The sequence below is a fragment of the Caenorhabditis remanei genome, chromosome IV, assembly GCF_010183535.1.
Source record: "Caenorhabditis remanei strain PX506 chromosome IV, whole genome shotgun sequence".
Lineage (NCBI taxonomy): Eukaryota > Metazoa > Nematoda > Chromadorea > Rhabditida > Rhabditidae > Caenorhabditis > Caenorhabditis remanei.
This window is the reverse complement of record NC_071331.1, coordinates 23,385,819-23,529,997: the sequence shown is the minus strand read 5'-3', so window position 1 is coordinate 23,529,997 and position 144,179 is coordinate 23,385,819. Positions and strand designations below refer to the sequence as shown.

Genomic DNA, 144,179 nt, shown 5'->3' with positions numbered 1-144,179 from the left:
TTTAAATTTTGAACTCATTTTCAAACTTTTTTGTTGAAAATCCTTTTTTGATAGTTATTTTTCAAAATTATTTACTGTTTCAAAATATCTTCTATTCATTTCTTAAGAAAAAACATACAGTAGACTATCTGTCATCAATTTGGCCTAAACTTTTATTTCTGTTTCAAATTTTCGAAAAACAAATTTAATTTTTCCTTTTATATGTTTTCATCTTTATTCTTAATTTTCAATGTTTTTCCTGCTGCATTTTTCGAAAATCCTTAACTTAACTTAACTTCTCAATTCCCATTTTACAAATACTGTTTCAGATATCACGAATATTTTTCTATAGTTTTGACAATGTTAATATTACTATGGCACCTTCTTTCGAAAAAAAAAATCTGATACCGTTTTAAATCATACCAGTACAGCTATCCCTTTCACGGATGTTTTCCACACCTGTAAACAATATTTAGCCTATTTTTTTCCAGTTTCAACGGTTCCCAATTTCAGAAATTACAGTATTCAGTTCTTAGCCTGTTCTTTCAAAACATTGTTAAGAAAAAAAATTTAACTGTTTCAAGTTTTCAGAAATTTTCAGCTTAAATTCACTTTGATCAATCAGACCCATATTTCCACCTAATTTCTCAGTTCTATCAGTTTTTCACATTAGACTAATTAGCATCTTTAATTGATTTCTTCTAATTGATTTTTTTGCTGTTTCAAAGTAAAACGGTAAAATTTTGAAATTTCAGTAAACCTGATAAAAAACAGCCCCCGCTTGCCTTGCTGATACCAAAAGCAACTAATTTCCTAATTTCTGAAAACGATTTACCGCCTACATCTACCCAGTTTTTTACTGTTTCAAAATATTGGGGTAAGGTTTTGGAAACATTTAAAAATTAGTTTCATGGAATTATATCCCTTCTTCTACAGTAACCCGATTCCACTGTACCCCAGTTGAATTTTTTATTCAGTTTTCAAGAAAAAACATACAGTACACTATCTGTCACCATTTTGGCCTGAACTTTTATTTCTGTTTCAAATTTTCGTAAAACAAATTTTCACTGTTTCAAGTTTTCAGAAATTTTCAGCTTAAATCAATTTTGATCAATCAGACCATCATATTTCCACCTAATTTCTCAGTTTCATCAGTTTTTTACATTAGACTAATTAACATCTTTAATTGATTTCTTCTAATTTTTCTAATTGATTTTTTTGCTGTTTCAAAGTAAAACAGTAAAATTTTAAAATTTCCGTAAACCTAATAAAAAGCAGCTCCCGCCGCTTGCCTTGCTGATACCAAAAACAACTAATTTCCTAATTTTTTATAACGATTTTCCGTCTACATCTACCCAGTTTTTTACTGTTTCAAAATATTTTGATAAAAATTAGTGGGAGGATTCTTATCTCATATTTTTTAATTGTTGGTTACCTACAGTACCTCCAAGCTACAGTAACCCGATTGCTACAGTGTCCTCAGTAACCGACATTAGTTTCATCTGCTAATTTCTGTTTCACGATTGCTACAGTAATCCATATCTTCATCTATTCTACAGTATTCCCTACCAGAACTATTCCATAAATAACTTTTTTCTCGGTTTTCTTGTATTTCTCTCAGCATTCTCTCGTTTTTTAATAACTTTTTTTTTCAGAAAACGGGTTCTCCAAATGGCTCTACTACTTTGTGGCACCAACAAACCTACCACATCAAATCAAGGAAGCAATAATTATATGTATGTTACCAGAGATACTGTAGTCATGAAGGGGTACTGTAGCCATAGAAAAACTGTATCCCTGGAAGGCACAGGGATACTGTAGGTAGGAAGGATACTGTAGATTTGGAGCGCAAGGCCCTGATATGTTGATATACGCTGTAGGTTAGAGGCTAATGGGTTACTGTAGGCTAGTGGGATACTGTAGGCTAGTGGGATACTGTAGGCTAGTGGGTTACAGTAGTCCTAACCAACCCACGTTGTTTGCAGAAACAACAACAGCCCAGCTCCACGCGGACGGATGTCTAAAAATAACTCCGGCTATCTGTCAGATAGACGGCTTAGCATTGATTCCAACAACTCATGCGCATCTGGAAGTACTATGTGTGCTGATGAGTAAGTTTCAGAATAAAATTTAATTTTAAAAATAGTTTTTTTTTTTTCAGAATTCATTCAAAAGATGCTGTCATTTTAAGTCCGGACGACAACAATAAAGAAAATACGGAGTAATTTTTTTTGTTTTTTGATGCAAAATTCAAAAAAACAGTGTAACTTTTCCAGCACTACACACTACTCTAATCCATCCCATATCGAGACATCTTCTGAAAAATCGAAAAATTCTACTGAAATTCAAGTCGCTGAAGGAAACGAGGTGGAAATTGAGGAGTTGGATGAGGAGGTAAGCTAATGAGATACTGTAAGATACTGGGGTTACTGTAGGTTGCTAGATACTGTAGGTTGGAGTAAAGTGTACTGTAGCCCAGGTGCATACTCAATTGTTTAATACTACTTTAGTATAAACCTCATATGTTCTATAGTTTTCCGTTGAAACAGTAAATTTAAAAAGCCAAAAAAGACCTTTCTTCTATTTCAAAATTTCTAAGACGAGTCCTTGTGTTTACTGAGAAATGACTAACGGAGAAATTCTGTGTCTTGTTTCTGTGTCTCGTACCGAAAAAAAAAAGGTTTTTTGCCTTTTTTGTCATACCTACCTCTCTGACGTCCAATTGGATACGGCGTCTGAAAATTTTATCTACTTGTATTTCTGATTTTCATTGAACTCTAATTTATCTTTTTTGGAGATTTTCCTGAACAGGAACTCGGTTAGTTTCTTTTTTTTTTGATTTTCTGGTGTGTATACTGTAAGAAAAAAATAAAAGTTGTAACACGGTATTACCAATTTTTGTTAATACCTATTTTTCCCTGTTTTGCAAAAATAAAATGTTTTTCTTCTTCTGGACCATTCAGGATTCATGTTGTTACCGTAGTCGTTTTGTAAGCTTTCTCTGAGACAGTAATATTTTTTTGAAAGCATGGTATTAGTATTACTTTGGTGCCTCACTTTTATAGTTTTTTGCGGAAACAATGGGATATTTTTTTACAGTACCTCTTAAAGGTGGACTGAAGTCTTTTTTTTTAATTTTAGATTCTGATTCTTCAGAATCTTGAGCACATGCTAAAAATCGCTCTAAACGCACTAAATTCACGTTTTCCCGGCTCGAAAGGAAAGAAAAATATGACTTCAGTTCTCGTATATATAAACGCTCTAGATATTTTTCATATTCAGTTTTTTTTCTGAAACAATATCATTTTTAAAATTTTGTGGTTGAAAAGACTACAGTACATTTATACAACCCATCACACTCTAATAACTACAGTATTCCTGTAGCCTACAGTACCTTTGTAGCCTACTGTATCTCATAAGTTCATTGTTGTCGACAGTACCCTGGTCCCCTACAGTAACCTTGTCAAACTTCAGAATCTGTTTAAGACTTGCCTAACCAACCGCATTTCTTTAAACTACAGTGTTAAAAATTTACTGTAACCATCCTTAGAGAAAACTACAAAAAATTAAAATGTGAACACGATACAAATCATAATCAATGAAATCGTTGTGAATGATCATTTTTAAAGTCTGAAACAGTAAAAATATATCATACTTGGCACCGCCCATTTTGTGCGCTTATAAGATTCTCTAAAGACCCTTAAGACTAGAATAACCTTGTCTAGCACATGAAACCATATCTACAGTACTCCTTAAGACTACAGTATGCCTTCAATGCTGTCCATTTTTCCAGCAACAACATCTCTACTTCTCCACCCTCAAATCCCTTCATCTTCACCACGACTTCACCAACGCTCCAGAAAATCCAGATGAAGCAAGAGAGCTATACTTCAGGATTGGCAGTGCCGCCTTGCAAATGCTGAAATTCGGAAAGGAGCTCGATAGAAATTGTGTTATTGTAAAGAGTGGGAAAGTCAACAAGGATTATAAAGCAATTTTGGAGCTCACTATACTCCACACGACTGGAAAACCAGAGATCCCAGAAAACTGGAAATCTGGTACGAAAATCGTGATATGCGGGAAGACAACTGGCTGTGCAAGGATTGAGTGTATAAAGGAAGAGCAATTTGAAATTCAAATCACCGCCAGACTTTCCCCAGATTCTCGCCAATTCAAATTCGCAAATGACCAAGACCACATGATATTCGAAGCGGAAAAATCCATCCCCCTACATCTCCACCCCGGTTTCTTCACCTCCATGCAGGAAGACTGCAACGCCAAGAAAGTCATCCGCGCCTTCTTCAACGGCCCCAAAATCCAACCGGAGTTCACTTTGAACATTCGGGGACTCCCAAACATGTCGAGAAAGAGACCACTGTACCTAAACGCCGAACAACTCCACTACGTCGACCAGATTCTCAAGTGGCATCCGATAATCATCGGAAGTGGACCGTTTGGGAGTGGGAAGTCTATGACAATGGCGATGGCTGCAGTGTTAGCGGCGAAGAAGGTTCCTTCGAGATGTCATTTGCTCGTCACTCAGACTGAAATTACTGCAGCGAACTTGGTGAGATATCTAGAGGAATTCGATTTCCAGAAGGACATCCCAATGGTCAGATATATCTCTGCATCTGATTCCAAACGACCGGAGCTTCCAGAGACAGATCTAGACCTGCCAAAGTTTCTTGCTACACACCTTGAATCACTGCTTCGCCCTGGAAAATTAAAGAAGATTTATGGTAATGAACTTTACCTCCAAGCTCAGTATTACACTAGGAAAACCTATCCTGCCGGATTCATAAAGCCCTGGTCTTTCGAAAAATGGACATCTTTCTACTTCCGCCACTTCAAGCCGCGAATCGTCGTGACCACTGCTGACTCCTTATGGGACATCATACCACTATTGGGTATCGTGCAATCTATACAATTCGATGACGCTTCCCAGATTCCTGAAGCCACAATTATCTCCATCATCTCGAAATTCCAGCATACAACATTTGGAATGATGGGGGATGTCAACCAGCTGGCAGCCTATCGGGACCCTAAGCTCAATGAGTGTTTGGCGAGTCATGCAGTTGGAAACTTGATGGAGAGAGCCGTAGAAAATAATTTGGTACCAGTTGTCCACATGAAAAAGGTATACCGATGCCACCCAGGGATCACCCGGATTCTTGGAGATGTCTTCTATGGAGGAGGCTTGGTGCCATCGGTGACAGCAACAGAGCGCAGTTTTCTTACTGTAGACCGCACGGACATCTGGAGCTGCACGGACATCCCCATCACTCTGGTCAACAACCCAGATAATCAGAATGAGGTTACTGTAGTCCAACGACTCCTTGAGCGGCTGACAAGAACAATTCCCGAGAAGGATATCGGGGTGATCACCTCCTTCTCCACGACGCTCCTCCAAAACTCCCTGAAAAATGTGAAAGTTGGCACCGTGGATTCCTTTCAAGCAGCCGAGAAGGAAAGTATAATGCTTTGCGTGACCACACCACACGTCACGGACTTGGACGACCGGAAAATCAACGTGGCGCTGTCGAGAGCGAGACAGGGCGTCGTGATAATTGGGAATCAGGAGGCGCTGAAGAATTCTGGCTGTTGGATAAAGATTCTGAAGGAGGTTGAGGAGAGAGGGTGTGTTATGGATGCGGAGAGGATTTGAGGTGAGGGGAATTTTATTAAATTCAACTTTCTTATCAGAGCAGAGTAGTATGGTGATTAAATTTTAAAAGTTTGAAACAGTAATAACTTGAAATTTGAATCAAAGAATGTATTACTATACCTATATTCAATTTTCAGCTAACCCCGCCCCCAATCTACAGTACCATCTCATATATGCTCCGGTTAGTTTAGTTACTTATAGTTAGTTTTTTTAAAAGTAAATTTTGATTTTTGATTATCATAGAATATAAGGAAAAGTAATTTTAAAATGTTGAAGTACTAAGTTTCAAATAATTTTGAAACACTGAAATTACAGTTATCATTGTCTGTCTACAACACTCAACAACTACAGTACCCAGAGGATCCCACACTCTCATATGTTCAGGTTAGCTCAATTTCGTGTTCGCAGAGTAATACGAAATCCCAATAAAATTTTTTTGAAAGAACTTTGAAACAGTAACTTTTTACATAATTCAATAATATCCAAAAATATAATTCTTAAGTTTTGAAGCAGTAATTAATCGACTAGATGACTAATATTCAAAATTTGAAGTTCAAAGTTTCAAAAAATTATGAAACAGTGAAAATAAAATTCGAATACATTTTTTCTAATCATTGCAAATTTAAAACATTAAAACAGTAAATTATATTTTTTTCCGTTCTACAGTACTCCACATCGTTCCTCTTCACTCAGCTACAGTATTTCTCCGCTACAGTATCCCGTCCGCATTGCTCGGGTTAGTTGTATTGTGAAAATCGACAAATTCAGTATAAAAAACTTTGAAAATTGAAAGATCTTCAAAATTTCAAATTTCTCCATACCTACAGTAACCCCTTCTCTAGAGCTGCACCTACAGTACCCCAAACCTCATTTCATTTTTTCAAACATTGTTTCTCTTTCACCTGAATTCACCTCAGTTTTAATTTTTGTAAATTTTTTATTAATCCTATTAATTTTTTATTTAATCATTTTAATTGTATTTTACTAATTATATCATGTCTTGTTTTTCTCTTCTATCGTAAAATACAGTAGCGAGCATAAGTGAGCACCCCTTCATACTTTTATGTGTAACTCTGCTCAATCGTGTCCGTTTTGCAAAAACTTTTTTTTGAAAGGTAGCCAAAGTATTCATCAATAGGAATATAGGTTTTTGAAAAATTTCCATCACTGATTTTTTCGATAATCGATTTTTCCTGATCTTGATTTGAAAATCCGAAAAAAAACTTTTTATTTTTCCCTTGGAGTTATTGAGTTTTTTGTTTTAAAATGTTGGAAATAGTCAAAATAAACAAAAAATTATGTAAAATCGGTTTCTTAAACTCTAACCATCGTGCCAGAGCTCCAGAAGTCAAAAGTAGTGGTCACGGGAAAATCTTCATAACTCATCAAAAAATGCTCCAAATGTGTCGAAACATGTATCAAAAGACGTGTCTTGAGTTTTTCTACAAACCATCATCAAAAAGTTTTAATTTTGGAAAAAATGATTTTTCTTATTTTTTTCACTCAAAAATGATTTTATTCTTGTTTTCTCTCCATTTCCCGATATTTTCTGGCTGTAAAACGAGCACACTTTTCAAAAACTGGATACAAAGTGCTTTATCACACATAATAAAACACATATCGGTATTATTTGATCGTTTTACAGCCAGAAAATATCGGGAAATGGAGAGAAAATAAGAATAAAATCATTTTTGAGTGAAAAAAATTAGAAAAATTATTATTTCCAAAATTCAAACTTTTTAATGATGGTTTGTAGAAAAACTTAAAACACGTTTTTTGATACATGTTTCGACACATTTGGAGCATTTTTGGATAAGTTATGAACATTTTCCCGTGACCACTACTTTTGACTTCTGGAGCTCTGGCACGATGGTCAGAGTTTAAGAAACCGATTTTACATAATTTTTTGTTTATTTTGACTATTTCCAACATTTTAAAACAAAAAACTCAATAACTCCAAGAGAAAAATAAAAAGTTTTTTTTCGGATTTTCAAATCAAGATCAGGAAAAATCGATTATCGAAAAAATCAGTAATGGAAATTTTTCAAAAAACATATATTCATATTGATGAATACTTTGGCTACCTTTAAAAAAAAAGTTTTTGCAAAACGGACACGATTGAGCAGAGTTACACATAAAAGTATGAAGGGGTGCTCACTTATGCTCGCTACTGTACCTGTGTTTCACCATGTCCCTCCACACTGAATCTCTTTTTTCTTTTCCAATCTCTTAATTGTTAATAATTCATTTTTGTGATCTCAATTTTGTTGATATGGTTGATTGTAGATATAATTTTTTCTAAAAAACAATAAAATTATGCACTGCTTCTAATTGTTACTTTCTAGTGGATTTTCAGATTATAATTACCGTTCCAGAGGACAAATTTCTCTTTGGTTATCAATTCCAATTTCAACAAATTATCACTGTTTCAACTACATTTAAGTAGAACCGCAAAACATATTAGTTGTTGGGTTCGCATGTATGAAAACGAGGAAAGGTCAGCTAGGTACTGTAGCCAAATCAGTCATAGAAATACTAGAAAAATTCTGTTTAAAGATTTTAAATAGTTCAAGTTTAGTTTAAAAATTGGTGAATTGAAAACCACCTAATTCACTGATTCAAAATAAATTAATCAAGAATTTAAAAAAAAAGTTTTATTCAATTTGTCCGGACTATCCTAGGTAAGCCGTAAGCAATTGTTCAAAAATTTCATTGTTTCAAAGTATTGTTAAATAAAATAATAATGTTGAACCCATCCTCGTACACATTAAGTTTTTATTAAAAAGTGTCCTGTTCCAAACAAAAAATTGTTAGTTTTTATTTCTAAAAGAGTAATTTCATAAATTCTGCCATCATAGAGAAGTATTAATCGTATTTCCTATTTTCCTCCGGTTGAAGAACTATTTATTTTCTTTCTTAATAACTTTTTGCTAACTATTTCTTTCGGTTTCTCATTGATATGTTCAGTCAGGAAATGGCGCATTTATTTTACTGTTTCACGAAATTCAGATATAGAATGGAACGTTAAAGGGGGATGGAACTATTTCAAAAATGTTTGATTTTTTATATGGTTCGACGCAGCATGGATGGGCCAATCGAAAATCCTCTTGGAGGTAGGTCCGAAAATCGGTCTAAAATCTTGCTACCTTGAGAATATGTCCATAATATTCATTGAATAAAAACTGTAAATAGTTGCAGTAACCTGTAAGCCCCTGAAAACCAAAAATTGTAACAGATTAGATAGATTAGCAATGTGTATCTCTATTATTATATTTGAGGAAATTTTGAAACATTAAGTCATTGTAAGAATTATTTTTGTTTGAAATTCCACACAAAAAGTCCTGTTTCAGAATGACGTGTTGAATAGGAGAAATCGCAGATGTAATGACTTACTGTACGGGGATAATTTTGATTTTTATGTTCTTATATTTTTCTATGTTTCAAGATTTATTAGAATTTTTCAAGTTTTCCAAATCAACATTATTCCCGCCTGAGGAATCTTTGTTATTCCATTAAAAATTACCTACTTAAAAATTGTGACTAACTTCAAAAAATTTTCTGTTTCAAATCTGTTCCAAATTATTGTTTCGATTGGCTTAAATTGATCCATCGCATGGTCTTTCTGAGTGAAAAAAACCAATGTTGTTTCATTTTCACAAACATTGAAACCGAAAATTTCGGTTATTTGCTGATGTAGAACCATGGAGTTGTCTCGAATCTTTTGGAACAGTACTTTTTTGCATCTGAACAATTTTATAAATATTTTCTGTTTCAAAACTTTCAAAAAATATTATCTCACCAAAACTATGGCTGATCTGGTATACGAAAACCGTTCCTGAAATTCAATCAACAATCATCCTCAACATTTTTACACATTTTAAAATTCCCTTTTCACAATGTATTTGACCTCAGATTTCTGACTTTCTCACAATTCAAGAGCAAGTTTACCAGAAACTCAAATTATTAGTGATTTCGATAAAACAGTGTAATATTTGAAAACGTTAAAAAATGTTCCTGTTTCACAAATTTCAGATTAGAAATTATCAGAATTTTTGGTCAATATGCTCTCAATGTTGTTTCATTTTCACAAACCGAAAATTTCGGTTATTTGCTGATGTAGAACCATGGAGTTGTCTCACATTGATATATTAAATGTGTACTACTGTTTCAGTCAGAAGCTGAGATTAAAAATTGTAAGACGACAAGATTGCATTCATTCCACTTTTTTCTCTTCAAAACTTCACGAAAAACAAATTGAGCAAATGTTCAAGTTGTTGGCCGAGCTGGTCAACTTTTTCCAATTTGTGATAAACCCACGTTTTCAAATTAGCAAAATTTGTTTCAAAAAGGGACCAGCCCTGTTAACACAACTGGGTTACTTCTGTGTGAGATTCAATCTGTTATCATTTTACTCGAAAACCGGTTTAAACTTTATGAAATTTTGAAACAGGTATTGTTTCTCAATATTTTAAAATTTGTTCTCAGGAAATTACATGTCATTTTCCTGTAGCTTATTTGAGTGAGTTTTAGATTAAAAATTGCTCGAAAAAACAATATTTCTGTCCAGATGACGGTCGCGAGGTGCTCTTCAATTTGGACGGTATGCGACGGGAGGAAATCGAACAGACACTGACAAAAACATTGAGAAAGACCGAGTTGGTGACGATAAGGTGATTGAAGAAAGAATTGCGATGGAACTCTTTTTGTTTATCAGCGTGTTTCAATACATTTTTTTGAAACAGCAAAAAAATTTTTGTAGTTTTAAGTGGTACAGTAAGACTACTGTAGTTCATTTGGATTGAAGCACAAAGACGAATCCACCCCTCCATGTTTAGTCTTTGAAAACTTTTCGAATCAGCGATTTTAATTACTGTTAGGTTGATAAATTACTGTAGGTTCACTGTTGCGTGTACATTTTTCATCCGAAATCCAAAAATTAAGTGAAAATCCTTATTTTAATTTCATGTAAAGAAGTTTTATCATTTTTTTCTATTATTGGAAATTCTTTAGATTTTTGAACATCTTAAAACATACCATCTTCTTTATTTCTCAATATTTTTGATTTTTTCTTTCGATTTCTGATAGAAAATTTAAAAATAGGTTCACTGTTGTGTGTATATTTTTCATCCGAAATCCAAAAATTGAAAATTTTCAATAACTTCAAAAGGCAGAGAACAATCTTATCAATACATATTTTTTCTAAAAATTTTTGATTGTTTCTTTCGATTTCTGATAGAAAATTTAATAATAAGTATTTTCAGATAGAATATATCAGAAAAATCCCTCTAAAACCAGTGTAAAAAGCTGAAAAACTTAAAATCCCAATTCAAACCCCTGCCATTTTATTTTTGGCGGCCGTGGCCTCCTGGCCTAGAAAACTCTTGGCGTGTACTTCTCTCGGACAACAGGGAATTATTTATATTTTCGGTTTTTTTTCTAAAAAAGACCGTTTTAGATGGAAATTTGTGATTTTTCAAGTAAAAATATTGTGAAAAAACTGTAAAAATGAAAGGAGCGTTGAAAAATAATTTGATTGGTTTTCAGCGGAATTTTGATGATTTTTCAGGTCAAAAGTTGTCGAAAAAGTGAATTTATAGCTCAAAAATTCAGATTTTTGTTTGAAAAAATTGAAAAAATGACTGGAAAAGAAGGTTATTTCACATATAAAATCTGGAAAATAGGCGAAAAAACAAATTTTCAGCAAAAAAATTGGAAAAATGCGATTTTAGTCATTTTTCAGCGGCTCCGATTTTCGGACATTAATTTTTGTCCGAAAAATTGGAATTTTTCAAACGAAAAGTCTTGAAAAATTTTTCAGAGTTTCAGTGACTATTTTTTGGAATTTTTTCGATTTTTTGCGAATTTCCGTCTGAAATTTTCGTTTCATGCTCACATCTAGCGAAAAACACCGAAAAATGGTTTATTTTCAGAGGAAATATTGAAAAATCAGCTAAAAATAGTTAAACATTCTACAAAATTCTATAAAACTCTTCATAAAATTCTGACTTTACATTAATTTCTAACGATTTTAGGTCAATTTCCCCGCGCTTTTTGTTAAAAACGGTCTAAAACCAATGAAATTTTTTCGAAATTGGAGAAAAATCGAATGGAAATGTGCAAAGAAAACCGAAAAAGGTGGTATCTTTAGAGAAATATTGAGAAATTCGCTGAAATTTTTTGCAAATTTTTCGGCTCGTGGGAGAAATGATTGATTTTATCAATTTTTCATCCAAAAATTCTAGTTTTTCAATTGAAATCCGATCGAAATCATCCAGAATTGACAAAAAGTACTTTAAAATCGCATTTACACAAAAAAAAACCAATTTTACTGCAAAAACCTACGTTTTCAATTATGTTTTAATATTTTCAGCCAGAAATCGGTATTTTTGAGCTATAAATCCACTTCTTCGACTGAAAAATATTTAAAAATCCGCTGAAACTTATTCAAATTCTCTCCAGCTTCCAAATCTTTAATTTTTAGCGCAGAAACTCACTTTTATTCATTTTTTTAATCGTTTTCACATTATAAACAGCTTTTTTCATCATATTTTCACCTAAAAACTTAAAAATTCCCCCAAAAATAAATCCTGAAAAATATTATCGGAATAAAAAAGTTCCGACATTTTTTACCGACGCGCAAGAGTCGCGGTACTGGTAGATCAGAAACGCCCACTCATCATAAACATTTATTCTGCAAAATCAGGGCACGGTTTCATTGAATTCGCGGGTGAAGTTTTGTTTAAAAATACCACTTTTTTTTTTAAAATTTGACCTATTTCCCTTAAAATTTCATTTCCACCATGAAGTTTGAGGAAAAAAGATCAAATTTTAAAGGAAATAGGTCAAATTTTATTTAAAAAGTGGTATTTTTAAACAAAACTTCACCCGCGAAATCAATGAAACCGTGCCCTGATTTTGCAGAATAAATGTTTATGATGAGTGGGCGTTTCTGATCTACCAGTACCGCGACTCTTGCGCGTCGGTAAAAAATGTCGGAACTTTTTTATTCCGATAATAATAAATCCCACTCGTCCGAGAGGACTACACGGTCAGAGTTTTCTCGGCCATGAGGCCACGGCCGCGAGAAAAAGTGCGGCAGTTTGAAATTAAGATTTCATGTTTAGAAAAAACAGATTTTTGGAGATTTTTGGGTGATTTTTTCAACTAAAAACTGTTTTTCCATAAAAATTAAATATTTCTTCAGGTGGCAACAATCCCACGAGCCGAAAAAATCATCCACTTTTTAACCTTCTTTTCCAGTCATTTTTTCAATATTTTCAAACAAAATGTGTATTTTTGAGCTATAAATTCACTTTTTCGACAACTTTTCACCTGAAAAATCATCAAATTTCCATCTAAAACGGTCTTTCTTAGCAAAAAAACCGAAAATATAAATAATTCCTTGTTGTCCGAGAGAAGTACACGCCAAGAGTTTTCTAGGCCAGGAGGCCACGGCCGCCAAAAATAAAATGGCGGGGGTTTGAATTGGGATTTAAAGTTTTTCAGCTTTTTACACTGATTTTAGAGGGATTTTTCTGATATATTCTATCAGAATATAAAAAAAAAAAAAAATGTAAATAAGGATTTTTCACTCAATTTTTGGATTTCGGATGAAAAATATACACGCAACAGTGATCCTACAGTAATTTATCGACCTAACAATAATTAAAATCGCTGATTCGAAAAGTATTCAAAGCCTAAACGTGGAGGGGTGGATTCGTCTTTGTGCGTCAATCCAAGTGAACTACAGTAGTCTTACTGTACCACTTAAAACTACAAAAAATTTTTTGCAGTTTCAAAAAAATATATTGAAACACGCTGATAAACAAAAAGAGTTCCATCGCAATTCTTTCTTCAATCACCTTATCGCCACCAACTCGGTCTTTCTCAATGTTTTTGTCAGTGTCTGTTCGATTTCCTCCCGTCGCATACCGTCCAAATTGAAGAGCACCTCGCGACCGTCATCTGGACAGAAATATTGTTTTTTCGAGCAATTTTTAATCTAAAACTCACTCAAATAAGCTACAGGAAAATGACATGTAATTTCCTGAGAACAAATTTTAAAATATTGAGAAACAATACCTGTTTCAAAATTTCATAAAGTTTAAACCGGTTTTCGAGTAAAATGATAACAGATTGAATCTCACACAGAAGTAACCCAGTTGTGTTAACAGGGCTGGTCCCTTTTTGAAACAAATTTTGCTAATTTGAAAACGTGGGTTTATCACAAATTGGAAAAATGTTGACCAGCTCGGCCAACAACTTGAACATTTGCTCCATGGTTCTACATCAGCAAATAACCGAAATTTTCGGTTTCAATGTTTGTAAAAATGAAACAACATTGAGAGCATATTGACCAAAAATTCTGATAATTTCTAATCTGAAATTTGTGAAACAGGAACATTTTTTAACGTTTTCAAATATTATACTGTTTCATCGAAAATTAATAATTTGAGTTTCTGGTGAAGTTGCTCTTGAATTGTGAGAAAGTCAGAAATCTGAGGTCAAAGACAGGATGAAAAGGGAATTTTAAAATGTGTAAAAATGTTGAGGATGATTGTTGATTGAATTTCAGGAACGGTTTTCGTATACCAGATCAGCCATAGTTTTGGTGAGATAATATTTTTGTAAGTTCTGTTCCAAACGAATCAGAAATTGGAAAGTCGATTCATATTTGTTAAAATTTTGAAACAGTAAGTTATTGCAAGAATTATCTTTTTTGAAATCCCACACAAAAAGTCCTGCTTCAGAAAGATATGTTGAATAGGAGAAATCGCAGATGTATTGATAAGATTGTTCTCTGCGTTTTGAACAGAAATTATTGAAACACCAGTATATTTTTTGGTATGTTTTAAGATGTTCAAAAGTTGCATCTGAACAATTTTACAAACATTTTCTCTTTCAAAATTTTCAAAAAATATTATCTCACCAAAACTATGACTGATCTGTAATTCGAATACACATGTACAGAATTTCAAGAGTTTGTTCAGTCAGACCTCATTGGAATTACCTCAAAAATGACCAATTTCTTCTATTTTCACAGATGAAATAAACTTGATGTTTTTCAAAAACTTCAAAATAGATAAAATAATTACTTTTGTTGGTAGTCACTGACAATCACATATACTGACCAGACTAGATTGAGAGCATAAACAAAAAGATCAGATTAACGTGCATCGAAACTCAATACTACTTCGTTTCCTTTCATTTCCTGTCCATAATCGATGATTATCTCAATCGGAAATGTGAGTGTTACAGTTTCAACTGACAAACTCTTTCGGGACTATCCTTCTATAGCATACTAACACATTGTCTCCCGAACACTGATAACAATCAAAATGACTGCAATGATCACTTCTTTATTTCTTTATTACTGAAAAAGTATAGTGGTGTGTCAATTCGACCGACCATCCTTTTGATAAAGAGCAATGTAAGATCGTTACAGAAAATATGTTTAGTTTCGTAATATAAAAAAAACGATATAAGCGGTAAAACATAGAAAAAGGAGAGTTGGAGGGAATGGGAATTATTAATGATATTAATGAGGATGATGAGTGAGTTCACAAAATTCCAGAACATGAAAAATGTCAGAAAAATCCATGAAGAAAGATCCTGACGGCGAGACATTGTAGCTTAAAAGATTCGGAAAAAGCTAATCAAGATGAGTAGTAAAAAAACGACCTGAATATACAAATTAATAGAGTTCAACTTTCAAAACTTACCGAAAAAACTTGAAACTGTAAAAAAATATTTTGGAGGTAGAGTTGTCCAGCTGATCTAACGGCTAACCCTCGATGTATTGCTGAAAAAAAAAATCACTGTCTGGGTCTCTTCATTTTCAGTGCTATTTCTATGATGTCATCCTTGGGGCGCACTTGACGTATAAATCTGCCAGTAATTACTAACTACAGTAACCTAAGTGCTTCAGCATTTAGAAACCAGACCTTGAAACCTACAGTATCTCAACCTAACCAAGCTTTCCTCAGCACTAGCCTTATCAATGTACATAGTGTATAGTAAGCCCGGACTCCACGGAAATCTATTCTACAGTACCGTACTGTAATCAGGACTACGGTAGCCTTATCAATGTATCACGGTAACATCAAGTTTAACAATTTTCCTAACGGATATGTAGTTTCAATAGTCATTGAAACAGTAATTACTAAATTACTCAGTGACATAGCCTACAGTAAGCCCGGAATCCACCGTAATACAGTACCCCAACCTCTGGTCGTACAACGGTGTTTGCATACTGTAATGTAAACTACGGTAACCTTAACATCAATACTAACAATTTTTCAAACGGATTTGCAGTTTTGATAGTCACTGAAACAGTAATTACTAACTTAGCCTACAGTAACCAACTCACCTCCGCATCCACCACTCCTCGATTCGCTTTTACCACTTTCACCAGAGCATCCCATTTGACACCATTCCTATCCGACTTCATGTTTTTCATCTCTTGAGTGCTTCCCAAAATATAGACCACCTGTTTACCACGAGTCAGCATGAACGTGGAAACGTTCATGGTCAATCCGGTCTCCTTGACACTATGAAATCCACCCCAGATGATCACAATTTCTTTTTGGATCCCTTGGAATGCTTCATAGTGTCCATAATGGACTCCGGAGTTCCTGAATGCCTGATGGAGCATTGGAAGTTGTTTGTGGGTGAAGCAGAGGACTCCGATCTCCGATGGGGGACGGTCGCCTGTGAGTTTCTTGACCAACTTGACCAGTTGCTCGAGTTCTCTGGCGTACTTCGCTTGGGTATCCCCCGGCATGTGGTGATTTAAAATTTTTACAGCAGGTGTCACTGAGCTGTGACTTCGCCCAGCGAGTTGTCTATCCTTATAATAAACCTTTCCAATGACATCAACAATTTTCTTATTGACACCCCCATAGACATTATTCGACGTCACTATCGGGAACAACTTCCAGTTCACCGATATCTCCACTAGCCAACCGATCGCTGCACTCGCTTGGAAGCCACTCATGGAAAGATGCCATGGACGGTCTTTCACTGGATCTCCCATCAAGCCATACGTCGCGTGAGGGTACTGTATGCAGGCCTGCACAATATCGTGTTGTGGGATTCGGTCGGCGTCGTCGAGTTGGATGGTTGTGACCTTATCGAGGAGCTTCAGGAGGTTGGAGTTGAGAAAAATGGAATCAAATTTCCCAATGATAATTTGAGGGGAGACCAAGGAGAAGTAGAGATTGAGCCAGAAGGTATCCTCATCGGTCTCTTTTCCATAATAAAGTTTCGCGCTCTCTCTGGTTTCCTCATCTAGGTCATACTTCCCATTAATGATATCCTGGAGGAATTTTCTCAACAACACCGGGTAATCCAAACAGGTACGTTCCATCGGGGTCAAATTCTTCCAGTCCTTAAAACCAATCATCCTGAGTGCTCTGACTTTTGACCCGCCTCCTGCTAGAACGGATTGCAACCGGTCAACCAAAATCTGTGCTCCTTGGTCATCTGGCACATAAACTAGGTGCTGAGTGCCTGGGTGAGCCTTGGCGGATTCCAACGCAGCGATGGCTACTGTAGTGGTTTTCCCGGAGAGGATAGGAAAGTTACCTACAGTAATCGGCAAAGCTCCAGTGACAATTTGTTGGATGTAGGTGGATTGGGAGGTGTCTAGGGTTATTGGGTAGGCCCCCTGACCTGAGGGGACAGGTTGACATTCTGGAAGTGGCACATCTTTCATTTCTTCTCGACAAATGAATCCAGATCTCTCTTGATCCTTCCCATCCACTCCGATAGCCAACCCGCCAAATAACGCCTGAATAATTCTTTTCCCATTCGTCCCATCCTCCATTGTCTCAAAGAATCCTTGTTGAATCGGTGTAGTTGTCTCCATAGCAACTTGATAGACCAATCTATAACCGGTCAAGTTTGCATAATTGAATATTCCAATCGGTCTTGCGAAAATCACAGTGAACTTGTTATTCTCCGGGCAGAACGTGATCACAGCTTGACCGACACCTTCGATGGCGATCCGGGTACCTGGGACCCATGTTCTCGACGTGGCAGGAGCGGGGATATGAAGTTTTAGAATTCCATTGTCCGATGTGATTCTGCTGGAGTCGATCGAGTAGCGAGTCGAGTCGAACGCCCCAATACGCGTGGCTGTGATTGCAGAACTTCCCATGACGACTACGTAATCCAAATTTTGAGGAGAGTACTTGTGATTCCGGGTTTGCAAGTAAAACTGCTCAACATTATTCAAGTTTTTCTCTTTTTCAGATTTCAAGACCACAGGCTGGGCGATTGGCAGGTACAGATTGCGGTTTCGGTTCATCCAGTTCACCGGGAAGAAGATTTCTACAATGTGAGTGGTTCCAGAGGTATATGGAGGGTTCTTCGCCACTCCAACCTCTCCACTTCCCAAAATCACTGGGCGTAGATTCCTTCCAATATTGAAAATTTGATTTTCAAGGATTTTGCGCTTGAAAAGCAAGAATTTTTTGACAACTTTCTTGCCGAACTGAAACCCCAGCTCCTTGACAGCAATGGTGTCGCCGAGCAGCAGGTCTGTCATGGCAATTCGATAGCAGGAACCGTTATCCGACAGAATTATTGAGTCACTGTCAATTTGAGCCTTCCCGATATTCTTCAGACTTTCATGAACAGGTGTGGCAGTCAGATAGCTGGTGCCAAGACGGGTGATCTGGTAGATAGCGTAATGTCCAGCTATAGTATCCACCAGTGGCGACTCCATGGGGTATTTCTCAGCATCCGGTTTCTCAGCGTCTGGTTTTTCAGCGTCCTCCTTTTCTTCTAGATCCTTGCTCTGTCTCCAGACTTCGGTCATGGCAAGAAATCGGGAGGATTGCTCCTTGGTGTATGATGATATGTGCTCTAGGGCTCCAGTGAGTTGGATCGTGGGGTCGGTGGAGGAGGACAGGTCGATATTGTGGAGCGCGATAAGCTGGACCAGCTTTTCTTGGTAGATTCGGGCATTCTGAAAATAGAGGGATTATTGTATTTTTGATTACTGTAATCAAGATTATGGTACTGATATGGTACGCGTCAACGATACGCCAGCCATCTAATCTCGGAAAATAGCAACCGGAAACGCGACAGAGGAGAACCAGATTTTCAGGTTTTGCGATTTTCGGTTGGAAACGCGTCCGAGGCACGCCAGTAAATATAAATTTTGGAAAAATCTATGAGAAATGCGTCCGAGGCACACCAGATAGGTGATAACTGGGAATTTTTTGACGAAAATGGGATATAAACGCGTCCGAGGCACGCCAGACATAATTTTTTGCACTTTTATATAATTTTTTCCAGGTTTTTGACTCATTTTTGATGGACGTCACGGTTACTGTACCTACAGTTTTGAGTACAGTAGCCCAAGGATTGAAAAATCATAAAATTTCGTGATCAGAATAATTTTTTATTTGAAAATCCTTAATTTCAGTCTATTTTTGATGTTTTTCGGCCGAAAATCGTCGAATTTCAGCTTTTTCTGGCTCAAAAATGCTCAAAAAATTGGTTACCGGACCTAAAAAACTTGAAAATCTGTGAAAAATCTCTACTTTTACCTTCAAAAACCAAAAAAATCGGCTTCCAGACCTAAAAATCTTGAAAATTTTTCAAAAATCGCAATTTTGGTTACTGTAGTGATAACTTTAGGTACGGTAGCCCTTACCTCTTCACTCAATCTTTCAATTTCCTCTATCATTGTCAATTGTCGTTTAGGGATCTCAATGGCTCCAAGAGCAGACGCCAGAATGGTGACGTCATCCGATAATAATTCTGGAGTCTCTCTGAAATGTTTAGTTGATTTTTCACAGGGTAGGAGTGATTAGAACTTATTTCCGCTGGCTAAACTATCAAATTTTTCTGAAACAGTTAAAAAAAAAATACTCTTCTTTTTCTTCATTGGCATCGCATAAGGCTGGTGGTTCAGGGGAGTCTGGTGGCAGTCTGAAACATTATATATATTATTTTCAATCTGTTTGTCCGGATGTCCACTTACAGATTTTTATTATCAAACTCGTTATCACAACTGTCCATTTTCAGGTTAGCGGGGGGAGGAATTTAGAAGGTTCTTTTTTTTGTTTTACTTCTGAAGATGAAAATAAATAAATTTCATTAATTATTCAGAAAAAGTTTAAAAAAATACTAGATAGCGATGAAACAGTAATGTAGAACAGGAAGAAATGTATTGAACGGATTATTGATTGGATGTGGGAAAACTGAATAAAAATGGAGCTGAAACAGTAAAAATTTGTTGAAAACTAAGAATAAAAGATCGTTGACAAGAAAGATTATGAAAGGCTGGCGTGTCGTTGGCGCGCGTCTTGAGGGAAGAAAAATATATAAATCGTGACCAATTTTACAAGAATCTGGAGAAAACTGAAAATTTTGAAACAGTATAAAAATTTAAGTCTAAAAAATAGAGGTTTTAGGCATAAATATCAAATCGTGAGACACCCAGATAACGCTAGATTCGAAAAACAATGCAATCGTGCTCTAGTGTACAAGAAGAAGAGAAGAGAAGGCTGGCGTGTCGCTAGGCGCGTTTCGAAGAGAAGAAAGAAGTGGAAAAAGATTCTAAATATGGTACATCGACCGGGATTCGATTTTACAAGAATATGGGAAAAAGTGAAATTTTTGAAACAGTAATTTAAAAAAGTTTTTTTTGAAAAAATTGAGTTTTTTTCCATTTGTAACATAAACCTTCTTTTTTCGTTGAATAATTTAAAAATCAAAGCCTAATTACGTTTATTAAAAACTTTAAAAGCGCACGGGGGAAGAACTTGGCCTAGAAACAGAAAAAGTTTGAAAAAAAAAATTTCAATCAGGACTGAAAATTCGTTTTTTTTAACCGATAAAACCCTTAAATGCCCTTAAAAGAGAGGGCTTTTGAGTATTATCATAGGAATATCCATATTATTCTACACATTTCGAAAACATATTCTCAAATTTCCCTAAAAGTAGAACCGCTGGATAACCGAAGCGAGAGAGAGATAGAGAGTATAGGAGAAACGGGAGACGCAGAAAACTTTGGAGCGAACAAGACAGAGAGAGAGAGAAAGAGTACAACCCCAGAGCAACCCAAATCTAACAAAATGTGGGAGAAGGGGAGAATATTAATTATGGGAAGAACAGATGGCAACGGTGGTCAGAGAGCAAAAGACCAAAGGGGGTAGGAGATAATGAAAAAGGTAAATGGGGATCCAGGAGTAAAAATATGAATAATAGGTACTTTTGAACATAGGTAGAGCAAGACATCATGAAGAACAAAATTGTTAGATGACAAACTTTTATTATGGTACTAGGGAAGAAAAGAGTACTTTATAAAATTTTGGGTTTTTCGATCATCTTTGCTTATCGTACTGTCTATCCGTGTGTCTATTTGTCGATAATACGTTTTTTGAAACTGTAAAAAGATGGAATCAGAATCACATGTGAGCTGGGCTTGCTTCCACTCTGAACGCCTCTACTTCTTGGAAAGTTGTCCGAAATTCCAGTGCAAACCGGGACTCTCTTCAAACTGAGTTTTATGAGCTGAAAAATATACCAAAATGTAGATCTCGACGAGTTCTATCTCCGTGACCCAGTACGGGCCGGATAGCTATTTTCTATTGTGCCGCAGGCCGGGAAAAAGTGCCAAAAAAAAACCATTCTAGCCCGACGCGCGGCACATTAACGAATAGCCATCCGGCCAGTAGTGGGTCACGGAGATAGAACTCGACAAGATCTACATTTTGGTATATTTTTCATCTCACAAAACTCAGTTTGAAGCGAGTTACGCGCCTGCCCGGTTTGCAAGTATGGATTATTGAACTATCTGACATAAGTTATTCTTAAATTTTACTGTTCCAAAATGTGTAGTTTACTGTTTTAATATCCTCAATATTCTTATTAGACCCTCGATAAGCAGTTCAATTTCTCAATTAATTCGTTTATATATACTTATCAAATCAAACAATTTAAAAGCTTTTTTACAAGCCTTGTTTTTAGAAAAATTCGAAACTCTGTCTCAAATGCGCTTCCAAATTGTAGAAATAGAATGCCTGTTTCAAAATCTCTAACTTTAGACAACATTCTTAATTTTTGTTTACCGTCACTGTTCTATTGAAACGGAAACATAAAAAATCACTGTTTCAACATTTTTCGTAATTATGAATACGCTATGCATTTTGATTGTTCCAACATTTATAAAAGGTAGAACAAATATAGTGAAATATGGTAATACTGTAAAAGAATAACCTGAAATAGTGAAAAAATATTTAAAATAGATGGAATTTATGCTATATTTTTGATTTTACAGAGTTTTCATAGCAGGTACCAAATTTAGTTGTGCTCATTTTTAACTGTTTCAAAATTTTTCTATATTGATATTATTCCCGAACTTTCTCAGTGTACATATTGAATATGTTTATTCACTATTTCAATCATCGCGTTTCAACATTTTTTAAATAAAAACAACAAAAAAATCGATCTGTCATGTACCATTTTAACAAGAATAGTATCATCCTTAAAATTATTTGGGTTTTCTGAAACAGTATATTTTTTAATGTTGCTTTGATAATAATAAGCTGTAAATTTAACGCTCAACTGAGAAACGAACTCTGAAACAGTGATTTTTAGTTTTCTGTTTCAAAATTTTATGAACTTTCGAATTTATACGTTTACTTGCTTCGTTCATTCAAATCAAATAAAAATTCGGATACCAATTTTTACTGTTTCAAAATAATTTCAGTAGAAAGATTGAAGTGGGGCTAGTAATAAATTCTTAATGGGGTAATTAATGTTTTCTTAAATTATCACTGTTTCAGAATGTATATTTTCAGATTGTGATAAACTTTTATTTTTGATAAACGAGGTTTTAAAAATAATAACTGGAAATAAAGCAAATCATCAGTACAAAATCTTTTTTTTTTTCGAAAATGTTATTGTTTCTAATATTCTATTTAATTATCTTCAAAATTCAACGTGTTTATAGTCAAACCAATACAGTGAAATGTGGTGATAATTATAAAGAATTATCTGAAACAGTACAACATTTTTTGAATAATTCCACTGTTTCAAGTTTACGGTATATCAATAGGTCGAAATAGTTTATTAATATTGCGCAGTTTCAAATTATTGCAGTTTAGAATAATGTTTTAATCAAAAAAATAATATAATTAAAAAATACTGTTTCAAGTGTGTTATGTTAATTAGCTTGAAACTTTCAACTTAATTCGATCAACAGATTCCAAACTTATTTAAATATTTTAGTATTTAAAAACTAATGTTTCACAAAAAAAAACACCCGTTAAGTGTCTTCTTCTCTTCATCACCCCTCCCCGTCACACATTCTCTTCCCCTCTTCCCTCTTCCCCCTTCCTCTTCTATACACCCCGCCGACCACTCTTCTCCCATGACTGCTTGGCGCAATGGTAGCGCGTTCGACTCCAGATCGAAAGGTTGGGCGTTCGATCCGCTCAGTGGTCAAAGTTTTTTTTTTAAATTCTCGAGTATTCGACAAGAAAACGGATTATTAACTCCTTTTCAATAGAAGCACTAAAAAATAAATAAGTGAAACAGACATTTTTTTAACAAATATTCTTACTGTTTCAAAACGCACTTTTACTTATTTTTAAATCGGTGTTTGTCATTATTAGTTTTGAAAAATAGAATGCTCTACTTTTGGAATTGCTCCCAAATATTTCAATAAACTGTCTGACAGTGGTAACTTATAATTCAAAATGTTGAAATAGCAATTTTCAGTTCAAATGGATAGCTTTTTCACATTGTTGTAAAAGATGAATATCTACAGTAATTTTTCGAAAATGGTTAATGTGGGGGAGAAGGGGAAAAAGGACGCATTGGAGGATTTATTGTTTCAGTTTGAATTAAACATTTAATGAAAAAGTTGAAAGAGGTGGTTATGGCACGATTAATTTCAACTATAGAATTGAACAAGTCAGAAATTATAAAAGTTAATATAAAAACGTTGTAACAGTGAAATTCAAATTTGTTTGTTGTGAAAATTAGGGAAATGTCTATTTCTAAAATATCAATGATTAAAAACTGCCGAAAAGTTTTTACAAAATTTTGAAACAGTGAAAATATAATCTCACCTTGCGATTTGCATACATATACTGTCTTTAAAAAGTATATCCTTCATTTGGCTCAAAAAATAAATTTATGACTGGAAGTATGATTCCTGAGATTATGGCATTATGTGTGATTGATGTAAATGATGAAACTCAAATCTTGAAACAGTAATCTAAGAATTCAATTCTACTTGTTTTCAAAAATATTGGTTATGTGTACTTTTCTAAAATTTTCATGATAGTTTTGAAACAGTAATAATTTTTCCCATGTGCTATTACATCAAACCACAAAATTCAAACATCGACAACATCGTGAATCTATAGAAATCAAAATCTCAACAAAGATCATACAAAATGTATGATAAAGAATAGATTTTTGCATAACAATAGAGATCAAAGAGCCATTTTTCTTTTCTCTGTGAAGTTAAAAGCACCATTCTTGTATCAAAACGAGAAGAAATGCAATGAATCTTCCCGCGATTCTCTTCCTATCAGTTCTATCCGTCTCATGTTGGGCCGCATTACCGGTAACTCTAAAATTTGGCTGAAATTTTCGCTGAAAATCAAAATCCATTTTTCAGACCTGTCCTACCTCTGGCTGTCCACCGGGAGGGATTTGGAGTGAGTGGACGACCACAGATAATTGTCCGACTAGTTGTGGAGCCTGCTCGAAAGCGTTTTATACAAGAAGATGTTTGACTGAAGAAGCAGGTTGTCCATGCACGTGAGTTATGACGGGGAGTACTGTACTAAGGTAATTGTACTAAGATTGACTGTGAGCTAAGGTTACTGAAGGCTAGGTTACTGTACATTATGCAATCGTAACCAAAGCTAATAAAGGGTAGGTTTGGTAAGGCTAGATTACTGTAGGTTAGGTAAGACTAGAGTACTGTAGGTTAGGTAATTGTATGGCACTGTAGGTTAGGTAGTACATGCTCCTGTAGTCTTGACCCTAGTAGTACATTACTAAGGTTACTGTAGCCTTCACAGTTTTTTGGGTGTCATACCTCATCTTTTCCAGTTAGGAACCCTTTTCCAATATTTCGCTCACGGAGACTACTGTAATAATCCTACAGTAATTTGGCACAAGGCTTCCAAAATTCAAGAGAGATATAGACCGAGATTTATATCAATGGAAAGCTGGGAAAACGCTGATTTCAAATATATGTATATTCAGTTTTTGCACACAAGAAAACAATCCCAACTTTGACCTTGTTTTTCTTGAATACCAGGCATCGAGGGCAAAAACTGAAAATATATTTAGAATGAGCGTTTTCTCAGCTTTCCAGTGATATTGGTCACGATCAACATCTCCAAACTGACTCCATAACCTTTCCTAGTTAGAATAACGAGCGTCAAAATTCCCCCTCCCCTATTTTGAACTCTCTATTCCTAAAATTTTCCAGCGGCAACACGACTCGCTACTACCCGTGCAACACCTTGACATGTCTCTACCCCGCTCAACGAACGTGCTGCATCCCATACGTACCCATGACAATCAACGGATCCATGCAATGCGGACCACTTCCCAAAGAGCCTGCCGTGACGTCTTGCTGCCCACAGGGAGGCTTATGGAGCGAATGGGGAATATTTGTGAGGAATGCAGAAGACACTGCGTTCGAAAAAAATCGACGGTGTTTGACTGAAGCGGCTGGGTGTTCATGTGTCGGGGAGTCCGTCAATACTTCAGCGACAAATACATGCCCATGTCAAAGTTTTGTGGGAACTTACAACAAGAACTTCTCAGAGAAGGCTGTACTTATTGAACCATTAGGACAAACTTTGGATTCCAAGACGTGCATTTATCAAGCTCCATTGAATAAAGGCCAAGAAAATTGTTCTCAATGGGGTTAGTTTTTTTGTTTGTGTTTCACATCATGACAATATACATATTTCCAGGAAATTACGGATCTACCAATGTCATTCGCTACTGGAAAAAAGATGCAACAATTAATTTTACTGAATATCGGATGGCTGACTGTACATCATCTGCCGTTGCGTACTTTAGAGCTTACTGCGATTTCACGACCGGATACTATCGCTTCTATAACACTGACCATGAGATCCTGGCCTGGAGGCAGGTTAGAAAACTATGAATCTGAATTTCTTTTTTTTTGGAATAAAGGGTTATTAATGCATCATTTTCCATGTTAATATTTTTAATGCAATTCCTACAAAAAAAACTGATTTAAAAATCTTTACTGTCACAGATTTGAGAAAAACCTTGAAATTCATATTTTTGACAGATATGTATTAGCTCGGCACAGTCGTTACAACTGCGCTCCACCGAAATTCTCTTGTCTCTTTTTCACCGAGTCTCTCAATTTCACACACTATTTTCTCAGGCCTCAGTAGAGCGTGGTTGTAAGAAGCAGGACTGTTTTTTTTTCACTGTTTCAAAATGTTTCGCATATTTGTTCCTTCCTACGACTCGTTGACTGTTTTCCAGGTTGACTGTTTCAAATTGTAATCTTCTTTTTATTAAGGTATCTAACAGTTTGCAGACTATTTATTAGCGTTGTCATTACATCAAGAATCCAAATTACAAATCTGAAACAGAGAATTTTCTTTACTGTTTCAAAATTTATTGCCTCAGTTTGTTTTTTTTTCTGTTTTGTTTTTTGTTTTTTGTCAATATTTTTTCACAGTTTCAAAATTCAAATTTTAGAATTACATAGATTTATGCTTCATTGTTCTGTTTGACACTTTCATACATTTCAGAAAAATCTGAAACAGTAAAAAATGTTTTTACTGTTTCAAAATTTATTTCTTGTTTTTTGGACATTTTTAAAATTGGAATTTTACTGGTTTTGTATTAAATTTACCTATGAGAAGCTTATTGAAATTATAATTTTTCACCAAAAAAAACTCCGAAACAATAATTTTTTCACTGTTTCAAAATTCTAGCTTCAGATTATAGAGATTTAAGAATCTTTACTATCATAGATTTCAGAAAAACCTGAACATTTTTACAGTTTCAAAATTGCTTGTTTGAACAACTCAATTCGTGATATTTGGATAGCAATTGTAGTCAAATTGTTGATAAAAGTAAAAAATTTCAAAAAAAAAATTTTGAAACAGTAATTTTTTACTGTTTCAGAATTTGAGTTCCGCCTTATTAAAGATTCTTTATTCTGACTGTCATATAGTTGTTCCCTCCAAATTATCCAATTCCGTTTCACCTCCTCCTCCTCCACATAATCATCATCCATCTCCAAACAAAACTTCATTTCCATTTTCCCTGTTCTTCGTTCTCCCAATTCATTTCTTCATTTTCCCTCTGCCAAAATACAATCAACATCCTTCTCCAAATGTCACCTTGACAAAAAGCGAAAAAAAATGCCATCCAATTCATCTACTTTGCATAAAACCCATCAGAAGACGACGTCCCCCCGCTGCGGCGACTCGCAACGGTCCATTTGACGCCCGGGAATCTGTGAGCGAGAGATAATGGGAAGGGGAGAGACGCAGACATGGGAGAATTGTTTAGGAATTGTATTGATGTTGGCAATCGGCCAAAACCAATATGGGAATGAAAATGGAGAAAAAAAAGTTTGGAAAAATGAAAAAATAATCTTTGAAGATAGATTTCTAGTCGGATTATATATGATGAGGAAGTGAAAAGTGATTTATTGAAATTTGAAGAAAAATTGAAGTGACACGACTTGAAAAATGGGCAAAAATTTTTCGAAAGAGTAAGATTTTTGATTGAAAAATTATTTTTTGTATTTAGCATGTTCCGTAGGCCCAGTAATTGAAACAAGTTAAAAAATGATTGAAAAAATTTTGAAACAGTAAATTTTAAGGTTTCTATAATTCCATTAGTGAAGGTCATAAAAATTAATGAACTTATAAGATTTTTTGAAACAGTAACATATTTTGCTGACCAATTCTGCGTGGGAAGTGAGTCTTTGAAATTTTGAAAACTTTTGAAAAATTCATGAAACAGAAATTTTACAGAAATTTTTGTTTGTGGTTTTTATGATTATCGTTTTGTATAACCTGAATTTAGTGCAATACACTCCAAAACTGCCTAGTCAAAAAAAAATTTATGCGAAACAGTAATTTTTCAGAAATACTGTTTCATGGTAAAAATAAATATTCACGGCTCAGGAAATGTTTCGATTTGACCATAGTGGTTTTTTCAATTACAAATAAGGAAACAGTAACAGTTCTCGGGACAAAAATTAATATATGCTCATAAAAATAAAATTAAAAGAAAATTCACTGAAACAGCAATTTTCAAGACAAAATTTCAAAAAAAAAACGTTTTTTTTTTCAAAACTTCAAAATTTACTGTTTCAAAAAAGTTAATTGTGTTGGTCTTCTATTATTAGCGCATTTTAAGAACCAACCTATTTGATTTTTTTCATGAAACAGTAATTTCAAAATTGCACAGGTCGTACCAAAGTTCTTGCAGTGTTGTCCATTGAAACATTAGCTAATAGAATATTTTTTGAAACAGTAAAAAAAAACTTTGAAAACAAAAAATTCTGTCGATTCATTCACCAAGCGGATAGTTCCTAGTATACATTTGTTTATTTTGCGTTTTTTTTTTGAAACAGTAACTTTTTTCTTCGTAAAATTCAATTTCGTTATTCTTCTCCTACTACTGCAAAACTAATACAAACTTGTTGCCATCCGTTTTTTTTGTTACTGTTTCACCGTCTAAGGACAATACCTCATCTCCGAAATTCGTCACCATAACTCGTTTTGGCCTCTTGTTCCCACTTTTTTCGAAAGGTGATACGGTAGATGAACAGACTCCGCCCCCTTCTCGGGTATAAAAGAAAATTTTTGGAATGGGTCGTAGCATAGCTTCTGTACGAAATGATGAAGCTGGTGGTGTCGGGATTCGCCGCCTTGTCCGGTTTCGCTATTTTGGCGCTGACGATTTTCGTCCCGAAGATTTACTGGGAGATGAATGAGCTGCAAGTGGAGGTTGTTGGCGTCGTGGAGAGTTTTAAGGTAGGTTTGAGAGACGCAGAGACGCAGAGAAGCTAGAGTGTCTAGCTTCTCTGCGTCTCTCACAAAAAAAGAGTTCGAACTATGCTAAAAACAGTTAAAAGTTCTCAATTTTTTTTGAGACAGTAAAAAATTGTTTCACTATTTGACATTTTGAATATTGGAAATTGGTTATTTGCGTTATTACTGTAGCCAAAATTTTTTTGTAATTTGAAAATTTTGAAACAGTAAAAAAATTTTCGTGAATTCAACTACTGTAAGAGAGTCATAGAATTTAAAACAATTTCATATGTTTACAATGTGAAACAGTACTGTAATCAGACAAAAATCGAGTTTTGAAAATTTTGAAACAGTAAAAAACAATTTTTTCAAAACCCTATTTTTATCAATGTTGTTTTTTTCGCGGTTTGAAAATAAGGACATTTTTTGAAACGGTAAATTTTTCCACTGTTTCAAATTGTGAACAGCTGAAAATTCTTGTAAATTCAATCAAGTCTCACTAGAATTACCGTAATCGATTATAATAATCGATAAATTAAAGAAAATCGAGTTCTGAAAATTTTGAAACAGTAAAAAATGAAAATTTTTCGGAACGCTTTTTCAAATTGCAAACATCTGAAAATATTCGTAAATTTGATGACCTAGCAGTTGTATTACTTTAATCGAAAAAAAAATATACTGGAATTGAATTCACATCCTCATTGCTGCAATTAAAGAAACATTTTGAAACAGTAAATTTTTTTTTGAAACATTAAATTTTTTAAAAAATTTTTCAGGTTAAAAATTTTAGAGAAGAGTTGCGATAAGAGGTTCACTACCGAATGGAAAATTGGAAATATTTTGAAACAATTTTGAAACAGTAAAATTTTCAGGTGGAAACCGATTCCCTCTGGATCGACCTAATGGATGTCCAAATCAAGCACTCCGCCCCATCCCGTCCCATGGAGAATCCACTTCTCAGAAGGGATAAGCGATTCGCCAAGCTGCCGGATTGGTGTCAGTGTGATTCCGCTCCACAGTGCCCACCAGGACCGCCAGGTCCACAAGGAGCACCAGGTGCCCCCGGAAGTGAGTTACTGTTTCACAAAAAATTTACTGTTTCAAAAACAATTCAACTTTTTTTTTCAGCTCCCGGAGACAACGGACCTCGCGGAATGGACAACCCCCATTCTCTTGGTAGCACCGCGTGCGATTCTCAAATCTCTGGCTGCGTACAATGCCCTCGTGGACCCCCTGGACCTGCTGGCGCAGTGGGAGACATTGGTCCACGTGGCCCAGACGGAGCTCCAGGAGCACCAGGCATCCCATCTTCAACTCATGGCAAGCCAGGACCACCAGGACCTCCTGGAGACGCCGGGGCTCCTGGAGCACCCGGGCAAGATGGAGCACCAGGGCATCCTGGAGCGGATGGACAGAGGCAACGTGGGCAACCAGGACCACCGGGTGCACCGGGTGCTATCGGGAAGGCGGGGCCAAATGGGGTGGCTGGAGAGAAGGGAAGAGATGGAGAGGCTGGAAGTGAGGGAATTCCAGGAGTACCCGGGCCGAGAGGGGCGCCAGGACAGCCAGGAAGTGTTGGGGCATTGGGAGGACCAGGAATTCCAGGTAAGCACTTTTAACACTTTTGTATTAGCAGGGCAAGCTCTTACAACCGCGCTCTACCGAAATTTCTATTGGTTTCGGTAGAGCGCGCTTGTAAGAAGTTTTTTTTCGTGCTGATAATTGATTTAATTGATTTCAAAAAATTATTATTACTGTTTCAGGACGCGACGGACAGTACTGCCCGTGCCCACCACGCTCCTTCATATTGGCTGCCAACTCACGTCGTCATCGTTCTCATGTCTGATCAATGGTGTCCAGTGGAGCGCAATTTCGCCTTGCTCAATTTTGTTACTTTCAATAAAAAATTACTGTTTCAAAATTTTATCTTATAGTAAACATTTTTTTTATAGTAAACATTTTGGAATTTTGAAATTAATTTGTATCCTGTTTCAAGGTAGACGCAGAAAGAACAGAAGATCTGCAACCTCAATGTTGTTATCGCCACATCAAGATTGGAAAATTAATTACTGTTTCGAAAAATTCACAAAATTTTATTATCTGTTACTTGAGCTTTGATTCTAGATACATGCTCGTTTCTAATTTTTTCTACATTTATGATTTAAGCGAAATGAGAAAACAAAATGACAAGGTTACTGTTTCAAAAGTTTCCCAAATATTTAGAATAAAAAATTAATCGATTCCTTTTTGATTATTTTAATAGAAAATTCTTAAATTTGATAGTTATTAAACATTTCTGAAGTTTTTCTTCTGTTTCTTCTACTTTTTCAGTTATAAGTTCATGGTTAAGAAGTATTATCCATTCGGTATTACTATTATCAAATAAAAATTTGTTATTTGAAAATTTTGAAACAGAATAAAAAACTTTTTGAGAACAGTTTTTTTTAACTGTAAATCCATTTGTAAACATCTGTAAATATTTGTGAATCAGATTTACGTACATGTAGTATTACTTTAATCAAAAATTTCAGCTAAGAACAACTTGCAAAATTTTATTGGAATTTTATTTTCTCTCAACCCCTTAAATGAGTTTTTGAAACATTAAAATTTCTGGTGGAAACCGACTTTTTCTGGATCGACCTATTTGGATGTCCAAATCAAGTGAGAATCTCATGGAGAATCCACTTTTCAGAAGGGGCTAGCGATTCGCCGGGAAAAAATACTCGAGTTCACGTGAAAACTTTTTTTATGATAATTTGAATTTTGGAAATGAAAATAAAATGTCGAGACTGTGACAGAGATTCGGACAAACCCCACATGCGTTTTATATATAAAAATGCTAATAAAAGTGTTTTTTGAAATGTAAACAGACACACAGAGACAAATATTTTTCCTTTCATGTTTCTTTGTTCAATGTTTCCGTTTTAGAGACAAGATGGCTAAAGTTTCTACACTAAACCAATGAAAGAATGACACAGCACAATTATAAGGGCCAGTCCCTTTGAGAAGACCGACCGTCTATCAACTCTCATCAGTTTCTATCAGCCACGGAGCATCATCGTACCATTTTTTTTACTGAAAAGAGTTCGATTATGATTTTTAAAATGAATTGTTTCACTTTTAAAACTTACTTTACGCGGACCAGCTGGGACGGGAAAGGCCATCCTTCTCCATTATCTGAGGGATGTCGTTGTCCGGCACTTTGATACGAACGCAGCCTGTCGCCTGGCTGCTTCAACAGGATCCGCAGCTTGGAACATCCGCGGAGACACACTGCACTCGATAGTCTGGTAAGAAAGCATATCAGAAATTCGTTTGAGATTTTTCAGACTCTTGATTTTCTGAAAAAATATGTATAATACTTGGCCGGAATTAAGTTTTTGTTTATAGATAATATAGGTATACTGGTACTTTGTTGCAAAAAGCCTTCTCCATCGTTTTTATACAAAACTATATTTTTTAGAATGTTTCTAATTATATAAACTTTTCAAAATTTTTTTCAACTTTTTGAACCTTTCCGAAGAACGTCAAAACATGATTTGAATAATTGAAAACATACCTTTATAACAATGCGAGAATTCGATGAAAATCAAAAAACAATTAGTGTTTTAGACGCCGCAACCAGTTGGATCCCTTGGAGGATTGTTTTGAAACAGTGAAAAACTGTTTTTAAAAGTTAACGTTAACAATATTTAAATCAATGGTGGCAAATTAAAAAATATTTGAAACAGCAAAAAACATTTCTTGTCTTTTAAGTAAAATCTGATTTATTTTTTGTCCAGGTTCACAATTTCTGAGTTTATTAAAAAAAACGTTCTTCCAGATCTGAAATTCTAAAAGTGAAGGTAATACTTATTTTGACCGTCTTGATGAGCTGTGACAACTGAAAATTTGATTTAGAACGATCCATAGGCAAAAATAGCTGAAAAATCTTAGTTGGAATGGTTTTTCATGAAATTTCAGAGTTGTAAGCCAATTTTCAGCCAATTTTAAACTTTTTGAATTATCATTTATCGAATCAACAATCTCTTCGACATTGAAAATATTTTCTGATCAAAGAGAAAAATTAATTTCTGAAACAGCATACTCAGCAAAAAATGCATGATTTGAAGTTAATTTTTATTCTGTTTCAAGGTAAAAGCAATAACAACCCAAGATCTGCGACCTCAATATTCTTCTCACCACATCAATATTAGAAAATTGATTAATGTTTCAAAAATTCACAAAAATTCTGTTGTTTAGGTTTAAATCGCAACTTTTTCAAAATTGTTTCTATTTTTTTCTAAATTGATGATTGAGAAACGTTTAAATGTTATAACGAATGCACGACAGTCTTGAAAAAATAATTATTTTTGAGAATAAAAATTATTTAAACAAAAAAAGGTTACTGTTTCAAATTTTTCTTTTATTTAAAAAAATTTTAAAAAATTAAAAAATTAATGATTTTTTCTGTTGATATTATAAACATAGTTTTAGTTTTCTAATTTGATAAAATCTAAATACTGAAAAATTCTCAACACGACAATAATTCGTTAAAACAATACGATTGCCTTATACTTCTAGAAAACTATTTCTGCAAAATCTTGTAGATTGTGATACAAGTTTTTAGCTGAAAAAATTTCAGTTTTTGATATATGTAACTGTTTCAACAGCTATTAGTATTTTTGATAAAAAAATTGCTGTTTCAAAATTTTATTTTTAGTTATTTTAATTTAATTTAAAATTATTAGACGTTTAAATATTACATCAGTCACCAATGGAAAGACACTTGCTGCAAACATTGCCATAGTAACCGACGAAATGTTCAATCAATTTTTTAAAACTTTTCTGATGGAAAACAATTAGATAATCATGATTCATAAAACAAGGTTTTTTAATGATGTAATGCTATTGAAAAAGAAAAATTAAAAGTTTTTTCTTCTGTTTCTTTTAGTTTTCAAATATAAGTTCAATTACATGCACGCAGTTTTACTGTAATCAAGTTTTGAACATTTTGAATCAGCTGTTTATATTTTTGACAAAAATTAATGTTTCAAAATTTTGTTTTTAATTTTTTCCTTTCCTGATTAAATATTAATTAGGTCGCAAAACAAATTCATTGAATCTTTTTTTCCAATTTTTCCTATTATATATGTTCTATTATTAGCCTATGGTCCCACTTTTAGTGTGTGGTTCGTAATTCCAATCACTTTTCTGAAGACGTCGTTGGTCACTGATGGCAAGAGTGTTCCTCTGACTCGTTTCAACAACGTGTTTCCTTTTTTCTTTTTATTTCAAATAGTGTCCTATTTTTCTTCCACTTACATAATAATTTAAGCGTGCTGCATCAAAGTTGTAGGTTTTGATACAAGTTTTTAGCTGAAAAAGTTTCAGTTTTTGATATATGTAACTGTTTCAACAGCTATTAATATTTTTGAGAGAAAATTACTGTTTCAAAATTTTATCTTTAGTTATTTTCTTTTGATTTACAATTATTCCACGTTTAAATATTACCGGATAGAAATTATTTAAATATTTATAAAACTCTTGTTTGGGTTCGCCGTCTTCAATGCAGCCAGCTCGTTGAAAATCTCCTTAAGTTGACGGAACATTGCTTTGCTTGTGTCCCCTCTTTTAATTTTCATCGACAGTTCCACATCTTCTTCTTTTTCAGCCCACATACACTTGGTAAGATACACTTTGAAGAGCTGGAAAAGATTTTCGTGAAGTGGGCTGATGTTTGGGTTCGTGGAGCGAGCATTTCTCATTGGAAGATAGCACATTGAAAGATCTGGAAGTAAGTTTTTTTAAATTTAAACTAATAAAAATTCTGAAACTTCATACCTTCCAACTCAGCATGCTCACTTCGTCGATGAACAAGAAGTTTATTCCGGCCAATTCCTTTCTCAGAGCATTAAGAGTAGGCCCATCTAGTGCTCGAAAAGCATCCTCGTTTTCGATCTGAAATCATTTTTAAAAAATTGAAGAACTCGACTGTGATATTTTATCATTTACTACAATTTACACTTTTAGAGATTGATTTAAATAAAAACTTAAAACTTACAGATAATTGGATCAGCGAGTTCAGTGTGTCTCCTCGGATGTTCCATGCCTCGGATCCTGTTGAAGCAGCCAGGCGACAGGCTGCGTTCGTATCGAAGTGCCGGACAACGACATCCCTTAGATAATGGAGAAGGATGGTTTTCCCCGTCCCAACGGGTCCACTGACGAAGCGGAGAAGTTGTTCATCCTAGAAAAATGTCATCCTTGGAGAATTTTTTTTCGTTTTCAAAACAAAATTTGAATTGCAATGATTTAACTTATTGAGAACTTCAAAAAATCAAAAAAGTGAAAAACTTACCCTTTTGAAAACAAAAATAAAAAAGTCATATATTCCAAAAAGTAGTCAAATAATTAGAATTTAATAAAAATCAGAAATATTTACACAATATTTTAGACACCGCAACCAGTTGGACGTCAAAGAGGTAGGTATGACGAAAAAGCCCCCAAAAAAACCTTCAAATTACGAGACAAAGAATTTCTCTGTTAGTCATTTCTCAGTAAACACAAGGACGTCTTGGAAATATGAAAAATAAGAAAGAATTTGTGAAAAAAGAACAGAATTTTGAATTTGAAAAAATAAGAAAGAATTTGGTAAGAAATTCAGAAGTTTGGGTTTCGACACTATTTGTTAAAAAGTTTTACTTTAGCTTTGAGTGCTAGTGTTCTCGCCTCAATAACAATTTTACTGCCTTGAAATTATAACAAAATTTTTGAAACAGTAAAAAAATCGTCTATGGACAATAAAGCCGGTAAAACTGAATTTCAGAAAAGCTATTGTTTCAACATATTCATAGATTTAGCCTATTGTTTTTATAAAAATTCATATAATGATGAGTGGCTTTTGAAACAGTAAAATCAAACTAAAAACGGAAAAAAAGTACTGTTTTACAAGTTAATCATATTATCAGACATCGGGGTTTAAACTTTACTAATTCAATATTTCGACATTTATTGTTTCAAAACCAGCTGTAAGGAAATTACAAAGTATTTAGATAATGATCAGTTGCTCAGTTTTTTATTTATTGAATTTGGGGTTTTTAACGATATAAAAACATTTATTGGGTATTTTTACTGATTCAACGAAATTGAATTTTTTCATTGGTGATTTTGGATTTGCTTCTGATATGGAATGTGCTGCTGAAACACTATTTTTTGTTTGAAGTTTTTTTTTCAATGTCTAAAGACCACGCGTTTAACAAGTGTAATTGGAATACCAGCCGAAACACTCAAATATAAAAAAAATAACTTTTGACACTTCAAATGTTTTTAAATCACAGTTTCAAAATGTTTCGAATACACGTTTGTACAATTTTCTATAATAGTAGCCTGAAATTGTGACTTTCATTAAAAATATTCCAGAAATTGAATTAACTGGTACAAAAATAAAAGTTATTTTCCAGTCAATTGTTATTTCAATAAATAATTATACTGTTTCACAATGTTTTGAAGCGATTTTTAATTTTTTAGTAGGATATTGCATTTTGAAGATTGAACATACAAAAAAACCAATAAACACGGTTTCAATTAGCAGCTTAATTATTTTGGTGCAGTTTTGATTCAATCGTTGTTTTCTAGGACTTTCAAAAAAAAACAGAAAAAAAACATTTTAAAGTTCTGGTTATAACATACTGTGTCAATATTTCCCGCATATTCTATTTTCATGAATCGGTCTCTGCAATATACTCACTTTTTGTGCTTCTTACTGAATCTAATAAAACTTATTTTTTGGTTACGGTTTCAGAACTTTTTTGTTTGCATTAGTTTTTTATTTGATGTGTTTATGACTCCATCTTGATTATTAGCAGCCGTATACTTCAATATTAATCTCGTGAGTATGCCTACAGACTAAAATGTTACTGTTTCATGTATATATGAAACAGTGTTACTCTTTAATTAATTCAGTAACAGCAGAACAGAAACCTTCTAAAGTGTATGTTACACCTCTGAAGAACTTTTCTGGTAAACGATCGAAGAGGTTTTTCAAGTTTATGAGAAAGGATGCTATAGGGCGAAGGAGAGTAAACAGAAGAGCAATATTCAAGAACTGGGAGTACGTAGGTGTTGAATAAGTGCTTGTAGAGAAAAAGGGATCGAAATCGGAATGACTTGAGTAGTTGGCTGCAGCGTAAGATAGCTAACGAAGAAGTTTTAGCAATATGGCTATCAAATTTCAAGTGTGAGTCTGTTAACAATCCTAAATCCCGTACTACTGAAGCTTCGGTGATGGGGATAGAGTCTATGTTATAAAGATGAACCGGGTTTTTGGAACCGAGCCGTCGAAGAGTAGTTTTCGTATGAGCAAGAGGGAGAGAGTTTGCAGAGGCCCATTTGGATACAATATCGATACCTTTTTGCAGAAGAAGAGGGTCATGAGAATAAAGCTTGATATCATCCGCAAAAGCGGCAAAGTGTATGCTGGAAGGAAGAGAAAACAGGAGATCGTTTATAAAGACAAGAAAGAGGAGAGGGCCGGCTACTGTACCTTGTGGAACTCCAGAGGGTATGGGGAACCTTTACTATTCAGAGAACCATTGACCATGACGGAGAAAATACGATCCATCAGGAAGGATTTGAACCAGGAAACGTATTGGGTAGATATACCAAAACTGTAAAGTTTCTTGAGCAAGAGAGAGTGGTTTACCTTGTCAAATGCCTTTCGAAAATCGTATATTCAGAAAAGTGACAAAATTTGGAATACAAAAAACAAACAAACTGTTTGAAACAGTAAGTAAACTTATAACCTTTAAAAATCTTACAGTAAGTTTTCAATAATTTAATTTTAAATTTCTATAATTCTGTGCCCCCAAATAAAATAGATTTAACTTCAATAAACTATTTCAAAGTGCTGTTTCACGGGTTTTGAAGAGTCATTTCAGCTTTTTTAAGTTAGTAATATCCTGAATACATTCAATACTGTTTCCATAAAACATTAATGTTGTTTGGTGCTATTTTGATGCAGTATGATTATTACCAAAAAAATACATTAAAAAGTTGGTAGTTCACTTAATCTAGGCAAAGTTTAAAAATTATAAAACTATTTTTCGGAACAGAACAAAGTATTTTATGAATTACTGTTTCAGAACTTTTTTCTTGCATTTGTTTTTCATTTAGTATTATTTGGGTGTCGATTTTACCTGAAATCAGGATAATTTTTAGATTAATCTAAAGTACTAATCACATTTTTAAGAATCACTATTTTGATGTTTCAGAGAATCCAACTTGGGTTTTGGAAAACTGATTTAAAAATTTTGAAGCTGAAAAAACATTCTGTACACATTTTGATATTTGCCTTCAAAATTACTGTTATTAAAATTATGATTTCACTAACTACTATTTTTGAAACAGCAAAAAAGGTTTTCTTGTTTTTAGCCGCAGTTGCAGTTTCATGCACCACTATTCTACACTTAGAGATTTTTTCTAATTCAACGTTAATAAAATTTAAATCAATGGTGGCAAATTGAAAAATATTGGAAACAGCAAAAAACATTTCTTGTTTTTTAAAAAGTAAAATCTGTTTTAGCTTTTGTCCAGGTTCACAATTTCTGAATTTATTTTTAAAAAAACGTACCGTCTGATCTGGAACTCTAAAAGCGATGGTAATACTCATTTTGACCGTTTTGATGAGCTGTGATAGCTAAAAATTCAATTTAGAACGATCCATAGGCAAAAATCGCTGAAAACTCATTTGGAATGGTTTTTCATCAAAGTTCAGTGTTGTAAGCCAATTTTCAGCCAATGTTCCATGTTTTAAATTTTCATTTATCGAATCAACAATCTCTTCGACATTGAAAATATTTTCTGATCAAATACAGCAGTTAATTTCTGAAACAGTATACTATTTTTAGTTTTGTGTAATTATTACTACTGCAATGTACGTACTAACAGGGGAAATATTTTTTTTAAATTTAAGATATTTCAGAAAAAGTAATTTTTTTTCAACATTTATTATTATCAAAATTCAACTTTTGACAGCGAAATAAAAGCGATACCAAGTAAAGTGACACCAATACCAATATACAATTGTATAATATCCTTCTTTCCCTGGATTTCCTTAAACAAAAAGATTGCCCACAAGCTAACAATAATTCCTGGTGCTTTTGACAGGATTGGGTAGGCGATGACCTGAAAACAGAATAATTAATTAGATAATTAACTCCAAATTACCTGATCCAAATGCTGATTTGCCATGAAAAACGTGGTGACAGCAATACCATACAGTATCCCTGAGACAATGGAAGGCATCGAGAGCTCCGCGTTGACCAGTGGGGTGTTCTTTTTGAAAATTGCGTAGAAAAAGAAGATTACGGTAGAGGTGACAAAGGAACCAAGACAATAAGATAGGATATACGCGCGGACGTCTTGGTGGGATCCCGGTTCGTTGGCAATGATGTAGTTGATTGGGGTGAGGAAGTTACCGTAGAGGAATCCGACGAAGATGGTGAGGAATAGGCAGCTGGAATTTTTTTTTTGAATTGTTGACGTGGTAGATCAAAGCATACTCTTCATTTTTGTAGTTGACATCTTTTTGATAGCACTTCACCATAAGGAGTTATAATCATTAGAAGCTGGGAGAGACGCAGAGAAGGTAGACACTCTCGTTTCTCTGCGGCTCTCCTAGCTTGGAGCCTTCATAACTCAGAAATGGGCGGAGCTAGCAAAAAGTTGTTAACTGCAAAAATAATCTACGTAAAATTTGGCACATTTTTGTTGTTGGCAACTTTTCGATAGCTCCGACCATTTCTGAGATAAGTGCGTTAAAAGTTTGGAGAGACGCAGAGAAGCTAGAGTATCTGACTGTCTGCGCTCACTCCCTTCCTCACGCGGTTAAACTTTCAAAAGACGTAACTTAGTTGGATTTTAGTATTTTCTGCTCATTTTTATATCAAATTGTAGCAAATTTTAAGGGCTTCAAATTGGTATATAATACTATGCAATTTTTTTTTTGATAAAAATTAAAAACTTGAGTTTTCCAAAAAAAGTTTTGGAAAAAAATTTTTGAGTCATATTTCGAAGCTTTGTAAGTTTGACGGAAAGTAATTGAATTTTTATGTAAATTGAAGACAATTTTGAAGGGATACATGAATATATACAGTATTTCACTGAAAAAATCTGAAAATTCCAACAAAAACGATTTTTTAATGCCCAAAAATTGTTTTCCAATGAAGTTGCTAAACTTTAACTTTTTATATCTTTAAAATGAAAACAGCTCGCAAAAAGTGGTTCACTACAAAAATGATCTACGTAAAATTTAACACATTTTTCCACTTGAAAACATTTTTCTAACTCCGCCCATTTCTGAGAAAAATGCGTTCAAAGTTTGGAGAGACGCAGAGAAGCTGGAGAGTCTAACTGTCTGCGTCTCCACGCAAAGCAGTTCAACCGCTTATATCTCAAAAATGAGTGGCGCTATCAAAAAGTTGTCAACTACAAAAATGATCAGCATAACATTTGGCAAATCTTTGCAATTGAAAAAATTTTGTTAGCTCCGCCCATTTTTTAGTTTCGGGCACTTTAAGCCTGAGAGACCAATTAGAGACACAGAGAAGCTAGAGTGTCTGCCTGTCTGTGTCTCTTCATATATACATAACTCACATGATTCTCCTGGTACACGAAACCTCTTGCACCACCAACGGATCCGTCTTATAATCCTCCTCAACACTCCATGGCGCTGGTCGAACTCTCGACGGGATATGTTTAATTGGTGCATAGATAGCTCCGCCCACACATACAGTAACCACTCCTAGAATGTTCAACCAATCGCTTCTCGGGTGTTGTTGAGGGTTAGCGAATAGACCGAACCGGGTGACCGCCCAGCCGACGACGCCTGGAATGTGGGTGGACATCTGGACAAACAGATGGACTTACAGGTGACAGTATTCCAGAGAAGATATCCAATTGCTAGACCAATACCGTCCATGATGAAGACGGTTAGGGAGTTTCCTGGAATATTGGATAGAAAATATTAAAAATTAATGGAATTGGTAAAATCAACTGTGTTTAAATTTATAACCCCTAAAAACTAACACTTTTTTTTGAAAAAAAAATAAATTTTTTGAGATGATTATAAAAAAACGAAAACAATGTTCTTAAAAACCGTTAATCAAGTTTTGGAAAATTTGAAACAGTAAAATTTTTATCATAATTCTGTTTAACGTAACTTGTTTAGTGTTTTTTTTTTCAAATTTCCAGCACATTTTTTAATATTTTCACTAGTTTTTACATTATCTAGAGAACGTATTCACCAAAAGTTCTGAAAATTTGCAGATATACTAAACAAGACATTGTGAACAAGAATAACACACGAATAACTAACAATTATTCAATTTCCGTGAAAAATTTTGCGTCAAAATGTCTGAAAATTGCTCAAACAGACACAAGATAAAAATATGAATTTCAAAGTTTCAATGCTGATAACCTTTATTACTGATGGAAATTTTGTGACAGGGACAAATTAATAACATTTAATTCCGTCACAATTAATTGAAAAAGATTTGAAACAGTAAAAAATTGTGTTTTCTCAAGATTTTTCTGTGATAGTTTTCAAAATAATCAAACATTTCAGCAGAAAAAATGTATTTATTTTTTGAAACGGTACTTTTTATTGTTATTTGTTGATCCGACCGACCAATTTTTTGATTTATCAACCAGAATTTCAATTTCAAAAAATTATTGAAACAGTAGAAAATGTTTTTGACACTTATACATTTTATTACTGTTTCACAAATTTTTCAAAACCCTGAATATATTTTTTAAGCAATGTTCCCATTTATATTGGACTTACTAACGTTCCTAATTAGTGTAATTAATTGGCATAGTGATTCGGCACTCTAGATTTTATTAGCTCGGCACAGTTATCACAACTGCGGACCACCGAAATCCCTTCTCTTTTTCTCTGAGTCTCACAATTTCGGACACTATTTTCTTCGGTTTCGATAGAGCGCGGTTGTAAGAAGCAAGACTCACCAATCGAATAAAACATGCCACTCAACATCGCAATGGGATGAATCGGTGCCGGCGTAGTGGTCAGTGCTACAGTAACCCCGACAAGGAGTTGTCCCAGAGATTGAACCCATTGAAAATACAGACCATCACCTTTATGGAACCACTTTAAAGGGACATACGTCGAGCCGAACGTGATAGCAGACACCACTGCGCACACGATACCCAAAGTTGTGTCCTTTTCCATTTTAAATCGAAACTTTTTGTTTAAAAAAAATAGTTTGAAACGGAAAAAAGTGGTTGGTGTGATACTTGATGACAGTGGGAATAGAAATTTATACTGAATTCGAATTCGAAAATTTGAATAAGTTGGGAATGATGATATTTCGGTGAACAGATAGAGGTGGAAGGGATTATACTTGAAGTTCAAACAATTTATTGGGAAAATGATCAAAAAAATCTGAAAATGAGTCAAAAATAGATAAGCTAGTCATTTTATGGCTTGTTTTGTTGTTTTCGAGCGATAAAATTTGGACAAACAATAGAAAAATGTGTAAAACTTAAATAAAAAAGACAAAATAGCTTGCAAATTGACTTTGACTGTTTTTATTGAATTTTTGACCAATTTTCAAACAGTTAATTGCTAAAAATTAGAAAAAGTACTGTGATTATTTAGTAAAAACCAATAAAATTAGTAAAAATAGACCGATTTTTAAATTTTTAACGCTTCTGACAGTTTACGCCTTCCTTCCTAAAAATGTGCAAAATCAAAATTTTTTTATATTTCTCACATTTTGCATCCTATAACCTAGCCTACCTATAGAAAATTGAAGTGGGTGACTAAAAATGAGTCAAAAATAGATAAGCTAGTCATTTTATGACTTGTTTTGTTGTTTTTGAACGATAAAATAAGGAAAAATGATAAAAAACTGTGTAAAACCTGTTTAAAAAGCAAAATTGGTCAGTTTACTGCTGAAAAGTAGAAGAAGTACTGTAACTATCGAAAAAATCAATTAATGTAGTAATAGAAAAATTTCATATTAAAAAAATCTTTGAAAAAGAAATTGTCTGCTAAACGACGTTCTCCAACTATATAATCGCTGAAACAGTAATTAATTTCGAATCTCATATGTCCCCGGTTTTTATAGAAATAGCAATTTAAAAAATGCGTTGTTAATTACACTAATGAACAGAAAAATTATGCGATTTGGATAAAATTTTTTTTTTAATTCGTCAAAACAGAAGTCTACCAGTAAAAGCAACAATACTAATATAGAAAACCATTATATTTTGAAACAGAAAAAAAAATGATTAGGCTGGAAGTTGTTCAATTCAAAAATATCAGTTTCTAATTCATTTTAGTATTTTAAAAAGAGCACTGACAAAATCCCTACTAAGTTTATTGTAATGATCAGTGTTCTCATATTTCAACGAACTGAACATTTGTTGTTCCCGAAAATCTTTATCTTCACTTCACTCTGAAACAGTAAATGAAAATATCTTGATTTTTTGAACTCTATCACTCAAAAAAACAGAAAAAGCACAGAAAAAAGTTTTTGCAACCCTGGCAATCTTCTGGAGCGGGACATACATTAAAGGAGCAGCCTCTAGTCGAAACGGCCTAGATCATAAACATCTGGATTAGAACTAGCACTAATTAGAACCCAAATGCCTAGATCAGACTTGCAAGTAACTCGCGTCAAAATCAATATGATGAGCTCAAAAATATATCAAAATATAGATCACAGCGAGTTCTATGTCCGTTTCCCAAAACAAGCCGGATGGCTATTCGTTAATGTACCGCGGGCCGGGCTAGAAAGGCTTTTTTGGCCGTTATCGCGTTTTTGACACTTTTTCCCGGCCCGCGCGCCCATTAACAAAAAGCCATCCGGCCCGTAGTAGATCATGGACATAGAACTCGCTGTGATCTACATTTTGATACATTTTTCAGCACATAAAGTTGAGTTTTAAGCAAGTTACTGTTTCGGCCCGGCTTGCAAGCATGGCCTAGAATTTAAAGCAACATTTTTGAAACAGAATGAGAAGTCAGTGAAACTGAATTACTACTGTTTCAAGATCGTACTGTAATGTAAATTCATAGAATTTTTTCTATTGTGTTGTGCACTCATACAACCACAGTCTGAAATAGTTACATGTTATTCGCATGACAATGAACTTTTGCTAATTGAAACAGCTTCGATCGGAAACTGGTACTAATTAGAACCAACTAGAAGATTGTTCAACGAGATTTGACGGTTCTTATTTGCTCTAAGTTTCTGTCAAAGATTCACGATTTAAAGAGTTAATTTAGTTATGAAAAATTTGAAACAGTGAAAAATATGTATATAAAATTTATCAAGAAACGCGCGAAATAGATTTTCTCTCTGTTTCAAAAATTATTGAAACCGAGAAAAATTTTAGTTTTGGGATTGTGTATCCGCCAAAACATAAAATTCTCAGCTACAATTACAAAACTAGAAAAATCGAGAATTTCAGATTTTTGTAGACACGATATACGACTATTAATTAATCTCAACACCAAAAAGTATTTGGACACATCACGTATTAAGCAGAACGCGCGCATTTTTGCTAACAAATTATTTTTGAAACAGAAAAAAAAGTTACAAAGATTATGAGTGAAACACTGGTTATATAACTACTTTTAATTTCACTAATAATTGAGAACTAATAATTTTGAAACTGTAAAATAATTCTTATTTTTAATTAATATCATCATTCTTGAAAACAGAAAAATTACTGTAGAATCTTATTTTTGAATTTATGCTAGCCTTCAGATAAATAACACGGACCATTTAGTATTAATTCATATTTTTTAAACAAAGCTAGATTTTTTTTTGTTTTATGAAACAAGGACATACAGAATCGAGAAAATTGTCTTTAAATTGTCTGAAAGTCACATTTTCCAATTTTTTGTCGTTTTTTTTCCAAGATCCTACTAGCGCACAAATCAGCTTTACATACTTTCAAAATTGGTTGAAACAGTAAAAAATGTGAGCCAGTACTATATTTCACACTCTGTTAATTATTGTCAAGTAACAACCATTACAACTGGAAATTTTAATTTAAACATGCACACATTTGAAAACAATAAATACAATTATGATTGTATAATGGTCGTAACATATTTGAAAACTGTCAGAAGTGCTCCATTTTTTGGAAACAGTGACTTTTTCTCGGATTTTCGAACTTCGATTCCCATAATTTTTGCTACAAACGATTATTAGTAATAAACTGTAAAAAAACTGAAAACTCCATAATCGATGCTTCTTGAAACAGTTTTTTTTTAAAATTTCTACATCAGAATTCACGTTTAAAATGAAAAATTATTTGTTTTCTCGATTTTCTGTAAAAATGAAATAACTAAAGCTATTCTTTCACGAATCTAAACATTTTATATCTGTAATATTTTAGTTTTACAAAAAGTTTAAAACAGTAAATCAGTTGAATCTCGCAATAAGTTTGGAGAACTGAATACTGTTTCAAAAAACTCTTGAAACAGACTTCTCAATTTTGAAGGATTTAGTACATTTTCGGTAAGAAAACCAAAAGATTTGCAGTCACAATTACAATTTATACTGGAGTACCTTCATTCAGCTACAGTAATAATTTCTGACAAAATTGAAACAGTAATAACAAAATTCGAATATCTGGTACTCAATGATAGCAGAGATTATATTGGCTTTCGATATTAAGAAAATCAAGGTAACTTGCTAAAACAGAATTTTCAATCTGTCTGTGTGTCTGTTTCTCCACAAATCGCCAGTACTGCTATAAAATTTGGACGAATAAATGGTAGGCGAATAGATTTTTGAAAATTTTTGAGAATTAGGAACATTTCCTGAAACAATAATTTTTACAGCTAAAAATAACCATGTCTTTTCAAAATTGAGGCTACCAGAATAGTTATCTGAAAAATAAAAGGCTAGATGAAAATAATAATTGATATTTAGCTGAAATTCTTCTTTTGAAACTTTTAATCTAATAATACTAACAATATCACTAAAAACGTCTCAATTGGTTTAAAAATTTTCTGAAACAGTGATTTTTTCTAATCCACAGAATCCTACTAATAAATATCATTAACCAGAAACTTATCCATGAATAATAATTTGATGATGCAACGACATTATTTAAAATTGAGACCATTTTTGATTGTGGATATGACACAGTAAACTTAACAAGAATTAAGAAAATAATCTATAGATTAAGGTTTTTAGAAACAGGATACAAATGCATTCATTTATCAGTGACTCCTGTATCTCACCCAAATCAAGTTTTACCTGAAACAGTAAATCAGATTTTCATATGTATGTTAAACATTTGTAGTTTTATTACTTTTCCCCGCACCTCTCTAACAAAAAATAAAAACTATTTTTAATAGAGCACGTTTCCCCTGACCCCTTGACCTTGCTCTACTCTCAATTCACTATCTGACGTTTTCTCATTTCTCTCGCCCGATAACCAATTATTGATCGATTTTCCAAAAAACAATAAGCGAGATAATGTGTAAGTTGTTCACCGAGATTAAATAATCAGGTTTGTCTTTCAGTCTGGCTATTCATATTAGCATTCGCATCGATTCAAGCTCAACATGTCAGAAGTAACCAGAAGAAATTTCGAATTTGGAAAATGGCTGTTATTCTTTCAGATTTACCAATGAGAGGGAACTTCAATTCATCTAATAGTCATTACTATCCACCAGTAACAGATGGTGAGTTTCATATCAAGGAAGTTTCATATTGTGTTATTTATTTTATGAGTTTCATATTGTGTTATTTATTGATTTTCAGAATTTATACCATACTTCTCTAATGCTAACGCGTTTGCTAACGCGTCTACTACCCGTCTCCGTATCCGTCGTAATAGTAATAGTAAGTACTAAACCTTGACTATCTATTCTATTGATTTTTTTACCAGATGACTTCTCCGTTACGGTAGATCAGATTCTAAAAATCTCTCGAGTTATCAATGGAATAGCTCTTCAACAAGGTCTCACTAAGAAATCCATTCAATCGGAAACCCTGATCACCGAACTTTTGAATCTGGGATCCGTCATCCCCGCACTAATCCACGATCTCAAACCAAATGAAATCGCGGCTCTGATTGAGGAAATCCAGAGTTTTCCGGATAATCTCAGTCAATCCCTGGAAATAGATAGAATTGAGCAACGATTCCTTTTGTATAGTTCAATGATCAACAAAATTAAGGGAGTCGAGAAGAACTTTGGAATACCGGACAGCAATCAATACCTGACAGATGTTAAGAAATTGGCGAGAACAACAGAGAACTTGGGAAAAATTGATGATGGCGTCACATGTATGAAGTACATATTGGATAGACTGGTAGATCTAGAAACAACTACGGACATTGCAGCTGAACTTTTTCTAAAACTTGTTGAGATCCCAGTGATGACAAACAGAGTGGAGAGCTTGGACAAATTTAAGGCATTCTTTGATAGCAAGGTGATTGGTGGCTCGATTTTCGAAACGTTGACTAGAGTTCAGTCCGCGGTGCAGGAGTTCAGATATGCCAAGCCAGCTGTTAATCTATATGATACAAAAGACGATGCAATTGCTGGAAAAGTGGGTGAAAACATTAAAAAATTGAACGACTTGGCTGGAAAGGCAAAGTCTGCATTATCCACTTTCCACATTCTTAACCAACTCTTCATCCATCGGCTCCATCGTTCTGGTAATCGAGAGTTGACTTTATCGGCTGGTTTTTCCAATGGGTTTAGTAATTTGCAATTGATTTCTGATGATTTGAGGGATCAATGGGTCCAATCAGTGGTTGATGGACAAGCGGAGTCATTGGCAAAAGCTATGCAACAGTTTAAATCATTCGGTGAGGCGATTAAATCGATGGATAATTCTTTTGCATTACCACCTGGAGAAGACCAAGTTCTGAGACGTGTGTACGATAGAACTGCTCAACTTGCTGAGATATCTGAAAAATTTCGTGGATTGGATGAAAATACGAAGCAATTCAAGATAAATGTACTCAAGAGTGAAATGAGACCTACCAATCAGGACAATTTCAGTAATTTAATGGAGAAAATTTGGGCATTGAGAGATCAATACAGTGCAACTCTACAAGTGATCGACTTGGCTTCAAAGTTAACTGGAGATCACAAAGAAGATCTGTCAAATATGGTAAAAATCATTGCCAATTGTGAGCCTGAAACTGCTGTAGTTCAATTGAAAACTCTTCGGGAGAGTTTAGAATTTAAAAAGATTCTGAGTCTTTTCCGAAATGCTGAAAAGGAATTAAATACTCTGGAGAATGTTCAGCAAGAGGTTCATAAGACACAGAATCAAAATTCGACGGTAATCGGTCTTGCGAAGTCAATCGGAGAAGAATATGGAGAGGTGAAGACGTATATGGATGGTTTGGGTGGATTCTTTGATGGCGTAGATCAGATTCGAAATCTCAAGGGAATCGACTTGTTGGGAGAAGCCGTTGAAGCCGTAAAAATGTTCCGTGCGTCTAATGAAAGTGCGCTGAGTTTCTTGAAAATCAAGGAAGCCATTCCGAGTGTCCAACAGAAGATGATGGATGTCCAGGCTACTATGGATACATTTAAAGATGGTTTGGAAGTGAAGGTGTTGGCTGGACTTCGGGATGTACTACAGGATTCTCAGACAATTGGATCGGCGTCACGGGTCTATTGGAGTATGGAGAAGGTCAATAAGATTGTGGTGTTGGACGAAAAAGCAGTGAAGGTTATTCAGGAAAAGATGAAAGGTGTGGATCCGGAAGATCAGGAAAATCTTGATCAGTTACTCCTGATTGATAACCAGTTGACTACTGTTTATGCACAAATCGATGGAGTCAAGAAATCTGTCATACCAACACTGACATCTGACCTATCCTCACTTTATCAGGTCTTCAAATTGGCTACAACTGCTCCAGGAACCCCCATGGATTTTTTGAAGATTGGAAGATCGGTTGAGAAACTTACCAAGGATCTGACATTGACACCTGCACAGCTCAAGTCACTTTTGGAAGTCAAGAAGAATCTGGAGACACTTGACACTTTTGGATTGGACTTTGCTAAACACCACAAGGATATCGATGGATCGACGAGGGCTCTGAATCAGATGGATCTATTTTTTGCCGACTTCAAGATAAACGTGACACCAGTTACAACTACTCCAATGACTCCGCCACGAACATCTTCGACTCCGCCACCTGGACAGTTACAATCAAATGCATCTACTGGATCTCTTGGAGAAAATGGAGAGACAAAAGTGGAGGGAGGAAATTGGTTTGAGAAGTGAGTAGCTGGTTGAATTATTTGAGGTGCTAAAATGAATATTTTCAGACACCCTTGCTGGATTGCGTTCATCGCATTCATTACTCTCGAATTTTGTGTTGGTACGTTTGTTGCAATATGTGTGTGGAAAAGAAAAAAGAGTGTGAAGAATTCGAATGATGTTGAAAAAAGAATAAACACAAAACCACACAAAGAGAACGCCAAGAACGAGCAAGCTATTCAGATGAGAAGCCGGTGAAGGAAGTAAAAAAAGAGTTGTACACGGACAATTCCTAATTGAAATGTTTTTTCTTTGTCGATTTCCTTGTTCACCGCGTACTCAAAATTACCTCGTTCCAGCAATAAACCGTGAATTTGTTTTTCTTAAAGCATATAAACTTTTTCGAAGCTTTTCAATTTCCGTTAGTCAGATACCTGGCGCACCTTTGACATTTATATATTTAAATTTGTGTTAGTTTACAATAAAAGGTATCTAATCATATGAATTTAGTGAAGAGCTGATTGTAGAAATTCAAAATTCCGGACGATTCTCGTGATACTCAATGATATCCGCGTAGATTCCCTTGACTTTCGCAATAAATGATCCAAGGAATGCCAATTTGATAGGACTGTCAGGCATCGACACCACTTTCTGAAAATTGGTTTTTCTGTCTGTGTGTCCGTCTGTCCTCCTCACATACCTCCAAAACCGCCGTCAATGCGGGAAGAAGATACGCAGAAACACGTGGATACGCTAGTTGGTAGGTGGTGGTGAGCTGCTCCAAATCGAATGGAACTTCCTTCCCAGCCTCTTTGCAACGGGTCTCCAAGAACTTGTAGTACTTCTCCAGGTACCTATCAGTGTTGGCGTGACGCGCTTCTGGAGTCAGACACGTGTTGAACACTCTGGCCAAGTCAGTGGCAGCTAGACCGAAATGGATCATCTGGAAGCGTCAATTTCATATTTTTAGCATAATATTCATAGAAAAATCCTAAAAAGCGATTTCCAGGTGGAATACTCATTTTTTGAATATTTAGAAAGAAAATCGCATTTTTCTGCACGTCAAAACTCTTTTTCTTGGTTTTCCTTTCAAAAAATCTTATTTTCTGACGATTTTTCATCAGAAAACAGTTTAAGACGCATTCTCCGAGTCGATCGAGCATCGATCAACTGACCATAGGCACACGAAAAAAGTTGATCATCTCCGATTTGCCTATAATTTTGATCAAAGATAGTATCAAGTGTCTTCAGCAAATTGAGGTACTTTTTGGCCGGGTCCGTCATCTAGGTACCTAGGAAAATCAAAAAATCGATATTTTTCGAAAATTTTTCCTGAAGTAGTTAGGTATGAAATCTCAACGGGAAAGTATTGTAGACACTATTTTAAGCATTTTTTGTGTTCAGAAGAAAATTCCAGCTCAACACCTTCATTGTGAAAATTTTCAAAATGTGTGGAATTTTAGGGTTTTTTTCATGAAATCGTTTTTATCTCGGCAGTGACCCGAGAAGACAAGGGTTTTTATTTAAAATTCGGAATCTACATAAAATTTGGTATTGGAAACATGCTGTCCCTACTCGTATCCCAAGGACCGAAGTACGGTTTTTGGGGGAAGAATGAGAAAAACTGGGATTTTAATTTTCGAGGTCCTCCGGTAAATCATTTTTGATGTTCCAAAATTACGGTTTTTTAAGTTTTTTTATTCAATCATGTCATTTTTCTTCTGTCCCGACACAATTTTTGATTATACCACGAAAAAATATTCGAAAAAATTGAATTTTTTGAAATTTTGAAATTTTTTTTTGAAATGAATTATTTGAACTGAAATATGAAGGATACCATTATAAAAGTAGGAGGATATAATTGAAACATAATTTAGGTTTATGAAACAACTGATTTCCATCATCGGGTCATCTGCAATTTACGTTTTCAAGATGAAATTCGGCGAAATGCTCAACTTGGGAAGTTGATGCAAAGGAACTTCATACCTGCAACGTTATTCGACTGAATACTGTGTTGAATCTGACAGGAAAAGTGAGAAAACGATAAAAATTTACTGGTATAGCAAGATTTTCAAAAAAAAAGGACTAAAAAGAACTTTTCTGACTTCCAAAAAAGGTCAAACCATTGAACATGTAAGAGTCTAATTTTGTCCTTTTTTTTTGAAAATCTTGCTATACCAGTAAATTTTTATCGTTTTCTCACTTTTCCTGTCAGATTCAACACAGTATTCAGTCGAATAACGTTGCAAGTATGAAGTTCCTTTGCATCAACTTCCCAAGTTGATCATTTCGCCGAATTTCATCTTGAAAACGTAAATTGCAGATGACCCGATGATGGAAATCAGTTGTTTCATAAACCTAAATTATGTTTCAATCATATCCTCTTACTTTTATAATGGTATCCTTCATATTTCAGTTCAAATAATTCATTTCAAAAAAAAATTTCAAAATTTCAAAAAATTCAATTTTTTCGAATATTTTTTCGTGGTATAATCAAAAATTGTGTCGGGACAGAAGAAAAATGACATGATTGAATAAAAAAACTTAAAAAACCGTAATTTTGGAACATCAAAAATGATTTACCGGAGGACCTCGAAAATTAAAATCCCAGTTTTTCTCATTCTTCCCCCAAAAACCGTACTTCGGTCCTTGGGATACGAGTAGGGACAGCATGTTTCCAATACCAAATTTTATGTAGATTCCGAATTTTAAATAAAAACCCTTGTCTTCTCGGGTCACTGCCGAGATAAAAACGATTTCATGAAAAAAACCCTAAAATTCCACACATTTTGAAAATTTTCACAATGAAGGTGTTGAGCTGGAATTTTCTTCTGAACACAAAAAATGCTTAAAATAGTGTCTACAATACTTTCCCGTTGAGATTTCATACCTAACTACTTCAGGAAAAATTTTCGAAAAATATCGATTTTTTGATTTTCCTAGGTACCTAGGTGACGAACCCGGCCAAAAAGTACCCCAATTCACTGAGAACACTTTATACTATCATTGATCAAAATTATAGGCAAATCGGAGATGGTCAACTTTTTTCGTGTGCCTACGGGTGATCGAACGAGTCAGAGAGTGCGTCTTAAAATTGATTTTTTGACCGGATTATTGAGATTGGGAGCCTGAAACAGTAGAAATTTTTCTTCATAAGCTATTTTCTGCACGAAAATGAAGAAATTTTGTTTTGGTAGGTATCAGTAACGAGTTATGCAGTTTCTGATAAAAATTCACAAAAATATGATTTAAAAGTTAAAAAACCAAAAAAAACCGTTGGAAAAATGCGATTTTCATGCTAAAAACTTGGGAAAATCATTATTTTCGCAATTTTTCGACTTTTTTTAAATGTGTTCTATAAAAGTTATGCCTATCATGCAATTAGCTAGTGTTTTCCTGTAATAAATTTTTTGAAACTGTAAAAAAAAAATTTTGCCAACAAAAGTTTGTAAAATTAATGAAAAATTGTTGTTTCAAAACAATTTGTTACAGTAATTTAATTTTTTTCTCAAAATTGAATTAAACATTAATTTTTCAATAATTAGTAATTACTGTCTTAAAATTGTTCTAGGAAAGCAAAAACAACAAATTTTTTCGATTTCGGTAGAGCGCGGTTGCAAGAGGCGTGCCTTGCTGATAAAATTTTCCACAAATGTAGAATTACGGGAATAAGGGTAGATTTACGAGGGCTACTGTACCCACCTGAAAATCAATCAACTTCTTCAGATTGTCCTGCGCATCCCACATGATATTAGCCGACCACAAGTCGCCATGAACAAAAACTCGCTGCATTTCAAGCTGCGCCGGTAACAAATCCAAATCATCCGCTGTCATAATCTCCGGGAGCTTTGTTGCAAAAGTCTTCGTGAGCTTCTGCATTTCCGGATCCGGGAACTGCGCCATCAGACCATTGTTGAGTTGAAGGAACCAGTCCTTGAACGTGGAGTACAACCCAGCAAGGCCTCTATGCGGCGCCTTCCGTCTCTCTTCCTCATTCATATCCAAAAATTGAGTTTGCAGTTTTGCCAAGCTATCCAACACCTGGAGCATCTGAGAATCCGTGAAATTTTCCAGTGGTGACAGGGTTTTCACATTCTCCACAAGCTCTATAGCGATACAACCTTTCGTGTAGTTCCCATCGGATTCCAGCTCGATTTCCTTTCCGAAATAGTAGTCGGGAAGGATGGAAATTGAGGTTGGAAGAGTGCGGATGTAGTTGTAGAAGTAGATTTCCGAGTTGTGGCATGGCGGCAAGAATTTGATGAACTCATCGGAAATATCGGCGGCGACTTTTGGCGGGAGCTTAGCCGCTTGAGCTTCGAGGGCTTCTGAAAGGTTAAAATGTGAGATAAGCACGGCACGCTTCTTACAACCGCGTTCCACCAAAATGCTTTTGAAAAATGTATTTTTTCTCTAAGTCTCTTAATTTCGCACATTATTTTCTTGGGTTTCGGTAGAGCGCAGTTGTAAGAAGTGTGGCGTGCTAATAAAACTAAAACTCACGGAGCAAAGCCACTGGCGACCCAATTTTCAGCGCGAACTTATTGGGATAGGGGGATTTTTCATTTTCAGTAGACCATTCGACGTCAGCAATTCCAAGCAGGGATTGGAGACCCTGAAAAATACATTGAAAGCATCGTTTCAACACGGACCAGTAACATAGCGTCCAAATCTAGAATATTATAAAAAATTTTGAAACAGTGAAAAAAAAACGATTTTAACTTTATAAAAGTTTTAAATTGGTTACCCCAGTAACTTAGCGTTTAAATTTTGAATGTTAGAGAATTTTTTGAAACAGTGAAAAAATATTTTGATTTCTTTATATGTTAACTCAAAACTGGTTATCTTTTTAAACTATATACATCAACTTTATAAAAATATCAAAACTGTAGAAAAAATTGTGAAACAGTAAAACTTTGAAATTTACTGTTTCAAAATGTTTCAAAATTATAATAGAGAAGTTGTTTATTAATTTAACTAGGTTTAATGTTACTAAATCAATAAATAATGGAAATTACGTTTTGGCACAACTTAGTAGATTAACGCTCAATTTTTGAATGTTAGAATATTTTTTGAAACAGTGAAATTTTTTAAAATTCTTTATATGTTAACTTAAAACTAATTTTTTCTATTTTAAACTACATCCAGCAACTTTATAAAAATTGAGAAACTTTAGAAAAAATTGAGAAACAGTAAAACTTTGAAATTTACTGTTTCAAAATGTTTAAAAGTTTTTATAGAGAAGTTATTTATTAATTTCACTAGGTTTAATGTTACTAAATCAATAAATTATGGAAAATTACGTTTTGGCACGACTTAGTAGCTTAACGCTCAATTTTTGAATGTTAAATTTTTTTTGAAACAGTAAAAAAGTTTATATTTAATTTGGTAGTGTACAAATACCGAAGAAAATTTTGAAGTAGTTAAATATTATTGTAAACGAAATTTAGCAACTTCATAAAATTTTAAAATTATAGACATAATTGTGAAACAGTGAAACTTATACAATTACTGTTTCAACATGTGTCAAAATTTTTATGGAAAAGTTTTTCTCAGTTTGGTTTTTTCTGTATCATCTAATAATGATGTCAAATCGTACTAATACTTACAACTCCCTCGGCCAACGGCTTGATGGATTTCTTGTCTCCAAACTTTAGTTCAACTCCCTTTGCACACTCATTCGCAATCTCCTCCACGTCATCCCATTGGAGAGTTGTTCCAAGTAGACCATCCGCAAGTTCAGCGGTCTTCAGCATTGTCGAAATGGCGGTTCTTCTAAAAAATCGAATTTTTATTCCATAGAATCGAAATAGTAAGTGAAAACTGTAATACAATTGTTGTATCTATGACGGAGTGAGTGAAAAACGCCAATTTTTTGTGAAGGCTAATATTAGAAACAGAAAATAGTCAAGCTAAGAATATTAGCACGGCACACTTCTTACAATCGCGCTCTACCAAAACAGAAAAAAAATTGTGTGCGAAATTGAGAGACTCAGAGAAAAAGAGACATTTTTCAAGGGGATTTCGGTGGAGTGCAGTTGTAAGTTCTGAAAATCAAGTTTTCTAGTTTTGTGAAATGATTATTTTTCCATCGATAATCAGAATAAATCAAACTGTCTAAATATGAATAATTCCTATGAAACAGTAAACAAAACGTTTGGATTTCTTAACTAGGAAAAAATAAACTAACCTTCTGTTTTTGTTACAAAATTCAATATTTTTAAAATAGTTTAAAAGAAAACAATAGCTCTTGCATCGTAAATTTCTCATCTTCAGGCGATAAGAAATTTTGTTGAAACAGTAAAAACTCCTGTGAAACTAGGGAATAAAAGCATTGAGATTGTTAATTACAGCAAAGAGTTGGTAATAATGATATTTTGGAGATGTGTACATGGACTTTCAGATACGAGTCAGTTAATTGAGTCAGATCGAGTACTACTATAGATTCTGGAGACCCAGTTGGTTACTAAGTTCAAACCGGATTTGAGGAGAACAGGTCAATGAATCAAATGCTAACAGTGAGTGGAAAATACAATTTTTCGAAAAGCGGGATTTTTTAAACAGGAAAAATTGTTTCAGTTAGACATAGATTTTCAAAATCTTAGAAGAAAACTCCAATCAATATGCTCAGTAATTTATTTTTGTGAAATGATTATTTTTCCATCGATATTAATTCAACAGTGTCAAAATTACTAATTCTTGTGCAACAGTGAAAAAAAAATTTCATTGTGGATTTCTCAACTAGAGAACATAAAACTGGAAAACCCAGCAAGTTATTGTTTATTTTTCACCGTCAGATAAAAAAAATTAACAAAAAAATTGATTACACTGATTACTAAATGTTGTGAAACAGCAAAATTAGATAACTTTCTGAAAAACTGGAAAACATTATATTATTTTTTTCGAACTGGACGCTTAAAACCCATATGCTTGAAACAGGAAAAAAATCATTTTAAAAGAGGTTTTAGCTTTTCTGAACATAAAAAATTACTGTTTCAATATTTTTCCAAACACAATGAAGCTTTGTTTTTTTCACTGGATTTTACTTAATCCATTGTTTTTTGCCAGCTTAAAAACAGCAATTGTCCCGAGTAACATGCATCAAACTCAATTTCTTCTCTCGAAACGTTTTGAAATAGTAAAATATAAAAAATTGACAGAAAATTGGAAAAATAACTGAAATAATTGTACTGAAACAGTTTTTTAAATATAAAACTTGCTTTAACCTATATTTGGACGTATTTTGCATTTATTATGTTAATCGGTGTGCATAGCAGACAAAAAAGCACAGAGAATACTGAAAAAAAAAACCAATGACTATATATTTACTTGAAATCAGAAACGGTAATTTTTTAGTTCCAAAAAATTTAAAAGTTGATACCGAACAGATTCTACGATTGAAAAGTGAAACTCTGAGACTATAATTGAATTTTTTTTGAAACAGTAACATTATTATAATTAAAACAGTTATTAACACGGCCGTCTTTTTACAACAGCGCTCTACCGAATCCGAAGAAAATAGTCCGCAAAATTAAGAGACTCAGAGAAAAAGAGACCGGGCATTTCGGTGGAGCGCAGTTGTAAAAACTGTTTTAAGAAGAAAACGTGAGAAAGTGACCTACTGCTCCACTCCTTATATACACTCTGCTCTGCTCTCCCACCATATGACCATTCTTATCAGTTACACGGAAAAAATCGCATAACTGGTAGTTTTTTCTTCTTTTTTATTCCGGTTTTTATGGATTTTACAAGACAAAAAACAGGAATTAATAGCGTTTCGTTATCAAAAGCAATTCGAAAACGGAAAAAAGAGTCTAGCCTTTTACATCAGGGTAGAGAAATTGGTGTCTTATCAATTTTCCAGTTTTTGTCGGTTGAAAAAGTGATTTTTGTGTTTTGGAAGTGTTTGGTGTAAAATTGATTATCGAGTAAATGAGCAAAATATGATATTTCACTTTTGAGTATACTGAAACAGTAATATAGTTTTTTTTCAACGCATCCATCATGTAAAGCAACTATATTGAACTAAGATCCATACATTTACAATAAACTCGTAATCAATTCGAAATTGTTACTGTTTCAGAAAATTTCCAAAACATTTCACTTTGACTAATAATGTAGTTTTTCTTTTAGATTCAACCAATAATTTTTTTTCACTGTTTCACAAAAACTTGAGAGTAATTAAATCAATAATGAGCAATTTGATTGAAAAGTTTTTTCAGTACATCGTTAAATATCTTAGGTAATATGTTTACTATTTTCTTGTTTAGAAACTTGAAACAATAAAAAACTTAAAAACTAAAAAATCGCCAAAAAAAGTGTAGCCCCGGGTAGAAAGACTGATGTGTTATCAGTCATATGCATTTTTTTTTCCTGTTTATAATGATTTCATATACAATGTGAATACTGATAAAAAATTGTATACCTAAGCTGAAAATGAAATGACAGACACGTGTCAGACAAAAATTCACTGGCTGTGTACTAAAACCCACTATATCGTTATTTTTCGAGCCAGAATAGAAAAATGTTTGGAGAAAAACGCGCTTCAGGCGCGCCAGACATCGTTTTTTTTTTAAATTCTTAAGTTAGGCCAAAATTTTAAAATAACAATAAGTACGAGAATGCTTCAACCGATTCAAAATTATTACTGTTTCAAAAAATTTCCAAAATTTTTCATTTGACTAATAATATAATATTGCTTTCAGCTCATATGTATATAAATTAATGTATGAAATCAAAACCAACAAGTTATTGAATTCAGATCCATACATTTTCTAGGAAATAATTTTTTGAAACAGTTCTTTTTTTTTAATCTGTTTCATGACTGTTCCTTAAGTTAATTGTTCTGTATCTGAGGTAATAAGTCTATCATTTGTGGTACTCTAATACAAAATATTTTCTAAAACTGACTTAATCTTTGTGGAGACGCCACAATCCTATTTAACTACGGTTTTTGAGACCAAATTCATCCAAAAATTCAAATTTTTGCAGAAAAACAGAAAAACGCGTCTCAGGCGCGCCAGAAAACGGATTTTTTTGATTTTTTTGCTGAAAATTTTACATGTAGTTTAGTCCTGTTTCAAAAATTCCAAACAACGGGTTCAAAATTTGTGATACAATAATAATTTTACTGTTTCAGAAAATTCCAAAAAATTTCAATTTTACAAATAGAACAATGATGTTCTATTCCTATTGAACTGCGGTTTTTGAGACCAAATTCATCTGAAAATTTCAACGTTTTCTGAAAGAAAAAAAAACAGAAAAACGCGTCTCAGGCGCGCCATACATTGGATTTTTCTGATTAAAAACATTTTAAGCAAAAAAAAAAAAAATTTTAAAATCAAAAACCAATAGTACCTATCATAGTTGTACGGAATGCCATTTTCCGAAAAACCGGAATCCGGAATCCGGAACCGGAATCAAATTTTTAATTTTCCGGAATCCGGAATCCGGAACCGGAATGAAGTTTTTCAAATACCGGAATCCGGAATCCGGAACCGGAATCAAAATTTTGATTCCGGTTCCGGAACCGGAATGACGAAAAAACTCGGAATTCCGGAATTTCGGAATCCGGAAACCGGAATGAAAAATTTCATTTTCCGGAAACCGGAACCGGAATGAAAATTTTCATTTTCCGGAATCCGGAACCGGAACCGGAATGTCAAAAAAACCCGGAATTCCGGAATCCGGAATTTCCGGAATCCGGATTCCGGACAACTATGCTACCTATATTAAATTCAGATCCGTTTTTAGAGAAGAACTTTTTGAAACAGTTGAAAAAATCTGTTTCCGGCACTGTTCCTTAAGTTAATTTTGGCGAAAAAGCGTCTCAGGTACGCCAGACATCGGATTTGACAAATTGGCCAAAAACAAACTTTTCGTACCGAAAATTTACTTTATAATGTAATTAATTGGAAAAAAGAACATTTTTTACCAAAAAATCGACAAATTGCATTTTGGCTGTTATTAAGCCAGTTTTGGTATTAAAAATGCAATTTTTTTTGCTGACTTTTAAGATAACAATAAATGTCTTAATAAATTTTTACTGTTTCAGAAAATATTCAAAATTTTCAATTTGACTAAGAATATAATAGCACGTCCCTGTCCGTTCGTATTTAAAATGGTGTATAAAAAAACCTCAATTAAAAAAAAGTTTACAAAATTAATCCCACTTTTCTAGTTTTTGACCGTTTTTTTTCCTCACAAAATTCACAAAAACTAGTGTCCCGCACGTACCTGACATCAGTGTCCACTATGAATTGGCGGAACATTTAGCTCGGTGGTCTCCTGAAATTCTAGTATAGAAAAAATTGCATTAGTATATATTCTCAAAACTAAAAGTCCAAAAGATATGCTTTATAATCCCTTGGATAGAGAAACGAAAGAAAGAGAGACGCAGAGAAATAATAGAAAAAAGAAAAAGGGATATGTGCTCTGCTCAACTCCTCAAAAGGTGGATATGCACTAGTGATTCGGAAAATTTTTCATAACTATTGAAGCGTGAGATAATGCGCTCTAATGATGATAATTTGAAACTGTGACTAACTAGGGAAGGATCCCTGGCCAAGATGGAGTTATAGAACTTTTTTTTGTTGATAAAACTAGAAAAATGTGGATTTTCGCACTGAAAAAGCCCGAAAAACTTTTTCCACATCAAAACCAGAACACAAATTTGAAATCAGGGAAAAATTTTCGACCTTTGAGCCTAAATGATCCTAAATAAAGAATGTATTTATAGATACCACAAAAACCACACTGACCGGAAATTAGATATGGCTTCACCTTTTTGTTTTACGTCAATGTTTGAAAAAAAAGCAAATATTTTTTTGGAAACTTTTTTGCTGATTGTCCAGGTGGGAATATCACAACTTTGCTTTTTTTTAGTTGATTTGGTTTTTTGGAGTTTGTGTGAACTGAACTTTGAGTGTTCAGTCATTGAGATCAAAATACGCAATGGGGGATTTTTTTTGCGCAGATGAGTGAAAAGTTAGAATTTTTTAAAAGCGGGCTATTATTAACGACTACCTAATAATGAAACCTTTCTTGAAACAGAAGAAATACTTGTTTGAAACAGTAAATATTTTCGATTTTCAGTGAAAAAAATGGGATGGGATTCCTTTCTTAAAGACGAGAATCAAGCTATAATGGCTAAAATGCCAAGGAATATTGCAAATACCTTTACGGCGAGTCAAATATATTTTTTTTAAATCCGATCATCAAAATTTGTAAAAATTGTTTTCTGTCAAAAAATGTTAGTTTAAGAATCAAGTTTTCACAATTTTCTAATTTATGGCGAATAAATTAATTGTGTAAATATATGGCATTACTGTATGATTACTGTATTGCTAAACTTGTTGAAAATTTTTTAAACTTCATTGTTCTGTTCTAATGCAGTGCAAAATTGAAACATAAATAAGTCGTCTGTACTAAACAGGTTCTAACGCACACTCATCTAAATAAATCAAAATATGAAAAATAGCTGTTGTATTTTCTATAGCGCCTATTGACTTTTGCAGGGTATATATTATTACTTTGTGGTTTTCGAATAAGGGGAAAAACACCATCTCAACCAATAATAAGTTTTTTTTCTACCTTTATAGCTTGATGTTCAAACACAAAATAGTAGAACAATGGAATGTAACAGTAAACTTAAAATTTAATTGAAAAAGTTTTGAGACAGTAATAATTTGTTTCTGTCAAAAATAGGTCTACCAAGTTTTATTTCCAAGAAGTTTAACCTATTTCCGATTTTGTAAGTTTTATGGTGTTAAAACTGCGTATTTTTATTTTGATAATCTTACAAAAGAATTCTGGATCAGTAAAAATTTCTACTACGTGATTTGTTTTTCAACCTTTATAAATTTGATCATCCTGTTTTAATATGTGTCAAAACAACACTATTCAGCACATCTACTAAAATTGTGACATTTAAAAACTTTTATAACGATACAAACTCAAAAAACTGAAGTAATTAGTAAATTTGATATGTATAAAGATCATCTAAACACTTTGAGACAGTAAAAGTGATAGCAAAAAAATTTATGGAATTTTTTTTCTAGCAGACGAATAACGTCTCAAGTAATTTCAAAACAAGCCCAAAACAGTGAAAATAAACATTCAACAGGGTTTGTTATTGAAATAGGGAAAGTATGATGTTTAAAATTAAATTAGATTTTAACTGCAGGTTATGTCAGTACTTAAGCCGAGCAAGACAAAGTGCAACGAACTATGTTATTAAAAAAGCTATTAAAAATTGTTTGCTATTTCAAATTGTCCAGCAGACGAATAACGTCTCAACTAGTTTTAAAACAAGCTCAAAACAGTGAAAAAATAAGTTATAAGACGCACTCTCTGACTCGTTCGATCACCCATAGGCACACGAAAAAAGTCGACCATCTCCGATTCGCCTATAATTTTGATCAATGATAGTATAAAGTGTTCTCAGTAAATTGGGGTACTTTTTGGCCGGGTCCATCACCTGGGTACCTAGGAAAATCAAAAAATCGATATTTTTCGAAAATTTTTCCTGAAGAAGTTAGGAATGAAATCTCAACAGGAAATTATTGTAGACACTATTTTAAGCATTTTTTGTGTTTAGAAGAAAATTCCAGCTCAACACCTTCATTGTGAAAATTTTCAAAATGTGTGAAATTTTTGGGTTTTTTTCATGAAATCGTTTTTATCTCGTTAGTGACACGAGAAGACGGGCTTTTTTATTTTAAATTCGGAATCTACATAAAATTTGGTATTGGAAACATGCTGGGCCTACTCGTATCTCTAGACCCAAAGAAAGATTTTTTGGGAAGAATCAGAAAAACTTGGATTTTAACTTTCGAGGTCCTCCGGTAAATCATTTTTTATGTTCCAAAGCCATGGTTTTTTAAGTTTTTTCATTTAATCATGTCATTTTTCTTCTGTCCCGACACATATTTCGATCATACCACTAAAAAAATTTCGAAAAAATTGAGTTTTTTGAAATTTTGAAATTTTTTCCAGAATTGAATCATTCGAACAGAAATATTAAGGATATTAGTATAAAACTAGGAGAACATGACTGGAACATAATTTAGGTTTATGAAAAAACTGATTTCCATTATCGGGTCGTCTGAAACTTACGCTTTCAGGGTGAAATTTAGCGAAATGTTCAACTAGGGAAGTTGATGCAAAGGAACTTCATACTTACAACGTTATTTGACAGAGGACTATGTTGAATATGACAGGAAAAGTGAGAAAACGATAAAAATTGACTGATATAACAAGATTTTCAAAAAAAAAGACTAAATTAGACTCTTACATGTTCAATGGTTTGACCTTTTTTTGGAAGTCAGAAAAGTTTTTTTAAAAGTCTTTTTTGAAAATCTTGTTATATCAGTCAATTTTTATCGTTTTCTCACTTTTCCTGTCATATTCAACATAGTCCTCTGTCAAATAACGTTGTAAGTATGAAGTTCCTTTGCATCAACTTCCCTAGTTGAACATTTCGCTAAATTTCACCCTGAAAGCGTAAGTTTCAGACGACCCGATAATGGAAATCAGTTTTTTCATAAACCTAAATCATGTTCCAGTCATGTTCTCCTAGTTTTATACTAATATCCTTAATATTTCTGTTCGAATGATTCAATTCTGGAAAAAATTTCAAAATTTCAAAAAACTCAATTTTTTCGAAATTTTTTTAGTGGTATGATCGAAATATGTGTCGGGACAGAAGAAAAATGACATGATTAAATGAAAAAACTTAAAAAACCATGGCTTTGGAACATAAAAAATGATTTACCGGAGGACCTCGAAAGTTAAAATCCAAGTTTTTCTGATTCTTCCCAAAAAATCTTTCTTTGGGTCTAGAGATACGAGTAGGCCCAGCATGTTTCCAATACCAAATTTTATGTAGATTCCGAATTTAAAATAAAAAAGCCCGTCTTCTCGTGTCACTAACGAGATAAAAACGATTTCATGAAAAAAACCCAAAAATTTCACACATTTTGAAAATTTTCACAATGAAGGTGTTGAGCTGGAATTTTCTTCTAAACACAAAAAATGCTTAAAATAGTGTCTACAATAATTTCCTGTTGAGATTTCATTCCTAACTACTTCAGGAAAAATTTTCGAAAAATATCGATTTTTTGATTTTCCTAGGTACCCAGGTGATGGACCCGGCCAAAAAGTACCCCAATTTACTGAGAACACTTTATACTATCATTGATCAAAATTATAGGCGAATCGGAGATGGTCGACTTTTTTCGTGTGCCTATGGTCAGTTGATCGATGCTCGATCGACTCGGAGAGTGCGTCATAAACTATTTTTTGCTATTGCAGATTTTTTTAAATGAAACAAACATTGATACAGTTTGCCATTCTTTCTTATTCATACAATATAAATTGATTTGATTTAAAATGTGTGTATTTTTGTGTTTTTGTAAGCATTGAGGCAGAACACTGCATTCAGAAAAATATAAAAAAAGTTTTGTATTTGTGAAACAGTAAAAATGTTCTATTTTTTCTACCATTTCTTGCATATCAACTTGTTTTTTCTAGTTTTTTTTTCTGTGTTATGGAGAATCTAAACGCATGAACCTAAACATTTTTACTGTTTCTATCTTTTCTGAAACAGTAAAACTTATGAAAAATAATGTTCAATTATTTGAAGTCATATTATTCAATTGGAATCCAATTTTTCAAGTTGTCCGCGAACTCATCATTAGCAGCTACCTAATAATGAAACGTTTATTGAAGCAGTAGAAATAATTCTTTGATACAGTAAGTTTTTTCGGTTTTCAATGAAAATGCTTTTTTCTTGGTGTTCGATTTGACTACATCAAAAACTAAAACATTAAAAATTTAAACAGTAATTTTTTACACGATTTGAAGCAAAAGATAGTATTGCAGATAACTTCACTGCAATCATCAGTGACTCAAATTGAAAAAATCAAAGTTTGTGAAAAAATGTTATGTTTCAGAACATCAATTTAAGAATCGACATTCCACAATTTTCTAATAAACTCGTTATCTTTTTTGAAACCAAAGACGAAAAACAAATTATAATGGCTAACAAGTTATTCAACATTGCAGATAATGCTATAATCATTATGTAAAAATGTGAAATTTATTGCAACGCCTTACTTCTTACTTGCCACTTTATCCCGCCGCAGGCCGGGAAAAAATCCCAAAAAAACGCAAATATTGCCAAAGAAGCGATACTAGCTCGCGACTTATACGTGGGCATTTGTAAACTTTTTTTGAAACAGTGGAGGTAAGTTTTTTTTACCTTTCAATGAAACACTGAATTGGTTAATATAACAATCTTACTAATATGAAAACTGAAACAAGAAAAATTATTCTCTAATGTTAGGATAACCAATAAATATTGGAGACTGGTAAAACGCTACTAAAACAAATATAAATTCTTGGCATCCTGTGAAGCGTTAGTATTAATAAAATTGATTAGTGTGTTTGATAACTAGGAAACCTGAAACAGTGAAAAAAAGTAACAATTTTTTAGAAATCTACTGTTTCAATGTTTGCTTTTCTGATTGACATATTTGTTTCTATAATTGATTAAGGTTGAATTTTAAAATTAAAATTCAAAATTTTCTTGATATAAAATCGAAACTGCAACACTCTCATAAGAAACAAAGAACAATTTATTTAAATAATGTTCTGAAAAAAGTCTAAAAATTAAATTATAAATTAGTAGACCGTGATACAACCCTTATCACCGATCCCTTAGTGGCAACATCCGTCTTCTCACAGCATAGTTGTCTCTTAAATTCCTTCCGATACATTTCAGATCTTATATAATATACATAAAACGTTTGTGAGAATGATATAGCAGCGAAGATGACCTGGAGAATACAATTTTTAAAATTTCAGTCATGTTAGCTTCGTACAGTTCTTACAACTGCGCTCCAACGAAATGTCTCTTTTTCTTTGAGTCTCTCAATTTCACACACTATTTTCCTAGTTTTCGGTAGAGCGCGGTTGTAAGAAGTGTGCAAGCTCACCGCATAACTTCTAACCAACATAATAATAATTGGGTTCTCGGTAAAATAGTCCACAAGGAATACCATACCCATACAAGTGACCCATGAGAAGCAAAATACCATTACCAGAATAGTTAAAGAACGCATTATTTTTTCCGCCATTTTGGAGTCCGATGTTCGTTTTTCTGAAAAATTTTTTTGACCGATAATTAAGAAAAATAGTTAAATTTAAAAAACCTACTTGTCTGATGAGAGTAAAAGTAAACATATCCGTAGATCAATAAAATTGTGATATTAATTGAGGTAATTAAGCCACCCCAGATATTCACTGCTTTTGCATCCATAGATAACGGAGGGTTGCAGAGGAAAACTATTTCGTCGGATACCTGCAGGAACTATGATAGCTATCAGAAATTTGAAATGACAGAATTGTAGAAAAATTTATGTAGAATATTTTTGAAGTTGACTATTTTATTGTAGTTACTCACGTTAGCGAAATAAACACATTTTAAAAATGAAAGATATCTCAAAAAGGGCCGGTGCTAGGAAAAAGTTGTCACTACAAAAATGTAGCAAATTTTACGTACACCTATTTGTAATTGAAAACTTTTTCATAGCTCCATCCATTTTTGAGATATGAGCCTTTAAAGTACGAAGATGTCAAAATTCCCGAGAATTAAAAACTGTGCATTTTTTGCTGATTTTAAGTGTTTTATTTTGTTTTCATGCCAACATTATTTTTAATTCAATTATTCGAATGTTCACCAAAACGACAAAATGCACACTTTTTGTTCTTTCGGTAATTTTACCACCTCAGCATTTTAAAAGTTCAAATCTCAAAAGTGGCCGGTGCTAGAAAAAAGTTGTCAACTGCTAAAATCATTTTAGTAAAATTCTCTGTCTTCTCTGCGTCTCTCTTTCTAACTAAAAAAAACATAAAAGTAAAGTTTAACATCTCGCTAACGACAACTACAAAAATGTGCAGGGATCATTTTTGTACTGAAAGTTTTTCAGCTAACTCCGCCTCTTTAAGAAAACCGAATACCTGACTCCATAACCTTGTCAAAAACGCAATCGGCAGTACACACGGACTAAACGCCATGACACTACAGTAACCCGTCGTCTGCCATTTCTGAGATCGGCTGACTACAGTAAACGACAGTAAGACATCAATAGCCAACGCGATGAAAGTGGTGGATTGCAGAAAACTTATAAAGATATAAGGGGATAGGTATAGAAGACAGGACCGTCTGGTGATTTGGACACAAGACAGGGCAAAATACACGTTGATAAACTCGAATAAAAGACAGAGGGAGTGCTCCGAGCAGAGGATGACCAGGAGCCAGCCGTGTTTTGACTGGAATTGAATTTGAGAACTTATTACTATTAAAAACGCAAAAAAATTGAAGAATTTCGAATTGGAATCAGTGGAAAATGTCAAAAAACTTCCAATTTCCAAAAAAAATTACTGTTTCAAAAAACCTCCAAAAAAGTTGCAAATTTCAAGTTATTTCTGCGCCCGTACCTAGTTCAGATAATCTTATTTTAACACGTTTTTATTCAGAAGACGGGATAAAAAGTTTTTTTTTTCAGCCTAAGAGCAAGCAAGATGTTGATTTTTTGCAAAAATTAGCTAAAAACAGAAGAATCCGCGGTTTTTCGCTTTGTTTGGTACTAAAAATCTGTTTTGGAACCTGAAACAGTGATTTTCAGTTGGTATTTCTGTCTGTCTATCTGTATTTCCGGATGTCCTAAAATCCGAATTTGTTACAATGTTACAGCTTCCGGATAATTTTAGATCTTTAGTATCATGAATTGAAAACTTCTAGAAGCGATCAGAATTTTCTGTAAATTGTTTTCTTGTCCGTCTGTCCGCCTGTCTGTATTTCTCAGTGTCCAGATGTCTAGTCTACTGCATGAAATATGTGAGAAAAGTTAAATAATATGTGCGAACAACTGACTTATAGAAATTGTTTTGCATATTTCTGAAAATTTTGAAACGGTAAATTTTCTCTGACATCAATTCAATGTGTGTGTCTTCTGTCTGTCTGTGTGTCTGTCTGTCTATATTTCCGGATGTCCGCATGCCCCAGAATCTTCCAGTCAGTCTAGTTATCTTATTAATATGTGATAAATGCGAGAAGAACTAACTCCTTTAAAAGTTCTGATATTTTCCGAAATTTTTGAAACGGTGAAATTTCGCGCGTTTTTTTTTGCTGTCTGTCTGTCTATCTCTGTTTTTTGATGTCCGCATGCCCGGATTTCAAAAAAAGTCTTCTTGATTAATATCCATGATACATACGGAAAATTAAATAAATAAAAAATACAGGTATTTGTCTGTTTGTCTGCCTATAAATTTTATTTTTTTTAAAGTTTCTCTGTAATTCCGGATGTTTGTGTCACAGTTGATCTATTTGTCTGAAGTTTAGTATTATCACTATTTTAACTCATAAAAAAAATAAATATGAAATGTTTGAAACCGTAAAATTTTGTCTGTCTGTCTGTAGTTCCGGATGTTCAAATGTGTAATAAATAATTTATTTAAGTTTTCGAAATGTCGAATACTTCTGCCATAGCATTTTTTAATTCAAAAAAAATACAATTTCAAAACATTTTGAAACAGTAGAAATAATCACCGTACCTGCAAGTTCTTACTCCTCCACGTCGCGTAGATCACATTGAAATTCCCGAAATTTCCAATCAAATTGAACACAATTATCACTACACCGATAGTCCCTAGCGCCGCGGTGGCCAGGGTGTTCAGGAGCCAGTGGTCTTCTTTATCTGAAGCTCCAGATGAAGCTCCAGATGGTGATGACGTAAAATATGTGATAGGGATGGCAGTGGATAAGGACATGGTCTGGAAATAAGACAACTTATTTTGTTTGTTCTCCTGACATATTCTCAGAGAAAAATAGAGCTTTTTTAATTTCTAGGTATGTAACTCAACAAGAATCTGATTAACTAATTTGTTTTCTGATTGACTAGCTCCCTCGCCTTGGTCATTGAAAGGTCACAGATTTTTTTTCACTGAAAAACACTTAAAAATACAAATTTTTCAAGCCAAAAAAGGTGGCTTTCACTCTACGGCTCATAGCTCAGCTATCAGAAGTGGTATCAACACCAAATCTTCCAAGAATGACGGGACAGCGATTGCCCAAGAAAAAATCAGGTGAAAAGGTGAAAAACGGACAAAGTTTGTCAACAAAGCGTGACATTTGGGCTAGTGAGAAATGAAAAATTTTAACGCTTGCGCCTTTAAGAATATTCATACCTAGTGGGATTAATAAGAGAAGGTGGCAAATTAATGTTTTCCTTGGTCTAATTGAATCAAATAGCAGAAAAATGCGGTTTCTGGAAAATTCAATCTGAAAACAATGAATAAAAATGGTTAACAATCAAGAATCGGACGTAATATTGAAGGAAGAAAAATTGAAACGGTAATTTTTTTCGAAAAACTTTTTCATTCCTGCAATAGAGCAATGTTGCATACTGAAATGATTCAAGGTACGTTTATACTTTAAACTTGTTATCTTTATCATTTATTATTATTTAGTGCACCCAAAACTATGCTCTAATACTATGGATTTGATTTCGATAGTTTTACAGTATATTGCCTAGCGTCATAATTTTTTATTTTTTGAAAATTATGATAAGACTCAATCAGTGTTGCAGTAATGTGATCAAGGCAGTAGTTAGTTTTATGAAACGGTAAAAATTGTATTTTTGTGTAGAAATAGGAATTAAAGGGGACTGCGATATTTCAAAAATTAAGATTTTTTATATGAATCGACTCAGAATTTTGTTGAAAAGAGAAAAGTCTCTTGGAGCCATGTCCGAAAACCAGTCTAAAACGAGTTATGAGGCCTCAAAGTGTCAAAAAAAGACTCTCTCGCCTGGATTTTTCATTATATTTCAACGTAAAATTCACCGAGGAGGTGTTCTGATTTCAATTATGTTTTGAATTTCAATTATGTTTTTCAATTTCCTGGAATCGGTTTTTTGGGATGTCTGTGTGAATATTGAAAAAAAAACTGAATTTCTTTTCTCGTCTCGGATTATTCACGGAAATGACGTGGGATATGTTTATTTGATTGGTTAGGGCACATTACAAAATTGCACAGTAGTGAGTTTTGATTTCATTTTCTTTTTACTATTTCAAAAAGTTTTGTTAATGATTTTTGCCTTGAGGTGTCAGGTATAGCATTAATCATTTGAAATTTCATTTATGTTCCTGGTGAAACATTAATAAATATACAAAAATTTCCGAATTCTATAAATTCCACCACATTGTACCATAGAAGACAATTTACCGGACCATATTAGAGAAAAAAGTAAAATTTCCAATAACTATGGCCTGAGATGACTTAGGAAAACATTTTTAATTTAAAAAAAAAATGCTTGAAATATATATGCTTGAGAACCTCTACTGGCTTAAATATAATACTTAATTATCTCTTAATTGGATTTAATTTGTAAAATGGCTAATATGATCCAGTAGAATTTAATTGAATTCTATAGTTTTATATATTTATAAATGTTTCATCAAGAACAGAAATAAAGTTTCAATTAATTTTTTGCAATTATTTAGAAGGCAATTATAATTAAGCTTCGCTTTGATCTTTTGCGTTTTTGCAGAAATGTTACTGTTTCAAAATGTTAAATCCTTATTTGGCATCAAAAGTTGATGTTAAAAATTGAGTATGTTAAAAAGCATATAAATACTGAAATCCATTATGACTGACTATTTTCATAAATTTTATTTTCGGAATAAAAAATACTCAAATTTTTTGAAGCTGATTTCCAAACTGTCTCAAATATTATAACATTATTAGAGTAAATATGATTCGTTTGTGCGTTTTCTGTTGTTCGCCAGTAGTATGCATAAGCCCCGCCCCCTGTGTACCTAAAACGTGGCTCCTAAAGCACTAACTTATTACTCATTGTGAACTGGTAAGACTGAAAAGCTTGGGATTTCTTTGAAACAGTGAAACAATTTTTGCTCAGTAAGGAATTATTGGATTGCATATTAAAAACAATTTCACCAATTTGAATTATCAAAACTAGAAATTTCCGTCAGTAGCTATATTTTAAATTGAGAAAACAGTTTTGTACTTTGAAAAAAAAATTGATATTGGAAAAAAAAACTATTTCATTTAATTTGAAAAACTAACATATTTTTACTGTTCCACTGATTACTGTAAAATTATAACGCTTTCTAATATGTTGTTGTGTCTTTTATAATTACATTTTGAAACAGTAGAAATTATACAATTTTGGAGTTTAACACTACATCAAATAGCAAACTTTTATTAGAAAAAACAAAGTATTATTAGAAAATTATATTTTTCTATTATATTTTCTCGAGCTTCTTTTGATTAATAAGCGATAATTACTGTTTCACAGTAATTAACTTTGATTAATACACGACAAACTTTTTGAATGTTCGAACTTAAAATATTGATATCTACAGTAGCTGTAAAAAAGCAATTTTCCATTGAAACAGTAAGAATTTTAGTCTTTGTGAGAATATTTCTGTTTCAGTGCTCCTATTTGTGAAAAATGAAATTTTAGACACTCAATCTTCGCAATTTTTTTTTGGAAATAATATTAAGTTTTTTGGAAAAAACAAGAGTTTTGGGAATTATACGTTCTCGTGCTAAACTTGCTAAAAAAATTTTGAAACATTAATTTTTCTGTTTCAGTGCAGTGCGAAATTGAAACATAAATAAGTTTCCTGTAGTCTACAAGTTCCAATGCACACTCATCTAATAAATTGAAGAATAAAAAATAGCTATGAGACATAGCTTTGGTATTTTCTATATCAACTACGGACAAATTACTTTTGAAGGAATTCCAAGTTTGTGGTTTTCTAATAGTAGAAAAAACCATAATTGGTTAGAAAAACTGACAGTTGGAGAATGTTGAAAATCCTTTTGTCATATTGTTGATCTACTTTAACAGCTTGAAACATAAAACAAATGTAATTAATTTTTTAATGTTTAAACAAAGAGTAGTAAAAGAATGTTGGATTGTATGGTTTGTGTAATAGGACGAAAATTGTAACAGTAAACTTAAAATTTAATTTTAAAAGTTTTGAAACTGTAATAATTTCTTAATACCTTCACTGAAATTAAAAAAAATCAGATTAGATTTTTCTGGTTCCGGGAGTTGTACTGTGTAAGAACTGCGTATCTTTATTTTAATATCTTATGAAATAATTCTGGATCAGTGAAAAAATTTAATACGTGATCATTGCAAAAATTTGTGTTTTCACTGTTTCTAACTATTCTGAAACAGAAAATCTAATCAATATCAGAAATGTCCTTTTTTTTGTATAGTGTGTATAAACTTTTAACATTATTTTCTACAAGATTATCTTTTTTACTGTTTCAAAGTTGCGGATTTGATTTTCATCCTGTTTTAATATGTGCCAAAACAAAACTACTAATAATATTACTAAATTTGAACATTTTCAATCGATACAATCTCAAAAAACTGAAGTAATTAGTAAATTTGAAATGTACAAAGATCAGAAAAACCAGACTTGTCAAAAATCGGGCCGGGCCGGGCCGAAATTTCTCTTGTCCCGGCCGGCCCGGTCAGCCCGGATTCAAAAATGGGTACCCATTGTTTACCAATTTTTTTTGAAATTTCTCGAAAAAATAGAGTAAAAATGCTTAAATTATCATACATATTCACGTTATGATTTAATTTTGAATTTTTATTCGAAAACTATACTTTTTTCAAAAAATTCCAAAAAATTCCAAAAAATTTCCAAAAAAAATATAAAAACTCAAAATGTTTTCAAAACATGTTTCAAAACGGGCCGTGCAGAGATTTTTCCTGATTTTGGCACGGCCCGGCCCGTGACTGGTCTGAGAAAAACACATTGAAACAGTGAAAGTGATAGGACCAAAAATTAATAAAATATTTCTTTCACCCAGCGGACGAAAAACAGCTCAACTTGATTTAAATTCAGCCCAAAACAGTAAAAAATAAACATTAAACAGGGTTTGTTACTGAAATAGTGAAAGTATGCTGTTAGTACTCAAGCCTAGCATGACAAAGTGCAACGTGCGAAGTTATAAAATATTTATAACTATTTCAAATTGTTTTTTAAAGAATGAAAACTGAAACCATTCGTCATTTATTTTCATTGCAATACAATGAAAGTTAATTTGTTTTAAAATAAGTGTACATTCGTGTTATTCATATGGAGGAAGTTCACTGCATTCAGAAAAATATCAACAAAAAAATGTGGATTTAGGATTTCTTTCCCACATTTTTTGTAAAACAACTGATTTTTTCTAGTTTTTTTCTAAGTTATTGAAAATCACATTGAAAACCACTTGAACCCATACTTGTCACGGGCCGGGCCGGGCCGATTTCCAAATTTTCACCGGCCCGGCCCGGTCAACCCGGTCGGCCCGGCCCGGCCCTGGCCCGGGTGAAGTGACATTTTTTCGAAAAACATGTTTTTTTCAGTATTAATTTTTGAAAAAGTGGTTTTTGGAGCATTTTCTGCAAAAATTCGACTGAATTGATGATTTTTATTAGTTCTAAAGTGAATTTAGTGATAAAAAAGCACTTGAAAATTATTTTTGGGGTGCCAAAATTTTAAAAAATTTTCCACCCGGCCCGACCGGGCCGTCAAATGACAAGTATGCTTGAACCTGAAATTATTACTGTTTCTATTTTTTCTGAAACAGTAAGAGTTATGAGAAAGAATGCTCAATTATTTATTTTATTCAATTAAATTCTTCTTACTTTAGAACTTTCCACTTCGTCATTAGCAAGTACCTAACAATAAAACATTTATTGAAACAGTAGAAATAATTGGTTGAAACAACAAATATTTCGATTTTCAGCAGAAAAAATGTATGTAGCTGAATTAATATTTTATTAATGATTCCTTTCTTGGAGTTTGGTTTGACAACATGAAAAACAAAAAATTTAAATTTACTGATCTCTCTGAAACAGTAACTTTATACGATTTGAAGCAAAAGACAGGAAAGAAGGTATAATGCCTAAAATGTTATTCAATATTGCAGATACCGTAAATACTGTATTATAACGGCACCTGTAATAGAACGGCACCTGTATTATAACGGCACCCCATCAATACTCAGAATTCATGAATATTAATATCCCAGTGAGTTTTCTTGTTTCTGATGAGAAGCAGTGTGATTGATAACGTCTTGATCAGCGAAAAGAATGCCCAAAAAAGGTTTTCCGTTTAAATTTAATGAGTTTTTAAAACCTCAAAATTTCTCTGGGAGGCAGTTGAAAAATATAACGGCATGCCGTTATAATACAGTATTTATGGTAACTCTACTGCAATCATCAATGACTAAAATTAAAAAAATGATGATCACCAAAGTTTGTGAAAAAATTGTCTGTTTCAGAATATCAATTTAAGAATCGACATTCCGCAATTTCCTAATAAACTCGTTATCTTTTTGAACGTTTTGAACCCAAAGAGGGGAAGCAAGTAAAATGATGTTTTCAAACAAAAGACGAAAAACAAATTAAAATGGCTAAAAAAATATTCAACATTGCAGATAATGCTATAATCATTATGTGAAAAGTGCAATTTATTGCAACGCGTCATTTTATCCCGCCGCAGGCCGGGAAAAATTCCAAAAAAAAACGCAAATATTGCCGAAGAAGCGATACTAGCTCGGTATTTATACGTAGGCATTTGTGAACTTTTTTTGAAACAGTGGAGGTAAGTTTTTTTCTCTTTTAATAAAACACTGAATTGGTTAATATAAACAATCTTACTGATATGAAAACTAAAACAGGAACAAATTTTCTCCAGAATTCGTATAACCATTAAACATTTTTCTACAAAATCGATACAAAATCGAGCCCGTAACACTCACGCAACTTTTATAAAAACTAAAAACAATTTTTTGGAACAGTAAAAAATTAAATTAAATATTAGTAGACCGTGACACAATCCTTATCACGGATCCCCCACTAGCTGCATCCGCCTTCTCACAACACATTTGTTTCTTAAATTCCTTCCGATACATTTCAGATCTTATATAATATACATAAAACGTTTGTGAGTATGATATAGCAGCAAAGATGACCTGAAAGAAGGACGAAAATTTGGTATTTTGAGTGAATAAACAGCAAAAAAAATGGTGAAAAACGAAAAATTTTGGCCCCGAGCCAAAAATTTTTATTCAATGGTTTCTAAGTAGTTTTAAGCATTTCTTGTTGTTTTTATATATAAAACACTGTTAGAAATCGATAAAATTCGAAAATAAAAAAGTTGTTGGCATGGTACCAAAAAAAAATATTAATTTTCAATTTTTTGGTGTTTTTTAGGGTTTCAATGGTTTCTCGGGGGTTTTAAAGTTTTTTTTTGTATGTATTTTAATGAATAAAAACCTCTTACGGGACACGAAAACTTAAATTTTGGTTTTTTTAAAATTCAGTCATCAGCTTACCGCATAACTTCTAACCAGCATAATAATAATTGGGTTCTCGGTAAAATAGTCCACAAGGAATACCATACCCATACAAGTGACCCATGAGAAGCAAAATACCATCACCAGAATAGTCAGAGAACGCATTATTTTTTCCGCCATTTTGGAGTCCGATGTTCGTTTTTCTGAAAATTTTTTGACCGATAATTAAGAAAAATAGTTAAATTTAAAAAAAAAACCTACTTGTCTGATGAGAATAAAAGTAAACATATCCGTAGATCAATAAAATTGTGATATTAATAGAGGAAATTAAGCCACCCCAGATATTCACTGCTTTTGCATCCATAGATAACGGGGGATTGCAGAGGAAAATTATTTCGTCGGATACCTGAAAAATTATAATTTTTTGCGTTTTTTCTAGAAAACTGGAATTGTTAAAAGCTATAAATGTGAAAAATGAGTTTTGATATAGTCGAAACGAAAATTCAGAGAGGAAAAAGGGAGAAGGCGGAGAGACACAGACAACGAGACGCTTGAGCTTCTCTGCGTTCTCATCTCTCCTCCAGACTTTGACAGTGAATATCAAAAAAATGGGCGGAGCTATCAAAAAGTTGTCAACTACGAAAATGTTCCAAATTTTACGTGAATTATTTTTGTAATTGACAACTGTTTGATATCTTTGTCCATTTTTGAGATATAAACGGTCAAAGTTCAGCAAAGGGAAAGAAAGGAGACGCAGACAACGAGACACGCTTCTCTGCGTCTCTCTACCTACCTGACTCCATAATCTTGTCAAAAACGCAATCGGCAGTACACACGGACTAAACGCCATCACACTACAGTAACCCGTCGTCTGCCATTTCTGATATCGGCTGACTACCGTAAACGACAGTAAGACATCAATAGCCAACGCGATAAAAGTAGTGGATTGCAGAAAACTTATAAAAATATAAGGGGATAGGTATAGAAGACAAGACCGTCTGGTGATTTGGACACCTGAGAGAGCGAAGTACACATTGATGAACTCGAATAGAAGGCAGAGGGAGTGCTCCGAGCAAAGGATTACCAGGAGCCAGCCGTGTTTTGACTGGAATTGAATTTGAGAAAAGATTATAGTTAAAAACGTAAAAATCTAAATATTTTGATTTTGAAAGAGTGGAAAATTTCATAAAACCTCAAATGTTTCTTCGTGTTTGAATAACTGATAGAAAAAGTTCGAAATTTTTGAAAATTTTGAAACAGTAAAATTCTACGCGAGTCAGATGTCTGTCCGGATTTCAAAAACTATGAGTATCTGTCCATCTGTCTGTCTGCATTTCCGGATGTCCAAAGTGTTCCTTTGTATTTTTATATTACTTACATATATTCAGACAACAATCGTCTTAAAAACTTTGAGTTAATTTCAGAAAATTTTGAAACGGTTTAATTTTTTATGTTTTAGATTTTTTCTGTCTGTCTATCTGTTTATCTGTTATTTTGGATGTCCTTGAGATCTCAATATGTATTAGTTAGGTCTCTGCCTGAACTTCCAAATATTCATGTGCAAGAAACAAATATACTGAAATTTCCAGAAGCGATCAGGTTTTTCAAAACATTTTGAAATAGTAAAATTTCGCGCTTCAATTTTTTTGTAAATTGTCTTCCCGTATGTTTGTATTTCCGGATGTCCAGATGTCTATTAGTCAATTTACTTTATGAATAAATGACTTTTTAAAAAAGTTTGAAAATTTCAAAAAATTTTGAAACAGTATAATTTTTGACATACAATGTTTTTTTTCTGTCTTGTCTGTCTGCATATCTGTATTTCCAGATGTCCTTGAAATCTGAATATCTTTCAGTTTCCGAACACCCATTCGCTTAAACAACAAATTAAATTTTTCAAGTCGCGGTCAAAATTTTCTGAAAATTTTGAAACGGTTGAATTTTGACGTAATTTTTTTTTTTGACTAAACTTGAAAATAAATGAAATTTTTTCGATTTTACGTTTCTCTGTCCGTCTGTCACTATTTCCCTATTTTTGAATGTCTATTCTATTTAATTTCTTTGTTTTTTGTTTGCGTGAAACTGACTAATAGAAAATTTTAAATTTTTTCGAAATTTTTGAAACGGTAAACTTTTTTCTGTCAAAAATCCTCTGTGTCTGTTTGTCTGTCTGTCTGTTTGTATTTCCAGATTTCCGGATGTCCGATGATCATACAGTCAGTTTGCAATCATCGTGTCCGGGTTTGAAAAACGACGATAAACTAAATTTATTAAAATTTTGTCAAATTTATGAAATTTTTGAAACAGTGAAATTGTCAGTCTATCTGCCTGTATTTCCGAATGTTCGATGATTTTACAGTCAGTTTACAATCTACTTGTCTGATTAATAGCTAAGAGTTCAACAAAGCGAAAAACTAAATTAATTGAAATTTTGTGAATTTCTGATATATTTGAAACAGTGAAATATTTATCTGTCTGTATTTCCAGATGTCCGCATGTACAATCAAAGAACTAAATTAATTTAAACAATTTCATATTTCTGAATATTTTGAAACGTTACAATTTTTGGTATCACATTCAATATGTTTGTATGTCTGTCTGTATTTCCGTATATCCACATGTCCGAAAATCTCACAGTCAGTTTACTTGTCTAATTGCTACGTACAACTAAATTAATTAAAAAGTTTGCAAAGTTCTGAAATTTTTGAAATGGTAAAATTTTTACGTCGTTATGGTCTGTCCTACTGTACTTTCTGTCTGTATTTCAGGATGTCCAGATGTCCAGTCAACTTCAAATTAATATGTGCAAAAAACTAAACATGTAAATAAAACTGATTTATAGAAAATTTTAAAATATTTCCAAAATTTTTGAAACATTAAATTTTTTCTGACCTCACGTTTAAATTTTTCGTCTTTTGTCTGTCTGTCTGTTGTTATTTCCAGATGTCCGGATGTCCGATGCTCTTAGTTTGCAATTATCGTGTCTGATTAACGGGTTTGAAAAACGACGATAAACAACTAAGTTAATTAAAATTTTGCAAATTTCTAAAACTTTTGAAACAGTGAAATTTTTCTATCTGACTGTGAGTAATTATTTCCAGGTATTCTGATGCTATAAAGACTTTTCACAAAATTTTCGATAAAATAAAAAATTTCAAAGGTTTTTGTTTCTTCTGCCTTGTCTCGAAATATTGAGTATTCTAATACATCACTTTTTAAATTGATAAAAAATATAGTTTCACAACATTTTGAAACAGTAAAAGTAATCACCGTACCTGCAAGTTTTTACTCCTCCACGTCGCTGCGATAACATTGAAATTCCCGAAATTTCCAATCAAATTGAACACAATTATCACTACACCAATAGTCCCTGGCACCGCGGTGGCTAGGGTGTTCAAAAGCCAGTGGTCATTTTTATCTAGTGCTCCAGATGGTGCTCCAGATGGTGCTCCAGATGACGTAGAGGGAGGAATAGTAGTGGATAAGGACATGCACTGGAAAGAAAATTATTTGTTAAAACTCCTAACACAAATATTCTCAGAAATAATAGAATTTTGATTTCTAGGTGTGTAAACCAAACGAGAATTTGATTAAATCTGTTTTTCTTGGTCTAATCGAATCTCATAGCAGAAAAAATGGGGCTTGAAGTTAGGTGTCTCTAGTTTTGGTGTTCAAAAACAGCGTAAAGCTCTGAAATTGCTAACAAAAGTGTAGTATTGAACGAAAAATCATCTTTCCCGCATTTAGTATTACCAACAGCACAGACAAGTGCAATAGAGAAATGTTGCATAGTGAAATGACTCAAGATCGTATAATTACAGGTTTGTAGATATCAAAACACTTTGATTTAAGAACTGTTAGGTTACATGTCGGGCTATAATTTTAAAAGTTGGTCACTGAGTAAACTCTTGCTATTTTTACTTTCTATTTAGTGCCACTGAACTTTCCTCTTTCTAGGGAAGGTTATGGACTCGGTCTGGAGTTATGAGCCGTGACCTATATCATTGCAAAGCTGAGAAACTGCTGATTCAAAATATACATTAAGTTTTTGCCCTCGAGGCCTGGTATTCAAGAAAAACAAGGTCAAAGTTCGGAAAAATGACAAACTATTGCCGATTTTTTGAAAATTTTTTTGCGATTTTTGCGCGTTAAAAAGGCAATAATTTGTCATTTTTCCGAACTTTGACCTTGTTTTTCTTGAATACCAGGCCTCGAGGGCAAAAACTGAATATATATTTGGAATCAGCGTTTTCTCAGCTTTCAAATGATATAGGTCACGGCTCATAACTCCAGACCGAGTCCATGATTTTCCCTAGTTAGGCACGTGTACTAATAATATAATTGATTTCATTTCCGTTAATCAATTCTTGGGTGTTTCCATAGATTTGTAGCAGACTAGCGTCATAAGTTATTTTTTTGAGAAAATTCTTCCATTATGTATCATTTAGTATTGTAAAAATGTGATGATAACAATAAATAGTTTTGTGAAACGGTGAAAAAGTTTATTTTTGTGCAGAAGTGGAATTTAAACGTGATTAAAAATGAAATTGCGACCATATGTACCATAATAAAATAAGTTTAGAAAGATAGTGGAAACACTTCAGGTTACAGTATGCTTCTTTTGAGTTTTCATCGAAACAGAAAGGAATTTTGACATATTTCACGTTTAGAATTAAATTGTATTGGTTTCAAAACGTGCGAGTTTTCAAACAAACCAAAATTTTTGGTTCTTAAAATCAAATCAATCAAATTTTGTTCGGAAACGGAAATTTTTGAACTGGAGTCACGAAAATGACGGGTGCATATGTTTATTCGATTGGTTAGGACATCTAGAATAAAAGTTCCCGAGCAAAATCACAAAATTGCCCAGCTCTCAGTAGGGAGTCTTAATTTCTTATATTTTTCTATTTATTGCAAAAAAATGAATTGAAATTTTATTTCTGTTCCTGTTGAAACATTAATAAATATACAAAGTTTCAGATTTACTATAGCAAGCATTTTAAAGGATCATATTAGATAGATAAATATAGATAAATATTTATTGGGACGAAAGGAAAAAAAAATATATATACAAAAGACTGGAAACGGTCCCTCACGAGACAGTTTCGAGTTAATAAATAGAGGGGGACAAACAATGTAGAATCGAGGAAATGAGGAAAAAAAGCGGAAGGTAGAAAATACAGACATAATGGCACGGGGGAAGAGAAAACCGTAACAAAGGCTAAATATTAGAGAGAAAAATTTCCAATTACTATGGATTGAGATGACTTCGGAAAATTATTTCAATGAATTTTTAAAACATGCGTATATATATGCTTGAGAACTGTAAAATCTAGATCTACTGGTTTAAACTCAATTATCTTTTAATTGTTTCTAATTTGTGCCAGTTCTAATATAATCCGATAAAAAGTCTGCTATGCAAGTACTTGGATTAATTAATTGAATGAAGATTTGTATATTTATTAATGTTTCAACAGAAACAGAAATAAAATTTCAATTAGATTTTATGCAATAAATAGAAAAAGTAGAGAGACTCACTACTGAAAAATGTTCTTCCTGAACTTCAAATAATCTAATCCCCAGTCATTTCCGTGGCTCCAGTGCAAAAATTTTTATTTTCGAACAAAATTTGATTGATTAGGTTTCAAGAATCAAGACGTTTTGACGCCAAGACCCTTCTACACTAAAAATGGAGCCGCAATTACTCACTTCTACACAAAAAACCAATTTTTACCGTTTCACAAAACTAATTATTATTATCATCTCACATGTACAATGCTCTACATTTCAACAACGTTTTCTACAAAAAAATCTTTACTATTAACAAACGCAAACGGCTGTATGTTTGTGTGTCTGTCGCCGATCCTACCGCCCTTCCTACTGGTCCGATTTTTTTCGAATATGGACCAAAAGATCAGAAATTTTCTCTTAATGATGCCCGTCTTTTTCTTTTTTCAAAATTCTCAAAATTACGACTTCTGGATCAAAAATACTGCTTTTCAAGCCAAATTTGAAAAGAGAAAAGGGGGAGGCGGTCGGCAAAACCCGTGAAACGTCGGCTGCTCGTTTTCCTCTTCACAGAGCGGCGCCTCTTCAGTGGCGCGTGGATAAAAGAGAACGCGCCGAACGTCCGATCTGGCAAGTTAAGCGACGTTGACTACAGTTAGTTGGTTCGACTCCAGACTCCAAAGAAAAGCGGTTAAATGTAACTTTAACTTTTTTCTCTTTGTGGCCAGTGCCGTCCGTTTTCGGATTGATCCACGTCATAAAAAGTTATGGACCGTTTTCTAAAAAGTGACGACGTGAAGGATTTTTTGATATCATAGGATTCAGAAAAACTAAAGGAATCCAAACGTGTCGTCCGTTTTCGGACGTGAACCGACTGGTATTTAGATTAAACGGAACTCAAATTAATAATGTTATTAGTACACGTGCCAGAGAGCGAACTTCAGGTGCATTAAATTTTTTTGTAAAAAAGGAGAAAATAGCCTAAAAGTCCAGAAATCAAAATGTTTGGTGTTTACAAACCCTATTTCATTGTTCTATGCTGTTTTTAGCACAGCAAGCAGAAAAAATGTTTTTCGAAAAAAATAACTATTTCAATATTTCCTTCTTTTAATACCTTCTGTTAAAATTTTTTGAGCTTTACGGGGCATTTATCGTTTTCAGATTTATAAGAGACCAGATGAAAATCAAGAACCCAATGAATTTTAATTAAAATTAAAACTATTATCGGAAACTGGCGAAACAGAAAATAATAAGCTGTTGGGTCACTGTTTATCTCTTCAATTTCTAAAATTTCAACCATGAAATTATTTTTCGTACAAAATCGACAATAATTTCTTAAAATTTCTAAAATAACAAAAATCAAAGAACAACAAATCACTAAACCCGACATTATTAGGGTTTATTTGTAACAACATCTTTTTAGTGCAAAAAATTAATTGAAAATGCATTTCAGTCCAAATAGCATCATAGATTTTTCACCACACTTTGATCTTTTGCGTTTTTTTTTTAGAAATGCTACTGTTTCAAAGTTTTTGGAAATTAACACCTTATTTATTATTAGAAGTTCAGTCATCACATTTTGAAAGAGTAGAAGGTTTACAGCTTTTGAGTTTCACATTAAATCCCCGTTGTGTATTTTTGTAATAAAAAGATTGGGTCCTGCAATATGAACTTGTATTATGTATATATCTTACCTGTCTGCGAGAAGGACGCTTTTCGAATAATTTTCCATTCAGATAATACAGAAATAAAGAACATTGCTACCGCTGAATGAGAAATGAATTTTCTTCGACTTCAAGTGAGCATCAGGGAATAAAGATCGTTGGAAAAATATCAGCGTGCCCTAGATTTATAAAAACACAGTTCTAGAGCAATGTTCTTTATTTCTGTATTATCTGAATGGAAAATTATTCGAAAAGCGTCCTTCTCGCAGACAGGTAAGATATATACATAATACAAGTTCATATTGCAGGACCCAATCTATCTGTTTGCTTATCTGTTTTTTATTCAATAAATATAAGTGTTGGTTTATCACTGAAATTATTTTGATACAATTGGAAAAACACTTTACAAAGGTTCGTAATAGAAAACAAAGTTTTCTATAAATCATTATCATTGCAGACAACTTAGACTTGAATGACGCCCATTTCATATATATCGTCTGCATCTACTTTATCTTATCGACAGTTTTCACGATTTCGAAGACCGATGATTCTATCCACGAAGTACCCCCTCTACTGTCACCGAGTTCACGTTTTTAAATGTTTTGGAATATCTTTTTTAATTAACAGTATCGGCAAGCTTGCCGATTCTGTGAATCTTTTTCCTCCCTGTGTAGTTCACGTGTTTTTATATTTTTCCCCCAGGTCATTTGTTTTCACAGAGTTGGCGAAGTTGCCGATTCTGTGTTTGTGATATTCGAATAAAGTTCACGTATTTATTTTATCAATGGTGTCAAGTTTCAGAAAACCTAAGCTTTATATTAGGTGGAACTGGAAACATCTCATAGTTGTTATTTTACTGGAACTCCTCAACAGAATTATCTTCATTTGCTCTGATTGCAACTTTTTCTGTCCAAAAACATTGAATTCTCAGGTATAATACAATTTTTTGCAAAAAAGAAGTTTTCCTGTGAGCAGTCACAGAAATTTTTAAGTTTTTCGTATTTTGTTAATCAAAATTAAAAATTTCCAAATTCTGGCTTTCTTATATCTCCAAATCTATATAGGATTTGACTTTTTTCTTATTTCTGTGTGCTTGAATTTTGAAAATTGTTTTTTCAAAGCAATTGGACTATGTTGTTGTATTGAAATTTCCAGCTTCAAGTCAGCAGTACTGTAAATTCTACTAATCAGATGCTCACTAGCAGCCTGATCACAAAAACCCACTTATTTTTCATTTGGAACAGTAACTTTTATTGAAATTCATATCATCTTTCTGGAACAAAAACTAGTGAATTCCGTTAATGGATTGTCCAGTAAACCACTTACAGAAATAAGTTCTTTTCTAGGAACAGTGAAAATTCTTAATGAAAAAAAAACTTCCTAAATTCATATAAAACACAGTCTGTAACAGTGATTATGCCTACTTTAGGTTTGTATTCATTAATTTTCAAATAGTTATAAAAAACAAGAAAACTGTATAATTTTATGTAAATTACCGTTTCATTTTTATAAAAAATTGTTTCTGTAAAACAAAATTCTTGTTTTTCAGGTGCTTGCTCTTGCAAGTTTCACTTGTCATTATTAAAAATTCACTGAACAAATTTCAAAAAAAGAATCATTTATAATTATGACTGATGAATTGGAATATGAATTGGTGAATAGAAATTCAGAAAACGATTGCCTGCAAGAAATATATGTTCTATTTTACATTCTGGTGAAACAGTAAAAAATGTTCAAGTTACAGCTATGAGAAATCTTCGCACAGATTATTTCATTATTACATGTTAAACCGAGATGCATAAAATACAAGGTACTGAAACAGTAAACTATTCTCTAACACATAATTTTGTTTTTGAAATTTTAATATGCATTTTTATAGGTGTGTATCAGAGTTGCATGGAATTCCGACTTCCGAGTTCCGACTTCCGGATAAGGATTTTAACTCCGACTTCCGTGATTCCATAACTGTGGAATTTACGAAAAGTACATTTCGCAGAAATACTTGGAAAAATGGTCTAAAATGACAGACAACAGGCTTTTCTTCAGCAAAAAACTGGTTTTCCACTGATTTTCGGCGAATTTTATGATATTTCTCTTGGAATTTTTGAATATTTGCGTAAAAATCTAATTCCGACTTCCGGATAAGAAATTTTCATCGACTAACATTCAATTAGCAGCACAAACATCAAATGTTAGGTGATTAGCAGTTTCTGAAACAGTGAAAATTGAAAATTTTCAGTAAAAATCATTGTCCATCAAAACAAAATAAATTTGCTGTTTTATGCGGTATCAAAATATTCAAGAATTAGAGTTGTCTGTAATTAAACTTTAGAGAACACATCTGGGATTTGAGACAGCTATTTAATTTTCAAAAAACGCCGCTAATTTTGCAACAAAATCTCTCTGCAAAAACATGCCGACAAAAGAGTCTCTGTGTCTCAGTACATACTCTTTTCGTTGTCTACTAATTGGTTCATGTCAGGTGTGTGACAACAATTAGTCATGTTCCCCCCCCCTCTTCACACCTTTCCGAATTGATGATATGATCGGAGGATCAGTGACAGGTGTAACATTTATCAGTCAGGAGAACCCCTTTGAGGAGAATCAAAATGCCGACAGCCGTTGAACGCGGTGAAGGCGCGCCAGATTGAAAAGAATCGAGAAAAGAATGATGTTCTAGATAATTTGAGACACTGTTTCAGAAAATTTTCAAAGTTGGTTTAAGTTTGATATCAATTAATGCAAGTGTCCTGAAATACTCAAAAACCTGTTGAAACAGTAAAAACCTTAAAAAACTAAAACTTTAAGATATTTTACAGTTTCAGACCGACAGCCGTGAAGAGCGCCAAAGGAGCGCCAGATTTGAAAGAATCGAGAAAACACTGTTTCAAAAAATATTCAAAATGAAGCAAAAACACAATAATTGTTTTGTATCGCATTCATTCAATTTTTTTTGAAACAGTAAAAGCGTGTCATAGAAATTTCCAAGAGCTCTGAAATTGCAGCGGCTATAAGAATTCCAACAGTGATGATTACAACTTTTCAGTTTTTGAAACAGTAATTTTTAAAGTAAGACACTATCAATCATACTTGCAATCCGGGCCGACCCGGGCCGACGGTTTTTATTAAATAACTTTCTTCAAAAAAATCGTGTCGGGTTGGTTAATAGCTCAAATGATAGGTATTTGGACCTGTTATCTGACAGAATCAAAACAAACTTCGCAGAAAATCCACAGAGGCCCCGGGCCGGCTAAAACCGTTGTCGGCCCGGCCCGGCCCGGGGCCTCTGTGGATTTTCTGCGAAGTTTGTTTTGATTCTGTCAGATAACAGGTCCAAATACCTATCATTTGAGCTATTAACCAACCCGACACGATTTTTTTGAAGAAAGTTATTTAATAAAAACCGTCGGCCCGGGTCGGCCCGGATTGCAAGTATGCTATCAATTCGATCACTAACAACCACTAATCCATTATTTGATATACAAGAGTCGAAACACTGATTTTTTCAAATTAAATATCGAATATCATAATTATGAAACAGAAACCATGAAAAAATAAAAAGTAAAAAATCCTGTTCCAATGCTCGTTATTAAATTGAAACACCTAAAAATTAATAACTGTTTCAAATTGTTTGTTTTTATTTTTTGCAAACCATACAAAATTTTAATTGTTGTCAATTAGACATTGATTCCCTTTCCATATGAAGAACAAATTAAACTCATTAATTAATTGTTGCCTTCTATTTGGAGAGTCATGTTCTAATAAGTAACGGGGTAAAATAGTCCAAATTCAAATACCTCCGGAAAAAACTTTTTTTTTCGTTTTTCGCAGTTTTTTCAAGTGAACTGAGAAATTGTCAATTACATTATATTAAAATACTTATTATTTGTGAGAAACAGTAAAATATTTCAATTGTTTTGTTGTAGAAAATTCAAAACGTAACGAATCCGTGAGATACTGATTTGTAACATGAACTATTTTTGAAGTTATGAGGGTGAAACAGTAATTTTTATTTCAGTTTCAAAAATTTTCGAAAATAGATCTAAAATCTAATGTTCTACTCGTCAGATAAAAGATACATTTACTTCAGTAGGAAAAGCGTCAAACCAATGTATTTTCTCAAAAAACGCCGCTAATTTTGCAACAAAATCTCTTTTCGAAAACATGCCGACAAAAGAGTCGCAGTACATACTCTTTTCGTTGTCTACTAATTGGTTCATGTCAGGTGTGTGACAACAATTAGTCATGTTCCCCCCCTCTTCACACCTTTCTGAATTGATGATATGATCGGAGGATCAGTGACAGGTGTGAACATTTATCAGTCAGGAGAACCCCTTTGAGGAGAATCAAAATGCCAACAAATAATGATGTTCTAGATAAGTTGAGACACTGTTTCAGAAAATTTTGATAAATGGCAGAAGTACGATATCAATTAATATAGACGCCGTGAAATATGTAAAAACCTGTTGAAGCAGTAAAAAAACTTGAGTATCTACAAAATACCACAATTTTAAAATATTCTACAGTTTCAGAAATTCATGTTTTGACACATTTCAGATTTTGAACAGTATTACCTCAAAACCACTAAAGTTAAGTCTGAAAATCATCAAAAACTTGGCTGAAATCGATCAGAACCGTTTCCAGTGAAAAATGACTGAAAATCTTCGATATGGAGTTATAAATTGCGGAAAAAGGCTGAAAATGACCATATCTGTAAAAATTAGCAAACTTTAACTCGAAAAACCGATTTTCGAGCTGAGAACGATATTCTTCAGCTAATTTTCAATAATTACAATAAAATTCGGAAAATTAATAAAATTTGAAAGTTTAACAAAGACACAAAATAAATTACCATTTCTACAAGTTATATAAGAAAAAAAACTGTTTCAGCATATTTTCAAAATGAAATCTTGATTTTTAAATGGTAATAACATGTATTAATTGTAATTTCAGCAAATTTAAATAAAATTGAAAACGCAAAATTTCTCGACATACCGACACACAGACCGACACACAGTAATTAATTATGATCCCCCCTCTGTTCCTATTACAATGTCCCCCCCTCTCCCCAAATCATCATTTGTCACCTCTTCTCTCAGGTGTCGGCATATTTCAAAGGGATTGAATCAAATCGACACGCTTCTTCTCCTCCCAAGATATTATCATCTCTCAGTCAGCCTTCCGATTCACTACCGTACCCATGATCTTTTCAACAAAAAACACAGGGGGCGGGGTCAAAGTGGGCGGAGCTTCTTATTTCATACATCCAGTATCAATTATTATTATTATTATGATTCAAAATGTCTCAATCTATATTCCCTCCTATTAATTTTCTTATTCAAAATTCTGCATTTTTATCCAATTTCGCTGCTCAAAGAGCACTTTCCAATGGACAACCATCAGGTACGGTAGGGAGAGGCTGGCGTGTCGTTGGGCGCAATTTTTTGATAATCATGGTTAAATAATAGCAGAAGAATAAGGAATATTTATATGCACATTTTATGAAACAGTAAAATTTTGGGAATTTTGGATTTGGAAAATTGGTAATTTGTCTGGCGCGCCTAAGGTGCGATTTTATTGTTGAAAAAATGCTAAATGAAGACACATAATGAAGAATTCAGTTTTTCGGGAAATTGTGAAATTTTTGAAACAGTAAGAGATTGAAAAATTGAAAAATTGAAATTTGGTCCACAATTGACGCGTTTTGTAGTTTTTGTTGGTTTAAAATTGCTTTAAAGCAGTAATTGTTGGTCTGGCGCGTTTTTGACGCGTTTAGTCAAATTAAATTGATTATAAATTCTGTAAAAATTCTGTAAAATATTTCCAAAAATGGTCTTCGACTAATATTTTCCAATACTTTGTACCTAACATTAAAACATTTAATTTTGTCCAAATTTTGTAAATTTTGCAACGGAATTACTGTAAAAAAATCTTAAAAATTAAATAATTGTTTTTGAAACAGTGATTGATTTTTATTTCAAACACACAATGCATAGAAAACATTGACTCTGGAACATTCTGTCTCATAAAAAGTTGAAATTTCCCACATTTGATAGGTTCGTCACTGGCCGCATTGGAGAAACTATCAAAAGCGTTCCGTCGACCGGAAATTCAAATCGAAAAAATAGCAACGTCATCATCATGTATCGATAAGAATAAGGAGAGAGAGAAAAGTGAGTTTTTTCCTCAATCTCTCATCCGTCTCAACTCATTTCTTGGCAGTGTCCCAAGTGGTTCCGTCTCGAAATCGATACGGACGACCGTATATATCCGGTCGGCCACTACTGACATGTGATCGACAGAAAATAGTGGAGTGCTATAAGAAGGGAATGAAGAAGATACATATTGCAAAGCAGTTGGGCATCACTCACAGTTGTGTTAGCAAGGTTTTGAGGAGGTGGGTTCAGGGGCTTTTAGGGGGAAGTTTTTTACTGTTTCAATCAAATTCTAAACTTCAAACTTAATTAAAGGGTTTGTTAGGCTGTTCTAACGTTGAAGTTTTACCGTTAGAGATACTTCTCAATTAAATTATTTTTTTACTGTTCCAGAATATAATTGATATTAACAATGCTTGATATAACCTTGATTCAATGTAGATTTTTTCTAGCTTTTCTTGTAGTTTAGATGACATATTCAACTATTCAATCTTTTTCCAAACTATTGCTACAGTATATCTCTTCTCTCCCAGATAACTATCAAATGACCCCCCATAAATCCCGATCATCATCAAGAACATCCGATTTTGTTGGTTTTCCGCTAAATTCAGTGTCGGCAAAGTGCTGCCGGTCCATTTCTAGGGGAAGATCCTAATCTTTGGAAATTTCTGAACGGGAGGCATGGAAATTGATGTGATGATTTATGAGTATGACTTTTCACCGGAAGAACACTAATCTCTAAACATAATCTCCGACGGTTTTGGTTTTTTTGGAATTAGACAAAACGGCACACAGATACTCAATTTGTGACGTCTTGATTTTCATTGTTTCCAGCACAAACTAAACGTTTTGAGTTTTAGTCAGACCATAATAACCATAACTCTTCAATTGAGTACAGTTATTATCGGGAGGCTATACTATGTTAGTAAAGTGATTGGAAGGGTAGTACCCAAGAAAAAAAGTTTTCTTTTCTCAATTTTAAACCTTTTTTATGAACCTATTCTCGACCTATTCACAAGGTAACAAAAAAAGCAAAAAACTATTTTTTACTACAAGCATGTAAATAGGTCCATTACGGTTTCATGGAAATGTTTTAATATCGGCCCCGGTTTTAAGATGCTTCATGTTTCATAGGCAATTTTTTCAAATTTTAGTTAAGAACCTACACTATTCTTGATAGCGCCTTCTTCTCAATCGCTGTTTCAATTGTTATTCAAGTAATTTGAAAAGTGATTTCTTGCTCAGTTCACACACAGAAATCCAATTCTTACTGTTTCCAGATACGCTGAAACCGGGGAAATCGTTGCAAAAGCGTGTCGAACAGCGTCTTGTTCATGTCCTGGATCTGCTGAGGAACACGATGTGAGATACTGTAAACATCTACAGGATAACACTATCCGACTTTTTTTCTCTATTGAAAAGTGAGTTTTACTGTTTCAATACTAATACTTTTTATTTTGCTTAGTAGTCTTAAATACTGAAATCGAATTGTTTTAAAGTTTAGAAAAATGTTTGAAATTTATTACCTAGCAAGCTTCATGTATTATTGTTAAAACTGACAGTAATTAAAAACGCGCCAAAGACACCACAGCCGCCCTAATTTTCAATAATTTCCAATAATTCCAGCATACTCCGTACCGACTCCTCCAATTCTCGAGTGATATACTTTTCCAAGTGTCCTGAACCTTCTGAACCAATGGAAATAACTACAATTGATCTGTGATTTTATGAGTTGTTTATTTCACACGAGTTGTAGACTTTGTCTTCAACGAATTGCATCGGATCTTACTGTAACTGTTGTAATTTTTTACTGAAACGGTATTTGGTTTGTATTTTTGGTGATCGAACTGTTACTGGTGATTTGATAAATGGATGCGGAGTATGTTCAAATTCACGTTTCATTGATCGTTAGAAATTTGCAAGCACATCTGAAAAATTTGAAACAACACACTTTTTTCACTATTTCAAGTATTTGCTTTATTTCACAAACAATTGTATTAAAAAAGTATTTTGAACACGATAGTGAAGGATGGAGCATCTTTTGCCGCATATTTCACATAATTTTTAATTTTCTAGAAACGGTATAGTTTTTAAAAAATGTTTTGTTTTCAGAAATCAAATTTTTTGAAACAGTTTTAAAAATTAACTACCATCTCTTAGCTCTAATAGTGACTGACTACAAGTTCTGGACAGTTTCCACTCAAATATTACTGTTCCAGACTTCTTTTATTTAAGTTTAAATGAATTCATGTGAGTCATGACTCACATCATTTCGTTCTATACACAGAACTTTCAAATTCCGCCCCTTCTTTCTACAGTACCCCTCTTCTCTCCCCATAACAATCAAGTGACCTCCCATAAATCCCGATCATCATCAAATACATCCTATTTTGTTGGTTTTCCGCTAAATTCAGTGTCGGCAAGGTGCCGCCGGTCGATTTCTAGCGGGAAGATCCTAATCTTTGGAAATTTCTGAACGGGACGCATGGAAATTGATGTGATGATTTATGAGTATGAGTTTTCACCGGAAGAACACTAATCTCTGAACTAAATCTCCGATGGATTAGGTTTTTTGGAGTGCGTGCCAATTTCCACTGTTTCAGATAGGCGAAGCTAGCTTTTTAATTATCAGGATTTACCGTTTCAGGGAATATGTAACAATTTCACTTAAAAATTTTAAATACTTAATGGACTCCTTTCTTATTATCGAAATAGTTCTGAAAAATAGCACAGGTTCAAATATTTTCCTGTCTAGTTTTTTGCCGGAAAAACACTAATCTCCGATGGTTTGGGTTTTTTGAAGTGCGGGACAATTGGACAAAACGATACACACATATGAAACATATCTGTTTTTTCTAATTTTGAACATTTTTCATGTTCTTGTTATCTAATTCTCCCGGTTCCAGATACGTTGAAGGAAATTTCTGGACAAAATTTATACAAAACGACATACTCAATTTTTGACGTCACTGTTTCAAACTAAAACTTAAAATTTTGAGTTTTAGTTTAGATTTGATTCTCATTTCATTTTGCAAAATTGTCATCAGGACTTTCAATATTATGTTAGTAAGGTAATCGAAAAGACCCCCTGTTGAACATAACGCTTCGAGCTTTTTATTTTTATTTAATTGTTACAGTTTCATAGGAAACAAATTTTTATTTAATTTAAACCTACACTATTCGGAATTTTAATTGAAATCAGACACCACGACACACAGATCTCCAATTCTTACTGTTTCCAGATACGCTGAAACCGGGGAAATAGTAGCGAAAGCGTGTCGAACAGCGTCTTGTTCATGTCCTGGATCTGCTGAGGAACACGATGTGAGATACTGTAAACATCTACAGGATAACACTATCCGCCTGTTTTTCTCTATTGAAAAGTGAGTTTTACTGTTTCAAAACTAAACGATTTTTTTATTTGTTTGATAGTCTAAGATACTTAGTTCAAATTTTTTATCAAAATTTTAGAATTATATAGCCTAGCAAGCTTCATGTATTATTGTTAAAACTGACAGTAATTGAAAACGCGCCAAAGACACGCCAGCCACCTTAATTTTCAATAATTTTCAATAATTCCAGCATACTCCGTACCGACTCCTCCAATTCTTGAGTGATATACTTTTCCAAGTGTCCTGAACCTTCTCAACCAATGGAAATAACTACAATTGATCTGTGATTTTATGATTTGTTTATTCTTGAAATTTGTATTAGAAAACAATTTGGATAGTGGTCATCCTGAACCATCAAATATATAAATATGTATTCTTGCTGTTCCAAAAACTTCAGTTTTTTTATCATTGAGATGTTTTAATGCTCTTCACTGTTATTTCTGTTTTGCTAAAACATTGAATTTGCTTAGTGGTCTAACACAATAAGTTTCAAAAAACACAAAAAAAACACAAAAAAATCCGGTTTCAAAAATTGTGGATTTTTGAACCTAGTCAACTTCATATGTTATTGAATACGCCCAATTCAGTCCATTTTCACATTTTCAGAATAATATAACAAAAACCAAATAATATACTTTTCCTGATTCTCTTACTATTATATTCTTAAAACGGTAAATAATTTTTGATTAAAATTTCCAAAACAGATTTTTTTCTTAAATTTTTTACTGTTTCGGTTGTAAGTTATTTGCATTTCCAATCTCATTGGAGTTGGTACCTTTTTTCTAATTGCGTCACGTATTTTTGTATATTTTGCTTCCTTGAATCAACTTACAAATTCTGCAGCCAAACTTTTTTGATTGTTCTGAAACAGTAAGGAAAACAAAAAATACAAAAAAAAGTGTTTCAAGAGATAAATAGGATAAATTTATTAGTAAAGTCGAATACATTGGCATTTTCAAGGTTTTAGTATTGTATTGCTTCAAAAATTCTGAAAATTGGATTTTGAAGAAAAATAAATAAACAAAGCCAAAGACTCGCAAACTAACCGAGAAATTCAGTCGTTAAGTTTTTTGAAATTTTGAAACAGTAAGTAAAATTTTTTGAATTTTTACTCACCTATCATATTGTAGCCATAAAATTAGTCTAAATTAAAAAAATAAATTATCTGCGTGGATTCATGTAAAAAAAATTTCAATTCGAATAGCGCAGTCCCCCTTTAAGAACTTCGGCAATTAAGAACAAAAAAACAAAAACCAAAAATCATTCTTTACAATAACACAACGCCGTATAGTGAGTCTTCTTCGTACAATAAGTGCTTGTCCCATATCTATCCCCTCTCTCGATTTCACCAAATTCCAGATTTCCAGTCTCATTATCCGTCACCAACGTTTCAAAAATCGCAGGCTGCTTAGTCTTCACAACAATTTTATAAGTGGCTCTGGCACCGTTCAACGAGATGATATTGAGAGTGGTGACCTGAAATATGTAATAGACATCGGGATACACAGACAGACTGACCTGATCAAGCTCATATTTATGGCATAGCAAGGACACATTAAGGCTATCCAGTGTCTCGTGAACATTGTTGTCAACTATTTCCCTAAAGACAAATTTGTCGACAACTGAAAGGCTGAATGATGAGCCCCACATGGTTTTCCCCGCAAAACTAGGCTCATCATCGCCTTACAAATCTCTCATTTCAATATTGTTTCAATCTGCTCACTAATTCACTTTATTTACCTCTTTTTAATCACCTGTTATCAGGAATATTCAATTAAATATAATTTGAATTACCGCACTAAACCCATTGTGTCAGTAAACGCGCTCCATTTAGCCGCGAGCGGTCGCGTAGCGGCCGCCGCGCCTCCTCGTTGCTCAGCCTAGACTGACGAGTCGGGTTGCCTCTTCCGGTCGTCCGGTAACGTGACGAGTGTGAAAGTGTCGGCAAAATAGATCCTATCATTTTTCCGGACTATTTTAGCCTATTTTCCGCGCTACTGACGCTTGGGAGAGTGAGTAATCGCCCTTTTTAGGCCCTTTAGGCCATTTTCAAGCGATCCGCGGTTGTGACCGCTCTTTCGTCTACTTTTGGACCCGCGGCACATCCAGCAGGACGCTTTACTAAATATTAAATTATCTCTCTCTAAATTATCTAAATCTTTCGTAAATAAATGGGTCATTGTCTTAAAACTTGTGTTCTGTTGTCGCATCGCTCATCCTCACACTTATAGCCGTTATTCGCACATTTTAACCAGTTAGGGAAGATTTTATCCGGAGCGGGTCTGTCTCCGACCGCATTTATGGCCCGCCTCCACAAACATAGGTGATTAGTCCGGTGGTCAGACGGTTGCTCAACTTGGTGCTGAAACAAAATATAAAAAAATGTTTGTCGGTTTGTCCGAATATCGCTCACTCGTGTTTCATGTCAATCGACTTTGACCTGCAGATACAGTAATCCTGGATAATGGGAAGATTCTCACAATTTCTCGGAGTCAGCGGTTGCTCGCGGAGCAGAGAATGCCCTTTTTCACCGGGAATTTTTAGAAGGGCAGTGTTCGAGAATTCTGAAGATGGTTGGTACTAGAACAGTAATTATTTTATAATTGGATTTAAATAGGTATAGCCAAAAACCTTTGCAATATCCAGCAAGGTGGCTCTCAGGTCATAATGCGTCTGTAGTCGTTGGGAATTGTTGGTTAAAACTTGTAGAATTCCATTATCCCGGTATTTTTAAGGCACAGATATCATTAACGCGGGATTATGACGCTCCAAGTTTCCAATTTCAGTTTTATAGAATTCAGGAGTCCCTGCACGGAATCCATGGTCAGCCATCAGCACAATAAATGCGTCGTCAAACTGCAAAAACAAAAAAAAATAGTTCAATATAAATAATTTGTCTCAGAATACCATTTCAGAATTGCCCTGTAAAAACTCAAGCAGCGGTATGTCAAATCGATCAGCGCCCATCAAAAAGTGATGTGCCAAGTGGACAGACCAATACCACACAAATTTTGGACGGTCTTGAAATTTACCTTTTTAATTACCATTTTCAGCTAAAACTCACTTTTATAAGCCTCTACAAACTGCTGAAAATACTCCAGCGCTGCCGAATGTACTTCTCGACACGATTTCTCCCCTTTCAAGTGATCTTTTGTAATTTTTAAGTCTGTTTTCTCTAAAATGCTGACAAATGGAAAAAACGAGTGGTTGGAGTGATAGTTTTGGAATCCCTTGCAGTCCGGATTGGACGTGAGACATTGATAATACCAGTCATCGATGTAATTAGTCTGCAATTCGTGAAAAATGTTCAATCATTACGGTAGTTCTTGTATTTTCGTGGTGAAACCCCAAATTTTGAAAATTTTCAAAGTGAGGCATGATTATACTTTTCTGAATCGTCTAAACATGGTGATTCCAAAAATGTATGTTTCACAAACTTTGCGCCGAATCTGACTGAGTTACGGTAGTTTTTTTTTTGTTTTCGTGGTGAGACCCAATGATTACACTTTTCTAAACCGCATTAACGCTCTGATTTCAAATTTCTCGACCTACCGTATACCCTGCCTCCGTGAAATCCTTGAACATATTTGGCTTATCATCCAAATACTGATTACAATATTCTTCCTCACTCCAATCGACTTCAATCTTTCTTCCATCTTGCATACTTCCCGCTTCCACTTGTTTTCCTGAAACAGTAAAGGAGTGCGATAGAGCGCACTTGAACCTACCAAACCAAAGAGGTAGTGCATTAACCTGACTTCGCAGTGCCACTTGACTATAGAATGGAAAATCAACGGCCTGGAATTGTTGAGTCATAAATTCAACGGTTTTCGCCAGGGATCGTTTCATCATACGAGACGACATAGAGTCGACAAGAATCACAAATACATCCGAGAGGTTCTTATTGGTTTTGGAAGGTTTTGGTAAAGATTTTGGCAAAATTTGAGTGTGAATGTAGCCATATACTTCTCTTTCTCCAAACAAGCCATTCTCCCAACACCCCGTTTCCAGAAATTCACATTCGGTGGGTCCCGGTGGAAACCAATCGGATATTTTGAGAGGTCCAGTGAGCTCAGGGAGCTCATAGCACCTTGCCTTACAAGTCGTTCCCTTTTTTTCCTGAATTATTCGCCATGATCCATTTGATAATTCCGTCAATGGTTTCGAATTCCGATCACAATTCTTATTATGGTCATCTGGGACCATATATAACTTTTCAGATTCATCGTATAGATCAAATATTGGTACGTAGCATCCATCTTGGAAGATTTGATTGGTGTTGGTCGAAATTGGAACTGCCTGGTTGAGGGCGGGCTTGACGGACACTGAAAGGCAATTTTCAAAATTTTGTGAAAAAAAGCATCAGAAAGAGCCAAAAATGACTCGTTTTGGCTTATTCTGAACGCTTATGAGCCCAGAATTAGAATTTTTAGATCTGGGACCATAAATAACTTTTCAGATTTATCGTATAAATCAAAAACGGGTACTGAGCAGCTATCGTTGAAGATTTGGTTGGAGTAGTTATTGGAAGTGGATTGGATGGTGAAAATTGAAAGAACCTGGTTAAAGGGGAACACTGAAAGGCAATTTCTAGGTTTCTCAGGGAAAAAGTTTCAGAATTGGCCAAAAATTGCCTAGTTTTCGAATTTTGGATCCCTGAGCAAAAGAGCTTCAAATCGAGCCAATATTTTACCGTTTTAAGTTGCTTTGCTTTTAAATTGGGTCCACGGGTCAAAAAATCAGAATGAGACGTCAATTATTGACTAAATTTAAATTTTTTAGCTCAAAATTTGAAATTTCCAGGCACCCGCTTCAAAATATGCTTAAATTGTCCAGTGGGTCATATATGAGATTAAAAAATACCATTAGTGATCCACCAATTGATCGGCAAATATAAAACCATGAAACTTGCAACATAGATGGTGAAAATCAGGTAGGATAAGGGTTTTTGGCGAGAATTCAAAGTTTTGATAATTCCTGGTTCTAAAAAGTGCAATTAATAGTATGTAAGTGCACTCTACTGATAATTTATGGACTTACCTATAGCACCTGAATCGGCATCCTCGAACAGTAAACTTGTGTTTCCCTTGTCGTGGTGAAGAGTCATTCTGGTATTACTGAAACTGAAACGTCGAATTGTAACCGCCTGAAATAGAACTGAAAAACTGTCAAATCAGGGTCTAGTGGCTTAAATATAACGTTTAACCATCCTTTAATCGGTTCCGATTTGTACCAGTTCTGATACGGGCGGTTCTGAATCGGGACATAACTATAATTTTTAAAATAGCAAGTTTGTGTCACAAAAAAACATTTTCTCGAGAAAGAATAAAACGTTTCAGAAAAGTGACTTGTTTTCAATATAGGGGTGTTTTTTGCTGTTTCAAACCTTTTTGTTTTAGAAATGAAATGTTTAATAAGTGTTAAAATGGTCGGACTAGATAATGAGAAAGTTGAGAACAAATAATAAGAAAAATGGGTGCGGACAAAATCGCCGACTATTTTTTTTTGAACGAACTCCACCCACTTCAAATTGGAACATTTGTCCCTAAAGAATGATGTCGATAAGTGTTGCTTCCGGTAAGAGTCATTTCCATAAATCATCACATCATTTTGCATTCCTCACGTACAGAAAGTTCAGAAGATCAGAAAAGAAAAGATTCACGGTCTCCCACACAGCGAAAAAGAACTGCAAGGAACGTGAAGCCGTTTTTTTCCCGTTTTAATTCAATTCTTTTATTTTTTGCACTGAAAATCCAGTATTTTCAGGTTTTCAGACGTTGCAATCATACCTGTCAACGGGCCAACACGGGCCGGCTCGTAACTCGCGTCAATCTTAAAATTATGAGCTGAAAAATATACCAAAATGTAGATCTCGACGAGTTCTATGCCCGTGGCCTACTACAGGCCGGATGGCTATTCGTTAATGTGCCGCGGGCCGGGAAAAAGTGCCAAAAAATGCGAAAAAGGCCAAAAAAGTCATTCTAGCCCGGCACGCGGCATATTAACGAATAGCCATCCGGCCCGTAGTAGGTCACGGACATAGAACTCGTCGAGATCTACATTTTGGTATATTTTTCAGCTCATAATATTCATTTTGACGCCAGTTACGAGCCGGCCCGTGTCGGCCCGTTTCGGCCCGGTTGACAAGTATGGTCGCAATGGATGAAAAAAGTGTCCCATCCATAAGAATTGTGAAAAATTATATTTTTTATCTTATGAGCCAAAAAACGTAAATTTTGGTAAGAAAATGACTTTTTTGATACAGAAAAACTGATTTTCAGAAAAATGAGATTTTTAGCAATTTCAGCCAATATACATATTTTCTGAAAATTTTAACGGTTTCAGAGCCTCCTCAAGTACATTATGTGCAAACTTCGTTTGAAACAGTTTTCTGCCACAAAAGTTATACTCATTTTTCTGAAAATCGGTTTTTCTGTATCAAAAAAGTCAATTTCTTACCAAAACTCGTGTTTTTTGGCTCATAAGATTATAAATAAAAAGTTTCACAATTCTTATGGATGGGACACTATTTTCATCCATTGGGACGTCTGATAAGTTGAAAAATACTGGATTTTCAGTGCAAAAAACAAAAGAATTGAATTAAAACGTGAAAAATCGTCTTCACGTTTCTTGCAGTTCTTTTTCGCCGTGTGGGAGGCCGTGTGATTAAAAATAATTCAGGAATATTTACAATGCGAGTTAAATACGGAATATAAAACGATATAGTTAATTTATTGAAACAGTAAAAATAAAGAGAAACTATTTAAGTTTAATGGGTTTAACATATCAATTAACCATTTTTTCGGTTTTGATTCAGGCGATTTTATTACGAACAGTTCTTTTTCGAAACAGCATTGTGTGTTTTGATGTTCCTTTCTTCGGACCTACACTTTCGGAGATTTAGTTTAGAGATATATGATCTTCCGACCAAAAAATGATTCTATAAATCATCACATCATTTCCATGCCTCCAATTTAGAAATTTCCAAAGATTAGGATCTCCCCCTGCACCTTACGGACATTGAATTCAGCGGAAAACGAGCAATTCTTGATGATGATGAAGTTATGGAGTGAAGGAAGGGTACTGTAGGAAAGGGGAGCTGAATTTGAAAAATAGACACAAAATGAACTGTCAATTTTTGGTTTAAAAAAGCTGTGAAGTTATAAAATTGAGAAATAGAATTGCTCGAATTGACTTTGTCAATTGAACGCTTTTTTGATTTTAAAACTTAACGTTTTGAAACCGTTAGAACTAATAAAATTGATTGAACCGGAAACATTAACAGTTGTTAAGCACAAAATCACTTGAGTAACCGTTCTGAAACATTAAAAATTCTAAAAACTACTAACCTTCTTATGAATCTTCTTTATTCCGTTTTCTACTTTCCATTCTTCTCTTTCGATGTATGTGAAACAGTAATAATAAGGATAAGGTGTGTTCGGTGTTGCCTTTTTAGAAAAAAATAATTTCGGGCGGTTCCAATTCGGGCAGCACCATGTGCCTACACTGTCGGAGATTTAGTTTAGATATTATTGTTCATTAGTTCTTAAAACGGCACCTCCCGTTCAGAAATTTCCAGAGATTAGGATCTTGACCTAGAAATGAACCAACACACTTTGCCGACACTGAATTTAGCGGAAAACCAACAATATCGGATGTTCTTGATGATGATCGGGATTTATGTGAGGTCATTTGATAGTTTTGGGGAGAGAGAAGGGGTACTGTAGAAAGGTGGGGGCGGAGTTTCAAATTTTAGACAAGTAGAAAGAAAGTACTGTTCCATTTCGTGAACAACGACACTTCTGAAAAACTTGAAACAGCAAACATCATATTTTTCCAAAAAAAACTGTTTCAGAATTTTTATAATTTGATCCTAATATTATGTTCGGTGTTCAGTCCGGCACCATAATTTAAAATTGCGTATTTTAAAAGTTTAGAAACGTCAATTGTCTAATTCATTTACGCCTTTCGTTTCTAATTACTCTGAAACTGTATTTTAATTTTCCAAAGCAAACCAATTTACTGTTTCAGCAATTCTATTCTACTGCTTCTTATCATTTCAAAATTATACTGATCGTCGCATTATTAAATACAAATAATTGAAAATTGAAGTCCTTTTATTTGTTCAAAAAAATTGTACACCTTAAGTTTTATAACAAAATAATGTCTTTAATCAATGAAAACAAAAATCGAATGTTCTTGATGATAATCGGGATTTCAGAGGGTCATTTGATAAAACAATGATTTAATATAGACCTCGGAAAACATAATGCTTCGGACTTCATATTTTCATTATAATTGTTACTGTTTCAAAAGAGTCAGTTTTTTATTTTATTTAAAACCTTCATTATTCTGAACCCTCAATTCGGAAACTGACGGAATTGCTCTTGTAAGTTTATTAAACAAATATATATCTAGTATATAAGTTTCGTTATTTTGAAATCAGACACCACGACACCCAGAAATCCAATTCTTACTGTTCCAGATATCAAATGACCTCACATAAATCCCGATCATCATAAAGAACATCCGATATTGTTGGTTTTCCGCTAAATTCAGTGTCGGCAAAGTGTGTTGGTTCATTTCTAGGGGAAGATCCTAATCTCTGGAAATTTCTGAACGAGAGGAGTGTGATGATTTATGTGATGATTCAAAGAACCGTTTTAAGAACGAATGAACAATAATCTCTAAACTAAATCTCCGACAGTGTAGGCACATGGTGCTGCCCGAATTGGAACCGCCCGAAATTATTTTTTTCAAAAAAGGCAACACCGAACACACATATATCCTTATTCTTACTGTTTCACATACATCGAAAGAGAAGAATGGAAAGTAGAAAACGGAATAATGAATATTCATAAGAAGGTTAGTAGTTTTTAGAATTTTTAATGTTTCAGAACGGTTACTCAAGTGATTTTGTGCTTAACAACTGTTAATGTTTCCGGTTCAATCAATTTTATTAGTTCTTACGGTTTCAAAACGTTAAGTTTTAAAATCAAAAAAGCGTTTAATTGACAAAGTCAATTCGAGCAATTCTATTTCTCAATTTTATAACTTCACAGCTTTTTTAAACCAAAAATTGACAGTTCGTTTTGTGTCTATTTTTCAAATTCAGATCCCCTTTTCTACAGTACCCTTCCTTCACTCCATAACTTCATCATCATCAAGAATTGTTGGTTTTCCGCTGAATTCAATGTCCGTAAGGTGCAGGGGGAGATCCTAATCTTTGCAAATTTCTGAATTGGAGGCATGGAAAATTATGTGATGATTTATAGAATCATTTTTTGGTCGGAAGATCATATATCTCTAAACTAAATCTCCGAAAGTGTAGGTCCGAAGAAAGGAACATCAAAACACACAATGCTGTTTCGAAAAAGAACTGTTCATTATCATTTTACTTGAAAACCGGTTGAAACTTTATGAAATTTTGAAACAGATATAGTTTCTCAATATTTTGTTTTCAGGAAATTACTTGTTTTCTGATTGTTCTCCTGTAGCTTATCTGAATGAGTTTTAGACTAAAAATCGCTCGAAAAACCAACGTTTTTGTCCAGATGACGGTCGCGAGGTGCTCTTCGATTTGGACGGTTTTCGACGGGTGGAAATCGAACAGACACTGACAAAAACATTGGAAAAAACCGAGTTGGTGGCGATAAGGTGATTCAAGAAAGAGTAACTGAACGCCGATTGCGAGGGAACTCATTTTGTTTATCAGCGTGATGATGAGATTATATATTTTAGGTGAGACAATATTTTTTGAAAGTTTTGAAACAGAAAATGTTAATAATGGTTTTCATGGATTCTGTAAAATACCTCGTTTAAAGGTAATAACAAAACGAATGGTTAATAATGGATTTATATTTTTCAAGCGTTCTATTTGAATATTTCTTGAAAAATTATTTTCTTTAATTTTAGTCAAATTTTTAAGAAGGTACAAAAGAATAATCAGGAAAGTATATATTGATTTCAGTTAGCGTATTAATGCCTTGAAAATAATGTCGAATTGGAAAACTCATAATAAATCTTGAAACAGAGAAAAATAATTACATAAAAATTAAAAATATCACAGTTTCAAAGTTTTTCTTTATAGTTGCTCGGATTGTGTACAGTAATTTGTCTTTGAGGAGACACTAATAATTATACTCTATTTCCCCAATCGCGAAATATGTTAAACGATTATCTAGACGTTGGTGACGGATAATGAGACTGGAAATCTGGAATTTGGTCGAGAGAAGGGATATATATATGGGACTAGTTCTTATTGTACCAAGATGACTTATTATACAGTGTTGTGTTATTGTAAATAATAGTTATTTTTGTTGGTTTTAATCCTACTTGTCCGTGACCATCCGGATTTCCAGTTTTTATAACACATAATCTGCTCAAATTCCTGTTTTGAAATAGAACGGCGGGAGCCCTGTTCATTCAATTTGCAAACTTCTTGAGAATCTGTTGAAACAGTTGTAATTTTTTGAGACATTTTTATTTCTGAACACGAAAATTTGAACTTTAAAGGGCGGACAAAGTACTGAAACGGTTCAAAGTACAGAACTATTATAATTTGTTTTTTAGTATTCGCAAACTCCAAATATCTCGAATTCAGAAAAATGAAAATTGTTATTTCAATTTATTTTTAACACGTTTTGTTCTGAAATATGACAGGTGAGTAAAAGTATGAAAAAAGCTAAAAATTCTTACTTACTGTTTCAAAATTTCAAAAACTTAACATTTAATTTAATTTATTTATTTCTTCAAAGGGCGGAAACCACTGACATGAGAAAATGGAATGGTTTTTGAATTTACATGTAAGAGATGGTTAGTAAAAAGAGAAAGAATACATACATAATGATAATGGGCCTATTCTAGCGGTAGCAAAAAAAAAGCAAAAAACTACTTTTTAATAAAGAAAAAATAGTTTTCTGCACTTTCTGCTACCTCGAGATTAGCTCCACTATCCATAGGAGGTAAAGTAAAGTTAATAATTTGTTGGGTTTAATGACAGGAAATGATTGAGATCATATTTGCATATTCTGCTCTTAAAGACAGCTGTGCTCGGTTTAACCGGAAACACCAATTCTGATAAAGAATTCCAACAACGGAGAACTCTATTAGAGAGTATTTGAGAAGATAATTTATTCGAGTTCGTAGTTAGAGATTTGAGATAATATCTATGCCGCCTCAGTCTTGAATGATCCAAAAATTCGAATATAGGATCATCAATAATAATTTCCTTGGTAACCATCAGTTTATAGGTGAAGATCAAATCAATACATAGTCTTCGATGTTCCAGTGATTTTAGATCACATTCTTCAAGAGCCTCGAAATACGATGAATACGACATTTTGAATTTCTTATAAACTCTGAATATAAAAGATTTCTGGACTGATTCCAGCATTATGATATTCTCCTTCTGTATAGGTGATGTGACCACAGTTCCATATTCCAGTAGAGGACGACAGAATTTTACGGTTAGTTTGTATATCTTCTCGATTAATTTTCAGATTTTTTTTTTGAATTTTTGAAACAGCATAACGCTAGAACCATTAAAATGTCAATGTATCCCAATTTACTAAAACATTTCTCCTTTTTTTTCAATTTTTTTAAAATTTGAGGTTTTTGCTTCCTGTTTCAGAGAAATCCCAAAGTATGGTGGTTAAATTTGGAAATTGATGTTATGATCAAAAGTATAATAATTGTCTACCGTTTCAAGAATTTTATAGTAGCATAATCAGATAAATGTATCATTCTGTACAGAATAGCATGCTGAAAATGTGAAAATATACTAGATGGGGAATAATAAAAATTAAAAATATATAAAATTGACTAGGTACTAAAAACCAAAAAATTATCAAAACATTTATGTCCTGCGGGCCTTTGTTAAATCATTTTACTGAAACCCTAATAAATGTTCGCAAATAGAAAAATCGAGTTTTATTTGCTTCTATCAATTAAACAGTTTTTATTCTTCAAAATTATATGGAAACTCAAAACATTTAGTTCAATTTTGAAACAGTAAAACTTAAGACATCAGATTTGCCTGATATTATGAAGCAATCAACTATGTTTTTAAATAATTGAAATGTTTCATTTTTCAGAAAAATCCAAGCTATCGGAGATTCAATCTAGAGATATGCGTTCTTCCGGTGAAAAGCCATACTCATAAATCATCACATCATTTTCCATGCCTCCCGTTCAGAAATTTTCAAAGATTAGGATCTTCCCCTTGGAATCGACCGGCGGCACCTTGCCGACACTGAATTTAGCGGAAAACCAACAAAATCGGATGTTCTTGATGATTATCGGGATTTATGGGGGGTCATTTGATAGTTATGGGGGAGAGAAGAGGGGGTACTGTAGAAAAGAAGGCGGAGTTTCAAAGTATTGTTTGCTTAAATTCAGATGAAAGAATTCTGAAACAGTAATATCTGTACTGAGTGGAAATTTTCCAGAACTTATTGTCAGTCACTATTAGAGCTATGACATGATTGCAAAATGTTTTTACTGTTTCAAAAAATTTTAATTTCTAAAAAGCAATGTATGTTTCCGTTGCTTCAAGTTATGCTACTCGCGACTCTGCTATCCATTTTATTTTTGAACTTAACTTAAATGCTTGAATTTCAAATTTTTAAAGTTAAAGCTCTACCGTATTTGTTCAACCCTTCATGACCGTTTCTAGAAATTTCGATAGTTCTGTGTGTGCAAATTTATGTTAGTTTAGTGACAAAGGAAAGTCCTAATATTTCTTATATTCAAACAACAACAAAAAACTCTAAAACGCGGTGAAGGTGCTCCAGACTTCTGTTTGTCGATCAAAATACTCAATATTTTTATTATTGCACAAATTTTTTTTAAATACAAATTAGTTTGGTGAAAAAAATAAACAGTTTGAAAAATAATGTGGAAAATGAAGTAATGATTTGATGCCAGCTGGGTATTAGCAAAATACACTGCTTCAAACTACTTTTTTAAAATACTGAAACAGTAAACTTTTCCAGTGGTTAATTTATCGAGAATTTTAAAACGAAAATTTTTTGATTCCCATTTTTTCCTAATTTCCGATATTTTCTGGCTGTAAAACAATGAAAGAATGCAGAAATGTGTTTGATCATGTGTGGAAAAACACTTTGTATCCAGTCTGTGAGAGTTATGCTCGTTTTATAGCCAGAAAATATCGGAAATTAGGAAAAAAATGGGAATCAAAAAATTTTTGAGTGAAAAAAATTAGAAAAATAATTTTTTTGAAAATTAAAACTTTTTAAGGTTTGTTTGTAGAAAAGCTCAAGACACATCTTTTGGTACATATTTCAATTAATTTGGAACATTTTTTGATGAGTTATGATGATTTGCCCGAACACGCCACTTTTGACTTCTGGAGCTGTGGCACGATGCTCAAAAAGTAGAATGCCGATTTAACATAATTTTTTGTTTATTTAAGTGTTTTGCAACATTTTGACATCAAAAACTCAATAACTCCAAGAGAAAAATAAAAAGTTTTTTTTCGGATTTTCAAATCACGATCAGGAAAAATCGATTATCAAAGAAAATCAAAATTGGAACTATTTCAAAAAACTAATTTTCGTATTGCTGAATGTTTCAGCTATCTTTGAAAAAAAAGTTTGTGCAAAACGGACTTATTTCAGCTGAGATACATATGAAAGTATGCAGGTGTACTCACCTATGATCGCTACTGTATATGGGACTAGTTCTTATTGTACCATGATGACTTATTATACAGTGTTGTGTTATTGTAAATAATAGTTATTTTTGTTGGTTTTAATCCTACTTGTCCGTGACCAGCCGGATTTCCAGTTTTTATAACACATTATCTGCTCAAATTCCTGTTTTGAAATAGAACGGCGGGAGCCCTGTTCATTCAATTTGCAAACTTCTTGAGAATCTGTTGAAACAGTAGTAATTTTTTGAGACATTTTTATTTCTGAACACGAAAATTTGAGCTTTAAAGGGCGGACAAAGTACTGAAACGGTTCAAAGTACAGAACTATTATAATTTGTTTTTTAGTATTCGCAAACTCCAAATATCTCGAATTCAGAAAAATGAAAGTTGTTATTTCAATTTAATTTTAACACTTTTTGTTCTGAAATATGACAGGTGAGTAAAAGTATGAAAAAAGCTAAAAATTCTTACTTACTGTTTCAAAATTTCAAAAACTTAGCGACTGAATTTTACGGTTAGTTTGTATATCTTCTCGATTAATTTTCAGATTTTTTTTTTGAATTTTTGAAACAGCATAACGCTAGAACCATTAAAATGTCAATGTATCCCAATTTACTAAAACATTTCTCCTTTTTTTTCAATTTTTTTTAAATTTGAGGTTTTTGCTTCCTGTTTCAGAGAAATCCCAAAGTATGGTGGTTAAATTTGGAAATTGATGTTATGATCAAAAGTATAATAATTGTCTACCGTTTCAAGAATTTTAGCATAATCAGATAAATGTATCATTCTGTACAGAATAGCATGCTGAAAATGTGAAAATATACTAGATGGGGAATAATAAAAATTAAAAATATATAAAATTGACTAGGTACTAAAAACCCAAAAATTATCAAAACATTTATGTCCTGCGGGCCTTTGTTAAATCATTTTACTGAAACCCTAATAAATGTTCGCAAATAGAAAAATCGAGTTTTATTAGCTTCTATCAATTAAACAGTTTTTATTCTTCAAAATTATATGGAAACTCTAAACATTTAGTTCAATTTTGAAACAGTAAAACTTAAGACGTCAGATTTGCCTGATATTATGAAGCAATCAACTATGTTTTTAAATAATTTAAATTTTTCATTTTTCAGAAAAATCCAAGCTATCGGAGATTCAATCTAGAGATATGCGTTCTTCCGGTGAAAAGCCATACTCATAAATCATCACATCATTTTCCATGCCTCCCGTTTAGAAATTTCCAAAGATTAGGATGTTCCCCAAGAAATGGACCGGCGGCACCTTGCCGACACTGAATTTAGCGGAAAACCAACAAAATCGGATGTTCTTGATGATTATCGGGATTTAAGGGGGGTCATTTGATAGTTATGGGGGAGAGAAGAGGGGGTACTGTAGAAAAGAAGGCGGAGTTTCAAAGTATTGTTTGCTTAAATTCAGATGAAAGAATTCTGAAACAGTAATATCTGTACTGAGTGGAAATTTTCCAGAACTTATTGTCAGTCACTATTAGAGCTATGACATGATTGCAAAATGTTTTTACTGTCTCAAAACATTTTAATTTCTAAAAAGCAATGTATGTTTGTATGTTTCCGTTGCCTCAAGTTATGCTACTCGCGACTCTGCTATCCATTTTATTTTTGAACTTACTAGGGAAGGTCACCGACTCGGTCTGGAGTTATGGGTCGTGACCTATATCGTTGGAAAGCTGAGAGAACGCTGATTCCAAATATATATTCAGTTTTTGCCCTCGAGGTCTGGTATTCGAGAAAAACGAGATCAAAGTTTGAACCCTCTGACAAGTCATTACCTTTCCGACGTGTGTAAAATATCGGCAGCGTGGTGTAGGCGGTAGTGACACAGGTGGTTCGCGATGGAAGCATTGTGCGTTCGCGCGGTGTCGAATATGGGAGCCATAGGAAACTTATGTGCTAGTTATATGCCTGGTATATGGAAGCATGCGAAGCATATATGACCCACGCGCGATCCGTGCTATTCTTGCCGTTTATCATGTCTACCGACAGCTCGTACGATGCCCTCGCCCACTAATTCCACCCATTATAATGTGTTGCTACTTTGCTATTCCATTCCGAGTCTGTTCAGCTCTATTCTTTATGACATATTCATTTTCTCCGTTTTCAGTTTTCATTGAAAACAAATTACGACTATACTTTCAGAAACAAAAACACGAATAGTTTTCGAAAAAGCACAGAAAGCTATAACTTATTTTTATTCCTTTTTCTTTCATTCTATTTCTTACCGAAAAACAGAAATCAATCAATGAATCAAAAAAGTTTAAATCAGCTAATCAATGAAATGAATGCTATCCGAAAGCCGTCTGGCACAGTGATGAGCTTCTTACTTTTCTTACTTCGTCTTGAAAAAAAACTTACCGTCTTACCTTTTTCCATCTAAAAATAATTATTATAGCCAATCCGAAGTAAGAAAAAAGACGCTCTTACTTTCATGGAATAAGATAACTTTATCATTTCATTTCATTAAGCTTTTCCTAAAAAAAATCGCGATTCAGCTTGAAAATTAAAATGATACTTTTTCGGATATTAATTAAAAATTAATTTTTATATAGTCGTAATTTGTTTTCAGCAAAATTTTGCAAAAAGTGCATGAAAATCTTCGAAAACGGAGAAAATTATGAAAATGTCTTTGAAAAAATTGCAGCTTCAATTACGATAAACAACACGCCAAGGTGTAATGGCGGAGTGTCGTTACAAGTTTCAGGTTTACGGTGAAAACATGGATCCTATATGCGAGCTATATGGAAGCACGCAGGATCCGTGCCACAAGCACCACGCCTCGAAGCATATCACTTCCGCGCGCGAAGCACATCGTTTTATGCGAGCACATGGGAGGTTATATGCTTCCATTTTGAATATGCCCCATATAGCATCCATCGCGAACCACCTGTGGAGGCAGTGCGGCATGGAGAAGGGTGTGGGTTCGGTCCCCGGCCACGCCAAACTTTTTTTGCATTTTTTTAAAATGAACTTTTATGATTCTCTGAGAAAGTCTGTCTCACTTTTTCAAGATTTGGATAATGTTTTATTGATTCCTGTGTAAATATAAACTATTTGAAACAAAAAAGACGAGAAAAATTTTCCGAGTACTTCACCACTGCTCGACCATCAAATGATGGGCAAATTTTTGAAAAACAAATTGTTTAAAAAGTAGTTATTTTCACATGAAAATCAATAAAACATTATCCAAATCTTGAAAAAGTGAGACAGACTTTACCGCCTACACCACGCTGCCGATATTTTACACACGTCGGAAAGGTAATGACTTGTCAGAGGGTTCAAACTTTGACCTCGTTTTTCTCGAATACCAGACCTCGAGGGCAAAAACTGAATATATATTTGGAATCAGCGTTCTCTCAGCTTTCCAACGATATAGGTCACGACCCATAACTCCAGACCGAGTCGGTGACCTTCCCTAGTTAACTCAAATTCTTGAATTTTAAATTTTTAAAGTTAATGCTCTACCGTATTTGTTCAACCCTTAATTACCGTTTCTAGAAATTTCGATAGTTCTGTTTGTGCAAATTTATGTTAGTTTAGTGACAAAGGAAAGTCCTAATATTTCTTATATTCAAACAACAAAAAAAAACTCTGTGAAGGTGAAGGTGCTCCAGCCTGAAGGTGCTCCAGCCTTCAGCTTCTCGGTCAAAATGCTCAATATGTTTATTATAACACAACATCTATTTTAATTTTAAAAAATTCAGAAAAAAAACTAAACAGTTTGAAGAATAAGGTGGAAAATGAAGTAATGATTTGATGCCAGCTGGGTATTAGCAAAATACACTGCTTCAAACTACTTTTTTAAAATACTGAAACAGTAAAACTTTGAAGAAAAAGTGCACTGTTTCTAGTTTTTTAGAAAATGTTTATTTGAAAATTTCCAGTGGTTAATGAAACGTGGATTCTCTGAAAAATCTTTACCATTTAACTGTTTCAACAGGATTATAAAATAATTTTTCTTAAAATTACATCCGCTTCTATATTTATTAATAAATCACCAGTAACAGCACAATCACCAAAAATACACAAAAATACAAAACAAATACCGTTTCAGTAAAATATTATAAGAGTTACAGTAAGACCTGATGCTATTATTCTTTGCAATAGGAGCCAACTCATATAAACATCATAATTGTGTTTAAAAAAATAAGTAATACTTTAATTACAGATCAATTGTAGTTATTTCCATTGGTTCAGAAGGTTCAGGACACTTGGAAAAGTATATCACCCGAGAATTGGAGGAGTCGGTACGGAGTATGCTGGAATTATTGGAAATTATTGGAAATTAGGGCGGCTGGGGTGTCTTTGGCGCGTTTTTGATTACTGCCAATTTTAGCAATAATATATGAAGTTTGGTAGGTAATAGAATCAAAAAAATTTAAAGAATCAGAAATGTTGTATATTTTGGAAACGGTCTGATGGACTACTGAACAAACAAAAGTTCTGAAAAAATGTTAATTTTGAAACAGTAACTCACTTTTCAATAGAGAAAAACAGTCGGATAGTGTTATCCTGTAGATGTTTACAGTATCTCACATCGTGTTCCTCAGCAGATCCAGGACATGAACAAGACGCTGTTCGACACGCTTTCGCTACTATTTCCCCGGTTTCAGCGTATCTGGAAACAGTAAGAATTGGGGGTCTGTGTTTCGTGGTGTCGGATTTCAATTCCGAATAATGCAGGTTTAAATTAAATAAAAATTTGTTTCCTATGAAGCTGTAGCAATTATAATGAAAAAAGCAAGCTAGAAGTATTATGTTCTACAGGAGGCCTGTGTTAAATCAATTCTCTGAAACCGTGAAAAATATTTAAAATTGAAAAAAAATCCGACCTTTTTCGCAAGTATTGCTTCCAATCACCTGACTGAGCGTCCCGACAATAATTGTGCTCTAATTACAGTGGTTTGCTAACATACTGAATTTAAACTAAAACTCAAAACATTTAGTTTCTGCTTGAAACAGTGAAACTCAAGACGTCACAAATTGAGTATCTGTGTGTCGTTTTGTCTAATTCAAAAAAACCCAAACCATCGGAGATTAAGTTTAGAGATTAGTGTTCTTCCGGTGAAAACCTATACTCATAAATCATCACATCATTTTCCATGCCCTCCCGTTCAGAAATTGCCAAAGATTAGGATCTTCCCTTGAAAATGACCGGCAGCACTTTGCCGACACTGAGTTTAGCGGAAAACCAACAAAATCGGATGTTCTTGATGATTATCGGGATTTAAGGGGGGTCATTTGATAGTTATGGGGGAGAGAAGAGGGGGTACTGTAGAAAGAAAAAGCGGAGTTTGAAAGTTTTTGGCATTAGTACAATGGAAACATATCCTCGAATAGACAGAGATCTAGAAAAGAGGGATACTGTAGAATAGTTTGAAAAATTTTGACTAGTTGAAAATATAACATGCACATCAAGCGAAACTCTAAATGTGAAAAATTTTCTTTGAAAACTGAAACAGAAATATTTCATCGAAATAGGTATTAATGTTATCAAGCATCATTAATGTCAATTATATTCTGGAACAGTAAAAATATGTACATTTAATTGAGAAATATCTCTAAACTTAGTAACTTTCAAGATTTTGGAAATTTTTTAAACAATAACTTCGAAATGAACGTGAAACTAGTATTTTACCAAAACGGGGGTCATTTGATAATTATGGGGAGAGAGAAGGGGTACTGTAGAAAGGAGGGGCGGAGTTTGAAAAATGAGCAAAAAAGAATGAGAATCAGAACTTAGAGTATCTGAGAAGATAAAAGGAGTCTGAAACAGTCTAAATCTATTTGTCACTAAAATCGCAGACAAACTGAATTATAAGATTTTCAGAAATCTTTATCTTTAGATGAAGGGAAATATAGCAGTTGGCTAAAGATTTGAGAGAGGCAAGACTAATAAGGGGTTTAACCGTCTGACATTGTTTTCACAACAAAGGAAGTTGGGTTTGACAGAAAAAAACATGCACAGGGAGGGATTTCCAACAGGATAAACACCGCTTAGGTATATAAACTAGATTTAATGTGAAAAGGTCGGGCCCTAAAAGATTGAAAGTTGAAAAACAAGTGGGTACAAGTATTTTAGATAGATAGACAATGGATTAGGCTTTCCAAATATTATACGAATGCAAGTAATTAGCGTATCAGTTATTTTATCATACAGCCACATTTGCAATATTTTTGAAACAGTAAATAATTCTAGCTACCCACCTCCTCAAAACATTACTAACACAACTGTGAGTGATGCCAAGCTGCTCTCTGGTTGTCATTTTTTGAACATTTGTTATTTTTTAGTCAGTTTGAGTTTGTGATTCTTGAAATATCTAGATTTCCCATTTGTTTTGTTCAGGGAAATTTTTGAAATAGTAAGTGTAAAGGAAACTCACTTAGCAATATATGAATCTGTTTGAAACTTTTCGAATGATTTTTGAAACAGTAAATTCTAATAGTGGTTTCGACTATCTGAAGCACCAGAAATTGAGTATCTGTGTGTCGTTTTGTCTAATTCCAAAAAAACCGAAACCATCGGAGATTTAGTTTAGAGATTAGTGTTCTTCCGGTACAAAAACTTATACTCATAAATCATCACATCAATTTCCAGGCCCTCCCGTTCAGAAATTTCCAAAGATTAGGATCTTTCCCTAGGAATGGACCGGCGGCACCTTGCCGACACTGAATTTAGCGGAAAACCAACAAAATTGGATGTTCTTGATGATGATCGGGATTTATGGGGGGTCATTTGGTAGTTATCGGGAGAGAAGAGGGGTACTGTAGATAAAAGGGGCGGAGTTTCAAAGTTTTTGGCATTAGTACAATGGAAACATAGCCCTGAATAGACAGAGATCTAGAAAAAAGGGATACTGTAGAATAGTTCAAAAAATTTTGACTAGTAGAAAATATGACATGCACATCAAGCGAAGCTCTAAATTTGAAAAAATTTTCTTTGAAAACTGAAACAGAAATATTTCATCGAAATCGGTATTAATGTTATCAAGCATCATTAATGTCAATTATATTTTGGAAAAGATCTCTAAACTTATTAACTTTCAAGATTTTGGAAATTTTTTAACAATTACTTTGAAATAAACGTGAAAATAGTATTTTACCAAAACTCCCAGAGTGTACACTCAATTAACAACTCAATTAAGTTTGAAGTTTAGAATTTGATTGAAACAGTAAAAAACTGTCCCAAAAAGCCCCTGAACCCACCTCCTCAAAACCTTACTAACACAACTGTGAGTGATGCCCAACTGCTTTGCAATATGTATCTTCTTCATTCCCTTCTTATAGCACTCCACTATTTTCTGTCGATCACATGTCAGTAGTGGCCGACCGGATATATACGGTCGTCCGTATCGATTTCGAGACGGAACCACTTGGGACACTGCCAAGAAATAAGTTGACAATTATGAAATATTGAGGAAAAAACTCACTTTTCTCTTTCTCCTTATTCTTATCGATACATGATGACGTGGCGATTTTTTCGATTTGAATTTCCGGTCGACGGAACGCTTTTGATAGTTTCTCCAGTGCAGCGAGTGACGAACCTATCAAATGTGAGAAATTTCAACTTTTTATGAGACAGAATGTTCCAGAGTCAATTTTTTCTATGTATTGTGTGTTTGAAATGAAAATCAATCACTGTTTCAAAAACAATTATTAAATTTTAAAGATTTATTTACAGTAATTCCGTTACAAGTCCCAAATCATTTTTACTGTTGCAAAAATTTCAGAATTTGGACAAAATTTAATTTTTTAATGTTGGGTATAAAATATTGGAAACAAATAATCATGGACCATTTTTGGAAATATTTTACAGAATTTTTACAGAATTTATAATCAATTTAATTTGACTAAACGCGTCAAAAACGCGCCAGACATACAATTACTGCTTTAAAGAAATGTTAAACCCACAAAAACTACAAAACGCGTCAATTGTGAACCAAATTTCAATTTTTCAATTTTTCAATCTCTTACTGTTTCAAAAATTTCACAATTTCTCGAAAAACTGAATTCTTCATTATGTGTCTTCATTTAGCATTTTTTCAACAATGAAACCGCGCCTAAGGCGCGCCAGAAAAATTACCGATTTTCAAAATCCGAAACTCCCAAAATTTTACTGTTTCAAAAAATGTGCATATCAATATTCCTTATTCTTCTGCTATTATTCACCATGATTATCAAAAAAAATCGCGCCCAACGACACGCCAGCCTCTCCCTACCGTACCTGATGGTTGTCCATTGGAAAGTGCTCTTTGAGCAGCGAAATTGGATAAAAATGCAGAATTTTGAATAAGAAAATTAATCGGAGGGAATATAGATTGGGACATTTTAAATCATAATAATAATAATAATAATTGATACTGAATGTATGAAATAAGAAGCTCCGCCCCCATTTTGACCCCGCCCCCTGTGTGTTTTTTGTTGAAAAGATTATGGGGGAGTACGGTAGTGAATCGGAAGGCTGACTGAGAGATGATAATATCTTGGCGGAAGGAGGAGAAGAAGCGTGTCGATTTGATTCCTTTGAAATATGCCGACACCTGAGAGAAGAGGTGACAAATGATGATTTGAGTGGAGGGAGGGGAGGACATTGTAATAGGAACTGAGGGGGGGATCATAATTAATTACTGTGTGTCGGTCTGTGTGTCGGTATGTCCAGAAATTTTGCGTTTTCAATTTTGTTTAAATTTGCTGAAATTACAATTAATACATGTACTACCATGAAAAATCAAGATTTCATTTCGAAAATATGCTGAAACAGAATTTTTTTTCTTATATAACTTGTAGAACTTGTAGAAATGATATTTTGTTTTGTATCTTTGTTAAACTTTCAAATTTTATTCATTTTTTTTGTAATTATTGAAAATAAGCTGAAAAACATCGTTTTCAGCTCGAAAATTGGGTTTTCGGGTTAAAGTTTGCTAATTTTGGTCATTTTCAGCCCTTTTTCAGCAATTTATAACTCCGAATTGAAGATTTTCAGTCATTTTTCACAGGAAACGGTTCTGATCGATTTCAGTCAAGTTTTTGATGATTTTCAGACTCAATTTCAGTGATTTTGAGGCCATACTGTTTAAAATCAGAAAATAGTCAAAACATAGATGTCTGAAACTGTAGAATATCTTAAAATTGTAGTTTTTGTTGATAGATTTAAATTATTTAAACTGTTTCAACAGGTTCTAAAGTATTTTAGGGGATATATTTTAACTAATACTTGTTTTGCCTTTATTTATTAACACTTCTCAATTTTACGGAAAAAATTACTGTTACAACTTTCTCATTTTACTTTTTTCCGTTTTCCGTTTTCAATTATACATTCACAACAAATCCATTATATTCTCTATTTTTTCTTTATTTTGCAATTTTTCTGAAACTGTGTCTCATATTACCTGGAACATCCTTATTTTCTCGATTCTTTCAAATCTGGCGCGCCTTCGCCGTGTTCAACGGCTGTCGGCATTTTGATTCTCCTCAAAGGGGTTCTCCTGACTGATAAATGTTCACACCTGTCACTGATCCTCCGATCATATCATCAATTCGGAAAGGTGTGAAGACGGGGGGGGGGGGGGGAACATGACTAATTTTTGTCACACACCTGACATGAACCAATTAGAAGACAACGAAAAGAGTATGTACTGGGACTCTTTTGTCGGCATATTTTCGCAGAGAGTTGCAAAATTTGCGGTATTTTTGAGAGTATGGATAGGGGAGGAGGTAAAAGATGGATAGAAGAATTTGTGGTCTGTCTGTAGATAGTGACTATTTCTGAGATTTGAGGTTTTTTGGAATATTTTTGAAACTGGATTTTTTAAAAATTTTGTCGTTTACAAATTGATTTGATTCCATCAAGAACTGTCGTGATTTGAAGGTTCAAGTATTAATTATACTATTGAAACAGTAAATTTTTATTACTGTTTTAAGCAACAGGTTAGTTTTTCAAGCCAGAAGTTTTTTAGTTACTTGCATTTAGAAAATAATGAGTTTGCGAGATTGAAATTTCCAAAAAGACAAGATTTTTGTTTGTACGCTTCTTACAGCCGCGCTCTACCGAAACCGAAGAAAATAGTGTGGGAAATTGAGAGATTCAAAGAAAAGGAGACATTTTTCAAGGGGAGTTCGGTGGAGCGCAGTTGTAAAACTTTTCTCTGTTTCAAATGGAACTAAACTTTGTTATTTTTTATGGTTACTGTTTCAAAGCAGTAAAAATCAAATTTTCTTGAAATTCTTATTGATAATTATAGTTATACTGTTTCAAGAAAAATTTTAAAAAATCACAAGTTTTGGTTTAAAATAATGGGATCGCAGGATATTCTTTTCTTCACGGTTTCAACACTGAAAATTATAATCTCAATTTTTTTAAACAGATTTTTGCTTCAACAACGTCATCTAAAAATTTCCCACCTGTCACCTTCAATCGGATCACTAATCAATCAGTTTCACGCTGTCTGTTTGTGTACCGTGCCGCTTGTTATCAGAAACGATTAATCAGAAAAACAATTAGCAGTGTATCTGTACTTGTGAAGGGAGTGGTTCAATAGGAAACTTTTTCAAAACGATTCGATATTTTGGGGAATGTAAAACATTGAAAATTGAAAAAAATTATATATCGAGAAACGGTAAAAGAAAAACTATTAGATCTTAATGAAATCCCAAAAAACTTAATTTAAAGGCGTATTGTGGTCTGTTGTGATGTTTTCATATTATAATATATGAATTTCGGCCAGTTCATTTTCATACTTCAAAAATTTTAAAAATCGGTCCACGAGCCGCTGAGAGCGAGCGCCGGAAAGTTTGGTCATTGAAAGGGTCGCGAAAAATTGGGCGCGCTGGCCTAGAATTCTCCACTTCGGCCATCTCAATTTTTTGAATGCGCACACGTTTTTCACTTTATTTTCGATTGTTTCCGATCGTTTTTTTCAGTTTTAAAAAACGTTTTGGAGAAAATAACATCAAATTAATATTAAAAAGTTATTTTATTCATAAAATTATTGTTAAAGTATATTATTTATTCTAAAAATTTGAGCCAAGAACCGCGAGGATGCAGCGAGTTTTTTTTTAAGTTGATCAGAATTTATGAAAAAAACTTTGTTTCCAACATAGAAATCTTATTCCTAAACTCTGATTAACCCTAATATTGCTCGCCGCCACTACACGTTTCTAGACTAGCTTATTGTACACATTGTAAAAGGAAAGGTTATATCCGAGTTTCGCGACGACGGAAGACTGACGGCGGAGAAGCAGACGGACGGATGATTGGATGGTGACCTGGAAAATGAAAAGTTTTTATGTGAAAACTATAAATCTTGAAATTTTCCGTTTTTTAATACTTGAGGAAGTTTCGAAAAGTTTTTCATTTCAGTTGTATTTCTGACAAGGCTTCGTTCAGGGTAAAAATGCCGAGATCGAAATGTGCTTATTGCCTAGATATCCGAATGCAATCAGACATGACACGAGTTCCACGGAACAATGAGTCTCTTGAAATTTGGTTTCGTACACTGGGAAATGACTTTCAACAGCGGGTCTTGGGAGCAACGTCTCGATTATTTATCTGTCGGGAGCATGTGCCGAAAGCTGCTCCGCGCCGTTCGAGATACGGAATTCCATATGAACCGAGAAGATCACAAGAAGAAAACTTGTCTGAAGCCGAGACCCCAGTGTATTTGAATTTTGAAGATGATATGTTGTTTGACGACGATTTCGTAGTTGTAAATGAGGAGGTGTTAGAAGACAAAAACGATTTTGTGAGTTTTTTTCCGTGGAACTCTCAATGGAACATATAGAAATCGAGAAATTCGCATACTATGAGAAAAACGAACATTGCTATATTTCTGAAAACTTTTTGTAATTTCATAAATACTAGTTTACACACACAGGAAAAATCTGAATGGGTTATTTTTGTCATTGTAGGAGTACATTCCAACAGAAGATGAAAAAAAGGAACAAGAATGTGGAGAAGGCAAGTAAGAGCGGTCGGAGACTATTGCCTAATCCGTTATTATCACGCAATCTAATATGAATAATGGCTATTTTTGTGCAAGATAAGCAATGCAACCGGAAATAACAGTACACATGTATGCAATGACCCATTTATTACGCTCTTTATCTCGGAATCCCTTGATAAAGCACCAATTAACGGTAAAATAGGAAGAAAATGATAAAAGTAGCGATACGACGAGCAGGTGACTGCGAGGAGTGCGTGTGGGTGTTGTCATTGATGGCGAAGGGTAAAAAGAGTGACAATGCACCCAAAAAACCTTCGGAAAAGATGGAAAATCCATTCAATGCACTCACATTGCACGCGCGCACCTCCCTGTCGTCTCACTCGCATATACGAAACTATTCGTAATGAACGAACATTCGAGAACATCTCTGCAGTGAGAGAGTGGAGAATTAGAGAAGTGCAGGGGAGCGCGCTTGCATATTCATTTGCGAGGGCATTTAAATTGTAGTTATTTGTTGATGAAGGTAAATAAGCCTGATAACAGGAAATAAAGGAGAATTATAATATTGTGAGTAGAAATGAGAGTATTACGAAGGTTCTGAAGGTCCTAGTTTTGTGGGCAAAACCTTAGGGGGCCTTCAGATGACCTTCAAGTTGGCAACTGAGAGTATTCTCTGGTAACGTTGACAACACTCCGGGGGGGGAGGGGGCGACGGATTCTTAGCATTTGCGCTAGCGTCAGAAATATGCACGTAGTTTATGGGCAAGCTCTTGGCTTTGCGAGAGAGGTATTCTCTGACGCGTCCCGTCGGCAACTCGGCAAAATTCTTAACTACAGCTTTAGCTGATATCATCCTGTGGGGATCTTGATAGATACTCTCGTCTTCTACTCTATTCCCGAGGAGTTTCAAGGTTCTCGTATTCTGGCTCACCAGGTTCTCCAATACTTTCGAGTTTATCGGTTATTGGGTTCAGTGGTAGCTTTGATTCTGGTAAGTTGTACTCAGATTCAGCAATGTTTGGTAAGTCATTTGTAGGGAATAGCTCGGGGGCGTATCTCATGTCGGGATCTTCGAGACTTGCGGGTGTTGGCAGCTCAAATGAGTTGTTGTCCTCTGCTTGATCAGCTTGCTTAACCGCCTGTGTAGATGGGTGGTTCAGTGGATTTAGTTCAAGCGGGATCAGCTGACAGACTGCACGTGAGTACAACTTGCCTTTCACCTTGACAATCGCTGAGCGAATTTGTCCATCTCTTTCAGATCTTTCGACTTTAGTGATAATGCCTAGTGGCCATTTATGCCTTTTAACCAACTTGGTAACAACGATGACCACCTGACCCACTTCAGGTTTGATGAGCGAACAACGCTTCTTTTTGTGCATGTTTTCTCTCAGATGGAGCAAGTATCCTGTCGACCATAATTTCCACATTCGTTCCGTAGCTGCTTCCATCTTATCTAGATGTGCTCGAACTGTTGCCTCAGTACTTCTCGGAGGTACATTTGGGTCTTCAGATTCGGCTGGAATTTCAGTTAGGACTCCTGGGTTTATGAAATCGAAGGGTCTCAGTGCGACCATGTCTCCTGGAGATCTGGCGTGTGGGATCAGAGGGCGGTTGTTGACCATGGATTGAGCTCTTGACACGACATATTGAAGCGAATAGTAGTCATACATTCGTGCCCCACACTCTTTTGTGATCTGGGTTTTCACGAGTTTTACCACTCTTTCGTAGATACCTCCTTGCCATGGAGCGAGAGGTGTGATGAACTTAAAGTTGATCAGTTCTCTGGCGAGGTACTCGACAAGTGATTGACTATAATCTGCATTCTTAATGTCTTTGTTGATGATCTCACCGCTCAACTTAAACGTGGATGCGTTGTCCGAATAGATACTCTTTGGCACTCCGACTTCTCCGAAGATCATTTTGAGTGTTTGGATGTATCTGAAGGCTGTTCCATCTGGAACAACTTTGAGGACTGCTCCGCGGGTGTTGAGACAAGTGTAGATGAGGACGTACGCTTTTTTGGCTGATCTGCCATCGTCTGCTCGGTACATGATTGGTCCTAGGTAGTCTAGTGCTACCTTTGAGAACGGTTTAGATGGAGTAGTACGGCATTTAGGGAGATTTTTAGTGTATGGGTAGTCGAAAGGGAAATTGTTCACTTTCTGACACTCAACACATTCTCTGATGATATTTTTTAAGATGCCTCCAAGTTTGGGAATCCAATACTTGGTCCGGATTGCGGATACTGTATACGTCTCTGGTAGATGACCATTTATTTCATGTGTCTCTCGAGCGATTAGCTGCGCCAGCGGCTGTCGATTGTGGATGAAGATTGGCTCGCTGGCTTCCTGTGGAAGTACTGGAGATTCAATTCTTCTGTGCACTCGACGTATTCCTTGTGTGTCAATTTTGAACTCAATGTCGGTTGGGTACTTGCAGTCAAGTGCTTCACAGTCCATATAATGGTCTGTGATTATGAGCAGTCGAGCTACCTTTGCTCTGTGGAGCGGGCAGTCCGATTTGGTGAACTGTTTCATCACTTGACTTTTCCCATGACTTGTTTTTGAGCGAAATGCTGAATGAGCACAGAATCTGTACGACTATTCTAGTCAATTTGGTTAGAGATTTTGTTGCGTAGAACGGAATGAACGATCCTTTCCGAGTGACTCTGATATCAGTAGTCATCACCGTATCGGATGGAGTCTGAGCTTCTTTGCTGGTAGCGGGTGTTGTCACTTTCTTCTTTCTTTCCATAAGCGGCTTTCTTGTCTTTTTGGTCTCTGGATCAATGATCTCTGAGTAGACCAATTCTCTGAATTCAGCTGGGCAAGTGACTTTCCCTTGGATCATACATGGCCAATCTCCCGGATCCTGCTTGAGGAAATCCGGGCCTTCAAACCACGTTTTGCTGTTCTGGAGTTCAGTGGTGCTCTTTCCCCTTGTGGCAAAGTCAGCCGGGTCTCCTTGGTTGGACAATGATGAATTGTGGTATCAATGCCACATTCCTTCATCTTGTTCCGATTCTCTTGGATAGTTTTTATCCGGGGTTCCGACCCATGGGCGGGTGTTCTTTTCTGAGAGAATCCCATAGAGAGCACATGCACTGTCTGTGAACAGTTTGATGGACGAGATTTTTACACGGAGCTCTGTGATAATTGCACAGGCTAGATTGGACGCACATTGAATGCCAAGAAGCTCGAGTTTCGGAATTGTCCCATTCTCGTTCTTTAACGGTCCGATTTAATGGCGAGTAATGTCACAATTGGTGGTCTCCCATCCACGACATTGTAGGCGTAACAGACTGAAGCGTAGTTGTCATGCGAGGCGTCACTAAACGTAGGCAGGTGTTTTCAGAATGTCCCTATTCTGTCGTAAGCTGTCTAGGTACGCTAATCGCTCTGTCTACGTAGTAGTTACATGAAGCTCTCCATTCATGGAGTAGCTCCTGTGGAATGGAATCCTTCCAATTCATGCCATTATTGGAGAAACGTTGCAGAAACCGTTTAAAGGTACTAGGCTTGGTGTCACTAGACCTAACGGGTCGAACGTCTCCGCCATTTTAGACGCAACATCTCTTTTAGTTGGATGATCAATATTCAGCTGGGCTATTTTTACGGATAGTCTATCCTCAATCGATTTCCACGTATATCCAAGCAGCTTGATAGTGGACTGTTGAGCTCTATCTGCTGGTGATATTGACTGCATGGTCTCCGGATGATTTACAATATATTCTCTCAAGTTCATTCCCATGTTCTGGAAAATTTCTTTTGAGTCTTTGATTATTGCGGAGATTGCTGATTCGTCATTCACTCAGAATAGGCAGTTGTCAACGTAACTATCGTTCTTGATCTCTTTATTGAGATCATGCGGCTTGTTGTCCAGATGATGGGTGATATATGCTGCAAGTTGGAAGGGGCTGCTAGCAACTCCGAATGGGATACGTGTGAATCGATATACTTGGATATTGTCGGCTGTTGCGGGTGCTGTTACGTCTTTCAGCCAAAGAAACATTGTCACATTACGGAATTCAGGTTGAAGTCTGGCTTGATGGAACGTCGTTTTGATATCAGCTACCACGATGATTGGTGGAGCTTCAGTCTGACTAGAATTCCGAAAATAGGAGTGATCATGTTAGTCCCGGCGTATAAGCATTCATTCAATGAGAGTTCGCCGGCAGCGTGGCTGGAGGCGTCCAAGACAATGCTTGGCTTGGTTGTCATTGAATCTTCTTATACTACGCAACGATGCGGGATGTTGTACTTTGGACCTTTGACTTTCAGCATCTCCGGTGTAGCCTTCTCAATATAGCCAGCGTTTTCTTGATCGATGATAATCTTCGCGTACTTTTCGAGAAGATCTTTGCCTCTCTTCAAAGTCACAAGAAGACTTACTAATCTTTTGAACGCTACTGCATAATTGTCAGCTAGACGTACTTGGTTGCCATTGTAGGGAAGTGCTACTTCCAGTTGTCCGTCTTTGTTGAACTTGACGGTTTTGTTGAATTCAACAAGTAGGTCAAGAGTGTTCCTCTTGAGATCATCGGATACAGTTATGTTCTCGATTCCCAGATTCTCAACTCTGCTCATTTGGGCAATAAGATACGTTAGCTTGTTCATGGCGTCTTCAGGTTCACAGCAGTTCAGAATTGTGTTGGCCATGTTGAATGTTGATTGATACTCGTCAGATTGCGTCAGATGTTGTCCGGGAGACCATAGGTCTATCCTCGGTACAGGATGAATCAAAATTCCGAGTTGAGTTTGCTCCAGAGCTCTTCCGGATGGAAGAATGTGTTCGCGGCATTGTCGTTGAGCTGAGATCCAGGATAACAGATGGTTTCCCAGAGTCATGTCAATCTTTCGACCGTTGTATTTCGCACTGGTTCTGACTCGTTGAGTATCAATTCTATGGCTTTTATATACTGTGAATCTTCTGAAGAACACTTTGTAGCAGCGAACTTCGTATTTGGGAGTATTGGGGTACCTACGACCATAGAAGAAGGTAGATTTTCGGTACCATAGGGATACTTGTAAGGCATAAATCTTCGTTCTGGCCAATGGTGGAACAGAGTCCTTAAACTGTAAGTTGTGTTTGTTTCAAGATTAGGATTGGCTGCGCTTTGGATTGTGGCCTCAAGAATGAGGGATAACGATGCGCCCGAACCCGCCAGAGCCAGCAGATGTTGTCCATCTGAGGCCGCAAGACATGGAAACGTTAGGTGGCTGTGGTCACTACCAGCAATCGCTGTAGTCACCTAATGCGGTGGATATCTTGCCAATTATTTGGTAAACAGCAACTTGTCCAATTCATTGGGATCTTTGCTCTCTGACCAGTCAACAGAAACGAGATTTTACGATACGTAATAGTAGCTGGATCAGCAACAAGGCACTTGGTTGTTGGGATTTTGAAGGGGATTGCTGTACTCTCACCACGGTGTGTGGAAACGTCCGATGAAACAATTTCAGATTAACGCCTTTAGTTCCTGGGGCATAATAGCCTTCCAGTTTGGCGTTGGTGGCAGGATCTGTGTATTCATGCGGATGTTGTGATACAACGTAAACTGGATCCCTTCTCTCGGCGTTTGCGCTCTTGTAGCTTTGTTGACCTGCGGATGCTGTCCGACTCTGATTGGAATTCGTATAGTGTACAGCAGCGTATGACTCTGGCAGTTCATTCATTGGAGGCTGATTCATCTGGCTAGTGAATGTATGCTCGAAAGTCATGACTTCGATTTCACTGCTGATGAGATCGAGGATGTGAACGTGAGTGATGTTGTCCTCTCCGCTCTACACCGTATATCTGGCTAGACTTTTCTCGAAGTCTCTGCTGGAAGTTTTGCTCCAATGGCTCCGCTGACCATGTGATCAGTTGCTGGAACGCCTTTGTCTCTTAGCTGTTGAAGAATTCCGGCTATTTTCACGACTTCCAAACGCATTGCTTCTGGGTCTGTTTGATGGAACGGCATTTTCTGCAGCTTCGAAATGAGGCTGTGCCTATTGTTTACCTTTCCATAGACCTTCTTCAATGAGCAGAATGTTGTCATGATAGCGATGTGTGAGTCTTTAGCAAGCGAGATGCAGTTCTTTGCTGGACCAGTAATATGATTCAGAAGAATGGCATACTTCGCCTCCGCGTTGAAGTTATTGTTCGATAAAACGAACTTTGAAAGTCTCGTTATGTTGTGGCACAACTAGAGGGCTTCTGAAGGGTACTGGTGCGCTCAAGATTGGTGTTTCAATGTGTTTTGCAACATTAGTAGTGACTGAGGCTCGTGTGCCCGCAGACGTCGAACCATTTGCATCGTGGCTTGGGCTCTTGTTGCCATAGTGGCTGGAGCCGTGGCTACATTATTATTCGGAGTCGACGCTGCTATTGGCGATGGTTGAGCAGTGATATGTTGTGGTCTATCTGCGTGGAGAGCAAGCGCCTGATTCGGCATTGGTGAATGTTCAACATGTGGTTGAGCCAATGTCATAATATCTTGCGGCTGTTGTGCAAGCTCATTCTGCAGAGAGTAGACACGATCAATGTTTTCAGTCTCTTGAGCAGTTTTCCTTCTGACGTCCTCCTCGTGGGCTCGACGATGTTTGTCTGCATTGATCCTTAGGATACGGTTCTCTTTCTTGGAGTCTCAAGTTCATGAACTTGTGACCGTTGGCCAGCTGGTCAAACGCTTCGTAGTCGTAGTCCATTTGAGAGATGTTTCGTGCTGCGGATGATGTGCTTGGTCCGGAGTTAGATTGAGACTCAGTGCGGATAGCGGATGGTTGTTCTACAGTTGTGGACTGCATGTTGTTTTGGTGGACGTTGTCCGAAACGCCGCTACCGACTTCGTTAGCTTCTACCAGTCTGTCATCTTCCTGGGCACCCGTTCCATAAGGATCGAATTCAGTTGGGCGACGACCACAAGATGCCAGGACATACTCCAAATTGTTGACGCCGTTGTTGAGGTCAAGTAAGACTTCGTTGGCACCACTGTCATGGAGAGCGTCTGTGACTTCCCTGAGGAATGCGTCTTTATCCTTCGATGCTTGCATCTCAGGTTTATTGTTTTATCTCTCTGTAAAGTCGCTAAGCTCATTGATCTTTTGGATGGCAGTCTTCATATTGAAGGCTAGTTTATCCGTGAGTTCGAGCATTTCGGCGCCAATACTTCTGAGATTTTTGTTTTCGGGAACAGCGAAGAACCACGTCGCCGCTGAAGCTTCAATGAGCTCCTTGGCTTCGTTGATGTCCTTCGTGGTAACCATTTTTGGAAGGGCCTACAATCGACTGCATACACGCCGTCGGTTGTGATCGAGATCTTGAGCGGTTGTTGGCTCGTGTATGTGGCACCTCGAATGCCGAAAGAACGGAGAGCTCTTTGCGGCTTCTTGGCAGCGAATTTGAAGAGCGGCTAATACGGCTAGACATCCTGATGGGGCGCGATTGTCGATGACGATGTAAATCCAGTTAACTGCAGAAGGGTCGTTGTATATCCCGAAGTTGCTTACGCAACCATCTGCGGTGGAATCTGGAGCCGTGAGATGATGAATAGCTAGGATCTTGTGATAACCAGCTCCTCATATGAACACATTTGCGTTGAATGATGTTTGTATGTGTTGATGTTATGAAGTATTTCCAGACAGCGGTGAAACTGTTGGATGTTTGTATATTGCACAAGCAGTGCAACATACTGAATGACTGGGGTGGGATTGAGACTCTTCAGTAACCGAGAGCTGCGCAACTCTTGGTGGAAAGTCACCGCGCACCCGTCCGATTCCAGTAAAATGTCGGAATCATCTGGGCAACATAGCTTCATAGGACCCGCCCATTCCGGCTCCGACTGACTGTCGAAGCGTCGAGCATTGGAACCGTGGGTTCGCAAATGCTAGGGTGCCTACTTATAGTGGTTTCCTCAGTTCCCTTTCGGAGACTGAAACTGAAGAGCAGCTCTTACAATCACTGGATTCAGCGCGACCACAGGTCCGCAATATATGCTCCTCATGCAGTGGCTGTTCAAGTAAAACCAGTATTTCAGGTAATATGTTACATACTTGGTCCAGTTAGGCATATTGATTCTGTTAGAAATAAGTTTAGCAGTCAGCGCTGTGGCGCAAAGTTATGTCTTTTGAGATCTTTTGTATGTTACGCGAACTAGATCAGTGGTTTTCCGTGTTAGTGTCACGGTCACCCTGTCTGTGTTTCACGTACAATATTGTAACTTTTTGCTGCGTATTTTTATAACTAACTTCATCGATATCAATCAATACAGATTTGCTGCAAGAACATGATAAAAACAGCCGACCAGACGGTGTCTTGTCTGCGTTATATCTCTTTGTAGTGCGATAATTCTTTGTGAATTTGATGTTCAAATTCCTCGGGTACCAGCCAAGGATTTGATGTTCGAAATCTCGCTACCAACGTCATTACTCATATAGGCCTCTGCGTATCAGCTGATCAGACTGATACAGACAACCTTCTTTCTGCTACAATCTGTAACTGCCACTTATAGACCTTATTCAGTCAACAAAGTCACGTGCATTGGCTTAATGAGTATTCTGTTGGGTCCTCCGGAGCTGGTGACTCCTTCGGATACTACAATGTCCTGGATACTACTCAGCTTTGACTACCGTCAGCGCTATAGTTTATGTATTCTAGTAACATCTCTATATTTCAATTATAGCCGAAGCTATAACCTAACTTTCGGAATAACAATCCCAAGTGGGCGAAGTTTCCCTGAACCTAGCCAAAGCTTATGGTCACGTGGGGGATACCTCTATTGAAGTTGGTGAGTTCAATGCACGTTGCACCTTACTCGAGATGTTTGACTTCCGGCTCTAAAATGAATTTCACTTCATATGAACCGTCCGTCTGTGTTGCTACTGACTGATGTTATAAAACAGATGTTTTGTCGAGCAGAAGCGGATGGAGTTTGCCACAGAGCATGTGATGTTTTGATCGTAGAACGTGTACTCGTTGTGGACTTTTGATGATGTCTGCTTCACGAGCAGTCTTGTTGGTGCCTATACTCAATGTATAGGTCTTCTGAAGGTTGACGTTGGCCAAGAGACAAACGTCTGTATTGTGGATGATGTGTCATCTCATTTAATGTGCAAATATGTTTTGCGGATATGTGAAAATTTATTTGGGTTTGTCATCCCCGTGATTCTGATACTCTTTGAGTAACCAGTGTGTACCTATATGGTGTTGTTGCAGCTAAACTGTGTTGCTGAAAGTTTGTGTTCGAAAGAGCACCTCTTGTTGCGTAAATCATCATCTCATCCTCTCAGAACGTTCCGTGATTCCACCTGAAACAGATGTTTCTGGCAGTGTATTCTCCTCATGAATCTCAAAGAAACGCTGAAAGTTGTACGAGATAACAGTTTAAGATCTTTATTCAAATGAGCATTCGCTCTGAAAGAAACACAACAATTATGTCCATATGGCGGAGCAATCATAACACTTCTACAAGGAGAACAGTGGTAACCAAAAAATAGAGAAACAGGAATTAACAATTCAGCGAAATCTGAGCCCATAGTGCGGATGGTGACGACTTCTGTGACTGGATCAATGTCCAGATCTCGAAGGACCAGCTCCTGCAGTTGGATGCGACTGAAAAATCAATAATTGTTCACTATCAGGTTGTAGTTATGTTTTACCTTGAGCAGTGCAGATTTTGATTTGTGAGGTGGCGGGTGTTGTCCCAATCTACTGCCCTTATGCCGTTTCCAAGGACAGAACACGATGTTGTGGTTCGCAGCCCTTGGATCATCAACTATGTGGATGCAATTGCGGCACAATTTGTGGGCCTTCTTGCAATCCTTATGAATTCCGCGATCGTTTTCCGGAAACTTCTCCAAACACTGCAAGCAGATGTTGTGACGGAGAGCTACTTGGATTCTGTCAGTCGCTTTTGGAAAACTATGGCATTGGTCAGTGTTGTGATTCGGTTCAACACACAATATGCAGCTTCGCTGAAAATTTAACAGCATTGGCTCTCTTTCAAATGAATCAAAAGATAACTCACGTTGACTTTTGCGGATGTCGTCCCTGGAATCGCATTTTTTGCGTTGTCCAGTTTGTATGGATTGGCGTGAGGGACTGTGGGTGCAGGCGCCGATAAGAGAACTTCGATGCGGTTGTTGGTCGTTGTGAGAGAGCTCACTAATTTGCGAATCTCCTGTTCGTAGCTAACTACACTGTCCATGTCTCTTAGCCCGGTTTGGATGATAGCAGTGAGACCGCCGCCCAGCTTCTTAAGCAGGTCCGTTTTGCTGTTGTATGCTGACATGAGTTCTCTGTAGGTTCTCTCCATGCAGCTCAGCTTCGCCTCGACTTGGTCAGTGAATCGGATCCATTCCGGAGTCACTTCCTCTACGGACTTGAACTTGCCCAGCTTGCTGTTTACAGTTTCAATGGTTTCACGCAGATCCTTGTCTTCTGAAAGACGGGACGTTAAAGGTTTAGGCTTTTACTGCTATTAGTTTTACCCTGACTCGCATAATTCGAGGCGGTTGTTGTTCCCACTGCTTTGAAGGTTGGATAGAGAACCTTCGCTTCTTCCGATGCTTCAGTTTCTGCGGATGTAGCCGGTGGAACGTTCTCGTCGCCCTCTTCCATATGTCCTGAATGAGTGGACCAGCGAGAGGGACGCGTGAATTGGGCGGATGTTGGCTTCGCGCAGATAGCAACTTCAGAAGCTTTAGTGTCTTCTTTGTTGACTTTCACTTCGTGCGGTCCGATGTCATTCATCTGTGATACATATTACAGTGAGACATAGAGCCCACACTGAGAAATAACAACAAGTCGTGATGTACGAGAAAATCAATATCTGTAGAGAAATGAAGATATGTTCATTTATTGCACGATAATGATTAACAGAAGGTAAAGACAGTGGTTAAACAATAAGGGTGAACAGCAGCTCCTAGGCTTTTCAGTGGTTGTCGCTCTCTTCCTTTTCCGAGTATTGTGCGGATGGTGGTGTGTATCGTCCCATTCCCCTTGTCTTCCGTTTCAGTGAACGGTTGAGGAGTTGATGTTGTTCGAGCGATGCACAAACTCTGGAAAGGAGAGATTCGTTATATTTTCGACATATTTGCTTTAATTTTACCTCCTATTCTGTCCAAGACAGGTTCGGATGCGGCTGTTGGCGTTGGACGCGGGATGTTGACTCCGACTGCCGCTGTGCGGACTGGTTGTCCAGTGGCAGCGTCGATATGGATTGGAGGTGGGCGGATTGAATGTTCGGTGAAGGCTTCGACTGGAACTGCGGTTGCAGTTTTTCCTCCGAGCTCTCTTTCCGGGTGACATCCACTTCCCTCCATCACTGAGTCGATCCATTGTCTCATCGTCCTTGGTTGGACTCGTCCTTGAGACTCTGTAACTATTTTAGTTATTTAAGAGCTCTTCTCTCATGTACAATATACCTCTGAGCAACATAGATGGTTGTGGACGAGGTTGGCGCGGAGCACCCGGTGCTGTCATGGGCATGCGGATGTTGATCTCAGTGGCCGAATCCTCAGAATCGTTGTCAACGTCATCTTCCGCTTTGAAGTCGCGGTTGTTGTCGCTGTTCTGTAAAGAAAACAGTATGATTAGAGGTTATTATAGGTAATGAGAGTGGATTATCGAGTTTTAGCCTTAAATTAGCAAATTTTTAGCTGTAAATCAGTGTTTTTCAGTATATTTCTATTAAATTCTTAATAGAATAGTGACCGAAATTGTTAACAATGAGCAATAATCGATTTGTATTGGTGGGTTTTCGAAATATTTTCAAAAGTAGCTATGGAACCGCTATGCGGCCTCGTCGCTTCCACCGAAATTCAAAAATTGCATCATTATTTGAGATTTTTGCCAGAAAATCGCTTGGAAGTCCTTAAATTCTATAGAAAACTGGGTAGAAATGGTGTTTGCTTCGATGCTTTTACCGAATTTCAGCAGTGTGACTACGAATTCGTCGGCGTTCACCGATTTTTGGCTAAAACATGCTCGAAATCACTGATTTTTAGCGTTTTTCGTCGAAATATTACGAAATTTTAGCGAATCCGACTGAAATTTTGCCGAAGGAGTGGCCATTGGCCTCTTTATCCACAAAAGAGTGAAATTTATCTGGTTTTGACACAAAATTTACAGCTTTTAGCCACTTTTCGATGATTTTCAGTCGAAAATTATCGATTTTTTTTCGTTTTTGGTCGAAATTCTCAGATATTTTCAGATTTTTTGGTGATTTTTTCTATTCATGACTAGAAACTACCAACCTCACTCTTATTAGAGCTTGAATCCGCGGATGTTGGCGCTGGAATTGCTGCGGAGGTTGACACGGACTGTCCCTCCACGTTTTCGCTGGCCTGTTGGGCGGATGGTGGTGTTTTGTCGTCGAGTGCCATCGAGAAGTCTGAAATAATCCCTTTAATTAATTTTAATCACGGAAAAACGGATAAAATCAACGGAAATTGCGGAGAAACGGCAAGAGAGACGAGAAAAAATTTTAGGAGAGGAAAATATTTTTCGTTCGCGCTCGTTAAGTCCGCAGTCGTACGCAATGTCGGTGAACATTAGACAGTACGACTTTTTGGCGGGAAATTCAAACTTGTGTCGATTTACGGCATTGTTGCTCATGTTAAAAGCAAAATTGCTCATAATGACGCAAATTTGTGCGAAATTCATAGAATTTCGACTTGGGTGAATAGAAAAAATCGAGCAGAGTTTCGCCATGACTTGACACAGAGTTTTTCGGCATTCTACATGAGAACGACAATCGAAAAAGGGTCTTTAGTGCGGGTCTGAGGCTAGTTCCGTCGTTTTTCAGCAGATGTCAGCTTCGACGGCGATTTTCGAGCGGATGTTGGCCAACGTAGACGTCGTAGAATAATGTAGACTTCGTAGACTGAATTGTTCTTCTTTCTTCAACGATTTTCGTGCGGATTGTTGGCCAACGACGACTTCTACGATCCATTTGGCCTTCTTTCTTCTGCCTACACACTGTGGTGTAGGACTTTTCAGCTCGATTCGCGTCGTTGACTGCCAAAATCCTCTTTTGACCAGGAATGGACTCTCGGACAATACCGGGAGCCGTCGACTGGTGACGTTGACTGCCAAAGTTCTCCTTTGACCAGGAATGGACTAGCGGACAATGCCGGGAGCCGACGACTGGTGACAAAGGAAAAATCTGAAAAGGAGAGAACGGAAAGACGACGAAAGCGCGGAAAATCAAAGAAAAACGAAACAAAGAGGGTAAAGGGTAACATGTTGCTATTTTTTAGCTACAATTGCTCACTTTTTACACGTTTTTAGCCAAATATTCAGAAAATCAGATGTTTGCGAGCCGACTCGGTTCATATACAGCGGGAAAGAAGTCCTCGATAAATTTAACGATTTGTGTAGAGACATAAGAGCCGTTTTCGAGTGGGAAATAATGTCGAAATCGATGAATTTACGATTTATGTAGAGACATCAGAGCCACTATACAACGGAAATGCCGAAATCGATAAATTTACGATTCGCCGCTGGCCATCAATTAAAAAATTGAACGGTCGTTATGCACCATGTGGAGAAGGCAAGTAAGAGCGGTCGGAGACTATTGCCTAATCCGTTATTATCACGCAATCTAATATGAATAATGGCTATTTTTGTGTAAGATAAGCAATGCAACCGGAAATAACAGTACACATGTATACAATGACCCATTTATTACGCTCTTTATCTCGGAATCCCTTGATAAAGCACCAATTAACGGTAAAATAGGAAGAAAATGATAAAAGTAGCGATACGACGAGCAGGTGACTGCGAGGAGTGCGTGTGGGTGTTGTCATTGATGGCGAAGGGTAAAAAGAGTGACAATGCACCCAAAAAACCTTCGGAAAAGATGGAAAATCCATTCAATGCACTCACATTGCACGCGCGCACCTCCCTGTCGTCTCACTCGCATATACGAAACTATTCGTAATGAACGAACATTCGAGAACATCTCTGCAGTGAGAGAGTGGAGAATTAGAGAAGTGCAGGGGAGCGCGCTTGCATATTCATTTGCGAGGGCATTTAAATTGTAGTTATTTGTTGATGAAGGTAAATAAGCCTGATAACAGGAAATAAAGGAGAATTATAATATTGTGAGTAGAAATGAGAGTATTACGAAGGTTCTGAAGGTCCTAGTTTTGTGGGCAAAACCTTAGGGGGCCTTCAGATGACCTTCAAGTTGGCAACTGAGAGTATTCTCTGGTAACGTTGACAACAAAGAAGACGTCGATTTGGAAGAAAAAGATGTGAAACTTATCGATTATATCATTGTCGATCATTCTATCCTTCTAAATGCAATTCTCTATTGTAGAAATTGTCATTCATCAGATGTGGGATTTGATAAAGAACGCGTTTCTGGAGCCAACATTTCCGTACGTAACATTGAAGAATTCTCTCGGAAAAAAGTGTTTCAGATGAATCTGACTTGCAACAGTTGTCAGTGTACATGGAACTGGTGTTCGTCTCAGAGAATGATAGATGGAAAATCCTTTATGGTCAATCGAGACATTTCTACAGCTTGCTCTGTCACAGGAATGTCTTACCATGTTCGTAAAAAATCCTAGAACTGAAAGTGAAATAAGTTATTCAGAAATTCTCTACGTGTTGTGAAACGCTTCGTATTCCAATTCTCACGGAGTCGGAACACTGCAAAACTATCAGAAATCATGTAGCTCCTTTAGTCACGGAAGAGTACGATAAACTGCAAAAGGAAGTACTAGAAATTGTTGTAGAAGCAGCTGAAAAAGTAGGGTGTTGACAGAAAAATAAACAGAAAATTGACTTCAGAGAGGATCTCTCGATCTATCTGGAGACGCTCAATACGATTCCCCTGGCTTTTCTGCATTGAACTGCCGATACGCTTTGATCGATGTGGCAACGAATTTTGTGGTTGATGTAGAGCATGTGAAGAAAAGCTCACAGAACGGCAAGTAATTCAAAGAAACTATAGGCAAACAGTTTGTACTCTCAGAATCTTCAAAAAGTCTTGAGCCGAAATCACTAGATTTATCTCTTGATCGATTTGTAAAAACGCTCGCAAATGCAACACTGAATATCACGGTTTCGTCTATAACCACTGACAGAGATCCCGCCGTTGGAAAGCTTCTGGCAAAAAAGTTTCCGAATATCAAGCAAATGTTTGACGGATGGCACTTCGCTCGAAACTTACAAAAAATTCTCTGGAAAGTAAGAGTATTTCTAAACAGAAACATGAGAAAAACAATTTTATGAAAAAGAAAACTAAGAAAGCAAGAAAAATTCTTCAGAAGCAAGACCAAGTGCAAATGAAACCCGCCAAAAGATGGATCGAACCATTGAGAAATCATTTATATTGGTCCATTGGAACGTCAGGAGGAAACGGCAAGCTTGCCGTTGAAAAATTCCTTTCGTTTTTCTACCATACTCAAAATGTCCATGATAATTTCAAAGTAAATACACTAACTGCATGAAATTGCCTAGTTGAACTTTATAGGAAATCGGAGGTTATCAATTTTCGACAGTATTTCATTGCGATCATGGAAATATTAACGGATCGGGGTATTTTGATTTGGCGAATCCGCATCATAAGAAAGCTTGGCAGCTTCTTCTCGACATGTCCACTGAGAAGAAAAGACTGAAAGACTTGGAGCACGTGTCACCGTTCTTTTCGACAAGTCAGGTGGAAAGTTTTAACAACGTGGCGTTAACATATCATCCGAAAAACACGTTTTTGTACGTTCTGGCAAAATTTTTTTTTTGAAAAATTTTGAGAAAGATAAATTTTCAGCCGTGCCAACTCGTTTTCTCTCAGAGTCAAATTGTCGGTTATTCACTGGAACTACCTTAAACTGGAAGAAAAGAGCGGTATACGTCAAGTGGCTGGAAAAAAATCACATTTTAATAAATCGCTTAAAAAGGTTACTCATAGAAAATTCCTTTCTTCCGCCAGTTTTGATTGGAGAAGGCGAATTCTTGAGATGGCAAGAGAGCATCTAGGTAAATTGGCAAAATTTCAAAAAAAATTAGTTTTCACTTCAAGTGTTCAGCAGAAACGAATAATGAAGAAGAGGAAGAGGAAGAGGAAGCTGATGAACATGAAGAAATATGTATTGATTTTTTCAATTCATATAACGCGGATTTACAAGTATGGGAAAAGAAAGACGATTGCGACTTCTCGGATGAGTTCGATGATAGTTACGACGAAGAAACTAACAGTTTTACTTGAATTACCCAAATTTATGTAGACTACTACCTACATTTCGCATTATTTTCATCATTTCTTACCTTCTATCCATCCGCTGTGTTCGTTTTCGCTTTTCCACCGTCACCAGTTGTCGACAAACCACTAAAATTAATTTTTTATATTTTTGTTGAATAAATTGTTTTTTTAAGTCAAAAAACAAAGGCGATACAGCGAAAAACTGAAAAAAACGATCGGAAACAATCGAAAATAAAGTGAAAAACGTGTGCGCATTCAAAAAATTGAGATGGCCGAAGTGGAGAATTCTAGGCCAGCGCGCCCAATTTTTCGCGACCCTTTCAATGACCAAACTTTCCGGCGCTCGCTCTCAGCGGCTCGTGGACCGATTTTTAAAATTTTTGAAGTATGAAAATGAACTGGCTGAAATTCATATATTATAATATGAAAACATCACAACAGACCACAATACGCCTTTAAGGTTGAAACAGTAAAATATTTCAACAAGGCTGTCGCGTCTTTGCCGCGTTTCAAGGTTTTCCTGTCACTGATCCTTCGATATTATCATCAAAAGGTGTGAAGAGGGAGAACATGACTAATTGTTGTCACACACACCTGACATGAACCAATTAATAGTCAAAATAATTAAGTACGAAAGGTAATTACAGACAACATGAATTCTTGAAAATTAAAGGAGGCTTTTTACTGTTTCACTTTCCTAGCGACTACTGAAATGAATTATTTTAATAATTTTAAAATTATTGTTCGCATGAAACGGCAACATTTATTTTAATGGTTTCATATGATTAATACTGAAAATTTTCAATTTTTCCTGTCTAAGAAACCGCCAATAAGCTAACCCGTGATAATTGAACATTGATTGATGGAGTTAAAATAAATACAATACAGCAAACATTGGACTTCATCCATATTGAAATTTATTTAAAATTTCAGAACTATTCAAACCTTCACGAAACAGTAAGAAAAACCAACAAACTGTTAGCATGATACAATTTGAAATTTGTAATAGCTTCAAGAATTTTTGAAACTGAAATGATAATTTTTATTTTACTATGACGTCTTTCTCAAGTGGTGATTATTTCTAAAAAACATTTTATTTTATAGAAAATAATAGAAAATTGAGCATCCAGCAGGTTTGATATTTGTTATGAAATTTTCAAATATTGTTCTCGAAACGTTAAATGAATATTAATTGACTAAACAATTTCTATTAAAAACTTTGGTGGAACAGAACATACTTTTAAAAGGTTATGCCACTATTCAGAACTGCTTAGAACAGAATCTCATCTTTAAGAAAAATTCCACAAAAAACTTAGCGTTATCAACTAATATTACTAAATAATTACTGTTTTACAATTTCTCGAAACGGTAAGAGTTTTTCGAGTTCTACTCGAGCTCTAGGAATTGCAACTTAAAAAAACAAATTTTCCGGTGGAATCTACTTTACAAATTCGAATGTTAACTCTATCGCTGGAAACATTATTAGTGGAATTAACATTTGTTTAGTTCAGAAACAGTTGAAAATTTACTGTTTCATAAATTTTTGGTATAAAAGTTTTTGTTTTAAAAGTTCGATATTTCTGTTGTTTATAACGTTTTATCCATTACTCGCTGTTTCAAATTAAAGCAACAAAAACATACTAATTCCAGAATCTGAAAACGCAAAAAATCTATTACTTCTGAAATAAAAGATGGAGAGATGAAGGTAAAATAATTATAGTAGTACACTGGATTAAAGTTTTTACAATTTCAAAACTGTTCAAACGTTCATGAAACAGTAAGAAAAACAGCGATAGAATTTGATTTTGTTTCACTGTTTCAAATAAAACACATCAGTTCAATTGTTCAATCATCTCTCAATCGTTTATACATTAGATCTCCCTTTCCTTTTAGAATTTTCAAAATTATGGTAGTATAAGAAATTTATTATGTAGATCATTTTTGTATTTGACGGCTTACGTAAATTCATTAGTTGCCAATTTATAATTCAAGATATGTACTACTGTTTTTATGTCAAAATTGTTAACTGTTATTTGAAAAAAGTGAAAATTGGTTACTGTTTCAAAGACTTGATTTTCTTTTTGTTGGAAAAGAGTGTTCCCATTAATCGGGTCGTATTAAAATATCACAATTAAAATTTTAAAATCTCGAATATTTTTTCCTGTTTCAAAAATGCTTCTATCGGTTATCGGTTATAATTAATTTGATGATTTGCAATTGGGAATATCAATATTAAGGAAAGAGAGTTCTGATAAATGTTCACACCTGTCACTGATCCTTCGATATTATCATCAAAAGGTGTGAAGAGGGGAGAACATAACTAATTGTTGTCACACACCTGACAAAAGTTTTGTTTTGTCGGCAGAAAGATTTTTTTACTGTTTCATTTTCTTAGCTTCTACTGAAATTACAAATTTTAATAATTTAACAAAAAATGTTATTATCTTTACTATTAACAAACACCAAATTCTGTATGTTTGTTTGTCTGTCGCCGATCCTACCGCCCTTCCTACTGAACCGATTTTTTTCGAACTTGGACCAAAAGATCATAAATTTTCCCCTCGCAATGCCCGTCTATTTTTTTAGTTAGAATAGGTCTCAACTAGGTCACTAGGTGAAAAAACACGGTTTTCAAGCCATTCAGTGGTTTTCGTTTCCGAAATAGGAAAATAGGAGTTCACGGGGGAGATAATTATAGAACATTTTCATTCTTCAAATGAATTCATTTCTTCAAATTTTCAACACGGGTGGTGTAGAAAAAGAGGTTGAGCCGCCGCTAGGCTGCGTTAACCGACTGGTTATTACAACAATTATTGGAATTTAACAAAAATGAAATTCGATTTATTATAACACTGTTTAAATAAATTGTTCAATTAATTTTTAACCGTAATGAAACAGCAATTTTTAAATTTTTAATGGTCGATGATTATTACTGAAATTTTTCAATTTTCACTGTTTCAGACACTGCTCCTAATCTGATTTTTGATGTCTGTGCTGCTTACTAAATCTTGGTCGATGGAGTTATTATAAATACTGTACACACTGTATTCCATTGAATTAAACACTCAAAATGCCTCATTTGAATTTTTCACTGTTTCAAGAATGTTTGAAACAGAATCACCAATTTTTACTTGATTATTCCAGTGGTTTCCTTGAGAAAATGTTTTCCTCACTTATATTTGCACGGCACGCTTCTTACAACCGCGCTCTACCGAAACCGAAGGAAACTGTGTGCGAATATAAGAGACTCAAAAAAAAAAAGAGACAACGGCCTACTGATATATATATTTCTTAGTTCTTAAATTATATTTCTAGAGATGTACTACTGTTTTTTATTTCGATATTGTTAAATGTTATAAAAAATAGGTAAAAATTGGTTACTGTTTCAAAGTTTCTCTTGTTTTGTAAAAGATGTTCCCAATTTTGATTCAAGTAATATAAAAACAATTTTAGCTTTTTCATGTGTTGCAAACTTGGAAACTGATTTCTTGAATAGCATCTGCGCTTAGATAGCTTTTTGAAACGGGAAATAGTTATTAGCTCGTCACAGTTCCTACAACTGCGCTCCACCGAAATGCCCTTTTTCTCTGAGTCTCTCTACTTCCCACACTATTTTCTTCGGTTTCGGTAGAGCGTGGTTGTAAGACGTGTGTCGCGATGACAAAGCGTTTTTCAAATTTTGAAAAGTGTCGTGTTGAGACAAGAGGGAGGGTCATAACTAATTTTGCGCTGATTTCAAATATGTTTTCACTTTTTGCTGAATGGCCCTACAGCACGAAATATTTGAGCTTCATCATTGTTACCTTCAAAATGAAACAGTTCAGTGTTCAGTTGAAACAGTAAAAAACAACAAAAAACAGTCGTTTTCAGACACTAATTGTTTTAGAATTTTTTTTCGAATGGATTAATGAAGTTACTCAGAAAAAATCTCGTTGCAAAAACTAAATATAATTTTGATAGCAAAGATTTTTAATGCGCGTAAAACAGTGAAAAAGTTTTTCATCATGCTCCACCATGCTGATGGTGAAATTGTGTCACTTTTGAAAAAAACCTGAATTTTTAAATTTTTGACCCTAACTTCATGTCTTTCTGGTCAAAATCAAATTTCAAGATACCAGTACTTGTAAATAGTTTTATTTCGGAAAATGAACTTTTGAAACGGTAAATTTTTCTAAACGATGTGCTCTTCGAGCTATTTTGAAATATCCAGAGCTCAAAATCGATTTGTTATAGGAGAACTAGAGTTCGTCAAAAATAACATTCTCCATTGAATACAGAAGCTTTTTTTTAATTTCTGAAGCAGTAAAAAATGTTTGAATTTTGTTTCATATAACCGTCTGATGAAGTTTAAACATCAAAATGCTTGAATTCTATTTTTGAGACAAAATATTTCGTGATATCTGTATTTTCAGTTAAAATTGATAGTTCCGGCCAGAATTTACCAATTTTTTTCTTGAAAGCGCGGCAGGGGATTGTAGGCGACAACTTAAACTGTAAGCGTATAAAGTTTCATTTGACTTTTCAACGAGCGACATTTAAATTCACAATGAATTCAGTGGAAGGAATATTGTAGTCTTACAACAAATTTATAAGAACATTTATTAAAACAGAAACTTTTTTGAGCCGAAATTTGCTAATTTTCGATGTGTTTGCTTCAGATATCTTCGAAAACAAAATGTTTCACGTTTTTTTGAAACAGAAAAATATGAAAGGTATTTTTCACTTTGGTTTGAATTTTTTATACATTATTGTCTTTCTATTTGAATAAAATGGATAACAACATCTTCATGATTGGTTAAAACCATAGTTGTCAAGGCCCGGCCCGGGCAAATTGGCGCGAAAGTCAAATTTTCAAATTTTTTCAAATTTTTTCGAATTTTTTGAATTTTTTCGCGAAAAAATCAAATTTTCGGCTATGATTCAGAATTAGAAGAAAATCTGAAAAATAGTAAAAAATGGTCACATTTTCGATAAAAAATTGAAAAAATTTCGAAAAAAAATTAGGAAAAAAGGGTCATTTTTTGAAGCCGGGCCTTCGGGCCGGGCCGGGCCTTGAAAATTTTCTACCGGGCCTTGACAACTATGGTTAAAACAGTCACATAATTTTTGCATGTCTTTCTGTATTTCGTGATATAATATTAGTTTTTCGTTTCAAATAGTGTTTTCAATTTAGAACGCAATAATTTTGAACATCAATGACAACCAATTAATTGAGTTTACTGAGAAATCACATTTTTTTTCAAAACATTTGAAACAGTAATTTTCATTTAATGTTATGAACGAAGAACTTCAAAATTCTAATCTTGAACAATAAATTTTTCAAAATTTTTTGAAACAGAACAGTAAAATCACATTTCCGGGGCTTTCAACTGAAATTTACTTTAAATCAAGCAACTTAAGGCCAGATACTCAACATTTTTTGTTCAAAAAGTGGGAATTTCCAATAACTTTTTTAAACAGTTTGCTATATACCGTGTAATTGCTCAAAACATGTCTTTATCACTGTTTCTATCTAAAAGACACTCTGAAAAAATATTTCTGTTTCAAATTTGTTGAAAATTTTTATATTAAAGTTTTGACTGCTATTGACAGGGTAGAATCGTTTTTTTCTTTTCTGGATTTTAAAATAAAAATAACTTTTTGCTTAAATTATTAGGTTGACAACTGCGCCCACCGAAATCCTTTTTAAAAAAAATTTTTTCTGCCTCTCTCAGTTTTGTACACTATTTTTTTGGTTTCGGTAGAGCGCGGTTGTAAGAAGCATGCAGTGCCAATACTAGATATCAATTACCTGTTTCAAATTTTTTTACATTTTTTTTTTAATTTTGACTGGTATTGGAAGAATTTTCAATATTAAATAAAAACACATTTCGCCTAAATTACCTGTTTCAAAGTTATTGTGAATTTTTGCAAATATTTAAATTGGCAGTTCTGCTAGCTTTGATTTGCTTTAAATTTACGACTGTGATTTTAAAAAAACACGTTGAATAATTATCAAAATTTTCAAAAATTGAAAAATAACAATCCTAATTAAAATTAAACTGAATTGTGCACAAATAACAGTTTCTTTGAATAAAATTACAGTTTCAACTTTCACTAATCTTTTTTATTTACATTTTATCAATAATGTCGCAATATTGCTTTTTTCTATCAATTAAAATAGCAAACAAGCTGTCGTGACAAAAATTCTGAAGTCAAAATAAAATGTTCTGTTTCAAAAAGATATGACTACAAAACTGAGGTTTTTGATATCGTTAATTGATACGATTTCCCATTGTATTTAAATTGTTAAAAAATGAAAATGGCTCTAAAAAAAAGCTATTAAAATCCCAATCCTATATCAAAAACATCATTTTCCACTGAAACTGTTTTTAAAAAATTCTCAACATTTTCTGTGTTCCCAAATCATTACCATCCTCCTCATTGAACAACAATAAGCGACAAGCCAGTGTTAATAATCTCTGTCCGTTTGAGAAAAAGAGAAAATAGAGAAGCTCATTCCTTCTCATTTCTATTTATATTTGTTTTGTAGATAGTGAGTATTTGAGAGACGCAGACAGTTAGAAAACGGTTTTTTTTTGAAAGTTGCAACTGATGATTTTTGTTGGAAAATCGAGGATTTTTCATTTTGTGAATTTTTTGAAGTGAAATATGATATATTGGTGAAACAGTTCGGATAAATACTCTAAATTTTGTTTTTTTTTTCTGAAACAGTGATTTTTTTCTACCAGATACAATTATCGTACTTCTGATTTGTTTTCGATTTTCCAAAAAATCTTGAAACAGTGAAACTTTAATTTTCGCAAAAAGATTGAAAATTTTCATTGGTTTTTTTTTGAAACAGCAAAGTTCGGTTAAACTAGCAATTTTTGCATTAGTAAAATTATCATACTTGCAACGGGCCGGGCCGTGACGAGAATTTCCAAGGCCCGAGGCCCGGCCCGGCTGAAAAATTTGAACTGAAATTTTGAACGAAAATTTGATTTTTTTTGAATTTTTTCCCAAAAATGTTGAATTTTTGACTATACTTCAGAATTCAATCAAAATATAGTTATGCATCAAAAAATTGAAATTTTTAATGTAAAATTTCAAATAAATTCAGAAAATTTGGTAAAAAACAGGTACCTTTTTTTGATGCCGGGCCATCGGGCCGGGCCGGACCTTGAAAATTCTTATTGTTTTCATCAAAATCAATTTTTGTGGAAACAGTAAATTTTCATCTTTTTAAAAGAAATTTTGATACTATTGTTCAATTTCAATTATTTGAAAAAGTTGTAAAATAGGAATTTCTGAATTTATTTCTGTTTTCAAAAAATTTATACAATTTTTAATTGGAAAAAAAGTGAAAACACAATTTATCTATACAAACTAAAACGATTCATCTGTTTTTTTTGAAACAGTTTTTTTTAATATTTTGGAATTAAAATATTCTTTTGCTCACCTAGAGTTATCGCCTTTACTCATTAGTGTCAGTTTAGTTTCTGTCAAAATCTAATTCTGGTGAAACAGTATCTTTTTCTCTTAAAATCTAATAATTTGAGCCAAACAGATGATAGCAATCTCGTAACGCTTCCTTCAAACAACTGTTGAAACAGTATTTTTTGATATTTTTCCAGTAAAAAATGTTCCAAGGTTTCTTATTTGAAGATTTTGGGGTATCGACATCATTAGTCTCACTAACTTCAAAATGTTCCAGGTTTCGTTGAAACAGTAACAATATTGTGTTAGTGGACACATCACTTTTAAATGTTGTTCAGTTTGCTGAAGTAGTATTACTTACAATACCCAAATTGTTCAGTTTCAAATTTTGTTGAAACAATAAAGTTTTTTCTGTTATTTGATGAAGTGGTTTTCTGAAACAGTAAAATGGTACATGTCATCATCATCATTGATTTCAAATGTAATTCAAACAAAAAATGTATATTTTATAGTTTTTGAAACAGTAATTCCACCTGATAATGAATGAATAATATTCTAGATCAGCTTTTCACCCAAAAAGTTTTTGAAACGGTAGACATTTTTTATATATTTAAATTCCCTCCAATATTTTCTCGTGTCAGTAAACGCACTCCGCGGCCATACATACACACCAGAGTTGCGCGGAATTCCGACTTCCGTCATTTCAACACTGTGAAATTTAGGAAGAATACATTTCGCAGAAATACATGGAAAAAATGGTCAAATAGGAGGCCTTTCTACAGCCAAACCCAATTTTACAATGATTTTAGCGAGTTCTATGATTTTTCTCTTGGAATTTGGAATATTTGCGAAAAAATCTACTTCCGACTTCCGACTTCCAACTTCCGACTTCCGTTTTAGAAAAAAATCACTTGCGCACAACTCTGATACACACTCTCCTCCCTTTCTTGCCCCCAACAGCTTGCGGTCGTGCGTCGCGGTCACGCGTAGCGGTCCAACGACCGGATCAATATATTCTACTCGCACTGTCGAGAAATAATGGCTTTGTAGATTCTTTTATTTTCTATTTTTGACTATTCTAGGCTAGTTTAATGCGCTTTGGGCCCTTTTGGTATTTTCACCGATTCGTTCATGCCGATCCGCCAATCGAAACATATTAGCCTTAAGCAAAAAACTTTTAATAAACTTTCGAAACTGTAAAATTCACGATGTCAGTATTTTATAACGGAGATGAAAATTTTCAATGAAATTATTGAAACAGTAAAGAAAAATCCTCATAAATCAAAAAAATAGCTTTAACTCCAAAAATCTTTACGACAGAAAATATTCCAATTTTTTTGAAACAGTAGTATTTGTCACTTGTGGCAATCTAGTTTTAAAAGATTTTAAATCATTTTATCGAATATTTTGATTTTTTCTGAAACAGTAAGTAAAAAATTATTCATATAAATTATAAATCCGTGAATTACTTTTGCTTTGGAGCGGAACTTTTGAGTTAGATGAAATATTGCTGTCTACCAACAAAATTCTAAGAAAATTTTTTGAAACAGTAACTTTTAGAATTTAAAATTCACTTGAAATTGCAAAAAAATCATTAGTGTCAATTTAGCTTCTGTCAAAATAGAATTCTGGTGAAACAGTAATTATTTTCTCCTAAAATCTAATACGTTAGCTCCGCGATTCAATTGCAAATCTTCACTACTTTTATAATTTTCCAGTTTTGGTTGAAACAATAACATATTCAGGAGCGGCATTACTTACAAAACCATTGTTTCATTCTCAAAATTTTTTGAAACAGTAAATTTTTTCCAGTTTTTTGTTTAATTAGACATATTTGTAATCAAATTATTCCAATAGAGGCCAACCTAGTTAAGAACCTGATCGCAATGTTCTACGTTATTTAAATGAAAAAAATTTTGGTTCTAAAGTTTTTGACACAGTAATTTCACCAGATATCAAATAAATAATCATAAGTTCTAGATCACAATTTGATTCAAAAAGTTTTCGAAACAGTAGGAATTCTCAATTCATTCAAATTTCCTCCAATCTTCCCTCGTGTCAGTAAATGCGCTCCGCCGAAACGCGAGTTACAGAAATAAAGTTATTTTAGAAGAAAACCTTTTTTTGAATAATTTCCTCTTAACCGTCTACGAAACATATTAGCCTTAAAAGGGGACTGCGGTATTCCAAAAATTGAGTTTTTTGATATGAATCGACTCCGAATTTTGTAGAAAAGAGAAAAGTCTCTTGGAGCTAGGTCCGAAAATTCGTCTGAAACGAGTTATGAGGCCTCAAAGTGTCAAAAAAAGGCCTCTCGCATGGAATTTTTCATCATATAAGACAGGCCAAATTTGAAAATTTTTTTTCGTCGTCTGTTTTTTCACAAATTTTCAACTTTCCTGTGAGTTTTCACAGAAAAAATTGAGTGTTGCGAAATTCCAAGAATTGATGTGGAAATTGAATGAATCTCCCAAAATTGTTAGAAAACGGAAAATTTTTAGAACTTCTGGGAAATTCAACAGGATTTCTACGAAATTACAGTTTTTCCTCAACTGGTTTGTAGAAACTGATTAAGGTCAGCTGTCAATTTGATTTTTTGAAACAGTTTCAAAAATAGTTACGTAAAAATTCGACCAGTTTTTATTGAAAAAGACAAACACAGAAACGTAACAGTTACACTTTTGTGAAAAACAGAAAAAAGTACGTGAAAATTAGAATAATTTTGATTTCACGTGACGAACTCGGGCTTCCCCAAAATCGAAACTGTTACAACTCTGGGAATTATTCACGTATCGTTGTGTATGAGTTTCAGAGAGCTACCTGAAATTAAAAACGAATTGAACGTATTGACACAAAAAAAGAAAACGACAAACCTCATTGTGACTTAGAAGAGCATTTTGTAAGATATCAACATAAGCCAATAACAACGATAGATTGATATAAATAAAATTTTGCTCCAAACACAATATAATATATCTGAAAATCTGAAAGGATTATTCTTGAAACCGTAATCGTTAAGTTACCTTCTAAACACTATTGAGAAGTCCAATTAGCATTAAAAACCCAAGTAATAGAATTGGGAATTGAAAATTAGATGAAAAATCTGCAAATTTGTGGTTGTTTCTTACCTGGATTCAATAATTTTCTCTGGAATAGGCATATTTCAATGTATAGAGCTATATCTCATGTCACATCAAGCAGCAAATTTACCAGCAGGAAGGAATAAAACAAATCATCAAAACAAATGACGTGTCACTCAAAAAACAAAGGACGTTTTTCAACGTGGCTTGTTATTTAAAATTCTGCCACGTTTATAAAAAAATACATTCTGGAAAGAAAACCACGTTTTGATGATTTGTTTTATTCCTCCTTGATGGCAAATTTGCTGCTAGATGTGAAATGAGATATAGCCCTATACATTGAAATATGCCTATTCCAGAGAAAATTATTGAATCCAGGTAAGAAACAACCACAAATTTGCAGATTTTTCATCTAATTTTCAATTCCCAGTTCTATTACTTGGGTTTTTAATGCTAATTGGACTTCTCAATAGTGTTTAGAAGGTAACTTAACGATTACGGTTTCAAGAATAATCCTTTCAGATTTTCAGATATATTATATTGTGTTTGGAGCAAAATTTTATTTATATCAATCTATCGTTGTTATTGGCTTATGTTGATATCTTACAAAATGCTCTTCTAAGTCACAATGAGGTTTGTCGTTTTCTTTTTTTGTGTCAATACGTTCAATTCGTTTTTAATTTCAGGTAGCACTCTGAAACTCATACACAACGATACGTGGATAATTCCCAGAGTTGTAACAGTTTCGATTTTGGGGAAGCTCGAGTTCGTCACGTG

At 34.5% G+C, this 144,179-nt stretch overlaps 13 protein-coding genes across 13 annotated transcripts; 4 read left to right on the top strand and 9 right to left on the bottom strand.

Annotated features, from left to right (window-relative positions):
- Positions 1-15,995: 15,995 nt before the first annotated feature.
- Positions 15,996-19,678, bottom strand: GCK72_015963 (uncharacterized protein; the record flags this gene model as incomplete). The annotated part of the gene is made up of 4 exons (XM_053731236.1): positions 15,996-18,617; positions 19,311-19,428; positions 19,529-19,588; positions 19,641-19,678. 4 exons carry the CDS (start codon positions 19,676-19,678, stop codon positions 15,996-15,998), a joined length of 2,838 nt encoding a protein of 945 aa, XP_053586008.1.
- Positions 19,679-24,179: 4,501 nt separating this feature from the next.
- GCK72_015962 (uncharacterized protein) lies at positions 24,180-25,811 on the top strand (the record flags this gene model as incomplete). Its single annotated transcript, XM_003098719.2, has 4 exons — positions 24,180-24,242; positions 24,297-24,439; positions 25,122-25,564; positions 25,615-25,811. The coding sequence occupies 4 exons, from the start codon at positions 24,180-24,182 to the stop codon at positions 25,809-25,811; spliced, it is 846 nt and encodes a 281-aa protein (XP_003098767.2).
- Positions 25,812-28,545: 2,734 nt separating this feature from the next.
- On the top strand, positions 28,546-30,526 carry GCK72_015961 (uncharacterized protein; the record flags this gene model as incomplete). The annotated part of the gene is made up of 4 exons (XM_003098716.2): positions 28,546-28,683; positions 29,553-29,748; positions 29,809-30,285; positions 30,444-30,526. The coding sequence occupies 4 exons, from the start codon at positions 28,546-28,548 to the stop codon at positions 30,524-30,526; spliced, it is 894 nt and encodes a 297-aa protein (XP_003098764.2).
- Positions 30,527-38,673: 8,147 nt separating this feature from the next.
- Positions 38,674-41,908, bottom strand: GCK72_015960 (uncharacterized protein; the record flags this gene model as incomplete). The annotated part of the gene is made up of 4 exons (XM_053731235.1): positions 38,674-38,844; positions 38,887-39,175; positions 40,315-40,546; positions 41,686-41,908. The coding sequence occupies 4 exons, from the start codon at positions 41,906-41,908 to the stop codon at positions 38,674-38,676; spliced, it is 915 nt and encodes a 304-aa protein (XP_053586007.1).
- Positions 41,909-46,184: 4,276 nt separating this feature from the next.
- GCK72_015959 (uncharacterized protein) lies at positions 46,185-49,196 on the top strand (the record flags this gene model as incomplete). Its single annotated transcript, XM_053731234.1, has 6 exons — positions 46,185-46,188; positions 46,232-46,282; positions 46,331-46,393; positions 46,473-46,553; positions 46,600-48,958; positions 49,007-49,196. The coding sequence occupies 6 exons, from the start codon at positions 46,185-46,187 to the stop codon at positions 49,194-49,196; spliced, it is 2,748 nt and encodes a 915-aa protein (XP_053586006.1).
- A 273-nt stretch (positions 49,197-49,469) lies between these two features.
- On the bottom strand, positions 49,470-54,694 carry GCK72_015958 (uncharacterized protein; the record flags this gene model as incomplete). Its single annotated transcript, XM_003098692.2, has 5 exons — positions 49,470-49,589; positions 49,639-49,881; positions 52,641-53,266; positions 53,442-53,553; positions 54,548-54,694. 5 exons carry the CDS (start codon positions 54,692-54,694, stop codon positions 49,470-49,472), a joined length of 1,248 nt encoding a protein of 415 aa, XP_003098740.2.
- A 12,588-nt stretch (positions 54,695-67,282) lies between these two features.
- GCK72_015957 (uncharacterized protein) lies at positions 67,283-67,772 on the bottom strand (the record flags this gene model as incomplete). Its single annotated transcript, XM_053731233.1, has 2 exons — positions 67,283-67,333; positions 67,557-67,772. 2 exons carry the CDS (start codon positions 67,770-67,772, stop codon positions 67,283-67,285), a joined length of 267 nt encoding a protein of 88 aa, XP_053586005.1.
- A 6,082-nt stretch (positions 67,773-73,854) lies between these two features.
- On the bottom strand, positions 73,855-77,831 carry GCK72_015956 (uncharacterized protein; the record flags this gene model as incomplete). Its single annotated transcript, XM_003098709.2, has 5 exons — positions 73,855-74,016; positions 74,380-74,543; positions 74,602-74,746; positions 75,134-75,445; positions 77,616-77,831. The coding sequence occupies 5 exons, from the start codon at positions 77,829-77,831 to the stop codon at positions 73,855-73,857; spliced, it is 999 nt and encodes a 332-aa protein (XP_003098757.2).
- An 8,981-nt stretch (positions 77,832-86,812) lies between these two features.
- Positions 86,813-89,390, top strand: GCK72_015955 (uncharacterized protein; the record flags this gene model as incomplete). Its single annotated transcript, XM_053731232.1, has 5 exons — positions 86,813-86,915; positions 87,569-87,685; positions 87,735-87,909; positions 88,948-89,088; positions 89,294-89,390. 5 exons carry the CDS (start codon positions 86,813-86,815, stop codon positions 89,388-89,390), a joined length of 633 nt encoding a protein of 210 aa, XP_053586004.1.
- Positions 89,391-92,319: 2,929 nt separating this feature from the next.
- On the bottom strand, positions 92,320-92,709 carry GCK72_015954 (uncharacterized protein; the record flags this gene model as incomplete). The annotated part of the gene is made up of 2 exons (XM_053731231.1): positions 92,320-92,535; positions 92,578-92,709. The coding sequence occupies 2 exons, from the start codon at positions 92,707-92,709 to the stop codon at positions 92,320-92,322; spliced, it is 348 nt and encodes a 115-aa protein (XP_053586003.1).
- Positions 92,710-93,789: 1,080 nt separating this feature from the next.
- GCK72_015953 (uncharacterized protein) lies at positions 93,790-96,166 on the bottom strand (the record flags this gene model as incomplete). The annotated part of the gene is made up of 7 exons (XM_053731230.1): positions 93,790-93,915; positions 93,967-94,079; positions 94,124-94,346; positions 94,612-94,745; positions 94,788-95,384; positions 95,923-96,042; positions 96,100-96,166. 7 exons carry the CDS (start codon positions 96,164-96,166, stop codon positions 93,790-93,792), a joined length of 1,380 nt encoding a protein of 459 aa, XP_053586002.1.
- Positions 96,167-108,931: 12,765 nt separating this feature from the next.
- Positions 108,932-113,096, bottom strand: GCK72_015952 (uncharacterized protein; the record flags this gene model as incomplete). The annotated part of the gene is made up of 5 exons (XM_053731229.1): positions 108,932-109,028; positions 109,247-109,387; positions 111,976-112,150; positions 112,200-112,313; positions 112,994-113,096. The coding sequence occupies 5 exons, from the start codon at positions 113,094-113,096 to the stop codon at positions 108,932-108,934; spliced, it is 630 nt and encodes a 209-aa protein (XP_053586001.1).
- Positions 113,097-126,257: 13,161 nt separating this feature from the next.
- GCK72_015951 (uncharacterized protein) lies at positions 126,258-127,442 on the bottom strand (the record flags this gene model as incomplete). Its single annotated transcript, XM_053731228.1, has 4 exons — positions 126,258-126,302; positions 126,350-126,664; positions 126,718-127,130; positions 127,181-127,442. The coding sequence occupies 4 exons, from the start codon at positions 127,440-127,442 to the stop codon at positions 126,258-126,260; spliced, it is 1,035 nt and encodes a 344-aa protein (XP_053586000.1).
- Positions 127,443-144,179: the final 16,737 nt, after the last annotated feature.